Here is a 141268-nt window from a genome sequence, read left to right as displayed (position 1 = left end):
AGACATTTGACACAACGTTCTTAAACAATGTGCAATGCAATTAGAACTACCTCTCTTTTTATTGTCAGATTAACGCGTTCGGCCAAACAAATTAAAATACCTCTGTCTTTGCCTCTCTATTTATCGTCAGAACTCAGAACATAGATGGAAGACATATAAATGTTAGCTCGACCTTTTTAAAGCAATTACCTTTAGTTATATGTGCAGAAGTTGGAAGATGATGTTTCATCATTTTGTTTGTTTACTTTGTCTTTAAGAAAATTTCTTATATCTGAATTGTCTACGTGAATAGAAGTCTATTCAGTATTATGTATGTAGCCTAAGTGATAGCATCTTCCTAAATAGAAGCCTATTCAGTTATTAAAAAAAAAATAAACAAAAAAAAAGAATATAAGCAAACATTTTTATTACTAGTATAAATGAAAGTTTTCAGAATATTGAACCTTCTTGCAATTTCTTCCTCGAATAATAGTTATCAAATCTTCTCCTATTTATTCAATTATTTCTTCATTTAATTATTATAAGTTTCTATATTCTTCAAAGCAAATTTTAAGTTATATTTGTTATTAATAATATGTCAGATGCCACCAAATCTCATATAAGTTTTTGTTGTACTTGAGAAATGGATTTTTTTCTTTTGATTATTCTTTTTATTGTAAAAAAAATAATTATTTCAAAACTAACTTTTTAAATATCGTAGTTTTAATCCGGAACGAGTTTAAATAATTCATCAAATTTTATCTGTTGAACTAGTTAATTATATTTAGTTTTCTAATTAAGCTAATTTAACGGATGTAAAAAAAAGTTAATTTAACTAAATAATATTTAAATACTTACGACTTAACTAAATAATTAGTTTAGATTCAGATTTGGTTCATTTAAAAAAAATACTATTTATTGCGAAAGCAAGTCTAACTCAGCGATAATTGATATATACCTCCATTTGAGAGGTTGTGAGTTCGAATCACCTCTCCAACATGTTGTACTAAAAAAATACTATTTATTCCTATATGCATTCTAATTAGATTTAACTGGAATAACTTTCGATTTTATTTTGTTTGAAACAATTACATGAGACGGGAATCTACATGTAGTCCAAATGGCTATCCCTCTCCTAATAAAAATCTCTTCAATTATGAAAAAATAAAAAGGAAACAATATAAACAAACATTTTTATATGTGTATAAATCAAAATCTTAGAATATTGAACGTGATGCAAATATTTTCTTGCGATTTCTTACTCTAATTTTCTCCTATTTGTTCAATTATTTCTTATTCGATTATTGTAAAGTTAAATATTATTTTTAAAGAAAATCTTAAGTTTTATTAATAATAATATGTCAGACACGACCCCATCATAGAAGTTTTTGTTGTCACCGATTACATGGGTTTATTTGATTATTTATTATTTTAAAACAAATTAATTATTTAAATGTAATTATTTCAAAACTAATTTTAAAAATATTTTGTGGCAAAAGGTCAATCTCTTCAACGTCGTCAAGTGTCAATATAGCCCGGTCGACTTTAAACTAAATCCAAATCTAAACTGCCTATTTAATTAAGTTATGAATATTTAAATATTATTTAGTTGAATTAAATTTTAAACTTAATATAATTAACTAATTAAGCAAATCAAATCCAATTAATAATTTGATAATCAAATCCAAACGGTTAGAGAGAAACAGGCTTGGGATCAAAAAGTTTTAGTAAAAAATTTTTAGGCAGATTTGGTTCTTAGTTTAATTTGGTTATGAAGCTAAACAAGTTAAAAGTAATACATAAACAATCTTCAAATTCATTATTTAATGCTGAAAATGTTTAATTTGGAATTATTTTTGGATTTCTTTTGTAATATCATTAATTATTCATTTTTTTTTTAATTTTGTCTGATGAATTTATTTGAAATTTGTGATATATTTGTTTGAGAGATTTGAGGGATTGATGGTTGATTGATAAATTGAATATTTTCCATAGTATTTTTCTTACTTATTCATTGATCCAATTGTGTCTTTCTACTTGATCATTTGTTGGTGAAAACCAAAAAACAGATTATTTGTTCTCTTTTAGTTATATATATTGAGAATGTCATAAACGGACGGTTGTTAAATACACTGAACCTGACACAAGGGAGCTTGTGAACGTAGATCATCAAAGATATTGGAGCAAGAGATTGCGGCATAAAAATAAAGAAGGAATTTTATGTATTGTGTACTAATCTTTTGATAATCTATTTTAAATCTCTGGGCGTAGCCTCGTGGACTAGCTTGTGAAACCAAACCACATTGTCGTGTGTTCATCTACCTTTTAGCTTTGCATATTTTTAGCATTTTTACAAGTCAAATTAATTTTTATTTATACAATAGAAAAGAAAATTTTACATTCATGGTTATCATCCCATCAATGAATTAAATAACTTGGATAATTAGGTCGTTTCAGATGCGAATGAAACAAATCTTACTAATCAACAAATTTAAATGGCATCGGGTGGAAAGTCCATCAACTAATTAGGTCAAAATAAAGGTTGATGATACTGTAGCGAGTCACTCATATTTATGAATCTCTCATAACTAAAATCTTTGTATCGTTTCACATGGCGTGAAGATTTGTGTAGAATTGTTCAGACAATACAATTGGAACTACATCTCTTTTCATTGTCATGAAGTTAGACACACAACGTTTTTAAATAAGGTTTGTGCAAAATCAAATGCCCTTCAAGCAATACAACTGGAACTACCTCTCTTTTTGTCGTCGGAACAATGTATTTAGGCAAACAACCGGAACTACCTCTCTTTTTAATGACAGAAATCAAAGTATGGATTGAAGACATTTAACTTTTCGAAGCAATTACCTTTAATTATATGTGAATAAACTTGTTTCATCATTTGGTTTCGATTTACATTGTCTTAAACATAACTTTTTGTCTCTGAATTGTCCACATAGTGTTGGGTAAATATACGCTGTATATATGAACTGTGTAATACTGACAAACAGATTACAACGTAACTGGCTACAAACGATATAAATTTGAACAACTTGATGAACACCAAAACTTGATAAAAAATAGTCGAGGCACACTTCAATAGCGCTGACCTGAAGACAATTATTCGCTCTGCACAAGTTGCTAGCAGACTACAGCGATCGTCTCAGCAGGATACAACGACTAACTCCGGTAGAACTGCAACCTTGAACTACTCGGATCTGACAGAACTCTTAGATACTTGCTCTCAACATAAACAAGAAGAACAACTCAAAAGAAGAGAGAATTCTTGTGGGAGGAGGAGAATACCCAATTGTGGTATGCTTGGATATGTCAAAATGAAGAAAATCACAACTATATATAGTTGTTTAAACATGAAACTCCTCACACAAGAATTAAGTTCAACTTTAACAACATGAAGAAAAACTTCTCATTTGAAGTATAACTTCAAGTTTAACAACATGTAACTTTAACAAAATAAAGTTACATAACAAAAAATTGAAACAAAAACAACTTCATGAAATAAATAATGAAATTGTTACAAATGTAAAATAAGTTTCAAATTCTTAATATACAAATTTAATATCCGGATGTTAAATTTGTATACTCAACGGTTTTCTCAATATCTTCAAGTTTCACTTTCTTTCACTATTAAAAATCCAACAATCCCCCACATGAAAGAAAGTGAGACAGACAAAACACGACCAAGACGTTAAGAGCAAATAGATAAGTTATCCTGTCAGGAGAGGTATCTTTTGGACTTGAACCTTCCTTAGTGAATATTTATCGAATTTACCGAAGAAATAGTGAGAACTAGCTCTGGAACTATCCTTCTCATGATAAATTAAGACAACAAATATCACACATAACTTATCTTGTATCTTTGAGTTCTATACGGTTGTGTCCATTTTGGTCCTGGACAAGATCCTGAATTCATGAGAGCTTTAGAAAACATAAGCCATTTGAAAAGTTCTCATAGAACCGACCCAATTCTACTCTCATATAGGTGATATTGATTAAGAGTATTCTGCCACTACTCCTCTTGTAATCAAGATATCAATATGACCTTAACATCAACAGATTACACACATAACATCATAGACATGGGATGAAACTATAAGTTTCTTAGTGTGCCAACTATGAATTATCCAGCCAGTTTGCCTATTGAACCTAGATCTTGGGATCTCCAGTCAACTAGGTTAGGTTACCACCAGATATTTCATTTCATAGGCTTTAGCCCCATTTCCCTCGATGTATAAGCAACTTGCTCTCTTGACAATCCTTTCGTCAAAGGATCTGCAACATTCTCTTTTGATTTTACATAATCAATGGAAATTATTCCATTAGAGAGCAATTGCTTGATAGAATTATGTCTGCGTCTTATGTTTCATGATTTCCCATTGTAGACATTATTCTTAGCTCTCATTGAGGCTGCTAAGCTGTCACAATAAATACATATGGCACTTACAGACTTCAGCCACCATGGAATATCTTCAAGAAAATTTCGAAGTCATTCTGCTTCTTCTCCAGCTTTATCAAGAGCTATAAACTCTGATTCCATAGTAGACCGTGCTATACACGTCTGTTTTGAAGATTTCCATGACACAGCTGCTCCACCTAAGGTAAATATATACCCACGGGTTGACTTAGTCTCCATGCTATCAGAGATCCAGTTAGCATCACTAAATCCTTCCAATACAGATGGATATTTCGTATAATGCAATCCATAGTCCAAAGTGTGCTTCAAGTACTTTAAAACTCTGACTAACGCATTCCAATGATCATGCCCGGGATTGCTAGTGTATCTTGCCAATCTTCCTATGGAATAGGCAATATCAGGTCTTGTACAATTCATTATGTACATTAAACTACCCACAACTCTAGAGTATTCTAGAGAAGATACACCTTCACCATTATTCTTCTTCAACTTACAATTTGGATCAAATGGAGTAACTACTGGCTTACTCTCAAAATGACCAAATTTTCTCAATACTTTCTCTATGTAATGAGATTGAGAAAGTATATATCCATTTGGATTTCTTGTTATTTTGATTCCAAGGATAACATCAGCAAGACAAGGTCTTTCATATCAAAGTTGGAATTCAACATTCTTTTAGTGGAATCAATGACACTTCTAGTTGTGCCCATTATCAACATATCATCCACATATAAGCAAACAATGACGCAATCTTGATCTATGGTTTTAACATAGACACATTTATCACACTCATTTATCTTAAATCCATTAGATAACATAATGTGATCAAACTTCTCATGCCATTATTTGGGTGCTTGTTTCAACCCATATAGAGACTTGACAAGTTTACAAACCTTATTTTCAAGTCCTTTTACAACAAACCCTTCAGGTTGTTCCATATATATTTCTTCATCTAAATCTCCATTTAAAAATGCAGTTTTTACATCCATTTGGTGTATTTCCAAATTTTGTAAAGCTGCTATAGCAATTAACATCCTTATAGATGTAATCCTCGTCACTGGAGAATAGGTATCAAAGAAATCTAGCCCTTCTTTCTGACGATAGCCTTTAGCTACTAAACGGGCTTTATATTTTTCAATAGTGCCATCAGCCTTTAGCTTTCTTTTGAAAATCCATTTACTTCCAATTGGTTTACTCCTAGGAGGTAAATCAACCAATACCCAGGTATTGTTTTGCAAAATGAACTCTATCTCACTATTGATAGCTTCTCTCCAATAAGGTGCATCTGGAGATGACACAGCTTCTTGAAAATTTTGAGGCTCCCCATCTATCATATATGTTATGAAATCAGGTCCAAAGGAAGTAGCTTTCTTAGCTCTTTTGCTTCTTCTAGGCTCAATCTCAGTTTCCTGATCGTTTTGACCTTTCGAAGAGCTAGCCTCATGATTTCTTTTGGTACCATTACTTTTCAATATTTCTTCTTTAAAAGGAAATATATCCTCAAAGAATTCAGCTTCAATAGATTCCATGACAGTATTATGATTAATATCAGGTATTTCTGATATAATCACCAAGAATCTATAAGCAGCACTATGCATAGCATAGCCTATAAAGACACAATCAACTGTCTTAGGTCCAAGTTTTGTTCTTTTTGGTAAAGGAACTTGTACCTTTGTCAAACACCCCCACACTTTCAGTATTTTATATGAGGGTAACTTCCTTTTCCACACTTCATAAGGTGACTTATTAGTCTTCTTATGTGGAATTTTATTTAAGCTAAAATTTGCTGTAAGCAAAGCCTCCCCCCACAAATTATGGGATAAACCTGAACTATTTAACATGCAATTAACCATGTCCTTCAAAGTTCGGTTCTTTCTTTCAGCTACACCATTTTGTTGTGGTGTATAAGGTGTTGTAGTTTAATGGGTTATACCATTAACTTCACAAAATTCAGAAAGTGATGATGATTCATATTCACCACCTCTATCTGATCTAAGCACTTTTATTTTTCTCTCAAGTTGATTTTCAACTTCTGCCTTATATGTTTTGAAAACATCTAAGGTCTCATCTTTACTATGTAATAAATATACATAGCAATATTTACTACAATCATCAATGAATGTGACAAAGTATCTCTTACCACCTCTTGTGGGAATACTTTTCAAATCACATACATCACTGTGGATTAAATCAAGTAACTCATTACTTCTTTCCACAGACGAAAATGACTTTCTAGAAAACTTTGATTCAACACAAACTTCACATTTGTGTTTATTATCAATGTTAAAATTAGGCAATAGTCCTACACTTACCATTCTTTGTAAATAATGATAATTGACATGCCCTAACCTAGATTGCCATACATCACACAACTCAACAATATAAGCAGAAGAGTTGTTATTATTATTGTTGTTCTTGGGCACTTGTGCCAGTACATTCAATTTGAACATGCCATCATTTAGATAGCCCTTTCCCACATACATACCCCCTTAGTCAGAATAAACTTATCTGACTCAAATGCAAGCTTGAACCCATTTTTGTTGAGTAGGGTTCTTGACACAAGATTCTTTCTAATCTCTGGCACATGCCACACATCAGTGAGGGTAAGTATCTTTCCAGAAGTCCATTTCAGTAGGACTTTTCCTCTGCCTACCACTGAGGCTGTTGAAGCGTTTCCCATGTACAGTTTATCACTGCCATCTAGCTTCTCATAAGTGGTGAATAGTGATTTATCCCCACAGACGTGCCTAGTAGCACCAGTATCAATCCACCAACCTTTGGTGTTAGAGGCCATATTTACCTCAGAGATGACAGCAATTAAATTGTCATCTTCCACAGTGTTGGTCTGGTTGTTGGAGCTTTGTCCCTTCTTGTGTCTACAATTTGTAGCTATATGGCCACTCTTGCCACAAACCCAGCAGATTGCACGAATGCACTTGTTAGCGTCATTCCTTGGCCCAAGATTCACATTCTTTGTCTTGGCTTGATTCTTCTTGGGATGACGCATTGAAGCTTCAGCAATATGGGCATTAGCTTCAACTTTACGTGGCTCTTTGTCTCCCCTTCTGTTGACCTCTTCAATGCGGAGTTTCACAGTAAGATTCTCCATGTACAACTCCTTTCACTTGTGTTTGAGATAACATTTGAATTCTCTCCAAGCAGGAGGCAATTTCTCAATCAAAGCAGCAACTTGGAATGGTTCATTAATAACCAATCCTTCACTTTGCAAATCACTGATGATAATTTGCAATTCTTCCAACTGGTTGACTACCAACTTGGTATCAACCATTTTATAATCTAAGAATTTTCCAACAAGAAATTTCTTAGTACCAGCATCTTCCAGCTTATACTTCTTGTCTAATGCCTCCCACAATTGCCTTGAAGTATCAAAGACATTGCAGTAGACATTATACAAGGTATCATCCAAGCAATTCAGGATATAGTTGCGACATAGAAAATCTGAATGCAACCATGCTTGCTTGGCAGCCTCAGTTTCAGGAGTGATTGCTTCTATGGGAGTAGTTGGGCAAACCTCCTTTAGGATGTGAGCAAGATTTAGGGTGGTGAGGTAGAAGATCATCTTCTGTTGCCATCTTTTGAAGTTTTCTCCCTTGAACTTCTCTGGTTTTTCTGCATGTGATTTGACAATGGTCGATCCCATCATCGTAGGAGCATTAGCAGAAGTGTTTGCAGCCATCAGTTAATTGTCTTCAGAATGTTGGGTAAATATACGCTGTATATATGAACTGTGTAATACTGACAAACAGATTACAACGTAACTGGCTACAAACGATATAAATTTGAACAACTTGATGAACACTAAAACTTGGTAAAAAATAGTCGAGGCACGCTTCAATAGCGCTGACCTGAAGACAATTATTCGTTCTGCACAAGTTGCTAGCAGACTACAACGATCGTCTCAGCAGGATACAACGACTAACTCCGGTAGAACTGCAACCTCGAACTACTCGGATCTGGCAGAACTCTTAGATACTTGCTCTCAACATAAACAAGAAGAACAACTCAAAAGAAGAGAGAATTCTTGTGGGAGGAGTAGAATACCCAATTGTGGTATGCTTGGATATGTCAAAATGAAGAAAATCACAACTATATATAGTTGTTTAAACATGAAACTCCTCACACAAGAATTAAGTTCAACTTTAACAACATGAAGAAAAACTTCTCATTTGAAGTATAACTTCAAGTTTAACAACATGTAACATTAACAAAATAAAGTTACATAACAAAAAATTGAAACAAAAACAACTTCATGAAATAAATAATGAAATTGTTACAAATGTAAAATAAGTTTCAAATTCTTAATATACAAATTTAATATCCGGATGTTAAATTTGTATACTAACGGTTTTCTCAATATCTTCAAGTTTCACTTTCTTTCGCTATTAAAAATCCAACACATAGTAGGTTGGAAAAAGACAGTATTATGCATGTCCTGAATAGAACCTCTCGAGTTATAAAAAAGAAAACAAGAAACAAACAAAATAATAATATAAACAAACATTTTTATTATTATTATAAATACAAAAATTTCAGAATATGGAACCTTCTTGCGATTTCTTCCTCGAATAATAGTTACCAAATTTCTCCAATTTGTTCAATTATTTCTTCTTTTATTATTGTAAATTCTATATTCTTTTTAAAGAAAATCTTGTTTTATTAATAATAATATGTCAGACACGACCCAATCATAGAGTCTTTGTTCTACTCGATTACATGGGACGTTTATTTGTTTATTTATTACTGTAAAACAAATTAATTATTTAAATGTAATTATTTCTAAACTAATTTTTAAAATAGTGTAGTTTTGATTCCGGCAAAAGATCATTTGACTTTGAAAGCAAAATAAATCCAAATCTATTTTAAACTGAATCTAAAATAACTATATTCTAAGTTTTAACTTATACATATTTAAATATTACTTAGTTGAATTAAATTTTAAATTAAATATAATTAACTAAATAAGCAAATTAAATCAAATTAATAATTTAATTATCAAATCCAGACCATTAGAGAGAGGGAAGCAAATTTGGGATCAAAAGTTTTAGTCAAAATTTGTCAAGCAGATTTGGTTCTTAATTTAATTGGTTACGAAGCTAAACAAGTAAAAGTAATATATAAACAATTTTCAAATGCATCATTTAAAGGTTAGATGTGAATGAATTTTGGGTATATAGAAGAGTTTGTAAAAGGTCAAGTTGAGTAAAATTTCAGCTGAGTATCACAAATCAACAAAGTGGTATTGAATGGAAAGTCCATCAACTAATTGAGTCAAAATAAAGGTTGATGATACTTTGAGAGTAAATTAAACTTGCTTATTTTTATTAAAAGGTATAAAGTGGTATTTATAGACTACCACATAAAACAGTTACAGAGGTTACAAAATGTAACAACATTAAATTACTGTACATAGGTAAAATAAACTCTAATACTCCCCCTCAAGATGGGAGAAGAAAGTTCAACACACCCATCTTGGATAACAAAGGAGAAAGAGTCTTGGACAACAAGACTTTTGTAAAAATATCTGCGAGCTGAAGAGCGGACCGGATAGGCATAAGCTTTACTAGTCCTTCAACAACCTTGTCTCGTACAAAATGACAGTCCAATTCGATGTGTTTTGTACATTCATGAAAGGAAGTATTTGTGGCAATGTGAATGACAGCAAGATTGTCACAAAACAGAAGAGCCGGCGGCTGAAAAGGAACATGTAAATCCTTAAGAAGGTGTGTAAGCCAAACTATCTCACTTGTAGTAGCAGCCAGCGCACGGTACTCAGCCTTCGCTGAAGAACGAGACACCGTTGTCTGTTTCTTAGACTTTCAAGATACAAGAGATTCACCTAGAAAGATACAAAAGTCGGTAGTAGATTTTCGAGAGTCCAAATAAGATGCCCAGTCGGCATCATAGAAAGCCCGTATCTGGAATGAAGAAGAACATGGCAAAAATATACCTTGCCTAGAAGTGCCTTTTAAATATCGAAGAAGTTGGAAGGCAGCATCAAGATGAGGGCGTCGAGGCTGCGTACAAAATGACTTAAGTGGTGTACAACAAAGGTAATGTCAGGCCTAGAAATAGTGAGATAAAGATGACGCCCAGTAATTCGCCGATATTGAGTTGGATCTGATAACAAAACTCCGTCAGAAGCTAAAAGCTTGATATTAGGATCCATGGGAATAGGAGATAGCTTAGAGGCCAACAAACCAACATCTTCAACAATCTGGAGAGCATCGTGCCGTTGAGACAAAAAAATACCTTTAGAAGAACGGGCAATCTCAACACCCAAAAAATACCTCAAAGAGCCCAAGTCTTTGAGCTTAAAAATAGCATTGAGATGCACTTTCAACTCAGAAACAATAGAATTCGAAGCCCCAGTAAGAATGATATCATCCACATAGACTAATAATGCCACAAAAGTATCACCAAAACCATGTACGAACAACGAATAATCAAACTTAGCTTGATGAAAACCAAGCAATATCAAAGCATGAGAGAACTTGTCAAACCACTGTCTAGAAGCCTATTTAAGACCATATATGGACTTGTGCAACCGACAAACCAAACGCTCCCCTTAGATGCAACTACATTATGTTTATAACCCAAAGGTAAATCCATGTACACTTCCTCAATTAAATCACCATGTAAAAAGGGATTGTTCACATCTAATTGTACAAGAGGCCATTGAAAAGAAGTAGCAAGAGTAAGTAAGACCTTGACAGTCACCAATTGAGCAACAGGAGAAAAAGTCTCAATGTAGTCTAGACCCCCCTGCTGAGTATACCCTTTAGCAACAAGTCGTACCTTATATCGTTCTATAGAACCATTCGAGTTGAGCTTAACTTTGTAAACCCATTTGCAGCCAATAGGATGGTGTCCCAAAGGCAAGGGAACAATGAACCAAGTATGATTGGCTTCCATAGCTTGTAGCTCAGTTTTCATAGCCTCTCGCCAATGGGCATAAGGAACAGCTTGGTGATAGAAAGATGGCTCAAAAAAAGCAGAAACATTCAAGGCAAATTTTCGAAATGAGGGAGACAACTGATCATAACTAAGACACTTTTGTAAAGGATATCGAGAGGTAACTGATGACAATATAGATGATGTAGCCAAGTGACAGTGGTAATCTCAGAGATAAGACGAGGGATGAACAGCTCGAGAAGATCGGCGAGAGATAATGGATGTGTGTTCATTAACCATGGGAGCTTGAGCTGCAACCAAGGGAGCTTGAGGCTCAACCAAAGGAGCTTGAGCTGCAACCATGGGAAGGACACCATTAATATCATCAGGTGCAACTGGGGGCACTATTTCATCAGTAGGGATATCAGTAGATGCATCATGAGATGATAAACTAGCAACATAAGCTTCACCAGAATCAATTGCAACACTGTCATTAGACACACCAAAGTGAAGTAGTGGTAGGCTGAACAGAATCATCAAACTCTGCTATACCAGAAATATCAAAAGCTTTGGGCAAAACAATCTCAGGGAAGGGATCCACAGATATATCATGAATGGAAACATCATGAAAAGGAAAGATATTCTCATGAAAAACAACATCTCGAGAGATAAAAATCCGTCCATGCTCAATATCAAACAATCAGAACCCTTTAACACTTGGAGGATATCCCAAAAATACAGAAGGTATAGCTCGAGGGTGAAACTTGGAACAATGTGAAGACAACGTGGAAGCAAAACATAAACAACTGAAGACCTTTAACTGAGTATAATCAGCAGGCTAACCATGAAGTCTAAAATAGGGTGTGTCCCATTTTAAAAAAGGGGATGGGGTCCTATTAATAAGATAGCAAGCTGTAAGGATGCACTCCCCCCAAAACTGAATGGGCACCCTAGACTGAAAATAGATGGATCTAGCAACATTTAACAAGTGATGATGTTTTCGTTCCACCATAGAATTATGTTCAGGCCTAGTAACACAAGAAAACTGATGAAATACCCCTTTCTCATGGAATAATTCAGTAAACCGAGGCATTATCTGAACGAAACTGTTTAATACATTTGCCAAACTGTGTTTCTATGAGGCGGAAGAAACGGGAACAACAGTTAAGGCATCAGACTTTTGGCGAAGCAAAAATACCCAAGTATATCGAGAGAAATCATGAACCAAAGTAAAAAAATAACGAAATCTAGCATAAGTTTGAGACTGATAAGGCCCCCAAATAGCACAGTGAACCAAATCAAACATAGCATCAGGAATCTTATTATGAGAAGCAAACGACAAACGACGTTGTTTCGCTAGGGGACATATTAAACATGGATCAGAAGACATATTTACAGTAGAACTAATATGCAAAATGTTTTTTAAAGCAATGAGATGTTTATGAGATGGATTTCCCATTCTAGCATGCCAAATGGGTAAAGAAACCATACAAACAGAAGCAACATTTACAGAAGAAGAGGCATTGTAAGATGCTGATGCAACTCAAGGAAGTATAGCCCATTCCAACAATCACCCCTGCCAATCATCTTCAATGAGGACTTGTCCTGAATGAGACAAGAATCACCAACAAACTGAACCATAAAAGTCATATCACGAGTTAAAGCACCAACTGATAAAAGGTTAAACCGAAAACTAGGAACATATAAGACATTTCTGAGGACAAGATCAGATGATAGCTGAATATCACCAATAAGTTCCACAACAAAACGAGACTGACCAGGTAAAGTAACAGACATGCCAGAAACAGAGTGTAGTGACATAAAAAGATCCTTGGAGTAACAAATGTGTGCAGAAGCCCCTGAATCAATTACCCAACGTCTTTCCATGGCAGAGGAAGAAAAAATGGAAGAACATATAGTTGCCACATGAGAAGCACTAGTGCTAACAGAAGCACCATCTTTAGCTTTAACAAGGTGGCTACGAAGAAGGTTGAGGAGGCTCTGACACTGATCAGAATTGAGAGACGCCAAAGAATCAGCCACATTAACAGCATTGACTGATTTCGATTGAGTATCAGTAGCAGAAGGTATCGTAGACGATGTTGCAGACTTATGTTGCGCAGAATTACGTGATCGATACCCCGGAGGATATCCATGGAGCTTGTAGCACCGGTCAACTATGTGACCTTGAAGGCCACCATGAGTGCAAATAGCACGTTCGCGTTCTCGTTGCTTCCCTTGAGAATTGGAAGAAGAACGAGAATCAACAGAGCCCGAAGAAGAACGCGCCATCAATATAGTGGGCGAAACCAGAGGCGGAGAAGAAATGACACGTTGCTGAGATTCAACTAGGGCAAATGCTCGATTAATCGAAGGTTCGGGCTCCATAAGAAGTAATTGAGCCCTAATTTGACTAAACGAGTCATTTAACCCCATCAGAAACGACACCACATATTCAGTCTGAAAGTAATCAAAGATAGCCTGCATACCACCACAAGAACATCGACCACATGTACAGAACGGCCGATATGATGCTAATTCTGTCCACAAAGTCTTCAGCCGAGTGAAATAGGTACTGACAGACGATTGATCTTGAACCAAATTTGACAGATCACGCCGTAACTGAAAAACCTGTGGTCGATTTTGACTTTGAAAACGCTCTTTCAGATCTAACACATATCGCGCGCTGAATCAGTAAACAAAAGGCTCACCGAAATCTCGTTCGACAAAGAATTCAGAATCCACGCAATTACCACGTTGTTACAAATAATCCAGGAATTGAGTAACTCACCAATCGGCTGTTCGAGAGTTCCATCAATAAAGCCGATTTTGTTCTTAACAGTTAGGGCAATTGTCATAGAACGATTCCAAGAGGTATAATTTTCCTCGGTAAGCAAATCAGACACAAGAACAAGGCTTGTGTTATCAGAATGGTGAATAAAGTAAGGATTTGCATATTGATCGAGACAAGAAGGAACAGTCAACGAAGACGCTGCAGGAATCACAGAAGTGGCCGAAATTCCAGTCGGAATCAGAGTAGGAGGTGGAGCAATAGGGTCTGTTGGTACCTCAATCGGTGACACCATGATAATGAAGCAAGAACTCAGATGGCGGAAAAATCAAGAACGCCTAAGAAAATGGCGGGATCTGCAAGAACTCTCAAGAAAAAGACAAGTGTTCATCTGATACCATATTATAACCTCGAGAGTAAATTAAACTTGCTTATTTTTATTAAAAGGCATATAGTAGTATTTATAGACTACCACATAAAACAGCTATAGAGGTTACAAAATGTAACAACATTAAATTATTGTACATAGGTAAAATAAACTCTAATAACTTGTAACGAAATCCTATTTAGGAATCTCATAGCTGAGATCTGTGTTATCTAGATAGACTTTGTTTGACATAGCTTCTTTATTTGTATGGAATCAAATATCTTTAAAGCAATACAACTGTCATCAGAACACTTCGTTAAAACACAACTGGAACTACATCTCTTTTCATTGTTAGAACACTTCGTTTGTCAATACATTTGACGTAGTATTCATAAATAAGGTTTGTCCATAATCAAATGTCTTTCAGGCAATACAATTGGAACTACCTCTCTTCGTCAGAACAATGCCTTTAGGCAAACAATTGAAATTGGCTCTGCCTCTCTTTTTATTGTCAGAACTCAGAACATGGATGGAAGACATTGAGATGTTAGCTAGAGCTTTTCAAAGCAATTACCTTTAGTTATATGTGCAGAAGTTTAGCTTCTGAAAATGTTTTACTTTGTCCTAAAAAAAAAAGGTGCATGTTGTCAAGTGGCAGTATCTTTCTGAGTTATAAAAAAAAAAAACAAAATAACAATATAAACAAACATGTTTGTTATTAGTATAAATGAAAATTTTTAGAATATTAAACCTAATTTCTTCCTCGAATAATAGTTATCAAATCTTCTATTTATTCAATTATTTCTCCTTTTAATTATCATATTATTATAAGTTCTATATTCTTCGAAGCAAATTTAAGATATATTTGTTACTAATAATATGTCAGAGACTCAGATACCACCAAATCTCATTGAAGTTTTTGTTGTCCTCGAGAAATGGGGCTTTTTTCTTTTGATTATTCTTTTTATTGTTAAAAAAATAATTATTTCCTAACTTTTTAAATATTGTAGTTTTAATTTAGACCACGTTTGTCTCTTCAGTAATTAAATCATTAATCAAAATTTATCTGTTTAATTAGTTAGTTAGATCTAGTTTAAAATTTAATTTAAATAAATAATATTTAAATATTTATAACTTAACTAAATAATTAGTTTAGATTTAGATTTGGTTAGTTAACCAAACGTATATTCTAAAAAAATACTATTTCTTCTTTCATGTATTATAATTAGATTTATCTAGGACAACTTTCAATTGTTTTACTGTAATAATTCTTTTAAAAATTATTGATTTAGATTCTTAAGATGTGTTTTTTCATTATATAAAAACTACGATCTAACTCTTTTTTTTTTCTAATTTAATGAGTAAAATAGAAAAAAAAAGGTTAAAATAATATAATTTCCCTATATTTTACAACATTTAAGAACAAATTATAAGAGTAACTAGATCCAAAATAAAATAAAATATTATATAAATGAGTTAGTTAATTTAATCAAATCACGCAATCGAATTGGATTTGGAATATTTTTATTCCAATTCAATTAAATCCACCAACACCTCTATAAAAATGGTTAATTGAAATTGCGAAAGTATTGAATCCTCGGTCCAATTTAATTTAATCTGTTAAAAATTGAAGGCGAAATATATATTTTAGTTGTTGATGTTTGTTTTTAATTTAGTCTGTTGCGTGAAAGTAGTAATTTCCAATCACACAGGTCGTTATATAAAAATAAAGATTTTATAGGTTAAATTACAAAAGTACTGATGAACTTTGCCATTTGTTTAAAAATACCCATATTCTGTGATAATGGTAACGGAGAAGTTGATGTAGCATATACGTTATAATTTTGCCTATAACAATTACCTTTAGTTATACGGGGTAGAAGTTGGAAAATGGTTCTCATTGTTTGGCTTTTGAAAACAGTTTACTTTGTCTTCGGAAAAACCTTCCCGTTTCCCGGCTCACTCATTATGCAAGCAAGCAGCGCTTCTTTATCTTTGAATTATTCACATGTAAGGTTGAAAAAGAGAGTAATCTACATGTAACCTAAATGGTCGTGTCTTCTTAAATGAAGCCTATTCATTTATAAGGAAAGAAAAAAACAAAGTTAAAATACACTTTTGGTCCCTGAATTTGAAGGTATGTTTCTATTTAGTCCCTAAGTTTTAAAAAGTGACATTTTGGTCCATAACCTTTAGAAAATGGTTGTCCTTTGTATTAACATTCCGAAAGCTAACTTGACATGTGTGAGTTCGATAGATATAAATTTTATATTATTTGTCTTCTTTTTTTTTTTTTCATTTTTTCATTTTTTTCTCTCTCTTCCCTCTTCATCCCTTCGCTTGGTTCTCTCTTCTCCCTCCATCTTAACCGCCGCAATGTTGAAAATTCAAGTTTCGCCCAGTTTTCTATTTTGTACGTATAAAAAAATAGATATCCATCACATCAACTTTGATTCTTTATAAATTTTGTTAGGTCTATTGATCTTTTCGACGTGAGATCATCCCAAAGTAGTGAATGAATAATATTTTCTTTTTGAAATTTAGATATTTATTGTATAAATAACATTTAAATTAACAAACAACAAATTGGAAAGCATAATAAATCAATGTAATTCTCTTGTCTCTATGCAATAATCCAATCTTATTTAACTTCCCCTGTTTTGTGCTTGGACACAAGAAAACCTTTGATTACACTGTTTCTTTCTTATACTTTCTTTTATCCACCCAAAAAAAGGCACCTATTTACTTTTGTTAATTTTCTACTTACTCCTAAACTTTAATATAATCAACCAAGACGGTTAGCCAAATATAAAATACAACTCAATTTTATGTAACGAAACTATTAATATAAATCTATAGTTTTCTCTTTTGCAAGTTACTCCTCCGGCTTTCAAGTTACCCGCTTTGAATAATAACAGCAAATTTGAGATTAGACCAAACTATTCAAACAAAAATAAAAATATTTATGCAAAATAATAAATGAACAAAACTCCAACCTCATATTATTAAACAAAAAAGTCAGAGTAAAAAATGTAAACTTTTCAAATCATGTTGACATGAACATTTACCGAAGTAACTCAAAAGAATCCCAACAAACCCAACCCAGAATTGGGTTGAGCTTTTAGAATCAAGAGTTCGGTTCGATTCGGTTCGATTCGTGGTTTATAAAATATTCGATTCAACTCGAACCGAACCAAATCGGTTTAGGTTCTCATACCTTAAAAAACTCTTCCCTCTCACTGCTCGCGATCTCAGTGCCTCTCAATCTCACAGAATCATGATCTTCACTCTTCAGAAGCTCTTGCCTCTCTCACGGGTCTCTCCCGCCGTCCCTCCGTCGCCCGTGGCTGCCGTCCGCCGTTCGCTGTCCTTCCGTCTTCCGTCGCCTCTCACGGTCTCACTCTTATCTCTCTCGCGGTACTTGTTGAATTAAATTCATTCCATAGACGTGCTGTGGATCTGTGATGATTATTCTTTAGAGGCAAAGGGCAAAAGACAGCAGGATTGAGTTTTCGATGTTTGAGTTTTATGAAATTTTAGGTTGGATGTGGTGTGGATTATTATGAACATTAGGAAAATCTAAAAAGTTTGGGTTGGGTTAGGGTTTGGCTCTTGATTTGGTCCATCTAGTAGAAGAACCGATCTTGTAAATAAAAAAAAAAACTCTCAAATCTGACCCAACCGAACCCAACTCGTGAATCCCCTCGAAACAGACTCATGGGATAAGGATTTAAAGCCCCACCTTTCATTTCCCTCTCCTTCCCTTACCATCATGGAGAAGCTACCCTCTTATCACTGAATGTCTGGCAATTTTTTTTTGTTTCTCCTCATTCTTCTGACATTCCAGAGGGACAATTTTTGTGGGTGTGTTGGGTTTTTTAGTGGTTCGTACTCAATTCTCCCCTCTACTCCCTCCAATGGCTCTCTGCTCTTTTTCTGTTTCTGGGGCTTCTCAATTCTGTGTCGTTCGTCCTCAAAACTATCAGCTTCTACCTTGGTTGCTTTATTAGAGATTGAGATTCTTACATAAATTTCAATTCATATTCGTGTTGCTTCTTTCTGGTTTGTTGGTTTGGTTATTGCAGTGGAGTTGGTCGGAGACTTTGGTAACTGAGCTGACCCTGAATTGGTTTAGGGAAATTAAGTTCCAATTCTTGTGAAGTTTCTGTTGGGGAGTCGACTTCTTTGATATTTTAACGAGCATATAGTTTATCACCTCCAACATTTTGGAGGTTAAGATTCTAATTAAGGTGTACACTAAACTTGTTCAAGTTCTGCAGTGTCAGATTAGGTATCTAAAATGTCTGAGTAGACTTCTTCTGGTCAATTATAAGGATGGTTTGGAGAGCTTTAATTGGCCAATTCTATAATTTTTGACGTTGAGTTTTAGCTGGCACGGGATTCTATCATTAAATGAGTTCTTGGTTTAGGCTACTTTAATGAGTACCGTTTAGCTTAGATGTTGATTATCTTTATATGTTAATATGGTTCTGTTAAGTTTGATGTGGGTTACCTGAAAGAGTTGAATAAGATTGAATTTGTTGGATGGAAGTTGAATTTCTAAGGTTGGTAATGTCAATAGTTTCTTCATTGGTTTATGTCAGAATGAAATCTATGCGTTTTGTCTCATGGTTTTGCTATTATGGAGAATTTTCTTGTACAAAATTGTGATACTGTTAATGTCTACTGCAGGGGGAAGCAAGGCATGAAGAACTAACGACTAGAAAGAGGCCCTTCTCCCTACAAACAGAACTTTTTCTGCTGCATACACATTAACTTTCTTGACTAAATATGATGTCGGTGATAAGTCCATCTTCTATCAACAATGTTTCGCTTGTTCCCATAACCTTGCATACAGGGAAGAGCAATAATTCAACAAGATTCAGCCTTTTTAGAAAATCCACCAAACATACACTTCATTACCAAAGATTTGTTTTACCCCTATCAACTTCGGTTAGACTGTTTCGAAATTGTAGTAAAAATTATTTTTGTAATCATGGCCGTAGGATCCCTATATTATCTGCCTCAGGAACTGATGTGGTAGTGGAGGAGTCAGATTCACCAGTTTCTGGTGAAGCTTCAAGTCGAAGCCCAGAGCTTCCGTCCAGCACAGTTTCGACAGATGAAAAAGACCCTGTTAAATCAGATGCTGGTACTGCAGCTTCGACACAGTCAAAGCGTTCAAGACCTGTGAGGAAGAGCGAGATGCCAGCTGTAAACAAGGAGGAACTCATTCCTGGTGCAACTTTTACTGGGAAAGTGAGATCAATTCAACCATTTGGTGCCTTCGTTGATTTTGGAGCATTCACTGATGGCTTAGTACATGTATCAAGGTTAAGTGATAGTTTTGTTAAAGATGTCACAAGTGTTGTTTCTGTTGGGCAAGAGGTGAAAGTAAGATTAATCGAAGCAAACGCTGAGACTGGACGAATCTCTCTCTCAATGCGTGAAAGTGATGAAAGGAAAGAATCTCCTTCCAGCAACGATAAACCTGGGCCTGGTAGAAAGAACTCTCCAAAACCGAGAAGACAAAAGAGGGATGAGGTGAAGAAAAGCTCAAAGTTTGTCAAGGGGCAAGATTTACAGGGCACAGTGAAAAATATTACCAGGTCCGGTGCCTTTATATCACTTCCTGAGGGAGAGGAAGGGTTCCTCCCCAATTCAGAGGAATCTTTTGAAGGATTTGGGAATCTTATGGGAGGCTCTACGTTAGAAATTGGCCAAGAGGTTGATGTTAGGGTGTTGCGGATTGCAAGAGGACAGGTAACTTTGACCATGAAAAAAGACGAAGACAAAGAAACTTCAGATTCTCAGCATCAAGGGAAAGTCTATGCTGCAACAAACCCCTTCTTGCTAGCATTTCGTAAGAACAAAGATATTGCTGCATTTTTAGATGAAAGGGAAAAAGTAGATGATGCTGCTAAAAAAACTGTGGTACAGAAGGTTACGGAAATTGTAGAAGGAATAGTTGATGCAGATCAGACCATAGCTGATGATTCCACCAAAGTGATAGATGAGGAAATAAGTGACGACAAGGAGAAGGAAAGTCTGCCTTCTGTAGTTGATGAAGCAGTTAGTGATGATGAACCTGCAGGTTCAGCTGATTCATCTGCTATGGATCAAGATGACTCAGAAAGCATATCATCTAGTTCAGAAATTATTGTGGATGGTGTAGTTGATACGGACAAGAAAGAAGCAGAGGGCAGTTCTGAGGTTTCTGAAGACAACCAATTAGCATCAGACCAGGCAGTTGATCCAACTAAAGTGTTAGATGACTCGTCTTCTGATGTTTCGGTGCCTCAAGATGAAGGAGAAAGCATAATATCTGGATCAGACAATATTTTGGATGGTGCAACTGATACCATTGAGAAAGAAGCAGGGGAAAGTTCTGAAGTAAAGGCTTCAGAAGACAACCAATCAGAAAAAGTCCAGGTGGTTGGGCCTGCTCAACCCATAGATGGACCTGAGACTGATGGGAAAGTACTCGCCTCTGATGAAGAAGCTAGCAAATTAGTGTCTTCAGAAAGTCCAGTTAGTGAAGAGCTGGTGACTAGTGAAGACAGTGTTGTTGAAGAGAGAGAAAGCGATGAAAGACAAACAGATTTGGAAAATGAAATTGTTTCTGCTTCTCCATCTGAAAAAGAAGAGGACAAACCAGAATCTGATTCCAACGGTAGTATTGGGATCTTAGGTATAATTCCAGAATCATGTTAGAAATTTTAATATGTATTTTTTAACTGCTCAATCATGAGGGTGCGTATTTTATTTTGGATTTAGCTCCATTCGGATAAGTAGAATTGAAACTGAGAGACCAGTATCCATTACACTTGCTTGGGCAAATTTTTCTAGCCCAGTGCTAGATTTTGTCATTGACTAAGATGAAACATGAGGGTGAGGCATTTGTTTCTATATTATAGTCCTAACTTGCAGTAGCGGTTAATAGTTCATAGAATATTGAAATTATCATTAACAAGTAGTTATCTGGATGAAATTCTAATCTTTCTGGAGATTCAACTGAGGATCAAATCCAACCTTTTGTAGGTCAAACTACTGAAGAAGTCGCTGAGAGTCAAGTTGATATTGAGGCACCTGCTGAAAACCCTGAAGTTCTCTCCTCAACACCAGTTGTAGAAGAAAAGATAGAAACCGCTCATGAGAACAGTGCTAATTCTCCGGAAGAAGTTGCACCTAAAGGTTGACTTAGAAGTATTTTTTCTAAGTCCAGTTTATTTGAAAATCATCACCTAGACTAGCCATTGGCAATAATTCTTTGGTCAATTGTAGTAGACTTGTAATAGATAAAATAATCACTATAATTTATAATTCAAAGCTGTACATATATGATAACTGGTAGTGCAATTGAATATTTGACTTGATCTCCCATGTTGGGTTTACTTGATATGATGCCTGCAAATAGCTTCTCATTTAATTCTTTGAATGTCTGATGCGTTGCAGCTGTGATAGCACCAGCTTTGGTAAAGCAGCTTCGTGACGAAACAGGAGCAGGAATGATGGATTGTAAAAAAGCTCTGGCTGAGAGCGGAGGTGACATAGCTAAAGCTCAGGAGTTCCTCAGGAAGAAAGGTTTAGCAAGCGCAGAAAAAAAAGCTAGTAGAGCCACAGCTGAAGGAAGAGTAGGTTCCTATATTCATGATGGTAGGATCGGAGTCCTAATAGAAATGAACTGTGAAACAGATTTCGTCTCAAGAGGAGACATCTTCAAGGAGTTGGTTGACGATTTAGCAATGCAAGTCGCCGCGTGCCCTCAAGTACAATACGTGGTGACTGAAGATGTCCCAGAAGAGATCGTGAACAAAGAAAGAGAGGTTGAGATGCAGAAGGAAGATCTTCTCTCAAAACCCGAACAGATCAGATCAAGAATCGTTGATGGGCGGATAGGGAAAAGACTTGAGGAGTTGGCATTGCTTGAACAACCATATATTAAGAATGATAAGGTGGTGTTAAAGGACTGGGTTAAACAAACTATTGCTACCATTGGAGAAAACATTAAGGTTAAGAGATTTGTGAGATACAATCTTGGAGAAGGCTTGGAGAAGAAAAGCCAAGATTTTGCTGCTGAGGTGGCAGCACAGACAGCAGCTAAACCTGCTGCTGCAACTGCAACAGTAAAAGAGCAGCCCAGTGCAGAGGAAGCTAAGGAAACTGTTCCCAAGTAAGTGGCCTTCTCTTAATTTATCCTTTGCTTTGAGCTTTTCTATTACATTTCATTCTTGTAATCTCCTCCATCTCCTTTGTTTCGTCAGTAGAATGGGAACACATATGCTAAGACATATTATCTTTCTAGTGATACTAATTTCAATGCTGTATTGCAGGGCTGCAGCTGTTGCTGTTCCTGCTGCGCTTGTTAAAAAACTCCGAGAAGAGACTGGAGCAGGGATGATGGACTGTAAGAAAGCCCTCTCTGAAACTGGTGGGGATCTAGAGAAGGCACAAGAGTACCTAAGAAAGAAAGGCCTTTCGAGCGCGGACAAGAAATCTAGCCGCCTAGCCGCCGAAGGCAGAATCGGATCCTACATTCACGACTCCCGTATCGGTGTTCTAATTGAAGTGAACTGTGAAACTGACTTCGTGGGTAGGAATGAAAGATTCAAAGAGTTAGTCGATGACCTCGCAATGCAGGTCGTGGCATGCCCAGGGGTGCAGTATGTATCAATAGAGGACATTCCAGAAAGCATTGTCAAAAGAGAGAGAGAGATCGAGTTGCAGAGGGAGGACCTTCAGACAAAACCAGAGAATATCAGGGAGAAAATCGTTGACGGGCGGATTTCCAAGAGGCTCGGAGAACTTGTGCTTTTAGAACAACCTTTCATCAAGGATGATAGTATTTTGGTCAAGGATTTGGTAAAGCAAACTGTTGCTTCTCTTGGTGAGAACATAAAGGTTCGTAGATTCGTTCGTTTCACCATTGGCGAGGCTGTCGAAGATGCAAACGTGAAAACTGAAGCATGAATGAAGAAAACCGAATACCGGGCATTGAGATTGAAGCTAGAAATGGAGCCATGGGTGACAGTACAGAAGAATATGAAGCCATAGCCAAGGTATTAACTGCTTTTATGAAAAGAAACTTCGAATATTCATTTTCCTCTCTTTTTTGGTAGCGAAGAGTTGAGTTTACTGAAAAGCTGCTTTGTAGCATTTTATTCTGAGAGATGGTAAAAGCTTTATTCATATTATTCTCTGCATTTTCACCGATTGTTATTAATCTGTTTGAGGCATTTTTCAATCATCATATTCATTAATGGTTTAAATCTTAGCTATAGTTTTACTTGTAAAGTTTAATTTATTATAAAAATGTCAATTCAGATGAACTAATTTTGTTAACATTCATAATAATTATTAATAGTTAATGCATTATCTTTAATTATAATTTAAAACCAAGCATAGTGTAATGCAATGATAGCATAAAACATATTATTTTAATAAATTAATGAAACTTTAGATTGATTTTTGACTGACATTGAAGAATAGTTCATAGTTTAATCTAAAATAATCTTGAAAAACAGACTACTTATTGACTGTAATTTTTAAATAATTTGGTTGATCTTGAGTGATAAATCACTCATTGACTGCGGAGTGCAATTGAGCCCATTAAAATAATAATAATAATATAGGTTAAAAAACACATTTTGTTCTACTTTTAAATTTATAAGAATTTGAATTTTAATACGTAATAATTTAGTCACTTTAGTTCAGAATTTGTAACAATTTAATTTCTATAACGAAAATTTTCATCAAAATTAAGTATCATCTTTTATCATATAAAGATCTAGTTTTTGTAATTTATTAATACATTTGGTCCCTAATTTCAAAGTACATAAATTAAATAAAAAAAACATATAAAATTGAACACATTTATTTGTCTTTGTAGGCTTCGAAACTCTTTTTCAAAAATCCTAAAAAACAATGTTCCTTTTTTTTTTTTTAATATACAAAATCTACTTAAAAAATAAAATAATTATAAAAATAATAGACATATTTGACGTGACAACGTGGGGGAAAAAGATTTAAGATAAAATAATGGTAAGGTATTGCAGGTTTGAAATTATTTATAATGAATATTATAGTTTACATTCGGGAAATTGCCAAATTTTGAAGGGTTAAAGAGATTGAAGATCACTTTTTTCGTTTATAGGTAGTAAGACTTTTAAGAGATGAAATATCCTTTTTAAAAACATTATTTAAAAAAAAAATCCTATTTAAACCTGTAAAAATGTCTTACTTGGTAATTTCCCATAGGATTTTTTTTTCTTAAATAATGTTTTAAAAAAAATAATGACAAAAAAAAAATTCTATTTGAGAGTTAAAAAATTCAATTCTTTTATATAAATAAATCTATTTTCGAAAATTTAGTAAGATTTGTTTCAACATTATTTTAGAAAACTTTTTAATGTACTTTATGAGATAAATTTTCAAAATATGAAGTTTGCTCCTAAGGGCTCTCTACCGAATAAGGGACAAATTTGAATAAATAACATAGGTTCCATAATAAATATTAATTTGAATAAAAAAATTAAAAAGGAAAATCGTATACAATATATGCAATTTCGAAGAGAAATCACGTACAATATATATGTGATTTCAAAATCGCCTACAATGTACACGATTTTCAATCTCACGTGAATCCTTGACTTTGACCACCCCGCCCTATCTTTGTCAATAATTTTCATAACCACCTTAGTTTTGAAATTTTTATTTAATTTACATTTTTTTTTTGTTTTACTTTAAAGTCTACGTTATTTTTGTAATTTATTTTTTAAATAACATTATTCTTAAATTTGAACTTAAATAGATTGAGTACCACTTTTTTAGTAGGACTTTTTAGTGATGAAAAGTCCTAATTATCCTTCTTAACATTTTTCCTCCAAGTGTATAAACCCTCCATCTCGCGTGAAATTATACACGGAGAAGAGGTCAAAGCGAGTATAGCTCAGCGGTAATTGGCATATCTAGTGGCATCAGCACGAAGAGTCTTCCTCCAATGACTATTCAACTTCTCCTCTTCCAACGACTAACCTCTATTGATTCCAGTGACAACGACGAGCGAACTTTTAGATGATAGGCAGTGACAGCGACAAACACCCAGGACAAAATACTTCATGAAATCTCCTCCTTGCAGCACACACAAACAACGAAATTGGTCAACAACGGCGAACTCCAACGAACGTTCAAGTATGTTCTTACTCAGTAACTTAAACCGAACACTATTTTAGGTATTCAACTTTTCTTTCTTTGATCCTTTCTTTATTATCATTCTTGTTCTAATCATTTCTATTTTGATAAGCTGTGTTTTCTTCTTCATCGCTTGAGTTGTTTGTGCAAGAAGAAAAACAAAATGAAAAATGGTGATTTTTCTTTGAATATATATTTTTTTAATTACTTTGATTATTAATGTTGAAGTCATTCGATCGCCTTCCATTTTATTTGTATTGCTTAGATCGAAAAAAATAATTAAATAGTCATATGTGCTGCTTAATTATTACTTTTTTTTTAATCTGCTTTACTCTATATTGTTGTAGGAATTAAAAAAAGGTGTTTTAAAAATGATTCATGTATTAGAGGAAAAATTTTCAAGTATCATTTTATGGCGCTAGGTTCATGTATTTGAGGATTCTTGAATTGCGTATAACTTGTTATTGTTATTGATGGAACATATTTGACGTTCAAATATTGAGATGCTTTGATAATTGGCCACATGCTTAAATGACAATAATCAAATTTAATTATCCTATGACATAGATAATTCCATAAAATGGATTTTGCAAAAGCTAAAAGGAGTAATAGGTAATAGGTAAGGTTAACGACCTGGTTTTCGTTTCAGATCGAAATAATATCCTATCGAAGTTTATTGCTTCTGTGTTTCCCAATGCCTTTCATGGTTATGCATTCACATTTTAAAACAGAATTTGAGTGCTAAATTCAAGAAGGAAACAATTGAATAATTGTTTGTCAATACTACTAAAGTCTATAAGAAGTTGAAATTTAGGGAGTTCTGGGAGAGTATCACATCATTTGATTGGAAGAAGTTGGACTTTCACGTTGCGCACGTATACATTGCCCTAGAAGACGGTACAATATGGTGACTACAAATATAATATAGTCCATGAAAGCTCTACTAAAAGAAACTAGAGAATTACCTGCTACTTCATTACTTGAACATGTGAGAGCTTTGTTACAAAGGTGGTTTTGGGAGCGTCATGATTAAGCTTCAAAAGTTACATCTACGTTGACGAAATGGGTAGAAGAAATTGTTGAAAAAAACTAAGATGAATCTGTGTAACAATGAAGGTACATCTGATTCATTGTTATAAATTTCAAGTAGTAGATGTAGACAAAGAGGAGACCGTAAACCTTAATACTCGAGAATTCAACCAGAAGATGGATAAGGAAGATGATGGGGAAGAAGAGGAAAAGGAAGATGTGGAAGAGGGAAAGCAAGATGAAGATGAAGAACAGGAATCCTACGAGGAGCTTCCACTTCCTGCTGATGTGATTAAGCTTATCTCCTCCAAACTACTCTGTGCATTTGTCCAGTGAAGCATGTAACAATCTGATCGTAACTTGTAAGTTTAATCTTTCATCTCAATTTCCAACCTCGTTTTTGCCCATATTTCTCCTGATCGTAATCTTCAGTGTGTGGAATTTGATCCTAAACATCCAGAATAGATTAGTAGTGTTCAAAATTTAGTTTTCATCCCAAGTTTTTCTCCAAGATTACTCGTATCATGTACAATCTGGTGGTACCTTGGTGGAAATTTTCGCCTAAATCTAAATCTAAATCTAAATTTATTATCATGTACGTGATAATAAATCTAATTTAGATATTAACCCCTACGAGGGAGTTTGTAATATTTATTTAGTTTTTGGTTTTGTTTTTGTCAAAATAAACCACTCTGGCTACTGGTTAGAAGATTAGATATGGCTTTTGGTAAATCATTTTCTTTTATGCTTATTCCTGAAAATTTATATTCGACCCTATTGAAAATTTTGTTATATATATATATATATATGTAAAGAATTGTTGTTTGGGTTTGAGTTTGCTACCAATGGTATAATAACACATTTAAGTTTGATTTTTTTTTTTAATTACTGAAAGCATGGCCTAGATTGATGTTATAAAGATATGTCATCACATGTCAGTTTTGAGTATGTGGTTATAAAGATATGCACTTTCTGTTTTTTATTCTTTGGTGTGGATTGACCTATAATGAAACATAATGCAGCAGCAGACATTGACACTGACACGTCATCAATGACGGCAACTTTTTAATGTAGATGAAATAAGATATGTATTAGTAGATGAATAACCCTGAAAAATTGAGACACATCTACTCTTCTTTAAGTTGAAAGTTCAAATCGTAATACTCCATTATAAAAAAATAAAAAATACCACATTAGATATATTTACTTTTTACCAAAATGGGAGGTAAAGGTGAAATGAGAAGAAAAAACTGTGGTTAGGATTTTGAACCCAAATCAACTCTAATTTACCAAAAATGCATTGAAAGTATGTGTGGATTACAGAAATTTGCATAAAATTTACTAAACTTCCACTGAGAAATATCTATATATTATTTGCATAGAAGTTATACATTTCATCCGATCTTAAAAATATATAAAAATAAAGCAAATAAAATAAAAATCCTCCTTCAAGTTAAATTGAAAGAGTCAATTGGATGAAGAGCAGTTATTCTAAGGTCTTGGCCTTGTGTCAATAACTTCATCCTCTCATTCTTAGGGTTATAAGAGACTAAATAGAATTCAAAAATATGAGAAATAAGACATAACATGTTCCCAAGACTCTAATAAGTTGAAGGTTAAATGGTCGTCCACATCCTTGATGCAAGTATTGATTTGGTATGAAAATATCAAAAGCTTTGGTCCACGAAAAATCTTCTTCCATCTTCCACACGCGGTACACGTAATCCAGGATAAGCAAGAGGGCGCCATTAAAGACTCCAATGAAACAACAATAACAAACACGATGAGGAAAAGAAATTTCTTGGAATTTCTCCTCTTCTATATCCAAACTGTATATGACCTTTGTAACAGGTAGTTGTAAGTGAGTTCCAACCCAATAGAGGCCTCCATTGAAGTAAACACCATGTTCTTCCATTCTCACATATGGAGGCAGAAAGCCAAGAGAGGTCCATTTGTGAGTTGTGCCAAATGTGAAAATCTCCACCAAGGTAGCAAGTTTGTCCCGAACAAAGGAGAATCTTGCTAATTTGTACTGCTTTGTCTTAGGACTAAACCCAAATCCATAAAAATAATACTGCCATATATCCTTATCTGCATCCGAGATGGGCGGTTTGAAGTACTCATTTGTCATGGGATTTAATATGAAAGCTTCACCGGGTGGCATTTTGGATATGAAAGCTTTACAAGGTAGCGTTTTGGTTCTTCCATGGCCAAGATAACAACAGAGGAGTCCATTGCATGAATTGACAATAGAGATACTGGCAGAGGGAAAATTAGAATGGAAGCTAAACGAGGCAACAGTGCTCATCCCTCTCACGTCTACGCAATGGAGATTGGGATCGCACGGAAAAATATTGGCAAAAAACACATTGGAAATTGAGATTGAAGGATGGAACTTACAAGTTAAGACCAAATTATTCCATGCTTTACACACCAGCCGACGACTGGGCGCTCAGGTGGAAGTGGAAGCTCTGAATTTGGGTTGATTTTCCTCTTCTTCGAATTCATACTTTTCCGATTCTGTTCACCGATGGGAGAAATCTGAAATTAAGTTTTTTGAAACGTAAACGTTGCCGACTCATTAGGGTTTCTTTTTCTATTTATAACCAAAACAAACAGATAGGTTAGGTTTTTTCGTTTACGATTTTCTTTTCCATATGTTTGTATTATTATTTTCTACATTTTAAATTTTCTTTTCTATATTTATACATCAAATTTATTATAATTTTTCTGATTTAAAGATTTAAGCAGGAGACTAGGGATTGCTTGGGAGTGACGATAAAAATAGTGATTTTGAAAAAATAGATTTAATTGATTTTCAAATAGTTTAAAAATTTAAAGTGATTATAAACTTTTCTAAAATCAAATTTTTAGTTTTTTTTTCCTCCTTAAAAGAAATTGAAATTGAACATCTATCCTTGAAAATGAGTGAGATTCACTAAAATCTTTCCATTTTGAAATTTGAGTCCAAAGGTCTTTCCATAATTGAAATTGAACACAAAGATGTTCCATAATTGAGATTGAAATTAGGGAGAGACACGAGATTTCATTGAATTGAACTAAAAAATATTTCATATATTGAAATTGAAATTGAATTAAATCTTTTCCATCCTCGAATTAAAATTTAACAAAGAAATTTTTTCGTCCTTTTCCATCCTCAACTTGAAATTGAAAAATTGGAGATAAAGGAAATTAAAATTAAACTTGCTGGCCGTTTCGGGTTGGCGTCGTGGCGCTAGGGTCAGCCGCTTGTCAAGCGATAGGAGAGAGCAAGAGGAACTAGAAAAGACTAAAAGATGTAGGGTAAATACTTCGGTTGGTTCGGGTCAAACTGATTATTATTAAATTTTGTGTGTAATAGTGTTAAAGACAACGATACTCCAAGTACCCTCAATGGTATGATATTGTTCGAGCATAATTCTCATGGATTTGCTTTTGGTTCCACCCAAAAGGTCTCATACAATTGTTCACATCATGTATCAATCCCTTCCCTAGCCAATGTGCGAATTTGTTTACGTTACTCTTACAAACCCAATAAATAGAATTTTAAACTTTCAATTTTGTATCTAATAATTTAATTTTCAAAATGTGTCAAATACATTGTAGATGAATGAGACATGAAATTGAAAGTTCTTATACACATAATTAAAAATTTTCGTGACACACATCATATACTTTTTAAAATTTAGAGAATTATTAAACATAAAATTGATTAGAGAATTATTAAACATAAAATTAAAAATTAAAATCCTTGTTAGACACTTTTTAAAGTTTCTTGACTTACCATATACACATTGTTTGGGACTAATTTTGTAGTTTAACTTTGATATTATAACCTTTTTTAAAAAAAAAAGTAAAGTCGCATTCTACATCATTGCCAACCTGTCCAAAGCAGTACCAAGGCATAAGTGTCGTCTTCATCGATGACTGTACCGGCCGGCTTAAACTATAGGTTAGTGAGGCTATTGTCTCTACAAAAGTTTAACGCTTTGGCAATGACAAATTTCGTCACTGCAAGATCCAAAATCGTCGGCAAAACCTTTTGTTCATGTAATGTCAAAACCTGTAATAGATCATAACAAAGAAAAAAAAAGTTAGTGTTATGTACTTACTAGTGTGAACTTAGAGTGAACTTAGCATAAGTCAAACTTACTCTCGATACGACTTTATCTCTGCACAGTTGTTCAGTACATACCAATGTCAAATTTTCTTTCATGTCTTTGAATTGATGTCCCTAAAGGTCCTGCACTTAGCCTGAATACATCAAAATGTCCACAATTTTTATCACCAGCAATAGTATCATCGTTGCGTTCATCTCTATTGAATCTCATTTCAATTCCAATAAGATACAATGAGCAGAAAGTCAATAAATCAGCTTTAGTTTTTCTATTTGGTTTAGGTGGTCACAAACAACTGTCCTTTTCAAGGGTTTATCAACTACTCTCTCATGATTGCTCAATTTTTTTTTTATTACTAGATACAGAAGGGCTCGAACCTAGATCTTGGGTGTCAAATTAATGTTGAAAGTTTGTGATGAACACTCACAAATTGAGAACCAAACAATACTTAATTTGAGAATACACAACTTCACTTGTATTGAAAATTTCTCACAAAATGTACACTTGGTTCATAAACTCTCTCAAACCCTATGTTTTTTTTTCCACACATTTGCTTGAATCACATCAAAGACAACTCTATTTATAGGACTTCATGAAAGTATTTAGATTCCTAAAATAAATCTTTATCTCATGAACCCAATTAATTCATAGTAAAAAGCTAAACACATGAACATACAATTTACTACTACTATCTAGTTCATGTACGTGTATCAAGAGGTTGTGAATTCGTCTCCTCATCCTCACATGTTGTACTTAAAAATCCTTGCCAAACATTCTATTTTAAAATGAAAGTGATTTTGGAATGAGTAAAAGTGATTCTAGCAATGCAAAAATCACTCACAAACATGCTCTAACTCTATGGTATTAATTTATAATTGATATGATTTTGGATTTTGATATGATTTAAGTTTTGTATTATGAATTAGAATTACATTTGTTTTAGATATTATTTTGATGTAGGTGTCATGTTCCTATTATGATTAGGAATTATCTTATTATAAATATGATGTCAGGTTTGTACCAAGATTAAGAAAAAGTAATTCAATGAATATTTTGTATGATGTCTGTTGGAGGCAGATTTTCACATGCCACGTGTCAACATTGTAAAGGTACTTGGATTAAAACTCATTTTAGATTTTAATAATTTATTAAGTCCTTTCAAGTCGGAAACCGAGGCACGAGCCGAGCTGCTCATTCTCTACCATTGGCCTACTTAAATGGTTCGAGCCGACCTGGAAGTGAATTCAAGGGAATGTCTCTAAAAACTGACAACACGCCGCATTTTACGGACGGTCGGACAACCGTTAGCCCGATGTTGGGACTCCTATCGAATCCAACCCTATAAATAGATATGTCTGCCTTACCAAGTATGCGAATCCATTTGCATTCATTGAGTTAGATCGGATAAGATCTAACTTGCTCGTCGGAGTGCTAACCTTGTTTGCAGGTTCTTCAGAGGGCTAGGAAGACCCACGTACTCCGACCTTTGTGGATTCCGAGCTTGGTCTTTTTGGATCAAACAATGTCCGTCTTTTCTCCGCTCTAAGAGCCTCCCAAATTTATCAAAAATGTATCGACTCTCATTGTGATTTGATGCAATCGTTATACACGAGCTTAAAATTTTTTTTACCTTTTCTAATTCAACAAATAGCAAAAGTAGGATATCGGACCGATAACCTTAAACGTAATAGTAGGTATCTTTGCTACTTGAGCTGCCTTCTCAATGACCTTTTACCATTTTGTTTATCATCGAGAGTTTGGAGTGGCAGTTCATCTTTAAAAATCGTTGCAAGCTTTAGAAAATATAGAGAAATGTATACATGATTTTACTTTGTTTTTTAATTTACAACATTAACAACAATTTGTCGCTTTGGCCGAGTGGTTAAGGCGTGTGCCTGCTAAGTACATGGGGTTTCCCCGTGAGAGTTCGAATCTCTCAGGCGAATTCTCACTCACAAATTAACCATGAATTGGCACTATTTATAGACAATTAAGAACATGGGGTTAGGGTTTCATCTTTCTTTTTGACACCTTAAGGTTGGGCATCAAATTTGGATAATGTTCATATTACTCCCCCTTAGATGCTTATTGTTTATATGAAAGTAGAATACAATAAATTATGCTCCCCTCATAGAAACATCACTTAAGATCTCTGAGCCGCCGTATTCCAATGTCGCATACCAATCTTTCAAATGTTACAGTAGGTAATGTCTTTGTAAATAAATCTACTAGGTTATCCTTTGAACAAATTTGTTGAATATTAATGTTGTCATTTTCTTCAAGATCATGAGTGTAGAAGAGTTTAGGTGAAATATGTTTTGTTCTATCCTCTTCAATATATCCTCTTTTGATTTGGGCTATACATGCTATGTTATCTTAGTATAACATCGTTGGAAGATTATTAGGAGACAAGCCACATGTTCCACGAATGTGTTGAGTCATTGATCTTAGCCATACACATTCTCGACTAGCCTCATGAATTGCAAGAATTTCAGCATGATTTGAGGAGGTAGCTGTTATGATCTGTTTCACTAATTGTCATGATACAACAGTTCTTCCACATGTGAACAAATAACCTGTTTGAGATCTAGCTTTGTGTAGATCATATAAATATCTGGCATCTGTATAACCAATTACTAGATCAAATTTTGATTTGTTTGAATAAAACAAGTCCATATCAGTCATTCCTCAAATAACGAAATATATGCTTGACTTCGTTCCAATGTCTTTTTGTTTGAGAAGAACTATATCTCGCTAATAAATTAACTGAAAATGTTATATCTAGTCTTGTATTATTAGCAAGATACATAAGTGCACCAATTGCACTAAGATATGGTTCTTCAGGACCAAGAATTTCTCATTATCTTCTCGAGGTCGAAATATATCTTTGTTCACATCAAGTGAACAAACTTCCATTGGTTAGTTCAATGGATGTGCTTTGTCCATATAAAATCTTTTTAAAACTTTTTATATAAGTTGATTGATGCACAAATATCTCATCTGCTAAATGTTCAATTTTCAAGCCAAGGCAAAATTTTGTTTTTCCGAGATCCTTCATTTCAAATTTTTTCTTAAGATACTCTATTGCCTTTGAAAGCTCTTCAAGAGTTCCAATTATATTCAAATCATCAACATACACAGTTATAATAGCAAATCTTGACTGTGATTTCGTTATAAAAACACACGGACAAATTGAATTATTTTGGTATCCTTCCTTCAACAAATATCCACTCAGGTGATTGTACCACATTCGCCTTAATTGTTTTAATCCATATAATGATCTCTGTAACTTTATTGAGTAAAGTTCTCGAAAACTTTGATTATATGTTTCAGGTACCTTAAATCCTTCAAGGATTTTCATATATATATCATTATCAAGAGATCCATATAAATATGCAGTAACTACATCCATAAGATGCATGTCAAAACTTTCATATACAGTCAGATCAATTAAATATCTTAGTGTAATCGCATTCACCACTGGAGAATATGTATTCTTATAATCAATACCAGGTCTTTGTGAAAACCCTTGGGCAACCAGTCTTGCCTTATATCTTGTGACCTCGTTGTTTTAATTTATTTTTCTTACAAATACCTGTTTGTGTCCCACATGTTTAACATCTTCTGGTGTTCGGACTACTGGTCCAAAGATTTCAAGTTTTGAAAGTGAGTTTAATTCTGCCTAGATTGCTTCTTTCCACTTAAGCCAATCATTTCTTTGTTGACATTCTTTGATAGATTTTGGTTCAGAATCTTCACTTTTGGATATAATGTCTAGAGCTACATTACAAGCAAAAATGTTGTCAATAACCATATTAGTTTGGTTCCATCTTTTCCCTGTCATGACGTAATTTATTGAAATCTCATTACTATCTTCAGGTACTTGACATTCCTTGGTATTTTCATGAGTAGTCATATTCAGGTTTTCTTCTGGAACATCCACATTCTCAATCGAATCATTTTGATTATTGACAACTTTTCTTTTTCGAGGATTTTTATCTTTAGAACCCATTGGTCTCCCACACTTTTGGCGTGTCGCGGACTTATAAATGACAACTTGTTGTATTGGGATATCAATTTTTTATGGAGCATTTGCAGCTGGAATATATGACTTAGTCACTTTCTTAGCATCTATAAATGCATCTGGTAATTGATTTGTTATATTTGACAATGGATTATCTTCTGAACTTCAAGTTCACTTTGATCTGTACAGGGATCTAAATAAGACAATAAATATGCATTCCATGTAATTTATTTTTCTAACTTCTTAATTCCTCCCCCTAATGTTGGAAAGTTTGTCTCATTAAAATGACAATCAACAAATCGTGCAGTAAATACATCACATGTCAGAGGTTCAAGATATTTAATGATTGATGGGGAATCAAAACCAACATATATTCCCAACCGTCTTTGCGGGCCCATCTTAATACGTTGTGGTGGAGCAATGGAAAAGTATACTGCACATCCAAAAAATCGCAAATGGGAAATATTCGACTCTTAGCCATAAGCTAATTGTATTGGAGAGTATTTATGATTGGTTGTTGGCCTAATACGTGCAAGTGATGCTGCATGCAAAATCGCATGTCCCCACACAGATGTAGGAAGCTTAGCTCTCATAATTTCAAGAGAGCATCATATCCTGGAAATTCCTCTCCATTGCTTGTACAAAGACACGAGACAGCTATGGCAAGCTATAGCACAAACAGAAAACAAAAATTAATGTATTTATAACATCAAACTTTTCTCTCCGAAATAACAAGTTCATTTCAAAAATCAGATAACGTCCTAAAGTTCACAGAAAACAATTTTTTGTTAGACGGTGGGCTTGAACTCTCCCATTGTCGACCTAACATTACAATGTACTTAAACGAGAAAAGTTTATGACATAAAAACTTCCCATATACACCAATTGAATGTAATGTCGTACTGTCAATTAAAGATCAAGATTTTTGGAGCTTTTTAATACAGATGTTCACTAGAGAGGAAGAGAACAAAGAATGGTAGAAAACTGTGAGGTATCTTTTTACTAAACTTGATTAATGCAAAAGCAGAGCCCGTAAGCAATACAAAAGAAGCCCTAAGACAAAAGCTACCCACCAATTCGAGAGGGTGGGGAATCTCTCCCAAAATGCTAACACAGTAGCCAGAACACATAAATCAAGGATGATCCCCTAACGACATTCATTCCCCCTTAAAAGGACTACATGCCTCCCGCACCTAGCTATATTGTCTCTCTCTTGGCCATTTTGGCCTACATCTGCTCAATTACCTCTTTGCCCTTCCTAATATATGTTTTTAAAGTCGGGGTCTAACACCTCTCTCCCCCCATCAACTGTCACCTTGTCCTCAAGGTGAAATGCCGAAAATTGCTTGCTGATTTCTCGAACTGATTCCCAAGTCACTTCCTCCTCCGACAATCCCTTCTAACTGATCAGTGCCTCCCTCTCTCCGGTGGTAGTGTTTGTTTGGAATGCAAATACAGACTCCGGTTCCACCAGCCATTCCCAATCTTCAGAGAGTTGAGGTGGTATTTGCAGTGAGGCTAAAGCTTCACCAATAGCTTTCTTCAACTGAGATACATGAAAAATATTGGGTGAGTCTTAGCTTCCGCGGCAAATTTAGCCGATAGGCCACTTTCCCAATTGGCTGCATTATTTCACAAGGCCCAAAATATTTGGGACTCAGCTTTTCATTCCTTCGTTTAGCCAGGATACACTATCTATAAGGACGTACCTTAAGGTACATCTTCTCTCCCACCTCATGTTCTACTTCCCTGCGGTACTTGTCCGTCTGATTCCTCATTCAGTCTTGGGCCTACCTCAGGTGGTCTTTCAGCCACTCAATCTCTTGTACGACGTTTCCTTCTTGGTCACTTGCATTGTTCTTGCCCCTGCATAGAATTAGGGTTTTTACTGGTAAGCGTTACAGTTCGAGTGGGAATTACCTCGTGGGCCTTAAAAACTATCTTGCTTGAAATTGGGTGAAAATTCGTCTTCGCAGTCGAGGTCTGGCCTTCTGCCTCGCGGACAGCCTCATTGATATCCTCGATCAATTGGGCCTTGCGAATGACCGGGTCCAACCCTTTGGGCTCTATAGCCCTGACTTCAGCTCAAATGATCAGGTCTAGCCCATTGAGAAAAGCACTCTCTAAGAAAGTAGCTCATACTTTCTTGGGTCCATGTAGGTTTGTACAATTAATTTTTGGAATCCATTATTTTTTAGTTACATTTTTCATAATATTCAATTTGGGCAAATAACATGATTTATGTCCAAATTTACCACAAGAAAAACACAAGATATTATGTATGAATTTTTCTCTTACAAAAAATTTATGCACATTCTTTTTCAGATAAGAATTTTTCCCTATTTTCTATGCCACTCGCAAGTCGCATGTTACCTACTTGATGATTATCTCGGGATAGGCAAGCTCATTATGGTTCTATAAAATGACTATTTTATATGCAAACAATTAATCGTGATTAAATTCCTCATTTGAACTTTTCTTTGAAAATTTTACAAAATTTGATCATATTTTTGATTTTTCAATTTGGGTACTTACCTGTATATTAGTATGAAATCTTCACAACAAAATCATATCAATGTAGTAAGTGGAGAAATACTTTTGGGCTTTTAATTAAGACTTAAAAAGGGGAAATTCGAGTTATAAATTAAATTTGTATAACTTAAATTGGAAAGAACGTGTGTACACTTGACTTGTCTCTATATATATTTCTTCTTTTTTTATTATTCCTTTTTAGTATAAAAAATACGGGGATGAAGAACTGAATCTTCAAGCTTAAAGAGAGTACATATGTCTTTAATTATTTATCCATTAAAGGTAGTGGGTCGCACGTTGCCTAGGTAATGAGTCGTCGTGCAGCGGGTGACGTCCCCATCGTGTAAGTACTTGACCAAGGGATCCATTCAGTGGGCCTACTAGAGTGTCGAGGTCCATCATATAAATCATTACGACATCGTATAAATCGTGTCTCACCACATTATTATAAATCCTTTCAAACGTACAACTTCCTCTAATTATTTTGTAGAAATACAATATTTGGTTGATTTGAAATTTTCTTCTCCCATCTCAATAATTTGAGCTCATTCATTTTTTCGCTAACCCATTCTTTCAATGATTACACTAACTCATAGTAGTTAATTAAAAAACTCTTTTTAAGAATTTCTCCACCAATAAAGAGCAACATAACAAAATGATCAAACCTGAGCTTAGCTTAACTGATTAGAGCACCTATTTACGTTAGTTCGAATTTCTAGCCCGACATGTTCTACAAAATGTATAAAAGGGAGATTTAAACTTTCTTACAACTGCACTAATCGACCTTTTTCTTAACTGAAACTAAATTGGTATTTTGGTTCCATATCATGTGTGAACAAACCAAAATGTTTCTCCATCTCAGAAGGCCTCAAATTTTCATCAAATATGGAAAACAAATACGTTTCAATAGCTCTTCCAGGCCTTCTTGGAGTCCCACTCTGAACACACCTAATCAAATTTACATAGTATGTTTCTGCAACCACACTCTCAATTATAGTATTGGTGCCTGCACCCGATGGCCAACCGCTCTCCGATATCACAATCGACACATTGGCTCCACCCGAATTCTCAAGAGCTGCATAGAGAGCATCGATCATTGATTCGACATAGTTGTGGTACTCCAAATTGCCATCTGCAATAACACCTTGCGATTCTTTTAGCAAAGCATAGTCAAGGTTCATTTGCCTGCTGAGACCAATATATGAATAGTAGGTATACAAATTAGCAAGAAGTGGTGAACCTTTCTTAGCCAGAAAGCTGACAATTGGTTCTATAAATTCACGAGCATCGGACCCGAACGAGCCTGCAGATGGAGGATGTGAAGTCCCCAACAAGGCCGTGGATATTACTGTGGAGATCTTCATTTGATCCTGCAAATTGGCTGCTGAAATTGCACTATAAATGTTTCTCATGGCCGGTAGAACATAACCAGCAAAAGAATCAGATGGCTGCACTTCATTTCCAACAGTAATGTATCGAAATTTGACGTGGGGAACGAAGGCTTGAATGTTCATTTGGACCCAGTTTGCTGCAGAAGAAACATTAGCAACACGTTCAAGGTCAGTATTCGGGATGCCTACAACGACTTCTATGTTCGATCCTCGAAGAGCATTTAATATAGTTTGGTCTGTATCATAAATCCTCATTCTTTTTATGCCAAGGCTTTTGTATAGTCGGACTACTTCTCCAGGTTCTGGCAAATTGTCTCCCTTCGTGCTGTAGCAAACACCAATGGCTTGTACAGTTTCAACTATATGAATGCACAAACAAAGTAACACTTGATCAGTTTGAAAGGCAGAAAACACAGATTCAAGCACCATAAATTGTTCAGCCACTCCAAATTGATTGAATCCTTCTAGTTTTTGACATGGTCGGTAACAATTCGATTCATTTTATCATCAAAACATTCGACAAGAAGCATGCATGTTCGTAAATCCTGTAATATATACACAATAAGATAAAGTTAAATGCAAATCAGACCAAGATGTTAACAATAACGTAGAGAAGAAGAATGAACCGTTTGAGATAATCAAACTTGTTGGATATCCAGTTTAAAAAGTTAGACCATATTATATTTAATGTGAAATTACAAGTTTAGTCTTTTGAATTTTCAAAAATGAGTATATTAAATCTATAAACTATAAAAAGTGTCTTAATAGGTCTTTGAACTTTGTATCTTATACCTTACTAAATTAATTTGTGTCTAATAGGTCCTAAATTTTATAAACGATCTAATAGGTCTAAAAAAAATTTAGAAACAAAGAGCAGATGGATCTTATCTCCTACTTCGAATACTAAATCCTATCTATTGATCGAAAGATCTTCTCAAATACCGGAAGGGTCTATCAAACACAAAATTTAAAATCCAAGGACTAATAGGCACTTTTTTTCAAGTTCAAGAACCAACGAGACACTTTTCAGGGCTTATAAGACACAACATGGAAAGTTTTGAGACCTACCAGATATTTTTCAAAGTTGAGGATGTATTAGGGACAAGTTTATGACCAAACTTGTAATTTAACTTTGGAGTAAGGAATACAAATATGGAAACTGAGCTTGAATCCGATTTGAAAACTCCATTGCAAAGAAAAACAACAGTTAAATGGGGAGAAATGCATCCATAAGAAGGGGAAAGATGAGTACCAGTGGGGCGAGGGCCGCCGCATTGAGGAAGTCGAACGAAGCTGCCAATGCCAGAGGCAGATCCAAACGGCAAAAGGGCCATGGAATCCACTTCTTCAATCGCCAACGCCACATTTCCCGATTTGGATCCTGCTTCACCATAAAACGAGAATCATTACAACACTATAAACCCCAGAAAACTTGTGCCGATTGATCGGCCGTTCTTCAAACCGAAGAAACTGGTGCAATTTCTAGAATCAGGGAGAAAACAGAAGGATTTAAAGGAAATTAGGTATGATTTGGAAACCTGGAGAAATGAAAGCGCCAAGTAGGAGTAGCAGAGAAGCGGAGCAAAAGAGTGAGGAAGCCATGAGGCTATGGAGAAATCCCATTGACAGCGATTACTGCCGTTGACAAATTGACTCCTGCCCTGCTTCTCCCTACACTTCCATGTGTAAGTGTGGGTCTATTATTATAAATTAAAAGTATGCATTTATTATATCAATATCAATATTCTCTTTGTTTCTGTCGAGCATAGTTCCACGGTAATTGATATATCTAATCAAGTGGTTGTGAGTTTGACCCTCCACCTCCACTGAAAAAATATATATATTCTCTATATTTTTCATCCTTCAACTTCCACCTTTTATCATTAATTAATGTCTGTTCCTACCATATGCTCATATTGACATATATCATAATTACAATTATGAGATTCTTGAATATTTTTACATAAAGCATGCATTAAATGTTAATAGGATAAGTTAATTAGATGAACTGAAAACGATAAGTTATTTAGATTAACAGTTTAACATAAAAAGAGTAGGTTTGCGAGATAAAATAAGATATTAAGGATATAAAATTATACTTAAATTGTATTATGAGCGCTACCCTCAATTTTATATGGTCAATCTACTATCGTGTGTTACGTTGTATAAAATCATTATTGGTGTCACCTCAACATTCAAGTAAGAATGTTAACAACATAAATTTATTATAATGATCGATAATAAAAAAGAGTCGTGGTTGTGATAACTTAAATAAAACAAATTAATTTAAGTAGGATAATGATTGTAAACTATTAGAATATGATACTTTTTTTTTAGTTCAACAGATGGAGCGAAGATTCATTGATCTATAACATGTCTTTGACTTATACTTAAATAAATTTGATTGATTTTGAAATATTCAGTTCACTTTTGAATGTCAACTAGAGCATAATTTGAACCATTAAAATATCTTATTCCTTTTCTAGAATAGAGGTTCGATCCCCCAACCTTACGTCTAATATACTAAAAAAATTCACTTTTTGATGGCTATGTAGATTTAAGTTGATTCTATTAAAATAAACTATCTAAAAACTCACTTGCACCTCTACCTGTAATCAATCCATGGTAGTTAATCAACAGTGCTTTTGAAAAATTTTATATAATAAGAATGGTTGAAGAAATTACAATAACAAAGCCATACCTTAAAAAGATGAGAAATCAGCCGCGAGCATTGGTTAAACAGTTCACAGTAGACATCATTATATGATATTAAACTTACATTCGAGTCGACTAATCGACCTTTTCCTTTAACTGACACTAAGTTGGTACTTTTGTTTCATATCATGTGTGAATAAACCAAAATGTTTCTCCGTTTCAGAAGGCCTCAAATTTTCATCAAACATAGAAAACAAATACGTTTCGATAGCTCTTCCAGGCCTTCTTGGACTCCCACTCTGAACATGCCTAATCAAATTTCTATAGTATGTTCCTGCAACTTCATTCTCAACTACAGTATTGGTGCCTGCACCCGACGGCCAACCGCTCTCTGATATCACAATCGAAAAATTGGCTCCACCCGACTTCTCGAGAGCTGCATAAAGAGCATCGACTGTTGCATCAAGAAGGTTGTGGTACACCAAATTGCCATCTACAACAGTTGGGAAATTGTAATCGTATAGCAAAGCATAGTCAAGGGTGATATCCCTGTTGTTACTGATATATGAATAGTAGGGATATAAATTAGCCAGAAGTGGTGAGCCATTCTTAGCCAGAAAGCTGACAATTGGTTCTATAAATTCACGAGCATCGGACCTAAACGAGCCTGCAGATGGAGGATAGGAAGCCCCCAGCAAGACTGTGGATATTACTGTGGAGACCTTCATTTGATCCTGCAAATTGGCTGCTGAAATTGCACTATAAATGTTTCTCATGGCCGGTAGAACATAACCAGCAAAAGAATCGGACGGCCGCACTTCATTTCCAATAGTAACGTATCGAAAATTGACGTGGGGAATGTAGGCTTGAATGTTCCTTTGGACCCAGCTTTCTGCGGAAGAAAGATTAACAACACGTTGGAGGTCATTATTCGGGATACCTACAACGACTTCTATGTTCGATCCTCGAAGAGCATTTAATATAGCTTTGTTTGTATCATAAATCCTCATCCTTTTTATGCCATAGCTTTTGTATAGTTGGACGACTTCTCCAGGCTCTGGTAAATTGTCTCCCATGCTGCTATAGCAAACACCAACGGCTTGTACAGTTTCAACTATTTGAATGCACAAACAAAAGTAACACTTGATCAATTTGGAAGGCAAAAAACACAGATTAAAGCACAATAAATTGTTTAGCCACCCCAAATTGATTGAATCCATCTAGTTTTTGACATGGTAGATACCAAATCGATTAATTTTATCATGAAAAGATTTGACAAGAAGCACGCATGTTCGTAAACCCTGTAATATACACAATAAGATAAAGTTGAATGCAACAACAATATTGTAGAGAAGAAGAATGAACAGTTTGAAACAATTAAACTCGTTGGAGATTCTGTGAGCATGGATGAAAACGTTACACTAGCAAGTGAGCTAGGATACTAATTTGATTCACTAACTCAATGCGGAAAATATTGATATCAATTGAAGAAGAAATGACATTGCAAACATTTCAACTCAAACACCTCCTATTTTAATACCATTTTAAGTTACAACTAAATTTTAAAAAAAAAAAAAAAAAAAAAAGTTAAACCATGATATATTTAAGGTTAAATTACAAAGTTTACCGTCTAACCTTTTAGAGGTATGTCTATTAAGTCACTGAATTAAGTGGCTAGTAAATCTTTGAACTTAAAAAAAGTGTCGTAAGAGATCTTTGAACTTTCAAGGTCCCTAACTAATTTGTCGTCTAATGGGTCCGGTCCACATATTTTATAAAATATCTAATAAAAGATCTAATAGGTCGGAGGTCTTACGCGATTTTTAAAGTTTAAGACCCTGTGAGGAACTTTTTAAAGTTCAAATAATCCATTACTCACGACTTATAAGACACAACTTTGAAAGTTTGAGACCTACTAAATATTTTTCAAGGTACGTGCAACTATTAAACACAACTTTGAGCATTTAGGACCAAACTTGTAACTTAACTCATAATTAATCTACTTCTCATCCTCATTAAGGAATTCAAATATGGAAAGTCACCTCGAATCCTGAAATATCAGGAAGATTTCAAAACCCAATTGCAAAGAAAAACAAAAGTTAACAGATAAAATTTCAGAAGAAAAACCGCAGAAATGCATCATAAGAAGCGGAAAACAAAGTGGAAGCAAGTGATGGGGATGAGTACCAGTGGGGCGAGGGCCACCGCATTGAGGAAGTCGAATGAAGCTGCCAATGCCAGAGACAGATCCAAGCGGTAAAAGTGCCATGGAATCCACTTCGTCAATCGCCATTGCCATCGCCATCGCCATATTTCCAGACTTTGATCCTGCTTCACCACAAAACGAGAATTGCTACGGTTAAAACCCTAGAAATTGATCAACGATTCTTCAAGCGAAACTGGTGTAGTTTCGGAATCAGGGAGAAAACAGAATGATTTGAAGGAAATTACCTATTATTCTGAAACCTGCAGAAATCAAAGCGCCAAGGAGGAGTAGAGAAAGGGAGCAAAACGTGGAGAAGAGTGACGAAGCCATGAGGTTGTAGAGAAATCCATCTACAGCGATTTCTTTGAATCTTAATAGTGGAAATCATACATGCTTCTGCGGTTGGCAAATTGACTTCTGCGGAGCTTGTCCACAGACTTCCATTGGAAAATTCTACGAACATTTCACACGGTACTGATGTTGAAAGCTGAACTCTCGAAAATTCTTGAGAACGAGGTGAACGTGTTCGGGAAATGGACTCAAATAACCTCCTCAGCTTTCATTTCGCTCAAATACGAATGATCACTGTATTATTTTAATGAATTTTAAAATTTTTGAAATTACGTTTATACCCTCAATTAAAAAACAATTGTTGCGCTTCGTTTCCCCTCGTTCTTTTTTCGTGTGCGCGCTTCATCTTCTTCTGTTCGTTTTCTATCTTTCTCTTCTCGTGCAAGAAAAGACGTTGGTTCTTTGTGGATTTCTTCCGTTGTGCCATTGGAGACTCATTTTCTTCCGTTGCGTGTCTCACCCGCGAAATCGAGGTTACAATTTCCCTAATTTACACTTTTAGTTAGGGGTTTCTCTGATCATACACTCCATTAGATTTCTCGGAGCACGATCTCATCCGAGAGGCCCCGAAAAATTTAACAGAACCTAAAGTGAAAAATCGAGATTCTCAGGTGAAATCTCCTTCTTCTACGGGATCTCGTGCGAATTTTCATAATATAAAAATCAAATATACATCTCGGGCGAAAATACTTATATTCGCCGCGAGAATCATCAAAAAAATTCAGCAACAAATGTCAAAACCAACACATTGTACACAAAGGAAAAATAAAGAAAACACAGATGCAATCTATTTCCACGAAATAAAGAATATATATATATATATATAAAAAGGCAGAGATGCATATGTGCGATTTTATACACAAAAACAAATCATCAGTTTCTAAAGGAAATATCACCTACCTCGTTGGTGGTGAAAAAATTTATTCTTCTGAGTGGTTCAGATTCAGTAACGTACAATATTCTTATTGTTCTTCTAAGAGTTCGGTACAAAATGCACGGATGAATAGAGTTTCCTAGGAATTGTTAGCTCAACATTAAATATGTGGGGAAGTTAGGTGTTTGCATTAATTGAAACAACTTCAATTTTCGAACGAGACAATTACGTTTCAGGATCGTGAATTTAATGTAGGTCAAGCACATTTCTCGCCTAAATCTCGCCCCACAATCAAGAAATTCATTCTTGTTACGCTAACTCATGTGGATAGAAGACCTATAAGGAGGTCAACCAAATTACAATCAGCAACGGGATCCGCAAAATCTTCAAGACCTTCCAATTTGTTGACTATTACTTACATATGAGAAAAAGCTGATGTAGGTCATTTAAAACAAATTTTGAGGGGTGGATTATTTGTTTTATAGGAAGATTATTTGAGTCAATTTCCCAACGTGTTCGTTGGATTCGGAAAATTGACAGAAATGACCCAAAATAGTTCCCACGAATGTTATTTTTAAAATAAAATATTTCTATAATTCTGATGACTTAATAAATTGTAACATGATTTTCGAATAGGAACAATACTTACATTTATCGGAAAAGCAGTTTCGATAAATTATGTTCGCGAAGAAATAATAATTCGAATTATTCTTAGATAGACTCAGTTGAATTTTGATGGGTTTGTTTATTTAAGATTAAGCTCATTCGATTAAACTAACTTGCACTGGAATCAAATGAATTTTTCACCTTAAATCATCTCAATAAATTCCCTCTAAACTCTATTTCTTTTTTCAATGGATTAATTAAAGGTACTTTTTAAGATTTTTAAAAATAAAAAATGGTTTAGAACTTTATAACGAAGATAAAAATACTTGGAGACTGTTTGGTTTGAGATTTCAAAAAGTAGTATGAGATTACGATATCTTATATGGAAATAAGATATCTGAAAATCGAAGATAATTGTGATGGGTAATTTACGAGAATATCATCAAATTTTCATGAAAATAAATTATATATATGTTTTTTTTTATTACTCTAAAAATTTTGTTACGATAGACATTTATTAATAGCTAATCAAATTGAATTATTATTAAATATTTTATATTAATTATGTCTAATTATTGAATTATTTCTAATATAATATACTTTGATTCAATTCAACCCAGTTTTATCTTTTTATTTAGTTTTCATTAATTTGTAAAAAATGATTTACATCAATTAAGTTTAATTAGTAAATTGATGGTAAATAGTGTTATTTAAGTTATTGTAGTTAATAATTTAAAATCAATCTATTGAATTAGTTTTATTTAATAATCCATTTTAATTTATTAAATTATATCTAAAGTATAAATCATATAAAATTTATTTTCGAAAAGAAAATCACATAAATTTTATATTCTAGTTATACCGAACAACTAAGCACAACGATCTATTGAATAAATAATGCTAAATGTTATTTAACTAAACTCTAATATATACCTGTATAATTAATTAGTACAAATTTTATTTAAAAAATTAGTATACATTTTTATTGGAAAACTTTAAAAATATATATTTGAGTTAAAAATATTTAAATAATTGAAATTCCCAAATTTATTAAATTAGTATAACAAAAATGTATTATAATTAATTAGAGGCTTTTGTATGTTGTTAAAAAGATAAACTTACCCACTTTAGCATAATTCATCGCTAATTGACATACATCTTTAACTAAGAGATGTGAGTTCGATCTCCCACCTCTACATGTTGTACTAAGAAGAAGAAAAAAAACCATGAAAATGGAAGGATAAAGTATTAAAAACTGTTTACCAAACATGAGAAGTGATGGAAGTAGGCTCTCGTCGTCAGCCAGACATGACTAGGGAGGATTGTTGGTTTTGTAAAGTATGGAAACAAATTCATACATTGATCAGGGGATAGAGTGATCATATAATAAAGATAATTATCTTCATCTGGACCTTTTGGGTGGAATCAAAAAGAAGTCGTAAGACTCAAAATAGACAATAGAGATACTTTAGTTACTTATGCTATCGCTGTCCTTAACAAATCTCCAACCAAAGGATTTTTAAAGTGCTTCTAGAAAAAGCATTTAACTATTTTTCTTCTAAAAATGCTTATATAATACTTTTATTTTAATATAACATGTGGGGTTGGAAGATCGAACTCACAACCTCTGAAAATATATGTCAATTATCGCGCAACTATGTTCGCTCAGGCAAAAAAAATATTTATATAATACTTGGAAACACTTTTCTAAAATCATGCCAAACCACATCCAGATACATTCTCTCAGCTGCTAAACAGAAACCTCATCTGGGAAAGATAAGAATAAGCCAACATTATTTTGTTTCAAGTACATGTAGAGATTTGAACCTCCAATTTTTTCGCCAACGATATATACTTTTATAGTTATGAGCATAGAGAGTATTCCTATTTCAATAGTAAAAAGTAGATATTTTTATTTACCTAATAATACATTACAATTGAAGCCTAGAGATTCAAACCTTCAAACTAATGTCTTAATCAGTTAAAACATACCATACGACTCTTAAAGTCTTAACTGAAACTAAGTTGGTACTTCGGTTTCTTATTAGGTGTGAATAAACCAAAATGTTTCTCTATTTCAGGGGGCTTCAAATTTTCATCGAACATAGAAAACAGATAAGTTTCAATAGCTCTTCCAGGCCTTCTCGGCGTCCCACTTTGGACAAAGTTAATCAAATTTCTATAGTATGTACCTGCATTCTCAATCGTAGCAGCAGTCCCTTCGCTAGATGGCCAACCGCTCTCCGATATCACGATCGACACTTCGTTTCCACCTGACTTCTCAAGAGCAGCGTAAAGAGCATCAACCATTGATTCAAAAAGGCTGTTGTACATGAAATTGCCATCTCTTATTGCAAGAGCTGGCGATTGCATGAACAGAGCATAGTCAAGGCTGATGGTTCGGGCGATATCCGTGTAAGTGAAGTAGGGATACACATTAGCAAGAAGTGGTGAACCATTCTCAGCCAGGAAGCTAACAATTGGTTCGATAAATCCACGAGCCTCGGAGCTAAATGAGCCGATAGATGGAGGAAATGAGGAGTTGGACAACAAGCTGATGGATATTACTGTGGAAACCTTTATTTGATCCTGCAAATTGGCTGCTGAAATTGCACCATAAATGCTTCTTATGGCCGGTAGGACATAACCAGCGAAAGAATCAGATGGATGGACATCATTTCCGATGGCGATGTATCGAAATTTGACATGCGATATGTAGGCTTGAATGTTCCTTTGGACCCAGTTTGCTGCAGAAGAAAGATTAACAACATGTTCAAGGTCGGTATTTGGGATACCTACAACGACTTCTATGTTCGATCCTTGGAGAGCATTTAGTATTGCTTCACTTGGATTGTAAATCCTCATCTTTCCTATGCTATTGTTTTTGTATAGTTGTACTACTTCTGTGGCACTTGGTAAGTTGCTGCCTGAGCTTGCATAGCAAACACCAACGGATTCTGCAACTGCAACCATATGAATGTAGCATTTGATCAATTCGAAAGGCAGAAAACACAAACTCAAGCAGCATAAGTTGTTAAGCCCGCCCAAATCGAATGGTTGCAGTTGACAACAATTCGACTCATTTTATATCATCAACAGATTTGCCAAGAAACATGCAACAATAATTGAAGAGAAAGGAAAATACAGTTTTTTAGTATGAGAAACGTTTGAAAAAATCAAACTCAGTTAGATATATTCGGTAGGATGGGTGGAAATGTGACACTCATGTGCTCACTCAGTCCTCTTGATGTCCTCTGAAATGGAAAGTTCTTCTTCTCCGTTTGATCTTCAAAGTTCGTTCAAGTCCTACGAGTTGAAACCTTAGACTCTGTATGATAACCATTTAGTTTTTTATTTTCTGTTCTTAAAAATTAAGCTTAGAAACGTTACTTTCATCTAGGTGTTGCTTTAGTTTTTATAAACATTTTCAAAATCTAAGCCAAATTTTGAAGACCAAAAAGGTTTTGACTAAGAATTCAAATATGTTTTCAAGAGAGGTATACTATCGAAGTTGTACAAAAAAACTAGCATAAATTTTAAAAACACGAAATAGTAACCAAACAGAGTTTTAACAACACAAAACTTCATCTTGTTGTATCCAGAGTTGGGTTCGAGTGGGCAAAGCCTCTCGAGATTAGAGAGTGAGTCATGAGCACAATGCAACGGGTGGAGCTCGATACCCGGTTATAAAAATAAAGGAAAAGATTAAGAAACTCAAATATGGAAATTTGCCATGGATCCCAAAATATCAAGAAGATTCTAAATCCTATTGTTTACATCTGAAATCTCAAAAGCTAACCTATAAATGCAGAAGAAAAACCACAAAAATGCACATCCATAAGAACAGGAAAGCAAAGTAGAAACAACTGAAGGGAAAAAAGTACCAGTGGGGCGAGGGCCACCGCATTGAGGAAGTCGAACGAAGCTGTCAATGCCAGAGGCAGATCCAAACGGCAAAAGAGCCATGGAATCCACTTCTTCAATCGCCAACGCCATCGCCATATTTCCCGATTTCAGTCCTGTTTCACCATAAAACGAGAATCTTTACAACTAAAACCCCAGAAAATTTGTGCCAAATGATCAGAGATTCGCCATAATTGATTTTTCCCTTCATCTTCTCGAAACCATGGAGAAAACAGAAAGATCAAAGGAAATTACCGAATATTCGGAAACCTGCAGAAATCAAAGCCCCGAGCAACAGTAGCGAAACGGAGCAGAACTTGGAGAAGATCGATGAAGCCATGAGCCGGCACTCAAGGGATCCAGAAAACCATCTGCTTCGCAATTCCGAAAGAGAGAACCCTGAAACCTGCTTAATGTTGGCGATTTCTTTGAGTCTTAATTGTGAAAATGATACGTCGCTTCTGCTGTTGACTCATTGACTTGTGTGGAGCTTGTCCCCAAGCTTCCATGGCGAATTAATGCAACTGGAAACTGACACGGTGTTGAAGGTTGACGCATTGAAAACCCCATAGGAGAGCTTTGAAGAAAATTGAGTGAATGCTTTGGTGGATGAATTTGAGCCTCTGGCTGGTGGAGAAACGGGACGGGGTTGAGTATGAACAAAGTAAGTATCAAATTCTGTTATTTTAGAACTTTAAATTCAATCTCCAACCTTTAAAATTTATTAAAAAATGTAACCAATACTTTTTTCAGTACACAGCGGGAGAGCGACAGATCCAACTTAACCTCTTTGATCAGAGATATATGTCTTTGATTAAAAAAAGAAAATACTTATACTCTTTAAATGTTTGACAAATGAATTGCAAAAACAAATTTTTTTTATTTTTAAGATAAGATGAGTTATCAATTTTTAAATCGCGACAAGGACAAGATTTGGTTATTACCCTCGGGATATTATCTTCAAAAAGACACTTTTTCATTAAAAAAAATTATAAGAAAATGGAGTGGCATGATTTGGACCATGAATTATCACGATGGAGGCACAAGTGACTATAAAATTTCTGGAAGTATTTTTTTTACCCTACGATTTTGTCTTTATAAATTATTTTTTAATATTGATTGATCTCATATCATTTTTATACATGCTAAAATAACAGATAGTAAATGAAAGAAGTATTCATACACGTAGTGTTGAAATATTTCTCGTCAAGTGAATATGAGTATGAATTGTTCCATTTGTACTTCTGGGTTAAGATTTCATTTATATCCCTATAATTTAAGAACTATCATTTAACCATTAAAATTGTTTGAAAATAACTCATCTTTCATCTTAAAATGAAGATGAATATCTAATGTGAGAGTGAGATGTGTAAAAAATTGAAGGGTTTTAGACTCATTAAAAATTGGTGGGTGTCATTTGAGGGGAAACAATTTTGGAAGTTATGATATAATATTGTTCCTTCTCTCATAATCAAAAGATTTAGGAAGAAATAAAATCTTCGATGGGGCAAGCAAACCATAGACGACAGACAAAATTTGGGGCCTCGGTTTCCTATGTGACAAAGATTAGGGCTTATGAATAAATCCAAGACAACTAAGCTTAGGACCACAAGTTACTTCTTAATTAAATTTCTTACTTTGGGTAGAGACACACAAAACTGTGTGTCTATACTAGTCATTTTTTTTTCTTTTTCTTTTCGGTGTTATCCTACGCCCCATACTTTTCACGAACCATTCTTCTACAATTTTTCTCTTCGGAACATATTCATCCAGCAAAGCTTTATCTCTAGATCCTATGATTTTTCTCGATGTGTGTCGTGTCTTCTTCATTATTGATTAATTCTTCCTTATTTCTTGTTTTTCTTCTTGAAAAAAAATTATATATATATATATATTCTAATTTCATCAAAGTGTATAGCTCGATGGTAATTGAAATATGTCTCTAATCAAGAGGCTGTGAGTTTGATCTCCCACTCCATATGTGGTAGTAAAAAAATATATATGTTATAATTTTTAGTTCCTATTTATATTTTTCAATCACATTAATAAAAATATTATTTATCATTTTCTTACTCATCAAATGTATAATAAACATTTTAAAAAACAATATAAAACAGTAAGTTTAAATATTTTATTTTTAAAAAAATTCATGTAAAACTTTGATTTTCCCCTTAATTTAACTTAGATCGGACAAGAAGGAAAAAAAAAAGAAATGATTAACAAACCCATTTGTTTTCACTAAAAAAAATATAAATAAATAAGAAACAATAAATAAATATTATTGAACAACTTATGAGTTATGACTCACTTAATAGGGTTTAGTTGATATTTTTGTTGTTTAAAAAAATTGGACATTTTTGTAAGAAAATTAACCGGACCGGAATTACACTCATCCACACGGTGACCTTTTTATTTATTTATGCAAGCTTTCGTATTGTAATATATGTTTGTTCTATTTGAATTTCAGAAATCAGAGTGATTTAAGTTAATTTTTTTTCCGAATCAATTTTTCATTCAAATGGATATCAACCATTTGACGTCGTTATGATAAACTATAGTTCTAATTTTTAGTATTGTCTTCGATTGATGAGAGTTTTGGAGAGGTCCACATGTCCTTCGAAATGAGCTGTCGACAGATAAATGAGCCTACAACGATGATTCTCGACACGGGTGCAGTGTATCGCCTAATAAACTCCGACACTCAAGTTAATAATCGAAGAGAAATGTAGTAGAAATTAAAACACCATCAGAAATTAGTGACAATTTTTTCACTTACTTCGTGGTAGTGGTGGTTCTCCCTTTTTATAGATGCTTGTGGCCGACCAGGAATGACGTTTCGTATGTGGCACAAAGGAGGCTCGTCGTGGTACGATAGTCTGACGAACAGGCAAGGGCATTCCTTGGACTGCGATGGTTGTCCTGCCGCCAAACTGGCATCCCTAGGCCACTGCGTGCTTCCAGTACCACGTAGCAGGCATGCATGCCTCGTCCTCCCTTAGTCGTATGCTCCATGTAGTCCGCAGCCCCCCACCTCCGGTTGTCCTCCCTCAAATCTCACATGCCTCCTACTACTCTCAATAGTCTTCATTCTAACTAGTATATATCAAGTCTCCCATATACCATATACCAACACGATAATTTAAAATCAAACTAATGTCACTACTATAATCGAGTGCATGAGTAATTTACCATGAGAATATGATTATTTTAAGTAAATTTACATGTTGTTGATGTAAGTTCCCGTCTTCAACATCGATAGCTCCAACAAATACCTGCAAACAAAAAATCTACACACTAGTGTGTTACTAAGTCCAACACACTCAGAATCCTAAAGTCAACAAAGGATTTAGTTGAAGAAGAACTAAAATGGGGTTGTGGGAGTGTACCTCGCGCCTCTGGTCTCTCCCCCTATTTATAGATTAGGGAGTCTCATTTGGATCAGTACGAGTGCTCGAGTCATGTCTGGTAGGGTGATTTGACCCGAGTGGCTCGACACTTGTTGTTTGTCTAACTTCAATTCATGTGAGGTTCGTAAGATAAATTTATTCAAATTAAATAGAATAATTTATATCCTATTTAATTTGTATTTGAAATATTTATAAAGGGAGTAAGGAAATAACTCAAACCGAACTAAATGTTTCATTTTATATCGTTGGTTAAACTGACTCATTATCCCAAATGCTATTTAATAACGAAAATCTAAAAGCCCGACGAAAACCCACCTAATAAATCAAACCAAAAGTCGAACTGATTTTTTTACCAAAAAGAAAAAAAAAATCCTACCCGACTCAATCCAACCCGACTACACCTTTAATAATAAAGAAAGAGATATAGGAATACCTCTAAACTAAACCCTAAAGAAAAGGGTTATTTATTAAAATTGGCAGCGTCCAAGTGAGGGGAAATGAAATGGGGTTGCAGCTATGAAGGGGACAGCCAAGAACACACAAATCAATTAAACTCTCTCAAACTCAAAAGTAAATTTTCTTTATTTATAAAATTTAATAAAATAAAAAAGTAATGGGATACAGCCAATCACAGCTAGGTGAATATGCAAATTCATTTCTGTGGGCCCACTCTTCTCTCTCTCTAAACTTTTATAACTTGAGAGAGAGAGAAATTGAATTAAAAAAATTTATAAAAAAAAGGGCCAATGGGACATTAAGTATCAGACCAATCTATTCAAATCTGCACTTTTTGTCGCCAACTTGTCTCATTTCTTTTTTCTTTTTAGCTTCTTTTTTTTTTTTTTTACCTTATGACCAAATAATTTATTAGTTTTTAAATTAGAAGTTGGAAAGATTGAAATCTTTCATCTGGAGAGGTGATGATTAAGTGTCAAATTATGCTTAGTTAGGTTTATTTTGACTTGTAATTTATTAGTTGGTGTATAATTTAAATATTGAAATCTCAATTTTATGGAAATATCGATGAATATTTATATAAAAAAGGTTATTAAAATAATAAATTCATAACAGATATTTAAATTAAAAAATAAATATTTTATCCGAATTATTAGTATGAATATTTTATTAATATTAGTGATATTTTGTTGATATTTGTTTTATATTTGATTAATTTTTTGGTGGTATTATGAATCTGATTCACTCATCATGTCGATGTTAAACTTATGAATATATGAAAATATCATATGTCGACGAAAATCTAACATGACATGGTAAGTTGTTCAAGTTAATTCACTCCTAATATTAAAAAAAAATCCGATGTACAAATTCAAAATCCGCTGAAGATAATATAGGGCATGAGGCCAATTTTTTCGTGAAGGGGCTTAAAGACACAAATTTATATGTATTAAATTTTGATCGTCTAATTTTATTATTACTTTTTTTTAGTATATAATATAATTTTATTAAAATATCTCTTTCGATACAAATAGTTGACTTCCAGTACAATTTAATTAATTTTAGTTTTGAAGATATTTTTTCAAATATTGTTAATTTTACTAATATTATACCTGCATTATTGTTAAAAATATTTCAAAGTTAAAGAGAAAAAATGTATAAATAATATATTTTAATAGCACATTTTATATATGGTATAGGTGAATTGATAAGATAAATTAAATGAATAAATATTAATAATATGTTGAATAAGATTAGGCGAGCCTGAGACAACAAACATAGATAAAATTATATTTTACTTTAAAGTTCCTAAACAAAATTTATATTTATTATTTAACTTTAAATCTCTCAATCAAGTCTATTTCATATTTATCAATATTTATTTGGATTTTTATGGAACTTTTGTCCATTAGATTATCATACACGGAACAGGCGATTTATGATACAAAATAGAGACCTACAAAATTATGAGGTTTTAGATAATCGCCTTATTCTCGCATATACCTTGAGCCGACACTGAGAAAATTATAGAATTGACATATATGCTGATATTAGAAATTTTGGATTGTTTTGTCTTTTAATGTTAAATATTTTACTTCTAGTCTATTGATTGAAGCGTCCAATAGGTTTAAATTTGGTCCGTATAATTTTTCATTACCTTTTCTCTTATCTCCCTAATGTCATTTTATAAATATTAATATAACATAAAGTGTGAAAACTATACTTTAGGAAAATACATTTGATTTTTGTAATTAAAGAAATAAATATGACCATAATCATTGTATAATAGATTTTAGAAAACTGTTAAACAAAGTAAAAAGTAAAAAAATAGAATGTGGGAAAAAAATTATCAAACACGTTAATTAAAATTTAGGGAAAAAATCATTTTTCTACACATATACATAATGAGTTGTAAATTTAATCAAATTGAACCATAAATTTGAATAAATGGTAAAATTAATACCTTAATTATATTAGAATTTGCTCTCGGTAACTAATAAATTATACCAAATTTACCTAACAAAACACTTAAAATTATTTAACAAAATGTTCAATTCCAAACATAAAAATTCTGTAGTCATAAATCTTTAAAAAATTAATTAAAAAATTAATTAATTAAGAATTTTAACGTGATGAAATTAAAAGTTTAAAGTTAAAGTTGAAGTTAGAGTCATCAAAAATAAAAATAAAAAATATTCTCTAAAATTAAAGTTTTCTTTTATATTAGAATTCTAACCACGTTGTATAATTAATAAGCAATCATTAAAAAAAAGGTTATTCAACAAAAATTCTTAAAAAAGAAAAATATCATTCTGATATTTGAAAAGATCTTTCTTTTCTTCTTCAATCAATTTACCAATTGAGTTAAAAATTAATGAACTCAAAATACTTAACCTTTTATAACACACTTTTTTACTCCTTTTTGAATCCAATGTCCCACACATTTTACCCTAAATATTAGGGTTTTCATTCATTTGAAAGGTCAACTTTTTTTTTTCCTTTCTACTTTGAATTTTCAAAAAGCAACTCTTTAATTTTCTTAAAGAGATTTATGATAGAATTTAAGTTTGGCCTTTTTAAGGGAGATAAATTTACTCTTTAAAGTAGGATTGGGACCCAATTTGAAGCCACCTTAACAAGAAAAAGTATAATGGGTTTTGAATATGAAATAAAAATAATTAAAATTCACAATAAACTTTAGAAATTGAATGTTGATTCAATTATTATTATCACGAGAGAGTGGTTTAATTTGAATTTTGAAGATAATGTCTCTTTTACATTAAATTCATCCCATCACATCCTATGAAAAGTTGATTTGAGTACTACGAATACTAAAAATAGATATTAAGTTCATTATTGAGATCGTTGAAAAAGAAAAGGAAATCGTGATATAGTCAAGAGTTTTCTACACAATGAGCGGATTTGACTCGACATTGTGGATTGCATTTGATAACAATTTTGATGTTCGTTTTAAATTAAATTTGTTTATTGATAGCTTTTTATTTTCCTTTTTGTAAGAAACACCAAATATATAAATGGTTGGGTAAGCAGGCTTTAAAAGAAAATTTGTTGTAAAATTAGTAGTTCATAGTTTTTACTTGGCTGGATTTTTAGCCCCAAAAGAATCTCAACACCAATTTATTTTATAATTATTTATAGGCTAACAAGAAAGAGAATAAATTAAAAAAAAAAAAGGGTATGAAGATATGAGAAAATGAACCTACTTAGTGATAATTATGATATAACTTGGTCAATGTGAAGGTAAATATTCATCATTTTATAATTCTAACCATTATTAAGCGCATCCATCAACCATATTAAATTATAAAATATACTTTTTTACGTATGTTTAGTTCCTTTGTGACATAGAATTAAATATTGTATTGACCATTTAATATGATAGACTATAATATTTGAGTATGTATCTATTATATATACTAGTTCTTATTATTTTATGATATACCAATAGCATACTTAAATCGTGCACCAAAAACTTAATTAAGTATATAAGTATTTTATATGTTAGTGATCTATTATTTATGTGTCTTAACCCGTTTAACTATGCTTCGGCCGACACTTATCTATAGTAATGAGTATAATCATAGTGTTAAATATCCATCGATATGTCCACGTATCTATATGTTCGATATCAACATTAAATTTTTTTTTGACATTTTCATAATATTACGAAAAAATTGACAAAAGATGAAAAATATCAACAAATTTTTACTGGATATAATATTAATATTAATTATTTTTAACTTATTTAGAAATAGTAAAACGAATATTTGTTAATTTAAATATTTTTTTCGAGTTTTTTAATTTTATAAATTTTTCATAAATATCTATCAACGTTGACATTTTATCAATTTTTCCGTCGATATTTTCATTGTCATCGATATTTGAAACCTTGTTATACTAACAATATTATCATATAATGATAGACTAGAGCTATAATATCTTTGTTCAATGCCTATTATATTTATTTATTTTTGTTAAATGCTACTTTCAGATCTAATATCTTATAGGTTTAAAATCAAATGTGAGCTTAATTTAAAATTAAAGAAAAAAACAGAAAAAACGGCTATATAAAAAAAAAAGAAAAAAAGAGCCTAAATTTGGTGCATAATTCACCTAACTATTTGTTTGGATTTACATATATTTATTTCATTTGATTATAAAACCTTCAAATATTGTGGGTTAATCCTTCAATTTTCAAACGTTTTATTTCAAACCTAAAATTTTAATTAAAAAGTATTTTTGTTTTTTACCATTAATTTTTTAGTAAACAATATTTAACAAGGATCCAAAATAAATTTAAAAACCAACCCCTACATGTCATTTCAAAATTAGCTTAATATATAAAATTTTAGAGGCTTAAATTAGCTTCCTAGTTTCTAAATTTTCAATTTGATTATATTTTGAGAATATCTATTTTAGCTCACGATTTAGGAAAGAAAAAAAAAAACTACTTATTTTTTTGCTATTGTTTTATCATCTAATTAATATCTGCTAAACCAACCAATCAATGTGACTCCAATATTGCCTATGTTAATATGTTAAAAAAAATAATGGAAAAATGGCAAGAACAAAATGATTATTTTAATAAAGTTTAGAAACCAAAACAAAAATTCTTACATGAAAAATTATACTACATAGCATAAATTTAATATATATTTTAAAAAATATGGCATAAGTTGAATTTGTTGGTATGTTTTAACCGACTTTAATTTCAATTATGCTACTTTTCTAAAATTTTAAAAGTTCTAACTATATTAAAAATACAAATCTATTTATGCTACTTATGTAATTGTCTTTTAAAAATTTAGAACCAAATTAAACTAGAAAAAAACCTTAAAGCTACGAGACAAAAATATACATTAAAAATTTAAGAACCAAACTAGAGATCGTTGCATTTTATTTTTATAATTTTTTAAAAAAATATCAATCAATATTTTCATAAATTTGATACCTCCCTATTTTTATTGACACCTATATATAAAACCGACATTAAACAAACAACAAAGTGAAGAAAATAATATATAGTTTATATATAAAATGATTTTTGGTAGTCAAAACAAAATAAAAAAGAAATAAAAAAAAGATTTTACTAAGAAAAGGAAGAAAATGATAGGTTTATAAATCACTATTTGGATTTATTCTGTCCACTAAATCCCATTTGTTAGGTGGTCTAATCAAACATACATCACCCATAATATGTCATTGTTTACTTTTTCTCTTTAAAAAGACAAAACAAAGGGAAAATAAAAATAAAAAATAAATATCCACTTAAACGTCACACAAAGATTTGATTATTCCAATACATAAAGTTGAAGATGAAAAGACTTTGGTTTTCCAAAATCTCTTATTAAAAATAAAATATTCTTGGAGAATCTCTTAGTGTGCCATCTTCCTCTTGTGCTTAATTGAAACTTCATTTTCAACTTTTTTTTTTCCTTTTTTGTTTTTTTGGAGAAAATGCAAATCAATGGTGGATGATTGTTGGCATCATGCTTTGATTTTGGCATTTTAATTATTTTTCTACAAACTTTTTTCTTTCTTTCTTTATTGTTTTCTCTTTTTTTTTTGGATGAATTAACATTTTATTACTTAGTTTTCTGGTTTCGATATTGTATTTTTTTGTTTTGGTTGTTCATTTTAAAATGTTCATTTTGGTCTCTGTACTGTCAACTTTTGTTTATTTTAGTTCTTATACTTTTCAAATATCTAACTTGTTCATGTACTTTCAAAACGTAACTATTTTGGTCAATGTCTTTTCATTTTCATCTCATTTATTTCGATCATTATTTTAATATAACACTTCATTACTAAATTTCTTGGAATTTAACCATAAATTTGTATTAAAGAGTTTCTAATGAGTATTAAATTTGTGTTAAAAATTTACGAATAGGGATTAAATTATTCACTTTCTAAAAGTATAAGGACTAAAATGGACGTTTTGAAAGTACATGGACCAAAATGAATGTTTCGAATTATAGAAACCAAAGTAAAAATACATGAACCAAAATTGCATAATTTCCTTTTTATTGTGTGGATATCGCTTAATGCTTTGAAAATTTACTACAAATTCAACGTGACAATTTACCTATAAGTACATCTTGCTTTAATGACATTGGATACGTTTGACCAATGTCATATTTTGTTTGAAAAATAAAAATAGTATTATGTCGAGTGCACTGGTCGAATGTCTTATAAAAAGAAATTATAATGTTTATTAGAATATATTTACACGTTATTTATATATTAGGTTTTTATTATTTCTCACTAGCAGGGACGTGGGGTAAAGTTCAATCGAACGATAGATACAATAATTTAACTTTTTAAAAAATATAGGGACTAAATTGAAATTAAGGCTAAAAATATTATTTTTTCCTATAATGTGGCATGTGATGAACCGTCTCTATTCTTCATCTACTCCATTTCAAAATTTGGGTTCTACTTTTACAATGTCTCTGGCCTTTCATTTGAAAACTAGTTTTTTTTTTTTTGATTAATTTTCTCATTTGTTAAATAAAGAAAACTTAAAAAAAAAAATAAAAAAGAAAGTGGACGAATTTGACCTTATGGGTCTTGTCTTCATTTTAAAATGTTTGTGATGAGATTGCTTTGGTTGAACTTATTCTCTTATTTCCAAAATATATTTTGGATTTCATATTTTGTTAACCATCTCTCTTCTACATTTAAACAACGTTCAGAAAATCTAATCTCATGATTTGCACCTACTATATGAATTAACTCTTTAAAATTCGTCGATGTGAGGATTGAACCCAAGTCATCTACATGTCAAGCAGGAATACTCACCACTATACTACAATGACCTTGTTATAATATTTGATTTTCAAATTGTTTAATTCGCAGATTATGTCACACCATCATCTACGTTTCAAAAAATGAAGCATCACGTAAATGTGTGCTCCAAAGCGAACATAGCTCAGCGGTAATTGACATATATTTCCAAACGAGTTCAGTCCCTCACCCCCACATATTGTACTAAGAAAAATGTAATACTCCACTTCTTTGTACTCCTTAATAAAATATTACGCGTTTGTACTCCAAATCAAGATCGATAAAAAAAAATTCAAGATGAATATAATTCACAGCCCCAATTGATTTTTTCTTTTAAGTTGAAATAATTTCACCAACACAATATTAGGAAGGAGTATATGAACAAGATAAGGTAATCGTAGTAATTAAAATTAATTAGTATTCTAGAACAGTGCATGCCCATGAATTAAATTACCATTAATGATTATAAGAGCTAATATGAATAAATTGGCATTAAATTAAATAAATAATAAAAGCAATTGCATCCACAAAAGGATATTAAATATGTGATTACATTTATGCCCCTTTCAAGTCTCAACTAAGAATGAACTAGAAACAACTAGAAACAAGTAGAGTTACAAATTTGGTCCTATAATTTGTGGTTAATTTTAATTTGGCCCCTAATCCATATATACACTATTTTTAATTTTTAGAGAATTTATTAATTTTTCTCTATTTTTAGTCAGATTTAGATCCTAATAGAATTAGCTAGCACTTCTAAATTTAAAAAACATAGGCTCGCTATCACGTAAATATAAATCGTGTGAAGTTTGACAAAATTATAGAGGCTAAATTAAAATTAAGTCTAAGAGTTAACCGGAGAAGAAAACTTAAGTTTGTCATAATTCAAAAAGTACTTGGTAAAATAATTAATACTTAATTTGGCATGCAATCCAGATTCTGTTTCTGATCTAGGAGATTTGTTTTCGAAAACTGTTTTATGATTCTGTGATTGAAAATAGTTGAAAGTTTTCTGATTCTGTGATTGAAATAGTTGAAATTTTGAAAATAACATTTTATGCTTTTAACGTTTTCCTATTGTGAATTAAAGATAAAAAATTTTGATAAATAATTGAATCAGGTTGTAAACTTACTTCACTTGTGTTAAAATTAAATATATAAAATATTATAAAATATATATTATTGTAAAATAATAATCATACAAATGGTAAGTACCCATAGTTTACAAATGTATACTAAACACATTGAACAGTTTTTTTTAATTGAAATTCAATTTCTTAATTTGTTACCAAATACATATACATGAAAATAATTCTGTTTTCATTAAATCCCTTATTTTTCATATTTTCGTTGTTCCATCATCATCCAAACCCACGTTCAAGTTTTTATACCCCCAATTTTTAGAATTTAAAAATTATACCTACAAAAAGTTATAATCTTACCATTGTCTAAAAAAATTATGGCTCCTCCCCAAGGATTAAATTTAAAACTTTTAAAAATAACTTAAATTTAAAATAAGTCTAAATTATAGAGACCAAATTTGTAATTTGAGCTAAAAAAGACTAAACATACAGAATCATTTTAGAACTAATATTTCACACATTTCCATTTTTATTATATTTTCATTTTAGTACATGTAATGTTTGGAGATCGAACTCATAACCTTTTGAGTAGAGATATATGCCAATTACTGTTGAGTCAGACTCGTTTTGACAATCTCCATTTTTATTATTATTTACCCTTATAGATTTTCAACATTAAAATAATTGTTTGATCCCAAAATAGGCTAGTTAATTTCCTCCTATTATATTTATTATGCTTTTTCAATTGACATTTATGAACGAATCATTGTTTTTCATAATGGTCCGAATAAATAAAGAAAGTTTTAAATTTAATCATATTTATTATACGTTTTAGATGCCAAAATAATATTTGAAATTCCTTCCATCTTTTTTTATTTTTTAGTTTTTTGTAGTTTCAATTTCAAACCTCTGGCGGTGATTTGTTTTTATTTGTAACTTTATTCCGGCGGTGATCTATTTCTTTTCAAAATATACTAATAATAATTCATATTATTAAATAATATCATTAAAATATTATTTTACACTATAAAGTATATGCAGTAAATATACTCCACATCAATAACTTCTAAATCATTCATCACACCGTAAGCTAATTAGAAAATATATGGAATATGATTTAAAACATTATAAAGTAAATTGAATAACATATACTCAAAATATCAAAGTATACTTCATTTAAATAACTTCATATCATTCATAATCTATCCACAAAATAGTACCATTAGTGTATTATTTAACGTTACAAAGTATAGGTAGCATATGCCCAAAATATACTGACTAAAAATATTATTTCACACTAAAAAGTATATGCCACATATAATACCAAAATATACTATTGATTATTTTGGATTTTGTAGTCGTTATTGATTATTGAAAGTAGTAATTGTGAGAGACGACAACAATAATGGAGAATTGTCAATCAGAATGCTCAGACCAGACTTCTAGCGACATGGACGAACACAGTTATCATGGTGGTGAAGAGAAATGTGGATGCTTTCACGAGATGAATGTTTGAGAGTGATAAAAGGAAAACAATTCCCACAATCTAGCTCACATTCGTGTATAATGGTACCCAAATTTTTCTGGTTTCTTTTTCAAAATTTTATTTTTTTGTTTATTAAAAATATGTCACTATGGTAAAATTGATAATTTATATACGAGTTTCCTCCCAAACGAGTAAATTTATCCACAAAAGTGTAAATATTTGAGATTATAAAATCTAAAAAATGAGCAGTGTACTTTTTCAACTCAAATAAAAATCTCTTTATTGCTCTCTCCAAAGCCAAACACAAACAAACAGCAAACATTGGTGGTACCTTTGTCTGTCATAAGATCACATTCACAGCTTGGAAATCTGCACAACATAGCTGGCAACAAATTATGAGCATTTTTTATTCTAAATTTTTCACCTTTTTAGAGGAAAAAAAAGATTTTTATTAATTTTTTTTTTCAAATACTCTGTTTTTGTTTTAAGTTTTTGCATCAATTTTATTTAAACATTAAAAAAAAAAAAACGGTTTTCCAAATCGGACACGTGACCTACTGCATGTAGGTTCAAATACATGTTCACTTAAATATCTACTTATTCCAACAAAAGAGGTACATATGTTAGTTTATTAAAATAATTTACTAAAAAAACGTCAAGCGACGATCTTATATAGATTATTCATGTAGAGACATGTCAGTATCTTATATACTTTTGTTCGGTTATTCAGGAAATATTTGTCATTTTCTAGTAAGATTATTAAAGGAATCGATATTTATATGCAATTTGATCTCCCAATACTGAATATAGTATGAACTCTAGTTTGTGTGGGTGTCGTTTAATTCACATAGATGAGGATATGACTAGTATTTATGGTCAAAATGTCTAGTGCTCTATAATTTGACCTAGCTACATTAGGTCTAAAGGTGCTCTATAAATAGCTGATTGCTTACTTAGCTTGCTTTTCATGGACTATCTCACCATCGGCGTTTTTATTGAGTCAAGACATTAAATGTAAATCTTCTCCCCGCTGTGCAACATATATAAGATCGCTCGAGACAAACTCACTCTATTCTTAAGCTATGTACGTGTAACGTTTCTAGACAGTCTTGATTGTAAAAAGTCGGGACGTTACATCCCCATATCCTATACAATTATTGTTGCCTTTAATTCGTTTGATCTCTTTCTTTGAAATCTTAATCAAACAAAACATTATTATTTGAAATTTTGGCAAATTAAAATCTCTAGCCGATCACAGCTTTATGTTTTGTTTTTTTGTGAAAAAAACAGGAGACCAATTTCATAGTAATAAATTGATAATGTTGGAAAATCGAAAGGAATATCCAGACAGAACAAATAAATAAAAGTAACAAAGGATTTGTTTTGAATTGATGATGTTGCCTTGCCCTTGGGGATCTTAAACACACAAATTCCCATACTATCATATTGTCTAATTCTATATAACATGTTTTTGTTGGATGAGCCATTTGACTTTTCAAAATGTTTTTTTTTTTTTTTGGTAAAGAACAAAAGAATTTAGGGTTTATATGAAGTCCAATTTTAGTTGGAAAATAATTTGCTTTCATTTTTTTTTTTTTTGTAGAGTTCAAAAACTGTAAAATATAATGTAACATAACTTGATGTATAAATTAGGTTGAATAAGCTGTCAATATTAAAATATATAAACTGATATCAATATTTATAAATGCGTCAAAGTTACCTTCATACGAATTTTAAATCTTCTTAACAAAAAGTTTTGGTTACGTCACTCCTGTAGATTATAGGAAGGATGTGACTTGTTTTATTTTTCTCGGACCAAATGTGCCCTTTCCTTTTAGTTATGAGATGGGAAGAGAATTGTCCCTTGTTTTACAACTTGACTACCCTTTTGCATCAAAAAGATTGTACATATCTTGGGTAGGGTCACACTACATAATATTGACTACTATCGTGCCTATTCTAATTATTCATTACTATTTTAACAATTAACTTATAAAATAAATAAGATATATGCACAAAATTTTGACAACATTAGATAATTAATTAATTATATATATATATATAGCCAAGTTAATTAAAAAATAAACCATAAATACTTAAATAAGTAATCAAATTCATTTTGATGGACTATAACATAATTTAATTAAGGAGTCAAATTTATCAGCATCTTGTTAGAAAATTGCCTTGGGACCGGCTGTGGGTACCCCTAGATATAGGGGAGCAAAGTTCCGACTCCCAATTCTCAAAAAAAAAAAATTGAGTTAGAAAATTGTCGAAAAACTAATTGATAAATCACAAAAATTCAAGTCCTCTTTGATAAACAATTTAATTATTCTTAATCTAGTGTTTATTTGAAATTAAGTTTATAAATACTACTCACACTTCTTGTTTCTTTCTTTTATCATTTATTTTTTAAAAATATTTTCAAAACATAAGTCAAATTTTAAAAACAAATAACTCATCTAATAATCATTTTGTTTTTAAAAATTAAACCTATATACTTACCTCAACTTGTACTTATGTGTCCTTTTTTTTTAATTGTTTATAAAAAACTTGTTAAAATTTTTTTCATAATTTAAACCAAATTTTGAAAACTAGAAGAAATAATTTTGAAAAGCTTACTTTTATTTTTTAAATTTGACTTAAGTCTTACTAAATAAATGGTGAAAACAACTATAATTTTAAAAAAACATATTACTAAAAATGAAATCGGGCCTATAAAACTAGTTCTCAAAATTTATTTCTATGTTTGAAATTTAGCCAAGAAATCAAATTTGTAGTTAAGAATATGGAAAACATACCAAAAAAATTTGCGAGGAAACAAACATCATTTAAAAAATAGAAAACTAAAAACGAAATTGATATCGATGACTAAGAAAATACTCAAAAAAAATTAAAGATTAAAGAGATGCCAACCAAAACAAATACCATAATACGTACATAACTCACTCACAAATGATATGTTTCACTATATTTCATGTAATTAATATGTTTTAATGGAAGAGGCTAAATATTATTAAAATGTTGAAATTTCTTTTTTTAAGTAAATGCGTGGAGAGATGGTGATCGAACTTACAACTTCTTGATTAAAAATATATGTTAATCATAGCTGATGTTCATTTTGACAAAAAATTTTGAAATTATAATAAAAACACCTCGCACTAGTATTTCTTCTTAAGGATGTGTCTATAGAAAACGTTTTCTATTAAAAATATTATTTAAAAAAGGGCACCTGAATTGAGAATTTAAAGTTAAAGATCAAAACAAAAATGCAAATAAAAAATTTTAGGTTTCAAAAAGTTTAGATAAACTAAATCTACAAAATTGGTAAAAAAGATTAAGAAGTAAACTATGTTGAAATAATAAATTTTAGAAAAGAGAGAAAATAAAGTGAATAACAAAATACATAACAAAATACGATTTTACTGTATTGTATTGATGAATCTATCCACCTATTTATGATAGAAAAATTCATAATCACGAAGAATAAAAAATCTAAATCAAATAATATAATTACTAATCATAAATTTAATTCATATAATATCTAATAATATTATCCACCAAATAAAACTCAAATCATAATTGGATACCCAATACCAAATTAGAAATCAAATACTAATATAATTTCAATCCTATCAAATTATACAGTATCTTATCAAATCATATCAGATTTAATTTTAAATTATATATTCTTACGTAATTTTAGATGTGTTAAAGTCATTAGATATTTAGATGGATAGGTAAAAAAGGAAAAAAATAAGATAGTGATTTAGAAAAATTTTCCATAAATTATACGAATAAAATCAAATCAAATAATGAACATAATTGAAGGCAGATCATTATTTTCTGGAGCAGATTTTTAAATATCATACTTTGCAAGGAAAAAAAATGATTTTCAATATCATGAAGTAATAAATATCGCAATTAAAGAAAATGTTTCGAATTATTCATAAACATTCAAGTGTGGAGGTATATTAAATTATAATAATTAAGTATGTTTCACTCCTTTATTTTATTTTAATGTGAAAATTTTAACTCACTGCTTCTTCATCGATAAGTGTTTACTCAATTGAGTTTTGTAAAAATTGACAAAGATATTTAATTTAAGAGTTTATCTGTATGACTATAAGGTTAATAAGTCGAGCCTATTTATGATATGTCATTTCGATTATCCTTTATTTTCGATTTGTTGGTATTATAGGCTACATAAATTTAGATCTATTAAACCTATCTATTTGTGTTAAATATTATATTTTAGAATTTATAAATTCATAAACTTCATTATTTTTACCAATTTAGATTTCGTGAGGTATTTCTTCATACAAATCCAAACACATATTACACAATTTTCATGATCATAAAAATTATAATTTGTTTTTTAGTAACTATTTCGTATTCAAACAATTGAGCATCTAGAACATTTTCTTTTTTGTTCATTTTTTCAAAATCCTACATTTTGAGGCATGAAAGACGATGTTGGACATTTAAATACAGTGTAATCTAGAGATACTAAATGGAGAGTATAGCTTATCTTACTAAAGGGTCGGAAGTTCGAACCCCACTATTTAAATTTACAGTGAACTTAATCACGCACACGACAATTTGTAATCTAAATCAAACTTGAAATAGAAATCGTAGATGGCACGAAGGGAAATGATAGGAAAGAAAAATGATATGTGGAATTTTAAAGTTGAAATAAAACTTGTGGTCTATGGTATGCTCAAAAGGAGTGACTTTTAAGCAATTTGATATACATGATGTGCTTTTCTCCATAAAGAAGATAGCAACTCAAAATTCTGGTCTAAGATGGAGGGAAGAAGATATGATGATGGTTCATAAGAATGTTAATTTATGGTTTGAAAGCCCTTGATTTACTCAATGCTACAACATTGTCATATGGAAAATTAGACCAATGATCTTTCTAAACTTACATTAACTTTCAATTATAATGTGTGTTTAGGAAATATTTTTAGTTTTATTTCTCATTTAATTGAAAATATCTTACCGGATTACTGCCTACTTAGTCAATGCCATCCAAAATTTTTAAAAAATGAAGTAGCATTCTTTCGACTAATGCATGTGATAGTGACTAAAGATAAAGATTAACGATGGATTAGAGTATAAACATCCAATAGTAGGAAATTGAGCGTAGCTCAGTTCAATAATTATGTCATGAGTAATTCTCATCTTGCAATTATGTATGGATAAAACTTTGCTTAGTGATAAGTAGGTATGCTACTACTTATCATATCATTAAAATATTGACAATTATTTATTATATTTATTCTCTATTTCTTTATGCATTAATCTATTTTAGTTACCATGTTTTTTTATAGGGATAAGTAGGCGATATTATTACACGACAATTTCAATTTATTAGAAATCATGTCATTGGTTAATTTAATATAATTGAAAACGTGGAATTAAAAACGTTAAAACCAAAGAGGGATTTGGGACTAATCAAAAGAATATCAAAATATACTCTATTGAATTTGGAAAGTGATGGTCAAAATCGTAATTAATGCAAAAAAAAAAAAAGGAAGTGAATTTGGATTCTGTGGGATTGTTTGTGGAGAAACGTTCAAAAGAAAGAAAAAGGAAAGAAAAAGAAAAAGTTAAAAGGCAAAGTCAAAATTGCAATTAAAACTTCCCTCTCCGAATATCTTCTCTCATTAATAACGGTAAATAATCATCGGATCCGTAAATTCCTATTTTACCAGGGGCAAATCCGTCATTTCCCCTTCCTATAAGTAACCACCCGGTTCGCTTTCCAACAATTCTCGTTCCCCGAAAAACCCTTCTCTCTTCACTTTCTCTCTCCTAATAAACTCTCTCTCTCTCTCTCTCTCTCCTCAGCGTTTTCTGAAACCGCGTCTGTTACGGCGTCTCACCGGCGACGGTGGCCGGAGGATTAGCCGGGGAGTTCCGGCCAGTGGCGGTGGACTGTGCAATTCGGGCGGGTGCATAACGGCGGTGGTGGTGGAGACGAAAGTGGGGTGGGTGTGAAGGATCCAAAGCGGCGTGCATGTGGATGCGGCGGGAGTTCGTCGGAATAGTGAATAGGAAGAAGGCCTTTAAGCGGAGGCGTTGTTGGATGGATTAATTGGGGATCGCGGGGGGAGGAGGTGATGGGGAAGTTGGTGTTCGGCGTGGCGGTGGGCGTGGCGGCGGCGGCTTGTGCGGTGGCGGCGGCGGTGGTCGGTCGGAGGGTGAAGAGCCGGAGCAAGTGGAAGAGAGTGGTCGGGGTTTTGGAAGAGCTTGAGGAGGCGTGTGACACTCCTGTGAGGAGATTGAGGCAGGTGGTCGATGCTATGGCCGTCGAAATGCACGCTGGGTTGGCCTCTGAAGGTGGTTCTAAGCTCAAAATGCTACTCACATATGTCGATAATCTGCCTAATGGGTAACCACCAATCATTTCCATTAACTCTTTTCTAATGGGGGGTTTTTTGATTGTTGACCTGCTGGGGGACTGCGTTTATCAGATTCGAATGATTTCTATTTGTTTGGTTGTAGTAGTTCTCATTGAACTTCGCTTTTTGGATCCTTTGATTTGATCTCGGATTAGCGGAAATTGATTGAGTGGTCTCTCATTGTTCTCTGTGCGTCTTTGGTCTGTTTCAGGAAATATCCTCAATGACATCTTTTGCTGTATGTCTCTAATTACTGTGGTTTATGATCTCTTTCTCTTTCAACTGTTATTATTCCTTCTTTTGCTTGCTTTTTATATTTTGCACGTTTTTCAGTTTGGTTTCTGTCTGCAGCGTTACTGGTGTGAGGTGTCAGTCTTTCAGCACTGTCTGGCTGCTACATAAATTTATAATTGCTTGTTCTTGTATGGCTGGAAGTTTTTTCTTCTTTTGTCTCTTATTTGAATTTTGATTGATGTGTTGCAGTATACGTTGTAATTATGCATATTTATCATGTTTATGCTGCAGTGTGGGGGAAGTTTTCGCTGTTCTTATTGGGTGGTTCTCCTTTTCTTTCCCTTTTCCCTCTTCAGGAGCGAGAAAGGAACTTTTTATGCTCTGGATCTTGGGGGTACTAACTTTAGGGTTTTGAGAGCTTGTCTTGGTGGCCAGAGGTCTCCTAGCTTGAAACATGATGTAGAGCGGCAGCCGATTCCCCAGCATCTTATGACTGGCACAAGCGAGGTGATTTCATTTCTACTATAAAGTTCTGCTGTTGATTTTCTATTTAACATGTCCTTTACCTTTCTATGTTTCTTGCTTGCAGGATCTCTTTGATTTTATTGCTACATCACTGAAGACGTTTGTAGAGAAAGCCGATGATCCTGAACAGTTGGTGGCTAGAAGAGAACTTGGATTTACATTTTCCTTTCCTGTTAAACAAACATCTGCATCATCAGGCGTGTTGATTAAATGGACTAAAGGATTTTCCATTAAAGACATGGTTAGTTCGATACTGTTTAAATGATTGGATTTTGGAACACTAAATTGATGAATGAAGAAGTGTTCTTTCTTGTGTAAATTGTTCCTGGCGATGCCAAAACTGGATGGTACAGGTTCACCTGTTTGCTTTTTGCTTATTTTAGCATACATACCATTTTCTTAGGGGCACTACTCCAAACATTTGAGTCTGAATTTGCCTTGAGTGTGTAGTGTAGACAGTGTTTGACTAATATAAAAAGTGAAATGCATTGGCCTCAAAGAATAAAAGCACATCAGCTTTTATCTTAAAGTTCTTATATTATTAGCTTAACGCTAATGCAAGGGAATATGCTTCATCAGTTATTTACTTGGCTTTCAAACTGTTCTACTTTTCAGGTTGGGCGAGATGCTGCAGAATCTTTACAACAAGCGATTGATAGGAGTGGACTAGATATGAGAGTATCAGTACTGGTAGGCATTCTGTTGATTAGCAAGTTGGCAAAAATTGGTGACGTGTGTAGACCACATTTAGGCTTCAGTTTTAGCTTCAATTGCTATTGACTTGACAAATTCTATTCGCTCCCCAAAAAGCTGTTGATTGGTGTGGCTGTTTACAAGTGTTCTGTTCCTTTCTTGATTGGTTCCCACTCATCTGCCTGTATTTTTGTACTCTGAAGGAAATCTTGTTTCTTATAGAAAGAAGTTGCATGGTCTACCTCAATTCTATTTATCTATGGGGTAGAAACAACAAATGTATTTTCTCCTTAGAGTTTGTAGAAGTAAGTTAAGGCGATGCTGCAGTTTTCTGACATACCATCTTTCATAGCCCACTTGCTTGAGTTGGTTTGGTCTGAGTAAGATTTTTCCTGGTTTATATCTTTGGTGTTGTTCCATAGAACTTAAGATACACATTTACTTTATATGCATGTTTGTTATAAAATTGCAGTCTATTGATGCTATTTGTATTTGGATGGCGATTTGGTCTATCAAAGCACACAGATACAATAAAATATAGGTTTACTTTTATCCATCTTTTCAATAAATTTAATGTTTATGATGGAGCTGTATGAATTCCTAGACATCTCAAGCCAGCAAATATGTATGTGCTCATTCTCGTTTTTGTGGTCATGTTTTATGTTCGCAACCAAAAATATACTCCTGTAATGGAAATGACGCTGTGTGGCTATGATTCCTAGAGTGCTTGTGACTTGTGTATATAATCTATTTAGCATAAAACTATATTACTGCTTGATGGTAATTATTAATTTTGTTTATGCTGCTGAAATTGAGTAGAAAAGAGTGAATTTAAACAGTTAACATATTGGATGTCTGTCACTCATTTTTTCATTATTTAAAAAGTAGTGGTCACATAAATCGTCTTTTTGATATTTTTGAATGCCCGAGCATGTTAGTGGTATTTAATGTAGTTTTTACATGGGGGTGGCGAGTACATAAGTATACAACATTTTCATGTGATGACCAGGTTTGTGCTAGGAGTAGAGGGTGATTATGTTTTGACATAGCTCTTTATTTCTCATCTATATATATATTCATGGGGCCTCTTTATTTTGCCCCATTTCAATTTGATCGCAAGTAGTTATGTGACAGTATTGTTTGGAGTTTGTAAGTGTAATTATCAATTTCTGAATCAGATTAATGACACTGTGGGAACATTGGCTGTTGGACGTTACCAAGATCCTGACACGGTTGCTGCAGTTATAATTGGCACTGGCACCAATGCTTGCTATCTTGAGCGTACAGATGCCATTATAAAATGCCAGGGGCTTCTTACGACATCTGGAAGCATGGTACTTTTCTTTTAGTAAAAACTGAATAATGTTCTTTTTGTGTCTAGAAGGCATACAGTAGCAAATGACATATTTTTGATCATCCAGGTCATCAACATGGAATGGGGAAATTTTTGGTCTTCTCATTTACCAAGAACTACTTATGATATTGATTTGGATGCCGACAGCCCCAATCCCAATGATCAAGTATGGTTTCTTTTTCAATGTCAAACATCTTGGACTACTTTATGATGTTGGAATTAATTTGGTTTTGTGTATTGGCTTGACGTAGGGCTTTGAGAAAATGATATCGGGTATGTATCTCGGCGACATTGTGAGAAGAGTGATTATGAGGATATCACAAGAATCTGATGTTTTTGGCCCTGCTTCTACCAGGTTATTAGTGCCCTTCATTTTGAGGTAATCTCTCTCCCTCTCTCCCCTGTCACTCTCTCCTCCGTTGCAATGTGATCACCATTCCATCAAATTTTCAGAACGCCATTGATGGCTGCGATGCACGAGGATAGCTCTCCGGATTTAACAGAAGTAGCACGGATCCTAGAAGACATCCTGGAGGTAGATAAGAAATCTATATTTTTTTCCTTTCATCTGTCTCATCTCTTTTCTTGAATGAGAATGAACCTGGTTTTTGGGGCCACAACCATGTTTCCACGTATTTTTCCTTTCTTAGTTCGTTTTTCTTTACCCTCTCAGATCACTGAAATACCCTTGAAGGTTCGAAAGCTTGTAGTGAAAATATGTGACATTGTGACACGGAGAGCTGCTCGCTTGGCAGCTGCTGGAATTGTGGGCATCCTGAAGAAGATAGGGCGGGACGGGAGCAGTGGAATCGCAGGTGGAAGAAGTAGAACCGACGTCAAACTTAGACGAACAGTTGTTGCGATCGAGGGAGGTTTGTATACAGGCTATACAATGTTCAGAGAGTACCTACATGAAGCTCTGGTTGAAATACTTGGAGAGCAGATAGCCCCACATGTAATTCTAAAGCCAACTGAAGATGGTTCGGGCATTGGGGCAGCACTACTTGCAGCTTCTTATTCATCCAACGACACGGTACCTGTGGATAACAACGTAAACTCGCTATAAATACACTCACACACATTATATGATTACATATATAAAGTATTCATATAGCTATTATACACACAAAAAGTATAGCTCCCCTAGCCTTGTACATTTAGCAATTCATTTCAATATTTGATATCTGTGTATAAAGAAGGTTGTCCATATTTAATTTTTCTTCTTCTTTCTATTGCTTAAAGTTTTTAGTGTTCTTTCTATTGGATTGTTTCTTTATATTCATTGCAAAATGTGAAGTTATGTACAATTACAGATCATGATTTCAAATGGCATGGAAATATAATGTGAAAATTGCCCTTTACCCTTCCCATTTTTTGGCTCCAAAGGATTTGCCTGTTTCAAATGGATGTGATTTTGCTGTTTGTTAATTGTTCTGAATGTGAAGTTGAGGTTAAAACAAAGCAAATTTGATTTAAAAGATCAAATTTATTGAGAGCATAATAATCTACTTGTCTAATAGGAGCCTATCAAACATTATATCAAATGTAACTTTGATGATGCCTATGATTGTTGATGCGTAATTTTGGTATATAAGAACATTGGCACTTTGGCCGAGTAAAATGATCAAATTAGTATCAATCATTGGCACTTTGGCCGAGTAAAATGATCAAATTAGTATCAATTTTGGTTTAGCGACTAGTCCATGGCCGATCAGTGGGTCGGACCTACTTTTGGGTCTTAGTCTTTTAAGGTATGGACTGTATGGTCCATGATCTAGTCAGCATATCAAGCTTTGGTCCTCACCTCTTTTATTCATTTTAGTCTCGTAATTTCAAAATGTTTCGATATTTTTAAGCAGCCATTTTGATTCATTCATTTTCATTTTTATGTCTTTTTTTTCTGTCACAATTTTAACATATACTTCACTCTCAAAATTTCTTGAAATGTAGATATAAAATTGCATTAAAGGGTTTCCATTAGGTATAAAATTTATGTTAAATCTTGCAAATAGAGACCATTTTTTAAAGTACGGAGACAAAAACAGATGTTTTGGAAGTAAAATGAACAAAAGTTGAAAATTTAGGATCAATCGACATGTATTTAAACCTATTTATTAATACTATTCTTCAATAAAGATAACTTTACTCTAGATTGTATTTTGTATAAAATATAAATGTATACTAGCTTAAGAATGATTATAATTGATGAACAAGAGAGAGAGGGTACAATTAACTTCTTAATCACCTTAGGGTTTAGGTAGGTGGACATGCCTATTTTATCCCATTACAAATTTAGGGCATTTTCAATGGGTTCAAGAATGTGAGGGGGAAAGATTTCGACTATTTTTTCTTTTCTCTTAGGCTCAAATGGACTATTAATAAAATATATTTCAATAAAAAGTTTGAAATCGAATCCGCTTCCTAATTTAAACAAAATTAATAAATAAAATATATCTGACATCAAATCTCATTTTTGTTAACAAAGTCTAATAGTTAACATTAAAAATTTGTTTGGAAATACGAAAATCAATACATATAAAGATAAGCCAGAGTGAGCATAGTTTAGTCGTAATGCGCATATATCTCAAATTAGAAGGTTATGTGTTCGATCTCTTATTCCTATATTTTGTATTAAAAAAATACATAAACGGATAAAATTAAAATTTTTAGATTAAATTACAACTTTGGTTTTTATGAATTTGGAAAAGTTTCAATTTAACAATCATATAATAACCTTGCGTATGTACGGGTATGACAACAGTGGACATACCCCTGATTATAGGGGCATGAAAGGCTAAAGGGTTGCCCGCATTATTCAAAAAAAAATTTGACTATTATAATTTAAAAATTTTCAAAAATATGGGAAAATGACTCAAGGCTAAATTACACATTTACCCCTAAAGAATCCTTTGAAATGGGACGCAGGTTTTTCGAAAACCCCGCAAGGCTCGAACCTGAAGAACTTGCACAACTTCGAACTCTGTGATTCACTTTCACTCTGCTACTTTTGAAGATTCTCCCTGTAGTCTGTAATGGCCGCCGAAAACAAACCCTCCACCGGAGCCAAGAAGAGGAAGCAGCGCTATCTCCCCCACAATGTTACCCCTCTTTCTCTTTTCCTCTTTTCGCCATCTGTATTCTCTCATCGGTTAATTTCTTCTGATTCTCTTGTTTTTCTCCTTCCTCAGAAGCCAGTGAAGAAGAAGGGCCACTACCCATTACACCCCGGAGTTCAAGGTTTCTTTCTTACCTGCGATGGCGGCCGTGAACGCCAAGCCTCCATTGAAGCCATCAACGTTATTGACTCTGTATGACCTTCCTCTCTTTTGCTGCTTCTAGATTATGTTTTGATGGGATTTGGATGAATAGTTGAATGGATTACATTCTGATAGTCCTCAAGGGGTATTCCTATTGCCTATTATATAAGTTAGTGGGGGAATTGAAACTGGAACCTTTCTTTTTTGCCCTGTTAGAAATAGCAGAGATGAAAAAAGGAGAAAGGGCAGAGAAAGAGGGAATTATGGAAGATAATTAAAGGGAATTTGGGGGAGATAATGGGAAGCCTGGTAACTCAATAATCAAAGATGTTAAGGGGAAAAAAAAACTGTTTTCGTGGTTGCAAAGGGTCTATTTATGGAGGCCAAACTAAATCATATTTGTGATTAACGAGTAGTGAATACTGATCCAATGGAATCATAAACATAAAGGGAAATATCCAAGATTATCTCGAAATAATTCTGATTAATGTTTTATCTAATTGTTCATTGTAGGATTATTAATTGCTAGCTCTTGAAATAGTATTCTTTTTAAAAGGCTTTACTGAAGTATATGCTTAGAAGATAGTATTGGTTTTTACATAGCTGTTTTTTTTTCTTTTGAATTCAATTTTCAGTTTTTTGAGGAGTTAGTCCATGGAAAAGTTTCTGGTGTGAAGCTGTCGCAATTAGCTGATAAACCATTAAACAAAAAAATTAAGTTTTCGGATTCTGAGTCTTCTAGTTCTGATGATGATAATGAGGACGAGGGGGATGAGGAGGAAGAGGAGGTTCCTGAGGAAGAAGGCAAGTCTAAATCTCATACAGAGCAAAATGATCCTTCAAATGAAAATGAAACAACTGAAAAAGTAGATCCTCATCAAGGGGATGCTGTGGTCACCGAAAATCAAACAGAGGAAAAATCAAATGACAATAGTGATGTGAAATGTCATGAAGTTTTATCAAATGAAGTTGAGGAGCCACCAAGTAAGAAACACTGCATTGAAGCAGATACATCAAAAAATGTTGTGCAGGAAAAAGCGAAGTCCATTGATCAATTGATTGAGGCCGAACTTGAGGAATTGGGAGATAAGAACAAGGTCAGTGATAAAATTTCAATGTTAAGGTTGTTATTCTTGTTTATAATCTTCATAATTTTTAGATTATTTATAAGCTGGACAAGCATATATGCCTGCATGATACATGGAAAATTGTTTTGTATTGATTTCTCTTCCCTGGAAAATTGTTCTTTGGGGAATTTTGAATGTGTTTTTTAAAAGGGCATGGTCCAGTTTTAATCAACTTGGCAGGTATGAATGTTAGAAAGAGAAGAGTGGATTACTTTCTTTTTTAGTCTGTCTGATTTAAGTTTGTCAAGTTTATTGAACCTTCTTAATTCTGAGGAACTCTTAAGAACATATCTGACAAGAGTCTGCAAACCATATGAAGTGGATTAGATTGCTGGACAAAAGGTTCTTAAGATTGCTGGACAAAAGGTTCTTATTCTTTCCTGTTGACGGAATTTGAGCATCGTATTCTCAAATTATCTTCGATTTATCTTTCCTTTTTTTTTAGCCTCATTGGGTTAAATCTTTTGATATTTATCTCATAATTTTAAGTGATCTCGGCAACAGATAACTTCTTACGAGTGTGACTGTCAGGCCTGCAGTTTTAAACATGTTTATAATATTGGATTGTTTTCTTGAATTATTCTATTAATATTAGACAGCCAGACTGGTAGTTAATCCTTTATTATTCAATCTGGTACAGAGGCGTCTTTTCAATCTAGATTCGGGATGTAATGGTGTTGTCTTTATCCAAATGCGGAAGGGGGATGGAGAACCCGGTCCTGAGGATGTTGTGAAGCACATGATGACATCTATTGCTTCAACAAGGAAACACATATCAAGGTTTGCGTACAGTTGTTGAATCTAATAAGGAACGGAAGTGTGAAGAAGTTCCTAAACTGGTTCACTAACATGCCTTATCATATGTTTTAATATACCCAGGTTCATACTTAGGGTATTACCAATTGAAGTAGCATGCTATGCTTCAGTAGAGGAGATCTCGAGGGCAATAAAGCCTCTAATAGAAAAGAATTTTCCTGTCGAGAGTGAAAGTCCTGTAAAGGTATTTTCCATATGCATATTCCCAAATTTGAAAGTCCTGTAAAGGTATTTTCCATATGCATGTGTTAGAACCCGAAATATATTAAAGATAAACAAACTACAATACTCACTAATTGCATACCTTCATTCTTACACCCTCACTCTATTTATAATACCCTCTCTAACAACTTTCTATATCTAATTACTAAGGTACCTTCAATACTCTACTAATATCCCTAATTACCCTTAAAGTCATTCCTATCGGACACCACATGTCTTGCAACTAGGTATGGGCTAGTTAGGGGTCCAGCTTGACTTAAACGACTTGTGTGGATCGAGCAGGTATAACTTGTGATTAATGCAAGTTCTTTCTGTTTCTTATCACAAAAAAAAAAAAAAAACTTGTGGGGTGTGATAGATTTAAAAATTCTCAGTTTTGGTTGATCTGACACTTCTAGTTGTATTCTCTTTAGTTGCAATTTCCAGTTATATCTAACCATAATAGTCTATCAATTTATAAAAGAAACTAATATCCTCTGAATTATTTCCTAAGAGATTATTTATGTTGTTTCCCAAGAGATTTTTGTCTATCTATGTAATGGAGCTTTTTTCAGAGTCTCACTGTGATTTGACATGAGGATGCTGTTATTAGAATGATAGCAAAATAATGTTTAAACTCTTTATGCTCTTTCTTGCAGTTTGCAGTACTATATGAAGCCCGTGCAAATAGTGGCATTGACAGGGCAACTATAATCAACACTGTAGCAAAATGTGTTCCTGAGCCTCATAAAGTTGATTTGAACAATCCTGAAAAAACCATTGTGGTTGAGATTGTGAAGGTGGGGAACTCTTTTCTTGGAAGTCAATTTTATCTTAGATATTTCTCTTTAGACATGATCTAGAACGAGGAAATCTGCCCTCCTTCCTTTGTCCAGTTGTTCTTGATGGATGTTTTGTCACTTTTTCTGTGTCATTATCAAGCTAGTCCATGGAAGGTCTGCTACGCTCACTTGCCCAGTGCAGGTTTGCAGCTCCAAATTCTGTCAAAAATGTTCTCTGGTTAGAAGGCTCTAACCAGCCTGGAATACGTGGAATATGTATATAAAATACATGTATCGTAAATCTTGCTTTGACAACTTCATCTCTTGCTTTGATAATTTCATCTTATCTGGTGCCTCCTCTGTGTATGTGTTGCTTGAGGTCTGAATTAAATCTCCTGGGAGTAACTGAAGTTCAAAAGTCTACACAACTGAGATTCCATATTTTTGTTTTCTGGCAAGTATTGTGTAGAACCTCAAGGATCTTACAGAACTAGTATCATCTGCAAGTTAGACTGGAAGGAAAAAACTATGGCTTTCGTACCTGAAGAATTGCAGGGCTTGTTTTGTGAGAATGGGTGCCAGTAGAATAGTCTGAATCAGTTTTTCCCCCTAATATATGATTGTTTTAATAGCCATGGCTAAATGATCATGATCTTTTATCTATCATTGATCATGTATATGTTTTTAACTTCTCTTTAAGTTATAGCCACAAAGTTACGTCTTTAGAGTTGCTTATTGTACATGTAATGGGGTTGTTTGCCTGACTTGTGATTGCTCTGGGACGAGTCATTAAGTTTCCTAATTCTCCCACATGAAGTTTCTTACTTTTGTTGTTTGTTTTTCAGACTATTTGCTTGATTGGAGTGGTGGAAAGGTATAAGGAGTTATCCAAGTACAATCTGAGGCAGCTCACATCAGGAAAGCAATAGGATAGGCTATTTATTTACTTCTCTCGGCTGTTCTGAGCACTTTTTTAACTTCGTACATCAACAAATGTATTCAGCATTTCCTTGAGCTAGTTTAATTTAGAAAGTTTTGGAACCAAGCAAAAATAATATTCATGCTGTTTGATAATTATTATTGTCTGTTCAGCTGTTGAGTTGTTGGGGGAGATTGTTGGATTCGTAAGGTTGTTTTTTAGACCATTTCTGCATCCTTTTTGTTTAAGCCTTGAGGTTTAAGAAATGCGAACATAGGAGCAGGAAAATACTCAAGGAGGAAACTTTTTACATATGATTTCCAAACCATCATTTTACATCTCCTTCATGTTTTATTCATTCAGACAACACGAAATAAGGAAATAGGAAAGAGTTTGAAAACACAACTAACTGATTATCATCTGTATATATCATCTCCTTCACCAAGATCAAGGAGTGGCCTGATTTGATTTGGCATCATCCTCTTATCCACACTCTAAGCTGTTGGTGCCTTGTACAGTTTCTCCACCATCTTCCTATATTCTATAGCATTGGATAAGAAACATGTTTAGTGACTTAGTCGTTTGTTATTACCACTGCTCACCCCCCAAAACCAACCTAAAAGAACAAGAAACAAAAACAAAAACAAAAAATCCAACCAACCTTTCTGGTTGCTCCAAAGTTGAGCTGCCTGGTTATTCAGAGGGGAGCTTATGTTTGGTTCTGCATCCAGAAAAAGACCATCACTCATCTTCTAGTATGGAATTGGGATAGGAACAGAAGAGCCCAACAAAAGAAACTCACCTCCAAGCAGGCTCTGAATAGATAACAAGACAGTTCTGACATCATAAGCAGAAGTCCATTTATCCTGCAATAAGAATTCCATCAGGCTTCCAGACCCAATTGGGAACTGTAATGTTAGCCCAAAGTTACCTGAAGAATGTCCAAGCAGATATTGCCAAGGATGTCCACATTGGGATGAAAGCAGGAGGTTTCAAACTTGACTTTTGGTGGCTTAAAGGGATACTCATTGGGAAACGCCAAGGACAATCTATACTCAGTCCCTTCAAACACTGTATCTTTACTCCCACTGATCGTCCCTTTCCAGTAGAAAATGTTGCCTTCTTCAGGAAAAGCCGAAATACCCGAATCCCCACTCATCTGAAACAAAACTCAGAGATCAGAAACACATGGAATTTGCTGTTGAAAGCGCAGCGGTGGATGGAGGAGAATTCAGAATAGTGAGTGAGTTAGTTATATTATTATTATTACCATTAAGGCCATCAATTCAGTTTGCAACCTGTTAATTGAACGAGAAAATCACAAATCAGAAACCCTAACATGAATTATCATTACAGGACGAATGGAATCGAGATCGTTGAATTGGGGTAGTACCTCTTGAGGACGGAGTGAGACTCTATGGGTTTCGGAGGTGGGAGAGACTGGTGAGCGGCGTTGTTGTCGTCGTCTTGATCTTGGTAGCTCTGTGCAGTCTCGTAACGTCTGTTAATGGCCGCCATTTATGTTGGATCTTCTTTTCTTCCCCCTCTGGGTTTGAATCTGAAGCAGAAAGAAACCAATGGATTCTCCCTTCTCTGAGAATTATGAGAGAGTTGAAGGGTTTCGATTCAGAGTTCTGCTTTTTCGAACGTTAGTGGTGAGAGATTTTTTCGAAAATCTTTTGTAGGCTCAACGGCTACTTCCTTCTTCAGAAAATTATTTGTATGATTTGGAAGTTGGATGACAATTGTTATTTATTTAAATATATATATATATATTTATATATTAAATACTTGAACTTTTATAATTTTTCTTTAAATTTCCCTCTTAAAATTTTTAGGATCGAAAATTTATGTATAAAAAAATTTCGATAAAGCACCTATTAACCTTTCTCAACGTTGACAACCTGAATATAGTTCAACTGGGTCACCTCTCACTAAAAAATTGTGAGTTCGAATTTTCAACCTCGGATCAGACTCACAACCTCTTGTTAGAGACATATATCAATTATCGTTGAGCTATGCTCGTTTTCTATGTTTCTAATTTTTTTTATTTTTTATTTTTTAAGTACAACATGCGAGGTGGTGACTCGAACTCGCAACCTCTTGGCTCTTGGTTGGAGCATATGTCAATTATTGCTGAGTTATGTTCGCTTTAGCGGCTATGTTTCTAATTTGATCTTCACGGTTTTAAAAAATTTATGTTAGTTTTTTTAAAAAATATTTAACAATATGACATTTTATTTATGTTTGGTTAAGTTACAATTTGTAGGATTACCATTATAAGTTATGGTCTAATAAAAGAATCATATTATATGTTTTGAATCTTGACAAAATATGCTTGAGGTCACTACTATTAACCTTTATTCTAAGGAACTTTGAATTATAATTCTACATAGTTTCTACAAATCGGACATATTATGTCATCATTTTGCTAAAGATAGAGCCATTATAGAATCAGATGTAGGAGAATTTCTTTTAGAAGATTAGAGATTAAATAGACTTGAGAAGATAGAATTTTAGAGACGGGTAATAAAAGACTTGGAAAAATTTTAGTACATTGAAAACCATGAGCTTGTATTGTATATATATGTAGCGTTTAAACCAAAGTTCTCATTAGACGAGAGGCCTACAAGTCCAAATTCACAACCCTTTAATATATTTGTTTATATAACCTAAATATAAATGTCATTTAGTATGAAATAATTCATCCAAACATGTATCTTCTGCAAATATTTTCACTTTTTATGCTATATATACAGAAAGCTTCATCTGAGAAAACATTCCCTTAATATCATTGTTGCACTGTTACAAATTGGCTGTTTGTCTTTTTATTTGTACAACATTTTATAACCTTAGGATGTTACCATTTTGCCTGCAAAAGCTTCAACACTTGGTTGCTTTGCATTAGTTTTCATGATGCCAAAGCTGTCCAGTAATCTGCAATACATAAGCTCGTGGGAGTGACGATAACACGAGACCAGATCCAGTTCGAGTCATCCGTTTGTCGCATTTCAGCCAACTATCAAGGTAAAGAAACACACAAGTTTTAGTCAAGATATGATTGCTGGTTTAGAAACTTGTCTAAAATGCAGCTGTGAACTGGATTTGCTATAGCTAAAAACTTCAACTTGATACATTATTTTGTTTTTCTTCTTCTAGATAAGGAAACCGAGATAATTTTCAAGACTTGGTAGTGCCTTTATGCTTGGTTATTCATATAATTTTGCACAGCACAGCACAAGGAAAGAAAGCTTGAAATATGTTCAGGTAGAACAACACCCAATACTAGCATGAAAATGGGTAAACCCCTTAATTATTTGGGAGTTGGGAGTGTGAGGCACAAAAAGACTCGAAAAACCTTACCTATTGGAACGATTTGACTCAACCGAACAGTGGCAAAAGAAGAAACAACAATGTTAAGTATATATTAAAAATAATAAATTTACTTCCACCAATCAACTTAAACTTTTAAGTTTAGTAGTGGTTTAATATGGTACGAAAGTTGACCATCGGCCTACGACTTTAGGACAAGGAAAAAAGAACCGGGGGTTAAGGGTTCAAATCTCATGGTGGTCACTGGTCACTGGTCACCTACATACAATAAAATTCTATTGTTCTTGATAACCCTACGTTGCAAGGTTTTGTGATTGCCTCTTGACATTAGTTGAGGTGTGCGTTGCCCCAGACAATCATGGATACAAAAATAAAATGGTATCAGAATAAGAGATATCTTAAATTCAAATTCTTGTAATATCATTTTCTACTTATTTCTTCGTATAATAGTCTACTTGTTGGGCCTCGTACTAATTTTCAAGCCCATATTTGGAGGTTAATGTTGTTATATCGGCTACGTACCTGGAAGAAACATCTAAGTTTGTACATTTATTAGTTTGGTTGAGTTGAGCTAATGCACAATAATTTTAAGCAAATCCTAAAAAAATTTCTGTGCCATTTATAGTTGATTAAAGTAAATAACACTTACCCTGCCATCTCTTAGCTCAAAAATGACTGCATCCTCAGAAAATTGAATTGGTCTTGTGGATGCAACCTGCATAGTATTTGAAAGCTTAAAAAATCTCATCTCATAATGTAATAATAGCATAAAAATGTCAGAATCTAACCTTTGGATCACAGTTTTTGTCAATATCCTCTTCATTTTCAGGATCTTTCTCCAATGCACGCTCTTCATCAACACAAGTTAGCCCATTTCCATCTTTTGAATCCACTTTTCCATCTTTATCAAACATGTGTGGGAACCCACAGTTTCTCCATTTCCATGTGTCTTCATCTGTATACCTGAGGTATACTCTTCCATCAGAACCAATCAGAAACAGTTGATTACCTTCGAAGCACGGCCCGGGCGCGCTTGCCAACGTCACGCCTCTGTATGGTCTTCCATGCTCCACCCAGTTCCAACCATCCCATGAGTTCCAATGGTATTCAATGAGGCCACCTTCTTTAGAGATCATAAATAGTGAGCCTGTAAGAGAGTAGGGTGATGGTCTGGTTGCGGTTCCAGGCCATCTTGATAGAAGTAGATGCTGAGACTGATGATGTTGATGCCATAACGCTGTCACTTTATTGTACTGGTATAGCCGACCGTTTGTTCCGATCACAAATACTATGTTTTCCCTGAACGTCTCCTGGTCTATGATGCTTGCAACTTTGGTGTTCGGAGGATTTTGGCAGTCTTTCCACTTGAATTTTCTCGATGCAACCTGAAAAAGTTTCTAGTGGTCAAAAACTGATGACAACAACTGTCTAATTCAACTTAAAAGACAATGGTTTCATCACCAGCCTTGAACAGGTATAATATGACTAACTTAACGATGATGTTGGAAATATTAATAATAAAATAATGTTGGCAAGGACATGGAATGGTTAATAATATATATATAAAAAGATTACATACATATTATTTTTAAGTTAAAAAGAACTAATCTAACATGCTATCAGAGCAAAAGATCCTGAGTTTGAATCCCTGCAATGTCATTTTCTTCTCAATTGATGTTAACAGTTCACGTGTTGAGTTCTGTGAAAGCAAATTATAAACCGACCCTTCACGTGTAGGATAGTGTTAAGCTTTTTCGTTCTGGGTTTAGTGTAGTTTAATGACTGTTATCTAATCCTTGCCTCTACTTATCATCCCAATATGTAATCACAATACTTCTAGTCCCAATGTTTGAAGGATCTGTTTAGAACCCATAGATATATTTGAATCAACTAAAAGTACATCTTATGCAAATTTCTTTCATTCCTCAAACTTACAGTGAATTGGAGTAATCTCCCTGTTTTGCTGACAAAGAAAAGTGCATCTTCTGTTGTAACCTTCATAGATAGACCTAAGAACTTATCCCAAGGAGCACCTCCAATGAGCGGTTTCCCTCTTCTAAAAGCAGTGCAGTTTGTCCATGCCAGTTCTTGGCTGCTTCTTTCTCTAATCAGCAAGCTACCAAAAGTATCAACTAAGTATAAACTTCCATTGTAATTGCCGACTGCACCTTTTATATGAGTTGGGCTCTCATGCCTCAGCCACAACCATACATCTCCAGTGTAAAGGTACTCAAAAATCAAGCCATCAACTGTTATCAGGAAAAACGATCTTCCTCCGTGCATCACACGAAGTCGGAAGCTGTTCTTGGTCCAGTTTTCCGCAAGAAGATTGAAATCGTCAGATGATTTTTCAGGTACACTCTCTGATTCTCCTGGGATTAAGTAGTTTTGTTGTGGTTGGCTTCCCTTTGGTCTTCTTGATGCTGATCTTCTTGCCCCTTGATCACTTAGATCATCTTTAGTGCCTGTTAAGCAGTTTGTCGGTCCCCGGTGTTCGGTACAGTACTCTGCATTCCACCCTTCCGTCTCCGGTGCTTCTAGTATCGACCATGTATATCTAACTGCTGCTTTTCTTCTTGAAGTAGTGTGATGAGTTGGCCCTGAATTTTCTCCACCTAATCCTGCAAGATGCAGCTCTCCGAGCCTACCGTCGTCGAGTGCAAACAGTATTCGTCCAACTTGGAACTGTAAGCCAGCAATACCTCTTGCAGCTTTTGCATTCAAGGGATGCTTGTGGTTTACCCAAGCTTCTGGTACTTCATCCTCCTGACCATGACCTGTTTTTATGTGTCAAGAAAAAGGTTGAGTATCGATACGATCTCAATTATAAGAGAATAACGTTGATAATCTAACAAATATAAAGCATGAACTAAATCTTCTGAACTCAATTCACCCAGTACTATGAATTGTTCTGCTTGTTTTCTTTTCAACAACTCTTCCTCTTGCTATTAGTGATGTCAATAAGGTGGCCTTTTACCTGGATAACTATGCGTTCGATACTCAAATACGGAACCGGAAGACGTAGTGAGAAACAATGAGAGAATTTTCTCATTTGATTCATCTACCAGGGCTGGTAAAACAGATGCAAGGTGATGATCACTTGGTCTTCCATGGACTATCCATTTCCACTTCCTTTTGTGCAATCTTCTTTCTACCAAATTGCCATCCTGCAATTTTGTGTAAGATTCAGAAAGGAATTAAGGTCAGCTCATTGGTTTTCATTTTTGGCATGGCTTCTCTCTCTCTCTTGCATATGTAGTACCTTAGTTAAAAGAAAAAGGGATATGGAATAATCTCCATTCAAGCTTTGTATATAGCATCCCGTCGACGCCATAAGACGGAGATCTTGTGCTGCTTTATCTTTTCTTACATGTTTCTTCCAGAGTGGCTTTGAGCTCCTATCATACTCATAGAGATCTCCCACAGAGCTGCATTTCACAATTTCTTTGTTTTACCTTAATCTGATAATCTGTAAATTCAAAATGAAAAAAAAGTTTATGCCTCTAAATTGATAAACAACATTTCCAAATGAACCATTAGCCCCTCTTTTTCTTTCCTGTTTCAAAGCATAGCAAAGTTTTATCCCTCTTCCCATTTTTGACATTCAAATCAAGCTCTACAAATCAACCCAAAACCTTAGGTTGTTAGCTCGACGAACAACAATTCTCTTTAACGAATTCACAAGAACCGATATTGTAGATGTTTGTTTAGTTTAGTACCTCCTACTATATCATATTTAACTTGTTTCGTTATAGTAAGTTTAATCGTGTAATAAGTTGTGTTCATGATGAAGCTTTATTTAGATGCATCAAAATTTAGAAGGGAGGAAAAGGAAGAACCTTATGGTATACACAACTTCTGTTCTGAAACTAGCAACATCTACTATCGCTGCAACATCGGCATCACGGGGTTGGCCGTGATCTACCAATCTGTTCTTCATTTTCAACAGCAAAGTAAAAAACATTTCTCTTCACTCTAATGTAAGTTTCAAAAAAAAAAACTCTCTTTTGAAAGCTCTTTTCTTTACTTAGCTTCCTGTCTTTTACCTTGGAGGCTCAAGCTCAGTCAGTTCCAACAGAGTTCCTTTCTTTGTATTGAAATAAACTCTCCTGTTTAGGCAAATAACAGAAAAAACAAAGTAAATAAAGTTGTAACATTCAGTCATCTTAATGAGATTTTGATTTTTTTTTTCTTTTAAAAGAAAAGCCTCACATCCCATCATGAGAAACTACACCAGCCAATGCTTGGATTGAAGAAACTTGATTCACTTCTTCTTCACCAGTAGTTTGATGAGGTGTTGGTATTAGCTCAACCCAAATTGGTTGAGAACTTTCACTGAGCTGCAACTACAAAAAGGCAGAAAGTTTGAAAAATAAACAAACAAACAAACTTCATCACTGTTAAAACAGCAGGCTTCTGATTTTCATTTGCTACTGCGAAGGACGAAGGTATTCGTATCAGGAAGGTTAAGAAACACTTATGGTCCTTGTACATTTAAATTTATAATGATTTAGTCCTAAACTTTGGTGCATAACAATTTGATACGTGTACTTTAAAGTTTGTAAAATTTAGTCCCTTGAAAAGTACTATCAAGGTGAAGCATCAACTTTTATTATATAGTTTCTTTTAAGCGATTTATCAATCAACACATGTAAGAAATTTCATTAAGGCTTAAAAATATTTTTTACATGGTAGATAGTAAATTGTTACATATTTTATACTACAGGTACTAAATTGTTACATACTAAAGTTTAAAGATTAAATCGTCAAATTCGAAAGAACAAAGACTAAATTGTTGATTCAAGGTAGAAAATGATCATTGAGGTGTATTGTTGATTCAAGTCTTATGCAACTTCCTAAGTTTCATTCGATATCGATACTTCTATCATCAATTTGCATCGACATTTTATCGGGTTTTTGAAAGTATTGGTTTTTGGAAGTACCTGATACAAAACACCTGCTTCAGACAGAGCTAGAATTGAGTGATTGACAGCAAAAATAGAAACAGCAGGACCTGCTGATACTGGCAAATCATGAGGAGCTATCACCCATTGAACTCCATTCCAAAACCTCTCATAGATTGAACCACTTTCACCAGTGACCCAAATGGAAATTTCTGAAACTTTAGTCAATGACACTCTTTTTCTCACAGGCAAATCAACATCAAACTTGTGTGCAACTTCTACTCCCCCATCTTTTTTCGAGTTCTCGGTCCGCTCGTCGAAACCTCCATCGTATTCTTTCTCCATGTTCTCTCCTCTGTTTTTCTCCAATCTATAATTCTTAATCTGGCCAAACTTGGTGCAACTCCCATTTCTGCAAGAGACAAGATCATAAGGCAGTTGGACTTCAACCCAGCTGTTGGAATGCTCTTGGAACTTCCAAAACCTATCGGTTTTCTGCTCGAATTTCCGATCGAATCGCTGAAGATGATGATGTGGGCAGTATGAGTTGATTGATCCTAAAACTCCTGAGCTGCTCACAGAGAGGACCCAGATGAGAATTATCAAGTGGAGCATAGTTTGTGGCAGCTGCAAAAACTAATCCTAAAAATTGAAAAAGAAAGCCAAGATTTTTATGCTATGTGGTGCCCCATATGGACCATAGCAGAAAAGGGAAGCATCATAAACTACTCAAAAGGATTTTTTTTCCCTCTCTATTGGAAAACTAAAGCTCTTTTAGATCATAACAAGAGAGAGAGAGAGACAAAAACAGAGAGAAACAGAGAGGTAGTTAATAATGAAGAAGAAAGTTTTCAGTTTTGTCAACTCTAATGGATTTATGACAGAAAAAGCAGTGAAATTCAGTTTGATGGGGTTAGTTTATCTTCTTCTTCTTCTTCTTTTACAATCTTAATATATTTTTTTCCCTCACCTACTGCTAATGACTTTTCTTGCTTCTTTCTTTTATTTTATAAAAAAGAAGAAGAAAAAAGAAAGAGAGAAAGAAAATTACCTTCATTGAATTTTGCTACTCCAACACTCTCTTTTGAAAGGATTAGTCCTTCTTCTCTTTCAGCCATGTTTAAGATTCAAACTTTCTGTTGCTTCCATCTCAGCCGTCCAAATTTTCTTTGTTTTTTCAGATGAGAAGTTAAGTGTTTGGGGCAAAAAAATTGATGGAGGGACTTGAGCAAAAAATTCTAATAGCTAGTATCTAAAATTTGGTAGATGGGGATTTCATTCTTTTTCAATCGGGTAATCGGTCTCTCCTTAAATGTTTTAAAAGTTCGAAAGAGTGATCCTTTCAGAGAAATGATCAATGTATAACTAGTTGAATTGTGCTCGGGTTTATATTTATCTCATTAAATATTAAAACAATGATAATATATGAATTAAAAATTGTATTTAATGATCTACCCTTCATATCTCTTTTAAATTCTAGCACATATTTAGAGATTACTTGAATGAGATATTTTTTTAATAATATGATTGTGAGTTATTGACTAAATTTTAAAAATTAGCTATATTTCTTAAAACTACTTACTTCAATTTTTCAAGCTGAATAAAAATTAAAAGGATTATTGACAAATGAAGAGATAGAAAAAGAAAAAAAAGGAAAAAAAAGGGTATATTGGTCTAAAATATGCAATGGGCCTACATAGAGTCATATTCCAAAATTCATGAGAATCATGGTCCCTCATTTTGATTGCTAACCGCATATGATGTAAGAACTTGATTATGATATGACCATCATTAAAAAAATAAGTTAAAATTTGCTTCAATTTGATTTTTATAATTTATAAAATCCTTCTACAATGTCCTTGGAGTGTAGAGATTAAATTGATGTTAAAAAATCGATTTTCCCCCTGTCGTCGACACCTCGACTCAAATGTCGACATGTTTTTTTTTTCCTCTTCTTCTTTTAAGGTTATTTTATTTTCAACCTTTTCCTACTATGCACTACAGTCTATAATTTTTCACAACCTCAATGATTGTAATGTTAGTCTGTTCAATGAAACATTCACATTTTAATACTGTATAAAGTATAACTAATAAGATTAGGAATTTGCTTTATTGATAATTTCTAATCTAATCTAGTCCTTAGTTACACAATTGAACAATAAATGTGAAATATTGACATATATAAAGATTGAAATAATCTTAGGGAATTCGATTTGCGTCTTATTGTAGGTCGGTCATCTGTTCAATCTGGAATTCCATCTCTTGTTTGGTTTCTGGTACCGGTTTGAGTTCCTTTGTTCAAATCAATATCTATGTCAGGCTTCCCTTCCCGGTTGCATTTCGACCCTGTCGTAGTTCTCAATCATTTCGTGGCACCGGGCGTGGCTGAACCATCTACGATGGGGGAGCGAATACACAGGGAAGAAGCTTAGATAAGAGAATACGAACAGGTACTGTTGTTAGTCACACAGTTACAGTTCCTGTGAGAGTAGCGTGGCAGAGAAACAAGATATGAAAGAGGATCCCTGCTGAAGGCACTGTGCTTGATAGCCGACTTAGAAGATCGACAAGGATTAGGAAGCCCAATCAATCCCAAGTATACAAAAGCCAGCTATGCAGACACTGGACGCATGGATTTTTATACTATGTCTGCTCGTTGTTTGCTTGCTTACCATCATCCATATGGTCTGATGGCTATATGTAAAAAATATCCTATCATTACGAAGGTTCCGGCAGGGGGACAGGAGACGGCCATCGGCACAGCACGACCTACAGGCAACACCGGCGAGACTTGGGAAGGCAACCCGATTGGGAGTGGCTTAGAACCAATTTATTGTATACAAATAGTGGTGAAACATGATGTAGAATACGTAACTTAATTAATACAAAAAAGATGATCTCGGAGGATTTAGTGCATATAAATTACAATAATTCTCCCATGTCATCTTAGATTGAACGTTTTGAAGGTAACTTGCTCAAGTAGAATATGAAGCACATATGAATCTCATTGTAGATAATTTGGATGAATGACACAATCACGAGGTTGAGGTGTTTGGAAATTGTGTAAATTTGATTGGAAAGTTGGATTGATGATTGATTTGAAAATGTGTTTGAAAAATGTGTAAATTCAAATTTGAAAAGAGAAGTAGGTAAAAAGTAAACGAGTTAATTAGAATTTAGAAATGCGTTTGGAAAGCAAGTCGGTAATTATCTCATTTACAAATGAATCCTATTATGAAAAACAACAAAGAAGTAGTTAAAAGTTTACAATTAAAGTTTACTTTACACATTCAAATAATTTCCATCAATCTTCATTGAAGGAAATTTTTTTTTTCGATATTTCCGTCGCCATCGACATTTTCCTAAGTAAAATGGTCATATTCTTACATTTAATGGTTAAATGTGATCAATTATAGGCTAATTAAGCTACAATTCAAGTTTTATCTGCTAATTCAAAAATCTTCATCAATTTTCATTATTTTTCTTGAAATATCCATCGACATGTCCATAAAATCGGTACCTCGACATTCTCATCGACATTGATATTTTGAACACTGGTTGTAATAACAAAAATGACAACTGTAATCCTTTCTGTGACGTAAGTATTAAATAACAAGCCAACAACTAACTTAAGCATGCCTCAACTGGTTAAGATATCTATCTCCGACCAAAAACTCACAAGTTCGAATCCCCACTTCCACATAAAATAGCTCCGTTAAAGTTCTATTTCGTCGGAGATTTAAATTATCACCTCTGCAATTCTTTTACTAAAAAGGTATTAAATAACAAAAAGTCAATGCACAAATATTAATTATTTAAGTTTTATAAGGTTGTGTGTGTTTTCTTTTTATTTATCTAATGTGAGACTTCTCTCGTTATTGCGTCTTTATTGTGTAACATTTCATTTAATTTGAATTGTCCAAAATATTTTCAACACGCGACTTGTAAAGATATGTTTGATAATGATTTTATTTAATTTTGTTTTCGATTTATACAAATCTAACTTATTATTTAAAGTTATGAATATCGCTCCCTTTCAGAGAGCATAGTTTGAAAAAAAAAGACCTTTTCTAACTTGAAAAAGGGAAGGTTGAGAGGAACTTAATACCATTAAAATTGGAATTTGCTTTGGTTTGTTTTGTTTAGGGCTCTTTCCACTAAAGATTATAATTTTGTGTTTATTTCTATTGTTATTTAGAGGGGAAGAGTCCAATTGACTTTATATTGGGAAAGTGACTTTTCCCCACTTTATAATAATTAAATGTATATCATGTTTACTTTCTTTATTAAAAAAAAAAAGAGAACAAAAAAAGAGTTAGGAAAGTGTCTCTCCTAGTTTCTTATTAATTAACATTTTAATGTTTTTTTTTTCTTATAAGAAGTTAATTGTGAGGAAAATGGAAAATTTTCTTTGGGTTGAGATTAATTTTAAAGTTCTGATTCTATTATGTTATTGAACCTAAACTTAAATGAGTGGTAAAATTAATTTTTTTTTATTAGTTAACTTTCTATTTCTGTAAAGATTTATGATCAGTTGGGGGCGATCTAGCTAACAGCGTTACTTTAGTTGTATTAATCTTGAGTGATGGAATCGAAACTAAACTATTTGTATTATGGTCAAGTCGTGGAGCTCAAATTAAGTCGAGATTCAAGCCCAACTTGTTTTTCAAGGCATGTGTGCAACGTGACAACTAATAAGGTAGAACATGATTTTTTTTTCTTTAGGGTTGGTCGTCGCGATGGGCATGAGCGTTAAGGCATCAAATACAAATCCAAAGAGATGGGTGTCGTAGTGCTAGAAGCAAAGTAGATTTCTTAAAATGGCTAAAGTTACAACGCCAAAATATACAAACTTGTTCTCGATGTATCATCAATATTGTGGCATAAGCGATAAGTTTTCAAAATACCTATTTTTGTTTCACTCTTTCGCTGTGGTTTTTGTAGGTGGGCGTTGCGAGTATTCAAAGAGTGTTCATAGTGTTTTTCAAAGAAAAAATATCATGCCTTATATTATTCATGCGATATCTCTCATTGATTAGAATAGAAGACGTAATTTATTTGAAAATGGTGTATTAATATAAATCTCAAATTTTATTTCTCTTCCCTATCTTTGTTATTACTCTTTTTATCATTTGTGTGAAAGTGAAATTTTATTCGCAACTCTATTATTTCCCTATAATCTCCCCCTAAGTCCTCTTTGGTTGCCTTGAAGTTGCTGGGGAATAGGGAGGGTGAGAACATAGAAGACTGATATCAATTTGAAATCTTTTTCGGTATAGCTCTGCTCCCGGGATGGATGCAAGAAAAATGGATAGCGATCAATAGATACAAATTGAATGGGGTGGGAAAGAAAGGTTCGGAAATCGAGTGAAGGTGAGAGCAGGGTAAAGAATGAAACTAGATGGATGTTTCTTGCATTAGCGATTGAGGTGCCATGAGAGAAAGTCGTAGCCACAATCTGGAGCATGCATGAAGTGACCAATTTTTTCGCGTGAACCGCGGCGAACCATCAGACGACCTATCTAAGATTAGGAGGGAGATCCTCAGTAGTGGTGACCCTTTCACTCTTCCACGGACTGATACATGTACTGGATGCTCATACGTGAAAGTTGATCCCTGGGTTTGGAATCTGGGGGGTTGGGTTGCTCCGAGAAATCTCCTTTCTTTCTCGTCCACTTAGGGAGACACACCTGCGCGGATTACGAGTGACGGTTACAAGAATGGTGGAGTTTAAGCACGTTTTTACTTTCTTCATTTGGTGGCTAAGTTCACGTACCTTCATTATTAGTACAACAAGTGGAGGTGTGAGATTTAATCTCATGAAGTATTGGTTAAGTGTCAATTACCCCGAACTAATCTTAGGTTGGTTAAAGTAAATATTTATATAGCTTAAATCTTAATATATTTTAAAAGTCAACATCAACCATTTGAGATGAAGACATGAGTTTAAAATATATCTATAAACTAAAATAAGTTTTTGAAATTTATTATTGAAAAAAATTCAAAGTTAAAAACTAATATTATAGATCTTAAGGTTACTAAGATTATAAAATATGTTCCAAAGAAAAATTATAATATTAGATTCCGTATCCATTTTGCAATTAATCTCATGAATGCTCTGCTTTCACCTTCTTAAAGGTATATAGGTATGATATACAATTTGAAATTACTGTTCATTGATAGATACATCCTATACATATAAAAAAAACAATTTTCCAAAAAAATAATTAATATCTAAAAGATTCTATTTCAATTGATTAATATAAAAAGAAATAATTAATTATTTCGGGTGAAAAAAATTCATTAAGAATTTCAGCCATAATTGACACCTGACTAAAAAATTAATAGATACATCCTACTTGTTGTATAAAAAAATAATAAAGAACAATATATAAATGTAGCAGCCATACACCCACCCCTAATTAGTTAATTAATTAACTAAACAATCTTAGTCCATTATTATTATTATTATTATTATTATTATTATTATTATGATGGTGGAAGAAAAACTTGTATTAATTTAATTAATAACATTAAATGTAATTGGGCAAACTTTTTCCACCTTTCTCACTTAATGCTGATGAAAGCAACCAAATTAGGGAGACACCATAGTCATAGAGTTGTACCATACCAACCACTTTAATTTAATTATGAAGCTACTATGGAGCAAATACAATTTTTTTTCCATTATAATTTGTTTGTTTTTTGAAGTTTAGTTTCTAATTTGATTTAAACGATACGTTTTACATACACGTTTCATGCATTAATTGATAGCAGCGCTATTGAGATAGGATTGTTGGATTGATCTAATCAAATAAATGCATTTATTTCTCTTTTAAGTACGTATGTGGCTAATTTTTATTATTGTAGGATAGATTGGTTTTCTTTTCTACTCATATAAATTTAAAAATTAATTATATGAAATGTAAACCAACAGAAAAAGTATCTTCTTACCTAACAAATACAAAAGAGTTGAAAAAAAGTAGTTTCGTATGAGTTAGAAGAATGAAAACCTCCTCATATCTACTACTTTTCAAAAGGACGATACCCTAGAGTCGTTGTCTTTTTTTTCTTCTCCTTTTGAATGGAATAATTGTAGAGGCAGGATCGAACCGTATACTCTAGGATGGTACAAGTGCATTTATTCATTTGAACTATGTGCAAATTGGCTAAGAGTGCGGAGAGCTCTTATGATTTAAATTTTGTTTTCACACCATACTTCATAATTTTGTATTTGCAAGTGTATTTAATAAATAATAATAATAATAACAATAATGACCACGTGAGAGCTTTTGCTTTGAAATGATCGTTCTAATTAGGGGTCTTCAACTTTAAAATGAACTAGAATGCAAGGATTTTTTTCTTTTCGAGTACAACATGCGGAGAGATTTAAACCTCTGTTTTTTTTGTGTTCTTTAGTAAACGTAAAGTCTGTGTTCCATCAAAAACTGGGTTTTTATCATTATAGAATGATTTTGTTTTTTTTCCGTTGTTTAGTAACTGTAAAGTTTTTGTACCATCAAAAAGTGAGTTTTTATCATTATAGAATGATTTTGTTTTTTTTTTGTTGTTTAGTAACTATAAAGTCTTTGTACCATCAAAAACTGAGTTTTTATCATTATAGAATGATTTTGTTTTTTTTCGTTGTTTAGTAAATGTAAAGTCTTTGTACCATCAAAAAGTGAGTTTTTATCATTATAAAATGATATATATATATATATATTTGTAGTTGATAATATATCTATTACCATCTCAAAAGAGTGATAATTCGAACTCTCACCTTATAGTTATTGAACTCAGACAAAAAGATTGATCGATTTTTGTAAAATTATTAGAACCTAATTTAGACATGAATTGCTTGAGCTGAATGAAATTCTCCATCCTTTTATCTCCTTTATTTATTTATCTTTGAACCTATTCTTGTGACACCTACCTATTAATTGCTTTGTGTTAGATTTTATTGCTTGAAATATTTGTTAGGTGGAAATTCGAGTTTAACTATTTTAAATTTGGATTACTGAAAATTAATATACTTTGAAGAATTTTTCTAACCGTTGCTATTGATTAAGTTTTAAATTATTTGATCAATTAGATTACCATTGAAAGAAAAAAAAACCAATAAATCGATACTGAACTCTACCATCGAAATTTATCATATTCATCTAACATATGCAAATCAAATCTAGATAACGTACATAAAATTATGCAACTATTGAGATTAACTTGAATAAGTTAACCCACGTAATAAATATAAACTTGATTTCTTAATCTCGAGTCGCATAAACCCAACGCAAAAGACATGAAAGTAAATAATCCTATTAAGAACCGTAATAAAATTCTCTATTCCTTGGCTAGGAACAAAGTCCTTATAGAACATTTCCAACATTATTATTTCTAGGACAAATTGCAAATAATATACTCAATTATTCTCAATCTCAAATCAGTTCTTAAAATTTTAAAGAGAAGTCCAGTTGTACCTTCAAGTTTATTGGTTGTTTTAAAAATATCCTTACTCAAAACTCATAACTCGTAACCTCATAAGTCAACTTCATTTTGGGGGGAAGAATCTAATGAATAGCACTTTTTTTCCTTTCCAAATATATGTATACTATGAAACGGAAGTTTACAATCAATATAATATGGATAAAAATAAAAAAAAGTTTCTTCAATAATATAAAAAATAATCTCAATACAGCAGCCAAAACTTACAATCAGAAAATAGCAAAGCCTAAGATTCTGTATGAAGTATATACTCCACGTTTGGAGAGTGATTGATTGAAATTGCAGTTCCATAGCACAAGGGCCTTTTCAACAGCATCACTATTTTCTCAATAATTAGAGTTGATCCAAATCCAGACTTCATTCGATCTCAACTACCTCAAGTATCACGTTTCGTCGAGTAAACATTGATGAAATCTGGCACGAACCGTCACTTGTTCTCAATTGATCTCTTCTTCGAACTTCAAAATCGAGCTTCAAAACTCACATCCTCCGGGAAACTATACAAGCAAATTGCATGTTAAGAGAGATTTTCAAAAACTGAAAGAAGAATACAAAATGAAGAACATTAATCACACATAAATGCAAGAATCCATGAAGAACAGGAGAATAGAACATACATTCCAAAAGATCTTGTCACCAGTGTATTAATCTGCAACATTGGGGGTGGACTTCTTTTTCCTCTTATTCTTCGGCTTCACGGCATCTTTCAGGGTCTTCTTCCTGTTTTCTTCTGACAAAGTTTTAGCAGCTGCTAGAGGTAAATCTGCCTGATTATCTTTGACTTGTTCACCGAGCTCCTCGGAGGACATTGTTTCAACACTCGAGTCCTTTTGTTTCTTCATCATGGTTGGATTTCCTGCAACAAGAAGCTAGCGTAAGAAAAGCCTAATCAGAAAGTTTACATACACATACACTTGAACTCTCACTCTCGTGAACTCTCCTCATTATCAGAAAACAACTGCAGTCATCAACGCCGAAAGAAAGTAGGGAGCTATGACTGAGAACAAAGAATATGAATCCTTAGTTGAAACCAAGACAAAAAAAGCATAAGTTTTACTGAATCCCTTGGGATAATATGCTTAGATATTTGTTCCTGAAAAATACATACCAACTATGCAACAATGATAAAGTTAGATAAGAATGGAAATAGCTCTTCCACAGTTTTTTTGCCCTCTCCTCTCCGTCTCTAGAAGAACAGAAAAGGTATAGGATTCCAAAGATATCGAAGAGTTCCTTATGGTGTTAGATTGTAGAACACATGTTAAGATAATTGGAGTCAAGAAAGGCTGAAGTTATGTCTATTTTTATCTTGATATGAGTTGATTTTCCTATAATTTTTTGTTTTACCCTAACCTGAGTCAGATTTCTAAGCTTATGTCTAGTTAGGAGTCCTGAATCTGATGTTCAAAAAGTCTTTAAACTAACTATTCCAAATTTCCAATCCTTGAGAGAATAGGTAGGTAGTTAGCCTTCATGAATAAGCATATTCTACCTAAACAAGATTAAGACTCAATTAATAAGATTAGTCATATTCGAGTAAATTAATAAGATGAGTCATATTCGAGTACTAGTTGCTTATGCTTATAACTTCACTTCTCTCTCCATGTTTGTTCTTCTTGCCTGCTTTTTATACGACTTTTCTCCATTATTCGTCACCAATACAGCAACTATTCTTCATATTACATCACATAATAGCAATAAGTCTTCTTCCTAAAGACAGCCACAAAGCACAAGATTTTAAAGCTGTCCTGCATCAGTCACCCAATGAAGTTGCAACTAATACTATTGAAAACTAATTAAGATAATATTCATACTTCATCCATATATACTACATCGACCAAAAATGGATATGAAGTAACTGTTTCAGAGAAGAATATAAACATGATGAGAAACTTAAAGCAAAATAAGAATTCTAATGTCATGGTAAAGTACCGCGTGAAGCTAAAGTAGATTTCAAGTAATCCGAATCAACGCCTTTGGAGTAAGGGTCCCTGAAAAAAGAATGGAGGTTGAGAAAAACAAATTCCTGAAGATAAACTGTTAGGCTATTTTTTACCACACGCCATTTTCCTCTCAGTATTGTATAATCACTTCGTCTTAGTATCCATTATTGTTAAGAATAATACTTAACTCCCAACTGATGACTGGTTAGGAGGAAACTTCCAAAATATTACTAAAAATTTGACAGCTGTTCATTTTTTTATGGGAAAAAAATCTCCTCTCTCTTACTGCATTTCTCCCTTCTAAGATTGTAAATAACGTTTGAAATAGTAAGACAGCTTCACACCTAAGATTTTCTGTTGGGGGAATATATTAAAAAAAATGCTAGACAACATAAGAGAAAAAATATTATTCTTGTCGACATAAAAATTGGGCAAAACTAAGGAAATGCAAACATAATCAAGGTGACACCTTACCAGCTCGAAGGGCCCCCAATGAAATTCTTAGCATCCAAATCTCTCTTAATTATTTGTCCTTGATTTGTAGATACAATGTCACTCTCAGTGCTCCCACTTTGACTGGCCATGCTCTCTTGAGAATTCAATTTCAATCTGTCAGAAAATTCATTGATACTCTTTTGTCCATCAGATACACCTTGGCTATTCTTCATATTAGCCACACCAGCCACACCTCCACCGACATCCAAATTAACAGAAGGGTGTCTCTTAATCTTTCGCAATTGTCTAGCTGAGTTGTAAGTTTCAACCTATATAAAGTTGTAGAAATGAGTAAAAAGAGATCCTATATGTGCTAGCCACAAAATATCAGAACAATAAAAATTGAATTGAATTATAGCAAAAAGACGGCTGTATTATTTGGCAGGTGACGTTCTTTGCTATTTTGTGGAATTTATGGAACGAGATTAGATAGGAGAATCTTTAGAGGTACATAGAAATCTTGGGAAAAGGTATGGGACACTTGCATATATCAATGCCTCTAGGTTTTTAAGTGTATAATTATCCTATTATTTCCTTAATATTCTTAATAGTTAGACCTTTTATTTTATTTTTTTTCCGTGAGTTTTCAAGAGTGTTCGAGCCAGCTTGCACGCATCTCGACTAATCTCACTGAACAACACCCTAATCTTATTACATTTGGTTACCAAGGAAACACATAGAAAATTAATTTCCCAGGTAGGTGACCATCATGAGATTTGAACCCATCCCCTCTAAATCCTTTTGATTTACCTTGGTCTCTTGGACCAATGAGGATGGTTCAGTTAGATCTCTTGTTTGTTTCATCATTTTTTTCCCTCCATTTTCTCCATTTTTTCTTTTGCTCCTTTGTGTAAATCATTCTTGTTTGTAGGCCCTTCCATTTGTTCTATCATTTACCTTAATTAAGCTGGTTTCTTAATACAAGATAATGATTTCACCCTAAGCCTAAGCAAGATGTTGGACTACAGAGAAGCAGGAGTCGCATGAACTCTTTTTCAAAAACAATTCAGAAAAAAGAAGCTCACTGCATTTTTTATTTTAGTTGTAATATCACCAGCTTTGACACTAGCAATTCGCAGACATTGCATGATCATGCTCTGAAGTACACCCTCGCCTCCAGCTTTTTGAATAGCACAAACATCGTTATTAGCATTAAGTGTGACGGTCATCCTTCCCCCCATAACAGCCTCTTCATAGTGAGTTGGATCTACTACCTGCATAGCACCCCAACATTAGAGAACCCTGCTATATAACTGTGTCCTCAATACAATAAATAGAAAGAACTTGTGCCTACCAGAGTGCTCTCACTACGGAAAAAAGCAAAGGTTACTGCAATAGGGAGATGGTGTATAATCAAAGGAAGCGGCTCCCTAACCTGCAAATAGCAACATTCACATGATAAATTCAAGGATACAGGCAGTTAGGACAGAAGATAAACCCAAACATAATAATTTGTTTCACACAAAAGAATTTAAATCGTAAGACTAAGGATAAACATGTGGATGTCAAAGCAGAATGTATGAGGTTAACAATACATAAAACTGCTGATGTCAATAGAAAATATGAATTTTCCGTCAATTACTGAAATTGCAAAAAAATAATAATAATAAGAAAAGCCATCGATCATGCATAAAATATTTGAAAATATAATATTAATATGTCTCATTTAAGATATTTAAAGGACTACAGTGCTACAGATCACCATTGATCTTCCAATGGTTTTAAATGATCGAAAGAATTCCTTCAAAATAGAAAGGAAGGAATTGTCTGTTAAAAAATCGCAATAGAAGGATCTGGTGTAGGTTCCAGTTAACCTCTCAGCCAACTTGACCTTTCTCACTGGATCCTTGCCCTTAAACTCAAACACCTTCTACTCTACAACCAACAAAACCTTAGCTCTCTCAGCCTTCTTACAATCTCACCCTGTCTCTCTCATCTCGTTCATTTGAAAGTCTCCCCTAAGACATATGACCTTAAACTCAAACACCAGTTACTAGACTTGGCAGTTAACTAGTAAGGATTTAGAAATAAGACAATTTACCCAAATCTTAATGTCTGATCTTAAACGATACTAAGCTTTATCTAATAAGTCATACAATTTAATGTTCCTTGAAACCAAGAGTCCCTTCCCACCCCACTCCAACCCCCAACAAAAAAAAAAGGGAAGAAAAAAAACTGATCGACCTAGAAAATAACTTTTAGGAAGTAAAACGAGACCAAAATCTAAGTTAAATTCATCAAATGTATCAAAAAGATAATCTTCCTGATCACATGTGGGATTTAAAAACAAATGTTGTCTTCGTATATAACAATGCATTTAAGTAAATAATGTCACATCATTCGAACAGGATGCACTTCAAGAATTTTCCAACAAAATTTTGAAGAGCTGACCTCAGGGGGATGAACTATCACTTCCTGACCATCATCTCCTTCCAATGAGCACTCAGGTCTTCGGAAAGTTGAGAGAGCAGCCAAAGCAGCAATATTAGCTGCATCCACAAGGTTTCTGCTTGCAGGATTGTTAAATACCAATCATTAGTGTCACTATAACAATAAGAAAATTAAAATAAAATAAAATATTAGAAATTCAAAAGCTTACCCCCCATTATCTAGAATGTGGAGATCAACTCGGATGGCCCATACAGACTTGCCGGAAACAACACAAAGTGATTCTGTATCCACTGCCCTACTCTCCCTGCATCAGTACCTCCAACATTAAATTACAATGTGTAGCTTAATGTAATGTTATAGTTTACTAACTGACAGTGACTGTGAAGCTAGAGAAGCATTCAACTCTATTTACCCTCTGTCTATTAGTTAGTCAATACAACAGGAGCATAGCTTGATAGCTAAATTTGTTGGTGATTAAGTAACGGAATAATATATAGACATGTCATGTTAGTTCCATACAACATTAATGTGGTCAGTACTCAGTGTTTGTCTCATCAATTAAGAACCAACAACATTAGTATTCAATGCACAATTCCACTTAACCAGGGTAGAGACATTATTGGAAAATATGATGACTGTGCAGATCCCTTTTTTTGGGGATTCAACAGATTGTCGACACGATCAAGAAAAGACTAATCACATATCAATTTGGAATAGAGCTAAAAGCATCACTGATCAGGAATGAGAAATATCCATATACGCCAGGCACCAGATTATAAAAATAACAAAGTCAAAACAACACCTTTCTTCTACCCTCGGATGCCCCATTTGCACTAGCATCATGCAATAAATTAACAGAACTAGAGGTAAACACCTGCTACTCACGATTCACGCAAAGAATTCAATGACAGCATACGGCGGGAAGCAAATAAAAAGAACCAAAAAGATAATTACCGTAGACCGCGGTCTATTACACGCCCTAACTCAACAGCAGACTCTCCAGGACGGCCAGGCTCAAACGAGGGATCAGCCATTGGAGAGAACTCAGTATATATAGAGAGAGTGCCCTCATTAGGACGGTCCCTGTACGGTTGAACTAGCTGAGCAGTCACAAAGCCCATTACATGAGTCTGGCCAAGCTGCACCTCTGAAGAACCATCATCCCTGCAAAAAAATTCATCATTATTCCCCAACAAAAATCACACCAGAAAAGGAAAAGACATAACTTTAAACAAAAAGAAACATGTGAGAAACATTACTTGCCAAAGTTGATAGTGAGATTGCGGTAATCAAAAGGGCGGCGACCATCGACCCTCAAATCCGAAAGAAGGGCTGTTTCGATGAATTTCTTCTCGTTCGCAGAGAGACGCCACGCGTTGGCTAACCTATGCTCCATTCAATGCACCCTCTTCTTCTTTTTTCCTGTAAATGCAAACTATACAGTATCAGAGGTACACATCTGACTGAAACAACGAACCAATTGAAGTAACAAGCGATAATATTTGGTGGGTTCTATTTATTTAGAACTTACCGACAATGTAGCGCTGAAGCGGGAGAGATAACCAGTGCGTCCTTCTTCTTCTGGTTTGAAGTGGATTAAGAGCTTGGGTTGGAGAATATTGGCTGCTGCTGCTGCGGGTTTTTTTGGTGAAAGTGAGATGATTCCTTGGGTTGGAGAGAGAGAGAGATGGCCGCCGGGATAGAGGAGAGAGTGAAGTGGTGGCGCCGCCGGCGAAGGCGTTCGATTTGCAGAGACGAGGCGACGAGGGTATTTTGGCTGGGAAATTGCCGAAAGTTTAATTTGAAAGGACTATTTATTTTTGGGATGTGAAAAGACTCTATTGCCCTTTTAAATCTTCTCAAAATTGAAATCCCAACAAATTTCTACACTCTATCATGCACGCAGACGAATCCTCCAAAAAAATACCCATTTTTTTCCGGCGACTGAGGAGGGAATCGGAGGCGGACTGAGGCGACGGCGGCTAACTTCCAGCCGACGATCACGGCGAACGTCTGGTGACAGTCGCGAAATCTCCCAGTGGCGAACTCCTGTGAGCTGTTCTTACTCGGTAACTTAATCCGAACACCGTTTTAGTTCTTCTTCGTCGCCTTGATTTTCTTCCTTCTCTTCTAAGTGTTGTCGGCTTCGTAGTTTGAGTTTTATTCTTCATAGCTTGAATTTTTGTTGCTTGATTTTGGCATTGCAAGGGAAAAAAATAACAAAATGTTAAATAGTCATTAGCCTCTCATTTTTCTGGTTTTGCTTCAACTCTTTTGGTTTACTTCAAGCCATTTGGATAGTTTGGTGTTATTCAATGACTTTGAAGTTATGATTTTCTGGTTTGTTGCTTAATTTTGGCATTGCAAGAAGAAAAACATAATGTTAAAAAGACATCGGTCTCGCATTTTTTGTTGTTTTGCTTGGACTCTTTTGGTTTACTTTAATCCATTTGGAACATTTTAGTGCTATTGATTGACTTTGAACTTGTGCTTTTCTGATTTGTTGCTTGATTTTTGTATGGCAAGTTATTGCAATATATGGCAAAGAAAAAAAAAACAGAATGTTAAATAGTCATCGGCCTCATTTTTTCTTTTTTGTTTCTTTTTTTAAATAAGAAATAGAGAATTGTATTGATGGGAAAGAACAGCCTAGTGGCCGGGGATGAGTGAGCCCCTGCCTTACAAAAGAAAAAAATAGTGAAGTACAACTTTCCAATTTTGTATAAGCATTGTTGGATTGTAGTTCCAAAAAAAAACACCTTGTGGTTAAGGCACCAAGAAGAAGCGGTAATTTGTACGCAATTATAAAAAGAATCAAAAGAACGTGCTCTGTTGTTGAAGACTCGCTGTTTCTTTCCTTCCACAATGTGCACCAATAACTCTAGTGTTTTCCTTGATGAAACCACCCTGTAATGCCTCGCATTTTTCTTGTTTTGCTTCGACTCTTTTTGTTTACTTCAAGCCATTTAGAACATTTTAGTGTTATTAAATGGCTTGAAATTTGTGCTTTCATGGTTTGGTGCTCATTTTAGCATAGCAATATATGGCATGTTATTGCAAGGGAAAAAAAACAGTATGTTAAAAAGTGTCATTTGCCTTGATTTTGAATCTTTTATATTATTTCAAGGTCTTTGGAACATATCAGAGCTATTCAATGGCTTGGACCTTGTGCTTTTATGGTTTGTTGCTTCATTTTGGCATTGCAATATATTCCAGGAAAAAAAAATAGTAGTTACAATTGCAAAATCTCTTCCTTGCAGGCCGCAGCACACGTGAATAACAGCGGTGAACTCCAATGAGTTTGCTTCAAGCAACGGCGGCGAACTCCAGCTTATGGTGTAAAGAAGAGACGCGAGAATGGCCTATACAAGGAAATCGATGGGCTTCGTTTAAACATACTTACAATTTTAGTATGTTTTAGTTTAAGCTTATTACAATTTATTTACATTCAACTGCAGAGAAATTTATCAAACTTTGGAATACATCGATACGAAATTGCTAATCACAAAATCATTATATATTAGGAAAACCCCAGTAGTTGGAAGTAATAGCACTGGAGGAGTTTCAATGCTTAGACTCCGGCCGAGCCAATTTCACATACGCTTTTCTTCCTCTTCACCGTTCAGCTCACTTTTAGATCCTTGCTATCTTAACAGTTGTTTTCACATCTTTCTCTCAAAACAATTTTTAGCGTTCAAATCTCTTCTTCAATTTCATTCCTTGATTATCACCACTGGCAACTCGAAAAATGTCTTCTTTGCTACGAAGCTCATGTCCTTTTATGCTTCTCACAGGCAACCCGCATTGTCCACCCATTTGTTTCATTCAATTCATCCTAAAGACGGATTTCTTTGGAATTCCATTATCCAATCCCACTTCTCCAATGGTGACTACTTGCAGGCATTCGGTTTCTACCTCCAGATGCGAGCCTCAAGTAGCCTACCAAACCAATTTACAGTTCCCATGGTGCTTTCCACGTGCGCTGAACTAATGATGCTCAACCATGGCATGAACATTCACGGGTTAGCTTTGAAACTTGGGCTATTTTATGGTAATTCTGCTGTTGGTTCTTCTTTAGTATATATGTATTCCAAATGTGGTCATACAGAAAGTGCATCTCTTCTGTTTGATGAAATTACGCTTAAAGATGTAGTTGCTTGGACTGCGCTTATAGTTGGGCACGTCCAGAATAATGAAAGTGAGAAGGGTTTGAAATGCCTGTTTGATATGCATAGGTATGGAGGGGCCCCAAATTATAGGACATTAGGAAGCGGGTTTCAAGCTTGTGTTGATCTGGATGCTTTAGTAGAGGGCAGATGTTTACATGGTTTGGCTCTAAAAACTGGAATTCTGTGTTTTGAAGTCATTAAATCTTGTCTTCTCTCTATGTATTCGAGGTGCGGGTCACCTGAAGAAGCTTACCGTTGCTTTTGCAAATTAAACAAAAAAGATCTTATCTCCTGGACATCAATTATTGCAGTTCACGCTAAATTTGGGTTAATGACTGAATGTCTAAGTTTATTTTGGGAAATGCAGGCTGATGAAATCATCCCAGATGAAATTGCTATCAGTTGTATGGTTCTGGGTTTTGGTAATTCTGATAGAACCTCTGAAGGAAAAGCCTTTCATGGTTGGATTCTGAGACAATGTTATGCGGTGAGTGAAATAACTCATAATGCATTACTCTCAATGTACTGTAAGTTTGGACTCTTAAATACTACAGAGAAGATCTTCCATAGTTTCCACAAAAGTAGCAAAGAAGATTGGAACACTATGATATCAGGATATAGCAATATGGGGCAGAAAGAGAAGTGTATAGACCTTTTCAGGGACATGCAACTTCTAGGCATAGGACCTGATTTGATCAGTTTAGCTTCTGTAATTTCTTCATGTTCACAAGTTGGGGCAGTCAATATTGGTCGGTCCATACACTGCTATGCGATTAAAAACTCTATAATTGAAAATGTATCAATAGCTAACTCACTCCTTGACATGTATGGGAAAAGTGGTAATTTAACCACCGCATGGAGGATATTTCATAGAACACAGCAAAGGGATATTATCTCCTGGAATACATTGATCTCATCCTACAAGCAAAGTGGGCATCCTGCTGAAGCCATTGTCTTATTTGATGAAATGATCAAAAATAACCTTAAACCCAACGCCATTACATGTGTAATAGTTCTCTCGGCATGTGCTCATCTTGCATCCTTAGATAAAGGCGAAAGGATCCACCAGTACATAAGGGAGAATGGATATGGGACTGATATAACCATTAGAACTTCATTGATTGATATGTATGCAAAATGCGGAGAGCTCGAGACATCAAGAAAATTGTTCAACGCAGTGGAAGAGAGGGATGTTATTTTATGGAATGTTATGATATCAAGTTATGGGATGCACGGACATGCAGAATCTGCAATTGAGATCTTCGAACTAATGGAGGAGTCAAATGTCAAACCAAATTCGCTAACCTTTCTTTCTCTTCTCTCAGCTTGCAATCATGGAGGGCTCGTTGAAGAAGGAAGGCGTCTCTTTGATAGGATGCAGAAATATGGTGTCAAAGTCAGTCTGAAGCACTATGCTAGTATGGTAGATCTTCTTGGCAGGTCAGGTAGTCTTCAAGAGGCAGAGACTCTGGTTTTATCAATGCCCATCTCTCCGGATGGCACTGTGTGGGGCTCCTTGTTAAGTGCTTGTAAACTTCACAATGAATTTGAAATGGGGGTAAGGATTGCCAGGCATGCAATTGAATCTGATCCAGAAAATGATGGGTACTATATAATACTGTCTGACTTGTACGGCTGCTTGGGAAGGTGGGAGGAGGTCGAAAGAGTGCGTGTCATAATGAAGGAAAGAGGGGTGGAGAAGAGAACCGGTTGGAGTGCCTTGTGAATCAATTTCTTTCAGTGTTGCTTGAAAGTGTCTCATACCTCAGACTATACAACTTCATAGGGATCTCGAGGATCATTTCAAGGGCCACATTAGCAATCAAAATGGAAAAAAGTTCGATCCTCACTTGTCCTGAACTTCGGACCAACGATAGTGTTTGCACATACATTCAAAAATATTTTGGCTTTCAGGTATGTTACTTTCTGCAATTTATCTTTACTTCAGAAGTCATTAAGTTGATGGGCTACTAGACATTTTTCCTTTTCTGATATTATCTTCATATTCTTGGCATCAGATTGAAAAACATAATAAGGAACGAACCACAAAATCAATTCTCTTTTCATGTATACAGTGACATCTTTTGGAACTCAGTGCAGTTCAAGGCATCGACAAGAATCTATTTCGGTATGTGTTACGTTATTTAGCAAACTGTGATATGGCAATAGGTGATGCAAGGTGTTCTTACTGTGTCAATTGTGCACAGTTTCAAAAGTGCCAAGAGATGTATGATGCGGATTCCTAATGTGAAATAAATCAATCTGAAAGTTGGGCAGCTAAGAAAAGGTTAGTGTTTCTGTAAATTGAATTTTCTTCTCGATTCTATTGTTTCTCCCATAAAACAAATTAGCAGCAACCAACATAATCTTTCTATTTGGTAAAAGCCCTGAAGTTTTTATCTTCAACTTTAACTTATAACGATTCGTTGTTTTGTATATCATATCTTTTGAATGCATATACTCATACCTGTTGGCGTAATATGTCACCTTGCATTTTTCTTATTTTGCTTGGACTATTTTGGTTTACTGCAATCCATTTGGAACATTTTAGGGCTATTCAATCAGTTTGAACTTGTGCTTTTCTGGTTTTTTGCTTGATTTCTGCATTGCAGATTATTGGAATGAAAAAACAGAATGTTAAACAATCATTGGCCTCGCATTTTTCTTGTTTTGCTCGACTCTTTTGATTTACTTCAAGCTATTTGGAATATTTTAGTGCTATTCAATGACTTTGAACTTATGGCTTGTTGCTTGATTTTGGCAATGCAAGTTATTGCAAGAAAAAAAAAAAGAATGTTAAAGTCATTGGCCTCGCATTTTTCTTGCTTTGCTTCGACTCTTTTGGTTTACTTCAAGCCATTTTGAACATTTTATTGCTATTCAATGACTTTGAACTTCTACTTTCATGGTTTGTTGGTTAATGTTAAATAGTTCATTGGTCTTGCATTTTTTTTGTTTTTATTTGGCTCTTTTGGTTTATTTTAATGCCTTTGAATAATGATATTTTCTTAGGTGTTAAAGTCTTGAACTCAACATGGCATTATCAACAATCCCTTGATAGACAAGGTGGGTCACCTGAACATGTCCAAACCTTGGCGAATTGTAATTGTAGAATCAACGCCAGTTCGACGTAATATAATTAAGTTTTTCGAATATGTTGTAACTGGTTTTGATTTTGTAACTTTAAATCAAGAAAACCTGTCTTACTTAGAAAACAACTTCCCTTCAATTATGGACAAATACTCCATTCCATTGTATTAATTGATTAACATTGTACATATAAAATATGTGGAATAAAGTTATTTGATTCTAAAGATGATGTTGAATGGATTGGAGCTTGCGTTTTCATAGATTGTTGCTTGGATTTTGGCAAACGTAAGGATCATTTCCCATAGATATTCTTGTTTTTCTTTCACTTGAAATTGTTTAGAACATATAATGGTATTGAATGTTTTGGAACTTGTATTTTCATAAGTTATTGCTTGGATCTTTGCATTGCAAGGAAAAAAAAAAACAGAATGTAAAAGAGTAGTTTTACTTAGATATTTTTGGGTTTTATTTTTTTGCTCATTTGCTTTATTTGAAGTCATCTAGAACGGGTTGGAACTTAAATTTTCATAAGTTGCTTGGATTTTTACATTTCGATATTGCAATATATCGTATTGAAAATGACCTTTTGAACATTTGAAGTCGCTTTCCTTCCACTCATTTTATTTATTTATTATCTTTCTGACTTACTGGGAAATCAAACAAGTTTAGTATTTGAATTTTTAAGTTTGTGTTTAATAAATTCCTGAACAATTTCGTGTCGAGCATATTATTAATTTTTTATTTTATGTCAAATGTTCATGAATTAAAAAAAATTGAGTCGATTAGACTTGATAGATATTAAAAATTCAGTGAATTATTAGACACAAAGTTGAAAACTTAAATATTATTAGACACTTTTTAAAGTTCGTAGGATGCAAAATTGAAACTTCAAAAATTTATTATATACTTTTTTGAGTTTAAGAACCTATTAAATATAAACTTGAAAACTTGAAAAGCTCGCGATCTAAAATTCTAATTTAATCTAAAAATTTAAGAACTAAATTTTTATTTATCAGAATTTAGAAATTTTTTTACTCATATAACATGGACAGCCCCTACAAACCTCCCAAAACCAAATGAAAAGCCTAGTAAGAAATAGTGATGTCTTTAAGTAACACTTTTCGTCTTTTAAGTTGTAATAATAATTGACCTAAATAACTTTTACATTGCTAAAATATTCTATTATTTATTTAATTTTCTTGTGTTTTAATTTATTTTTCACCAGTCTCCAACATTTAAGTAACTGCCAATTGGCCATTACAGTTTAAAATAATTGCATCCCTTTTGCCCTTTTTTTCTAATTTCCCACATAGTTGCTAAATTGCGATGATGTACGCCTATATTTTTTTTAGAACAACAGCTGTGTGGAGATTCGAACTCACGATTTATTGATCGGAGATAGGTATCTGAGCATAGGAGATCGGTATCTTAACTATGCTAATTGAAAAAACCATTCATATGATATCACTGTGACATCTCATCTCTTACAAAATTATCTACTTAGCTGTTTTGGATCAAAATGAAATCAGATCATTAGCTTCCCAATCAAATAAGAATAATCAATGCAACTTTGAATTATGGAATTGGAAGAAACCCAATCAAATTATATAAATATTGTTGGGATCCTGCACTGTGTCTCTCTACATCTCACATAGAAAATTGCTCTCTTCTGCTGATTGTAGCTAGAAAAATTTACACCACTCATCCTTCCATCCATCAGTCCTAATGCACATGAACTAAAAGGAAAAAAAAATCAACTCAGGCAGTGGTTGGTGTGGTTAAAAAATGGTACTACTTGGTAACTACTGTGTTTTTCTCACTCGAAACTCCATTTTCGGCTTGGTTGTCAAACCCGTGGTAAGGTACTTCGACCATGGGCTGTGCCAAAGGGCGCCCCTCAAAGTCCTCAGGAAAGAATTCGAAATCAGGGCCAAAGTTGAACTTGACGACACAATTTGGTTGATTGGGTAGAGTGTACATTGAAGCTGCAGGGTAATAACGACCTCCATTCAGATCTGTAAAAGCTACCCCTTGGCATACTCCATTTTTGAAGAACGAAATCTCACTTCCTGCACGATGAATATCTGACCCATCATGTAACGTCATAAAGGAGATAGTATCTCAATCATGAGTTCAACTAGTAAAAAGGGAAAGAAGAGAAGATAATGAAAAACAAAAGGCAAAATGCAACAGATTGCTGGGGCATCTATCTCTAGTTCCTGATCCTCAATCAATCACTAGATAACCAACTTGACTCGTAGATTAAATTACTTGTAAATTATATCTAACAACCACCTACTGTGGAAAAACAGCACATATTGAAACATTTTACAAGAAAAAAAATAGAATCACTCTTGCCAGAAGCTTAATGAATAGATAGATGTGACCCACAAGAACAGAAGGGGGAAATAGGAAAGAATAGATGTGTACACTATGTCAGCTTTAAAATACGAAAGAGCATGCATCTAAGTAGATACTTCCATCTCTGCACCCTATTGATGATACAAACCCAACAAAATTCAATTAGTCAAAACGTAACAAAATGATTGTTCATTACTAGGAAAATAGCCAAACGGTATGAGCTCTTAGCGAGGACTATCTCTCTCTCCTATTGGCAGCAACCAGCCCTTCCTTACTCGATTCTTAACTGTCCCTCACATTATCTCCCATAGTTCCCATAAAATGTTCCCACCGCAAACCCAAATAACAAACTCCCATCACCTATGTTCAAAAGACCAAACGAGGCTCCATTCCCCCCCCCCCCCCCCCCCAAGGAAAAAAAAACAGCCCTTCACTGCCCTTACCCTCTTGGCCCACTTCTTTGTAGCGTTTGTACCTCCTAGAGTAAACGGGTGGCTTGGTCCTATCATCTAAAAACGTACAAACATAGACAGTCATTCCTAGCCATTCGTAGTATTGAATAAGTTAGAAACAAAACATACGCCTTGTATTTGATATGATCTGATACTCCAGGGATTTTTTTCCTAGAAAAGCTGCAGTGCATATATTTGAGAGTTGAAATCATTGATCTCAATTTCCTATTTTTATAAGCCACTTTTCTTAGTATATATGGTAAAACTCTCTCTCTCTGAAATTGCTCATGCAGAATAGTTCAACTATAATGGCTTCTCTCTTCCACCCAAGGAATGGTCAGGGAAACTATATCCTCCCTTAGCCAGAATAAATAAAGTATTTTTCCTCAAACGAAGCACCATACATAGCATCAAATTGGTTAAGAATCTCCAAACTATCAGTGTCAGATGACTCAAATTTAGATGGAAACACGAACAGATACAAAACATAATTCTAGAGGAGTCAATGAAACACATGTATCTTCTTAAAAAGGAAAAACCCAAAAGGAGTCTTCGTTTAAGATGAATGGCGATAAAACCCAAACTTTACTATAGCAACTTCAAGTCAAAAAGGCTTAAACTCCAACTATGTTTTTTCTTCACCAGTTGTCTCACAGGGCGGCAGGACTGGATAACTAGGACCCCAACAGTTTGCCAAACTAACTTTCACCAGTAGAAAGGTGTTATCGAATTGAAAACCGAAACAAAATAACATGTCAAAAGCACAAGTTAAGAGGGAATAACTATTTATATAACATTCAAGCTTCAGTTGTAATATTCTCAATATAGCACAATCTTCACTACTTCACTTTAAAGAAAAAATGAACATAGAATGCATCATTTGTCAGGATTTAGTAAAGAATTCTAACATACCAGGAACTACTTTAGGCGGCTCCTCTTTCCCTTCAGGAGCACAAATGTACCTCTGCCCCTTATACCAAACAAAATGCGGCGGCTTGGGTGCGTATAGAGCCCCATCAGGCAAATTGATATAGAAACCAATAACATCACCTTCCTTATATCCCTCCTCCCCATATTTCTCTCTTAAAGCCTTATGCACCTTACTTCCATCTATATCTCTGTATCCAAAACTATTCCCGTCGTACCCAACTGGCGCCTGCAAGTCCCCTTTATCCGTCGACCATCCGAGCCGAGTATGCCCCGTCTCCCCCAAGCTCACCACCTTGATTTCAAAATACCATGCCCCTTCCTCCACCCCTCTAGTGGCCCTCACCATCCGATACCCCTTTGTACTACCAGCACTCATTCTATCATCAGTCAATTCAACTTTCTCCGCCTTGTAAACCTTCGATAAGCATATTTGCATATCGGAATTGTCGTCCCCTTTATCAGGGAACCTCGGAACTGGAGTGATCAAAACAGGGTCCTCAGCTGGGGCATTGTGATTGTTATTGGCTTTGTTCTTCTTCTTCCCCTTCCGGGTCGACTTTGTAACCCAAACATTATTGTTTTTCTTCTTCGATTTCTTCGGATTCAAAGCCGTTGCCGCCGGTGCAGCATTGGCACTCCTGGAACCGTTGTTCTTAGCAGTGGTGGATTCCAGCAAAGGCGATTTGGGTTCTTCCGCAGGCTGGAGATTAAGCGAAGACAACTGCTTCTGCTTCTTGGGAGGTGGGTCTTCATCGTCGTCGTCGTTCGCTGGGGACTTCGCCAACTTAGCGGATTTCTCAGTGTCGTCGGAGGCGGGTTCTTCTTCGGAGATGTCTTCAGAGGCGTCGGGTGGGTCCTGTCTGGTACCGTCCTGGGGCTCCGTTGAGGAGGCACTGACATTGGCATCCATTGGTGGATCAGCAAGCTCCGGTGGGTCGATGCCGGTGGCGCGAACCGACTCGTCTTCCTCATCGTCTTCGTCTCTGTAAGTGGAACGAAGGGAATCCATGAGAACGAGCCCAATAGGGTTTGACAAATCGGGCAGTGATGTGGAAGAAGGAGAGTGATGCTCCGTCTACTTCACATACGATTCTGAAAACAGAAACCTTGAAAAATTCGGACTAAATTTTGACGAAGAACCGGAGGGAAGAAGAAGAAGGAGAAGGCAATTGGATTGGAATTGGAGTCTCGACAGATAGGGCTGAGAGATTGAAGGGACAAATTTTGGGTACTTCCAAGTCTCCCTCTCTTCTAAAATTCAAAAAACTCTTTTTTTTTCTTTTCCTTTTTTAGTTCTAAGTTTCTAACAAAAATTGAGTCATAGCTATATCTCTTAATCATATAGATATGTATGTTTTAAGTTTCAAATATCGGTCAAATAAGCATAGTTGAGCGATAATTGACATATTTTGAAGACGTGAGCTTATCCTCTACCCCTACATATTATACTATATATATATTCAAATATTGATTTTATTAAAAAAATATATATATTAATATCGGTGTTGACGAAAAAAAAAATATCGATAGGAATATGATGTATTAAAATTATGTTGATTTTTGCTTAGGGACGGGTTCAGTTTCAAGTTTCAAATAACATGTCAGCAATACATTCATATGTCAATGTGAGCTTAGTTGTTAATTGATATCTATCTCTGATCAATAAGTGATAAGTTCAGATCTTCATCCTCACTTGTAAAAAAAAAAATTCATTCACATACCTAAATATGTTCATAAAACAATAATTTAATATATTATCAACGGGAATGATTGAGATTTTTTATATTTAAAAGATAAAATTGAAAATTTTGAAAGATTGAGGACCAAATTTTCAATTTGAATAATAGTATATTTGAAATGTCAATCGAAAATAAAAAAAAACTATAGCCGAAACTGAAAGTAGCGTTTAGCAGCTTAATTATAAAAAAAATAGTAATCAAACACACCTTATTTTTAGTTATTTTTATTTTTTTAATTTATTGCTTTCTCTCGATTTTTTTGGTATGTTTTACCTTTCTTAAAATACATTTGAATTTTTTGCTAAATTTAAAAAACAAAAATAAAATTTTTAGAAATTACCTATTTAAATTTGCAATATTTGATGAACACTGACATAGGTAAAATCTTAACTATTTAGCTGCACCTATTTTTGTGGTAATAATAATACCAAAGAAACATGGATAATTAACTCCTAAATTATGAAATTTTCATCGTTTCAATTTTCATTTTGATCCATCACCTCACAAACTTACAAGAATTGATATGAAAATAATTTTTTTTTAAAAAAAATTGCACAATCAAATAACTAACTTCTATTTCTATTTTAGAATATTGATTTTGATATCAAATTTTTGTTAGTTTGTGAGGGCTATTTATGAAAACTCATGGGCATATGGGTTAATTTTATAATATTTATATATAAAAGAAAGTTCAAGGGTTAATCATGTAATTTAATATTAAATATATAATAAAAATAAAATTGAAACATGAGCGTTAGTCTAGTGTAGTGGTTAAAAAACATTTTTATTGTCACGAAGGATGTTCAAATAACAAATTCCACTTTATTATCTAAATTTATTTGCATATCATGTATTAGAGACTAAACTATATATTTAACCTCTTTCTATATATATTTTAAATTATTGAAAATTAAAATATTAAATAAAAGATATTATGCCTGAGTGGAGGTGAAAGATCGAATCATATCGACTCTTTTAGGTTTGTAATAGATGTCTAACATCAACTTAACTATGTCGGAATTGGTATTATAGCTTAAACCTGTGTTCCATTAATCCTTGAATTTTTAGAAGTTTAAATTATGTTTTTAAATTTTAAATTATGCTTCTAATTAATCTCAATTTCGCTCCCATCTAATGAATTTAGAATCTAACATAAACATTATAAAAGAAAAGTAGATGTCCATCTCAGGTGTCAAAAAGAAATATGCCTTAAACCCTAACTCATGTGTCAATATCTTCATTTGTCTAGTATCTCCAAGTGTCAAATTGAACCAAATGTCTAATTCTCAAATGTTCCATGTGTCTATTTTCTACTTATGATTAGTGTCCAACTGTAATACTTCGTGGTTTGTAAAACTTCGTGGCTGTACAAATTGCCTATAAATAGTGGCAATTCATGTTTCATTTAATATGTGAAAAATTGGAGAAGAATTTTGATGTGAAATTCCATTTTGAAAGTTTCGTTTCTTTTATAATTTTGGTAATTTGTTATTTTATCCATTTACATTTTTCTCCCGTTACTCGTATACTTATGGTGTCTCGTTTTGCTCCATAATTTTTAAGGGGAATCCAACTTATTAAATTACGACTTTTAGCCCAAGCTTTGATTTAAACTACTTTTATTTAGGTATAGATCCAAACTTGGACCAGTAAAACTAGGGAAATGGAGTTTGTAATGCAAAAATAGGGGGTATGATTATTGATTTTCTAATTTTTTTAATTCACAAAGTTTTTCTCATAATCAATATCAAAAGTTCCATTTCTTTTTGAGTTCTTTGCCATAGGCATGTTGAAGGATAAATTCGTAAATTTAATGCTATTATGAATATTATATTTGAAGTAATTGGACAGAATGAAAAATTTGTACTTTTTAGACACCACTACTATAGTATAGAGTAATTGGACAAAATGAAAAATTTGTTCTTTCATAGACACTACTAATATAGTATAAAGATGCTCATTTAGCCGTATTCATACGCCCATACGGGGCACTCGGTATTCTTCGATGCACTCGATGCTGCGCTCGACTTTGATTCAGTAGTGTGCTCGACACTCTCCTCTTATCAAGTCATAAGGCTCTACGTGTTTCTCCCGTGCTCTAAATTTACACATTATTATTCTTTAAAATGAAACTTATATAATTAGCGTGTTTTGCTAGACTAAAAAAAATAATTAGATTAGAATTGATGCATATTATATTTAAAGAAAATTTAAAACTAATGGTTTGTTGTCCTCATCAATTCAAATAAGGTTTAAATACCATTTTGGTCTTTATACTTTCGGTTTTGTTCATCTCGATCATTGTACTTTCAAAATGTCTATTTTTGTTCTTATACTTTCAACTTTTGTTTATTTTAGTTCATGTACTTTTGAAACGTTCGTTTTGGTTTTTGTATATTTAAAAAGTGATCATTTTTATTTTTATCTTATTTATTCCAATCAAAATTTTAGCATGACACTTTATTCCTACCATTTTTAAAATATAACCATAATTTGTATTAAAGGGTTTTCAACTTTTCATTGTGTATAATACATTTGTGTTAATATATATGGGATCGAACTCACAACTTCTTTGTTGGAAACATATGTCAATTACGCTGTGATATATGTCAATTAATATTTTAGACCGAAATAGTCACTTTTTAAAATTACATGGACCAAAACTAACATTTTGAAAATATGGAGGCTAAAATAAATAAAAGTGGAAAGTGGAACCAAAAAAGATATCTTATAATGAACTAAGTAGAAAGTACAACGAACAAAATAATATTTAAATCTTAGAATAAATAAAATGGATCATTTTTTTTAGGGAGAGAACAAAATCAAGGAATTCTCCTACCCCACTAGTTGTACTAAAGAAAGATCATTAAAACTTTTTCCCAATATTTTTTTGTTGGGAAAATTATATAAAGATAGATTGCATATTATATTTGATAAAAACAAAAATAAAATTGTTAGGAGTGAAATTATCGTACTAGGTTCACCTAAACTGAGGTTGAAGATGTGACGTAGGTTGATGCGTAGGTTGGACAACCAAACCAGATCCAACTAGACCTACCCTAACTAGGTTGGACCACTCGACCACGTTAGACCCGATTAGGGTCAAACCACCTGACTGAGTCGACTGTATTACATGATTGGATCATACTCGAGTCGACCTAACTTGGTTGAACCGATCCATCCGAATCAATTCAAGGAGACTCCCTCTCGAAATAAGAGGAGAATCCTAAGGTGCAAGGTACATTCTACAACCCTATTTTTTGCTAACTTAATATTAGAATGTGTTGGACTTAACACGACACTGGTGTGCAAATTTCTTATATGTGCAGGTGTTCATCGGAGTTATTATTGATATCATATCATAGCATAGACAATCCAAATCCTACATGAACAAAATTCATATAAAAAGGAAAAAAAAAATGTTCTACATAAGACGTAGTTCCACTTTCATTAACCATCCCATCAAATTAAGGTGGGAGATTCGATAGATTATGAAATATTACCCTATCAAAATGTGATATACTCCCTGTGTGAATAAGAAAGTAATTCATTCAGTAGAGAATATTAACATCCAAAAAATGGTCAAATAAAAGGTGTCCTAAGCCGAAAAAAAAAGTATCACCTCTTCTCAAACTGTCACAAGAAAAAATTATAATCGAAATCCTTTTTATTCTACACAAAATTTAAATCACGGGAACTATACGTTGTAGCGAAGTGGATCAAGGCAGTGGATTGTGAATCCACCATGCGTGGGTTCAAAAAGAAAGTCTTAATTTTCTATGGGAGCCGGCTCGAAATATTTGATCTTAGGAGGTTGTTCCATCATTGAAGTTAGAGTGTGGGATTGAGCCTCTAGAAATTCGTTTATAATTTTATTATTAAAATAATAATTTTATTTATTATATAAAATTTGAATAATGTAATGTGAATATATTAAAAAAAAATTGTCACTAAAATAAATATATTCAGATAAAAATAACGGTTTACATATTCATAATTCAATTGGTCAAAATATTATATATTTACCTCTGTAAATTATTTTAATAATTTTAATTTTATATATTTTATTATTTACCTCCGTAAATAGTGCACATTGTTTCTTCTTCTTTAACGTTGCATATTTATGTTTGACGGGACTAAAATGAAAATGATTGAAATCATTGTACACGTCAAAATAAAGACATTTAAATGTCCATGCCCAGTCTCAATGGAATATGAGGGCTTCTAGAAGTTGTATAGTTTTTTATTTTATTATTATTATTTTAACAATATGTAAAGACGTTGAAGTGATGGTGCTCTCATCTTTTAATCGAAGTTATAATGATTTAATCAATTGAATTATTTATCGTATTGAAAATGATGTTTAACGTCTTAATTAAGGTTGATAATGTCAAAGTTAGTTCCATACCTAACGACCAAAAATTTAAATGCAAAAGCAAAATAATGGTGGGAAAACGTAAATATCCAATTACACCATTTTATTTTTAGTTTTTTATTATTATATAAATTAAACTTCTATTTAATATTTAATTTTCATTTTTTTTTCAACATCTTATTCAAATTTGAAAAAGCATATATTTTTTAAAAAAATACTTTTTTGTTTTGTTTTGCTCTGTTTTATTTCTAGGAAATAAAAACAAAATTAAAAAGATTATTTTCAAAATAGATGACAATAAACTTGTTGAGATGTAAAATTGAGAGCTTCCTTAATAAGCAAATATTTGTTGTGGAATTGCCTATGAAAAATACACTTATTTGGTCAATATTATATCCTTGAATTCCTAGTCAATAAATTTCTCAAAAAAAAAAAAAAAATTCCCTAGTCAATAAAATCATTTATATTATTTAGCAAGGCTCACCTACCACCATACTCTTCAAGTTGGACCATTCAATTTCAAACCCTATATCCATGTTTGGTCAAACTTTCAACACTACAACCATATAGTATATTCAAAAAAGAAACATGTCCCTTTTTATTTTCCTTTTTCCTTTTATTTTTTCCTTTTTTTAATTTTTTTTGACAAATGCCCATTTCAACATTAGGGCCAACTTTACATACTTTTAGAAAAACTTTAGAAAAAAAATATATGGATATCAATCGAATTGAGTTGGTTCGATAGTTTGAACAATAGATTGGTCAATTTTGTTTTATAATTTATTGAATTGAAAAATTGTAGTTGTTAGAGGTTCTATTTAAATTTATCTATCAAGATCAAGTTCATTATTTAGTACTTTACATGAGTCTTTCATTGTCAGAAAAGACGACTTCTTTGAAAATCTCAACATGTCTGAATAGAGTTTGCTAGAAGTAAATGTTTTCAAATGTTGTTTATGTTAAAAATTCCAATCGAAAGATCAAGGGGATCTAACAAGGTTTATAATCGTGATCTCATTGTTAATTGATTAATTTGGAGGAATAGATTACTTATGGTTCTCCTTCTTCTTCGAACATGTGAAGTGAAATCTAATTTTGTACTAAAGAGTAATCACTTACCGTTGAGTAAAGCTTTAAAGGTTCAATGAAGTATGAATCAATATTGCCTAGGTATAATAAAAAAATATGAATTTTTTAACAAAAAGGTAGGGAAAATACCAAATACCACGAAGTTATAGTCATTGCAATCAAATCCTATTATTTCATTCTTCTTCTAATTTTTCTCCATCTTACTAATCATAATGAAAGGATAGACAATCGGTTAAAAGTATCCTCAAGTCGAAATTCCATCAAACACTAAGAACCTACTAGATCCTAACACAAAGAAACTATCAGAGTGTGAGATTGTCCTCCTCACTAACTCCAAAAGAAGGTAACTTTATCGCTAGCTAAAGCTAATCAACAGAAAGCACACCAAATGTCTAAACAGGACAAAAACCTATTAGATCCTAACACAAACTTCCTAATCCTCCCTCTAGCACATGTTAATACACCTTACGTATTCGGGACAAAGTGTAGAACTCCGTTAATGAATGAAAAGTTGAACTATGATTAGGTTGATGATAATGTTTGAATGAAAACTTTAGTTTAGGTCGGATTAATTTCACAGCTTCCAAAAAATTATACCAATCGAGTGCAAGGAATCAACAACTTTTATACAGTGATAAGTGTCTTGTTATCCACCTCGCATTTTATTCCCGTAGTTGGAAAAAAGGGACAGCTGAAGTCAAGCTCTTCCAAATACTTCCAAAAAAAGAGTCTCCAATTCTCTTCCACCACCTAACCACAAAATTACTCCCAAAAAGCCCTCCAACTTTGGCGACCCGAGCACGTGAATAAATCTTACTCAAGACGTCATTTTCCCAATTGTTCAGGGGTACTCCCGTCATTTCACCAGAGTAGTTGGTTGGTTGAATTGAAAAAGACTGTGGCCAGAAACTTCTTGTTCACACACCGCACCCCACCAGCGCCCATCTTCTTCTTCTTGTAGCTCGGCCTCAGTCGCCACGCGCTCTGCCATGGCCCCCACCCACCTCTCTTTCTCTCTCTACTCTCTATAAATTACCCCTCTCTCTCTCTTGATTTCCCTCTGGACCCTGTGGGTGTGGGTGTTCCCAAAAATTCAACCAAAACATTCTACATTCTTGCTGATTCCTCCTCCTGCTGCAAATTCCTAGCGGTTGCGGGAGGGCTTAACGAGGGGACTGAAAATTTTCCCTATTCTTCTCTCTCTATCTTACCCATGTCTCCCAGCAAGTTCAATTCCTCTGTAATCCCTCCCCCCCCCCCCCCTCTCTCTCTCTACTGCTTGTTTGTTGTGAATTTTGATCTTAATTTCTGATTCCACCCCATGTCTTATTTGGGGTTTTTCAACTCTTAATTGGGTTTTCTGGGTGCTTCTCGAGGTGGGTGTTTTTGGTTGTTTTTGAGTTGGTTGAGGATGTGGTGCTATTTGTGAATTGGGTGTTCTTAGTTTTGATCTTCATGTCATGTTCCTGCAAAGAAGCGTATGGAGCATGGATTAATTGGGTGGATTTTGTTGTTTACTTAGAGAAATTGTGAAGTGGTCTGTTTAAGCTTGAATCTCTGATGGGTGGTTGGAGTAGGAAGGACGAGATGCTTTTGTAGTACGAATAAAGTTTTTTTTTTCTTCACATGGGGCTATCTTTTAGATTCCTAAGCGAGCCTTAACGGGAAAAGTGGGGGCACTTTTTTTTTTCTTATTCTCTTTTTGATTCTTTTTGTTTTTGTTTTTGTGCTTTTGATGTATAATGTTGCTTTACTGCTTCCCCTGTAGCAAAAAAGAAGTTTTATGCTGTGTTAAATATTCGATTTAACTGTCTTTCTTGTGCTTTTTGGTTTTTGGCTAACTAAAGTTACTAAACTGCTGTTGATATAGGGAGAAGGAAACTTTTCTTGCCCGCTGCCGCCGGAGAATGGTTTTCTTAATGCAACTTCTCTGCTGAATTCTGAGAAGGCCGTCCAAGAACTTCTTCAACGGTCTCCGTTAATGGAGACTGATGACCACCTTGTTGAGTTCTCAGAGGCCTTGAGAAGTATGTATCACAGTCATATTTTGTATATGTTACTGAAACATGTGCTGTTCTGGTGAAAGATATGCTGTTTCGAGTAATTTCCTTTCAAAGTATGTTTTGTGTAGTTCTACTCACATTTTTGCTGCTGAACATGAGCTGGTTAAGATATACTGCTTATATTATCTTCCTTAATGTTTAGCTGTTGCAAAAGCATTAAGAAGGGCAGCTGAGGGAAAGGCTTCTGCACAAGCTGAGGCAGCTGAATGGAAGCGAAAATTCGAATTGGAGAGGACAAGAAATCTTCAACTTGAGCATAAAGGTTGGTCTTACAGGACTACTTGTATTAATTAGATGATATTTGTTAATGTTTTAAATTGGAAAATTTTAGTTTAATGCTTATAATAAACACCTTCAATGTTCTGAACTGAAGTGCAGATCTTTGATAGTCGTTTGAGAAAGTTGGACAAACTTCATCCTAGTTTTCTTGAGTTCGATGTCAAAATGGTTTTTGTTTGTTTGGGGTAAAGTAGAATCCATTTATTTCAAATTTTAAAAGGTGCTCGACTCATTGAACGTTTTATTTTTAGTTTAAAAAATCTTCTCCTCCAATTATGTTTAAAATCTCTCCAATCTTCATCCTACAAGTGGATAAGACATTAACTTTTGTCAATGAGCATTGCAGTCCTTTTCCAAAGATATCTTATGACTTTTGGGCAAAGTAGGTAAAATTTCATTTTTAGATAGTATTGGATTGAAAATAACTTTCTACCTTACATTAAACTAAAAAATTAAATGCCATTTGCGGCAACGCCATTCAAATATCAGATAGAACTTGTGGAAAAGGCATATTGAATGTACTGTGTGTGAATTGGCAGAAGTTTAATTTGGTAAACTTATGTAGAATGAGGAGCTAATTTTAAATTCAAGGCAAGGCTAAAATAATATTGTGGGGTTGTGTCATGAGGCCCTTATGTTGGCATATATGGAAAGGAAGAAATCAGAGAATCTTTGAAGATAGGTCGTCTAATAGGGATTCTTTTTGGAGTAGTGTACAACATACTAACATACTACCTCTGAGTCGTGTTCAAATCGTAAGAATTTTTTTTTGTAATTATGGCATCCGGATGATTATCAATGATTGGAAAGTTTGACTGTATAGTTTCTTTGGGCGGGGTTATCGTTACCCCCATCCCTAGGCTGTTCTTTAGCCCCTTTTGTCTTATACACTTTGATGTTTCTTATCATTTTTTTTCCTTGAATTCAATAGTCATAAACTTGAGGCTGAGCTAAGTATGCGTCCATGGAAGCTTTTTATGTCTTTTGAAGCATAAACTTTCCTGTTTTTCCTGTGTCATCAGGAGTAATCTCAAAGTGCAGATGCAATAACATTACCTGATGCTTTTATTTTTTATTTTTTATTTTTGTTCATGGTATTGCGGTAACCAGCTGATTTATTGAATGTGCTGGTCTTTTGCTGAATTTTTGATAGCTACTCTTGTATATCATCAACCGTTTTTTCGCATATGCAATCCATTTGTTCCTTCCTTCTGATTTATTTTTTTCTTTTTTCTTTTTGGTACTTTAAACTACACATACTTATGCATTATAGGGCAGTCACCTGCCGAACGAAATGGTTATTTGGATAGTAAAAGATCAAGGAATCAAACCACAGATGCTACAGAGCAATCAGAATGGTGTTGTGGATCAAATGGAATATGTTCTCATGAAGTTCTTCAAGATGGGGACATTGATTCTGTTTCTCAGAGGACGTCCAAAAAATATATGAGAAAGGTATTTAAGTAACTGCTTGCCTGCTTCCATCGTGTTTTTTTTTTTTTTTAAAAAAATTATGCATTTCCTTGCTGATTCTATCTATTGATACTTTTTGCTTCACTAATATTTGTTTGTGTCTAATATAGTTTATTTGATCTTTAGTAATGTATATAAATTTGAAACTCTACCATAAAAGTGTAAGTAGGCATGTCTCTAATAAGGTTGCATTAAGAAGATATGGAGACTAATTACATATTTCTAGTTAAGCCATATCAAATTTTCATACTTTATGATACGATAAAAAATTCAAAATCAAATGTAGGCATTTAGTTGCAAAATAAATAAAATCGAAAGTTTTCCCTTAAATTTCATTATTTTTCTCAAATATACATGCTTGTATTGGGGATACATACAAGTATACATATTTCGACGTTTCTAGTGGTGTTTCATATTTCAATGTTCCTTTTGTGATCATCTCCCTTTGTAATCTTATCAAATCGGTAGAGTTCTGTTTTGTTCTGAAAGGGGGGAAAAAATCTTTTTTTCCAGGTTTTAAGAGGATACTTCTTCTTTTTGTTGATAAAAGCATCATTACTCTTTAGAAAAAAATACTTTGAAATGTAACGAAGTGATTTTAGATATTTACTGAATTGTGTTAATCCCATATGAATGACAATTACAGGCATCTTTTAAACTTTCTTGGTGCTGCCATGGTGAGGATAGTGATCAACATAAACATGATGTTGTCTCCTTTGAAAAAGGAAACATAACAACTGCAGAGCGTAGCAGTCGACAGGTTCGTTTCTGCTGAAACACATTGCACTAGTTCTTGCTAAAAATAACTCGTGTAACTGATATATGTGATAGTTTAAGATACTTGCAGTATTTGCTTTTCTAACAGTCAATTTTATGACAAAATGGAACTGAAAAACTAAGCTTATAAGCATAACAATTCAATTACATATTGTAAATGATGTCACATCCTATGACAAAGGCTTACAAATGTAGTTCAAATTTTAACATGTCTATTGAACTTATATGCTTAAATAATGAGTAAAAAATGCGAAGAAGTTACAATTCAGCCATCATTCCGACATTTCTTTACATGTCAATAACTCTTTGGTGTTTTTACCTTTTCCCCATCATTTTTTTATCCACGATAATGTGGTTTAAGGGTCCATCTTTTGATTGATAAAACATTTTCATTTCAGATTTCTTTGAAGTGGGAATCTCAACCTCAGACTGTGCTTATATTGACCAAACCAAACTCGATATCGGTTCGAATTCTTTGTTTTGAGATGGTCAGGTGTGGATGCTTAATTCTTTTTGTGTTTACTAGTTAAATCAGTTTTCCAAGTTATTTTCATTTCATGTCAGCAAATAAATATATGAAAGTCTTCATCCATTTTACTTTTTAGGGATAAGGATGGAATTAGTGCTGTTTAATAACGAGAATCTTAGGTCAACTTAATGAGTCTCGTATTTATCATTTCAGAATGTCAGAGTGAGAGGCTGTTAAGATATGCCAGCTGTTCTTTCAGCAAATGAGTTCATTATTTTTTTGTTGTAAGAAACTAATATTTCATTGATGGAATGAAATATAAAAAAGAAAAGAAAAAGGGGGAGAACCCATTAAGTAAAGTTACGAAAAGGCCATCTAGTCCTCAAGAGATCATTTAAGCTATAATTGGTGAAAGGAAAGTAAAAGCATTTACACTAACCGAGAGCCAGCCTGGGCAAAAATATTTTCTGTACCTACACGTGTCATTGTGTTAATTTACTTAATTTCATTTTCTCTTTTCCCCTAGCTAGGCTAGAGTTTTATGCATCATTGCAAAAGTCTCTGACTTGGTGTAAAAAGAATGCTATTTCCCTTAATTCATATTTTCTCTTCCTCCCAGATGGTTGAGAGAGCATAAAGGTCTTCACATTTATGTTGAACCACGTGTGAAAAGCGAGCTTCTGATGGAGTCGGAGTTCTTCAACTTTGTTCAAACATGGAAAGATGGTCAGTGGTCAAAGATTGCTATTTGTTATATTAAACATATTGTTCTTATTTCTTAGCCATGTTTGTTTAGACAAGGATGGTTTTTACTGCATATTTGAGCTATATTCTTTATTATGGCAATAGCCAATTGTCATTTATACATGCATCCCACAAGACCTATTTTTTGATTCTGTCTATGGGTACTCGATTTTTTCTACTTCTCAACAGACGAGGAAATTATGCTCCTCCACACTAAAGTTGATCTTGTGGTTACTCTTGGTGGAGACGGAACTGTACTTTGGGTACGTTGGATAATTTAACTTTTGGGAGTATCGTCTTATTGTTCTAGATATTATAATTGGCATTGTAATTGCTGTAGTTTCAGAAAATTTTGAAGCTACACAAGTTTATTAATAATTGTGAACTGTATGCTTCATTGGCCACCTTCATCAAAATTCTGTTGCTAGTGCTACCATTACCGAACTGCGAAAAAAAACTCTTTGCTGCTACATTTGTGGAAAATTTACCGTGAGAAGGATGTAATTCCTTGTTCTTCATAAACACTACCTAAGATCTTCATTAATGAATTCATCGAATAGTTTGCAGTTAAACACGTGTTGATACCAATCCCAGTTATCAAAAAAAAAAAAAAAAGTGTTCATACCAAAACAGAGGAACAAAAATAACTTGTCTAATCTCACTACTTTTGTTTAGCATATTAACATTAAAGTTCACTATATTTTTAACAGTTATTGATCATGAAATTTTTCTTGGAAATGACATTTTGAGTTTTTATTAGTTAGAACTCAGGCTTGATACTGCAACTCTGTGGTTGGAATTAGTACATTACCCCTTGCTATCGTTCTGTCACTTTCTTACTATGATTTATGACTTTTTGAATGTTACATTTGAAAGCTTTGTTCTGGAATAATTTGGCACTTGATTGCAGGCAGCATCAATGTTTAAAGGACCAGTTCCTCCCCTTGTTCCGTTTTCTTTAGGGTCTCTGGGTTTTATGACCCCTTTTTGTATCCTTCAGATTCTGAGGAAGTATTATTTACCTTAGAAATTAATTCATTTGTTGTGTAACCAGAAAGTAATTGATTTTCATCAGTAAGACTTCTGTGATAGTTCTTTTATGTTTAAAGCTATTCTCAAAACCAACCTATTACGCCTCCACGTTTTCTCATTCATTGCTGAAAAGTTTCTTTAACATGCTTCAGACAGCGAGCATTACAGAGAATGCTTGGATTCAGTTCTAAAGGGTCCAATCAGTATCACACTGCGACACCGACTGCAGTGCCATGTTATTCGAGAGTCAGCGAGAAATGAATATGAAACTGAAGAACCCATACTCGTGCTGAACGAGGTTACAATTGATCGTGGAATATCGTCATACCTTACAAATTTGGAATGTTATTGTGACAATTCATTTGTAACTTGTGTCCAAGGGGATGGACTAATACTTTCAACAACTTCTGGCAGCACAGCATATTCATTGGCTGCTGGGGGATCAATGGTACATCCTCAGGTATGTTCCTCGGTCGACCAATACGTTCGGTTAGCAGTTTTATACTGGACAAAGTGACGATTTCTTAAACGCTTCCATGACATTCACAGGTTCCTGGCATTCTGTTCACCCCAATATGTCCGCATTCATTGTCTTTCCGACCCTTGATATTACCGGAGCACGTAACGATACGCATACAAGTCCCTTTCAATAGCAGGGGCCATGCATGGGCGTCTTTTGACGGGAAGGACAGGAAGCAATTAGCAGCAGGAGACGCACTTGTGTGCAGCATGGCGCCATGGCCAGTGCCCACAGCGTGCCAGGTAGATTCGACAAACGACTTCTTACGCAGCATTCACGATGGCCTTCACTGGAATCTAAGAAAGACACAGTCCTTTGACGGACCTCGAGATGCATAACCAAATCACCCCAACAACTCTGCGGAAGAAAGCAGTTGATCTGGTCGGTTGGTATCTATCTAACTTATTTATATATTATGCCACAAATCTTAGTTCTGCCTCAGAAACGAATAGTTGTAGTAGTAGGGGGGAAGATTAGGAAAGAAAATCACTGAATAACAGTGGTTTTCTTTGATATTATTTATGGATTCAGCTCAAGGCTCAAGCTGATGAGCCCATATCTTGAATAAGGTGTATAATAGAATCAGTGCTGACAAATTTTTGAAAAGTAAGCAATAGATATCATTGTGATCTTACTGTTCTTAGTATGTATGATTAGTGTCAAAAAAAAGCCTGTAGATGGATCAAAATGTACCTTTTTTTACATGTAACAGTTTTTATGTCATAAATCAAAGTTTGTCTTTCTAGAGGATCTAGTTTCATTCCTTGGATGGAACTTAATGTAGTGCAGTCTCATTTTTTAGGCTTTTATCTTCCATTTCTATTCTTTCATCATTTCCCCTTTTTTCTCTGATATTTAAGCAAACGGTTAGATTACAGGTTGGTTCTTGAGCATTGAAAATTGTGTCTAATCAGTTGTTAGAACTTTCAATGTCGGGTCGATAATTTTATAGAATGTCTAGTAAGTTCTTAAAGTTTTGTTTGATAATTATTTCGTTTTTTAGTGAGTTTGAATCTTGACCCTACATGTTGGAAAAAAAAAAAAACACAACCAGTCTTGTTTTAGCTTTCTATTTAGAAAACAAAAATAGAATTATAAACATTATTTCCATCCATTTGTTTGTTTTTTTTCCCTACATTTTGGAAATGTTTTCATAGTCCAAGTTAAAATGTGAAAACTACAAAATATAGGCTTTAATTTTTTTCACTTTTTGATTTTGGTTTTCTGCTTTTTCTGAAACAAACATCATATGTTTTTGGTAACTTATTTTTATTTTTTATTTTTCTTTTTGAAATAGAAAACCAAACATGTTTTGGTAATTGTTTTCAGGTTTTATATTCTCTAAAAAGGAAGGATTGAGCCATTTTATTTTATTTTTTTTTATAAATCATTATGTAAACAATACAAAAGTTCATAACATTTGATAAATTAATAAAAGTGGAAGCATACTTGAGTTACATATTTAAAGTTGATTAGCAATGTGGTCTCTCAGTTGAGCTGTATGCCTAGCTGATTTTGACTCAGACCTTGGAAAAATAAATAATCTTAGTTCTAAGCTTACAAACTTTTTTTTTTTTTTAGAACATGGTTAAAATATCGATACATTGTTTGATGTTGGAATATTTCGGGTAGACGTTTACTAAATAATTCCTCTCGTTATGTGATATTTTGAGTATTCATTTTAGTAATGATATTACTTTGAGTGTGTTTATAAACAAACACATGAAGGAAATAGGTTTTGTTGTCAACACGAGCATCATTTCGTGGTTAAAACACATCTACTTCTTCTACGAGGTCGTATGGGTAGGTCATATATATTTTGTTTCACATAATAAGTAGTATTTCAGTTGCATACGTTCAAATATGTTAATAAAACAATAAGTTAATAATAACATCAAATTTTTGTTAACAAATATTTTATGAAATTACACGATTATATTGAGGGTACAGCAAGGTAAAGCAAATATTTTAAAAGATTTAAGTACCAAATTGAGAATAATCTATAAGATTAGAGACCATTTTTGTATATTTTAGCAAAAACTAGTCTGGGCTAGAAGGTCGTGGATTTTGATTTCCATCCCATATGTTGTATTTAAAAAATCGAAAAGAAAAAAAAATCTAAAGGCGTTGAGCATGGTTGGGATGTCCACATTATCCACCTAAAGGTTTGCACACAAAAGTAGACGTAAATTACAGTTTCTTTCAAGTATTTAATTTAATTAATGTTACTTAGGACTTGTTGGATAGCCAATTCTTGTTTTTTATTTTTTTGTTTTTTATTTTATATATGTTTGATAATTGTTTTTTTTTAACGAAACATGGTTTGATAACAAATTTTTGTTTTTTGATTTTAAAAAGTTAAAGAGTCTAAGAGACATGCTAGAGAGAAAAATCTCTATAAGGTAGAAATGCTTACGAGATGGTTCAGGAGCCGAGCATGCTCTCCCATCCTCGTAGTACTTATGGAAGTTTTTAGTCTCTGTCCCCACCTCATTCCTTGATCTTGGGAATCAAGGTCCTAGGTCTAGAAATCCTCGTTTGGGGATGAAAATTTTCAAGGGCAAAATTACTGGGTTCGTAATTAATTTAAAATGTTTAGAATTTAAATTTTAAAAAGAGTAATAAATATATAAAAAAATATAATTTAACATTAATTCAACTGAACTCCTCTCGTTTGAATGAATGAGATTAATAGTCCAACAGCGTAGCATATCAACCAACCCCCGGTCTGGTGTTTGCCGAAAGCCCCTTGATATTATAAATAACTAGTTAAAAAAATATATTTAATAATTTATTATTAATTTAGTAAAATAGTTAATAAATATATATTTATTATTTAAAAAAAGGATTGGGGATGGGGTCGAGCCATGGTGAAATTCATTCCGTATTCTTGGGGTGGGTACCCGACCTTGTAGGGATTTTTGTGGTCCCTAATTTAGAGACATGAAAATAAAATTTTAAAGAGATAAAAAGAAATTTTCTAAAGAGAAATTTTAGAAAGATAAAAAAAGATTGAAAAAAAAATTTTAGTGGGAGAATTTTGGAGAAAGAGAGTAAAGTTGAGACGAAAAACATGTTAGAGAAAGAAAGAAAAATTATAGATAAAATTTTTAAACTGAAAAAAATTTGAGATACATTTGTTACAGAAAAATAAAAAAATAAAAAGCAAAAGAAAAGTTATAGGGAAAGAAAATTGAAATTGAAAAAAATTTAAAACGAGAAAAGTGGGTGACATATTTGCTATATTAAAAATAGATTAAAAAGAGAAATAAAAACTATAAAATGTGAAATTTGAAAGAGAAAAGTTTAAGACAATATTAAATTTTTAGAGAGAAAATGAAAGTGATATGTTAGATAGAGATAAAAATTTGTGAGGGTGAGAGAAATAATATTAAATATTTGAGAAATAAAAATTTTAAAAAGGAAAAGGAAAAGATAAATTTTTTAGAGAGAAATTTAATTAGAAAAAAATTTTAGAATGAGAAAGAAATTTGTTAAAGAGAATTATGAAAAAAAGAAAGAAGAAATTTAGCCTCACAAGAAAAATAAGATTTTTAAAAAACAGAAATATATTTTAAAAAACTATATATATTTACTTCTTTGAAATTTACCTAGAATTTTTAAAAAACGTTTTGAAAAGGACAATAGAAAACTGATTTGATTATTAAACAAGCATGTTTTTCAAAAAGTAAAAGCTAAAAATAAAAAAATAGAAAACAAAATGATTATCAAATGATCCCTAATTATTTTTTATCGAAAAAAATTATCTCGGGTATCCCCAATCGAGAAAGAAAAGGTTGATCTATATTAGCCAATTTGAACGTATATCGACTAGTTAAGATATACATACTCGACCAAAATGTTGGAGCTCCAATCCCCGCCCCTACAAATCTTATGTCTTATCAGTAGATATTTAATTAGATTTAGAGATTATATATTTAGATTTCAATATTTGTTTGTACATTTTCTAAATGTTTAGGAATTATATCTAAATTTTGAGATCAATTTATGCCTTAAAAAAAAAAAAAAACTAGAACGAGTAATTCATGATTTTATAATGTCTAATCTCAACTTAATATCCGTTATGGATGAGAAAATTCCAATTTTCACGGAAGATATGACCTCCAGATTCACGATAAGATATCCTATATTTAAAAGGAGAAAATCTCCGTAGATAATCAGATTTTCTAGATATATTAGGGATTTGAATTCCACAATTCGGTCAAACCTAAAGTATGATATAAATCCCTACTAATACAAATCTCTACTCTTTCCTATGATAAAATATCCTACTCTCCATACTCACTTCTCCAGTTGTGTTATTTTGTTTTGCACAATCCCTTTATTCTAGAAGATGGGTGCGAATTTGGCTGCATTCCAAGAGGTCAAATTTATGCATCAACAATATGTTTAAAGGGTTATTAAAATGAATTTTTGTGCATAGGTACGGAAGTCATGTACTTGTAAATTGTAATTAATTGTCTCCCAACGTTTAATAGTTTCTAATGGTGATTTGACATTAGTACAAATACTTTTGAATGAAGAACAACTTATCAAGCTAGTATATTAAAGTCAAAAGAATGATAACTCACATATATTTCCAACTAAGAGGTTGTGAATTCGATCTTTCACCTCGGGTGTACTAAAAAAGCTAGTATATTAAAAATACGTTTAAAAGATGTAATCCAACACGCAAGTGATTCAATCAAAACTAAATATTTAAGATTTCCACTAGATGAGTATCTAGATTTCTATGCTTGTTTCGCCATAATTTAAGATATATTCGGACATCTCAAGATATTCGAGTATTTAAAGATGCTCGTACGGAAGACATCTAACGTGTGTTTCAGATGTGTTTTTGAAACATGGGTTTTTGAGATATTGAGGCTTCCTCTCTCTACATTTTGCCGACATTTTTTTTTCATATATTTTACTTCATCAAATTTTTATTTTAATTTTTAATTTTATAGTTTAAATAAATTAATGAAATTTAAGGTGCCGTTTGTTTTTCGGGAATGTAGATGATCGGCATCTAGAGATGCCCGAAATTTCAAATGCTCAGAATGTTAGATGTCCGACATCTTCAGATAACCACGTTTGTTTCGTAGGAATATTTTAAAAGATATTCGGGAATATTTGGATAGTCACGTTTGTTTTGCATGATTTATTCTTATGAATGCGTTAATTTTTATAGAATGTTCCAAAAATGTCCTCACAAATATTTATATAATTTATAAATTCATTTAATATAATAGATTTATTCGAATTAATTTAATATATTTATTTTTTTATATGTTATTTTGTCGAATAAATTAATTCATTATGAATTTAATATAAGTTTCATTTTCAACTTTAATAGTTGTCCAAAAGACAATTATATAATTTATATTATCTTGGGTAAAATTTGTTTATCCTATCATTATATTATATTTTTTTAAGAGAAAAAAATATCACGGGTATGTTGGCGGTAAAAAAATGTTGTTTTACAATTATATATTTATGATAATAAATATTATTAATAATGTAATTCTTTCACAATATTAAAAATAAATGGATATATTGTATAATTTAATTGTTGTTTATTTTACATGTAAATCTAATGTACAAATATACTTAATAGCATAAAGTTATTTATTAAATGATGAGTATATTAATTTATTTAATTATAAATTTAAAAATAAAATAAAGAAATTTTTTAGGAAAAATTTAAAAAAATTGATAAAAGAAAATATACGGAGAAAAAAATGGAGGGCAAAAATGTAAAAAGTGGATGCCTCAAACACAGGAATCTTGGAAACCCGTGTTTCAGAAGGACATCCAAAACTCGTAAGGTGCCTCCCGTATAGGCATCTTAGGATACCCGAACATCTCGAGATACCAAAATATCTTACATTACTGCAAAACAAACGTGAGAATCTAGATGCCCGTCTCATGGGAATCTACGAAACAAATGGCTCCTAAATATATTTATATATTACACTTACATATAAAATAAAACTTAAGTTAAATTAGATAATATTTTTCATTTATTTTTAATATTTTGAAGGAATTTTATTATGAATTATATTTATTATTTTAAATATATAAATTTAAAATAATTTTTTTAACAACTAACATACATTTGATATTTTTATTTTTAAAAAAATTAATTTTATAATATGATAAATAAATTTCATCCAAGATAACATCAATCAATTATATAAGTGTCCTATTGAAAAAATATAAATTTAATATAAATTATATTAATATGAATTAATTTGTTTTACAAAATAAAATAAAAAAATTAATATATACAAAAAAATAATTTTTTTTAACAACTAACATACATTTGATATTTTTATTCTTAAAAAAATATTAATTTGATAGTATGATAAATAAGATAACATCAATATTATATAAGTGTTATTTTAAAAAAATATTAAAGTGGAAAATCACATTTATACTAAAAAAAATGAAATTTATTTTTCATATTAATTATATTAATACGAATTAATATGTTTTTCAAAATAACATACAAAAAAATTAATATATAGGAAAAATAAATTTTTTTAACAACCAACATACATTTGATATTTTTATTCTTAAAAAAAAATTAATTTGATAATATGATAAATAAATTTCACCGCGTAACATCAATTATATAAGTGTCATTTTGACAAAATATTAAAGTTAGAAAATGAAATTTATAATTAATATGAATTAATTTATTTTACAAAATAGTATACAAAAAAAATTAATATAAATAGCCAAAATATTAAATAAATAAAAACAAACGGCCCATGAAAGTTTTTTGTTTTGAGTACAACAATTTTGGGATATTGGTGATCAAACCTTCAACCTCGAAGGAAGGATTATATGTCAATTACCGCTGAGCTAATATTGTCAAGTTTGACTCATCCTTAAATTATCTTTATTAGGTTTAAATTTTATGAAAAAGTACTTTGAAAAGGTTGAGATATCAATTTTTATGAAAATGTCGATGGAAATATTGATAAAATGTCGATATTAATGATTTTTTTTTTTTAGTTAAAATACTAGTTTGATTATTGTACTTTCAGGTAGGGTCCATTTTAGTCCTTATACTTTCAAAATGTTCGTTGTGGTTTCTGTACTTTTAATTTTGATTCATTTTAGTCATTATATTTTCAAAATATTCATTTTGATCCCTTACTTTTAAGAGTGACCATTTTGGTCTTTTAATTTTATTCTTAATCTCATTTTTCTTCCTATTACAATTTTAACACGACACTAAAATCAATATATTTCTTAAAATGTAAAAACATTACTTTATACTAAATAGTTTCTATACTGTGTAAAATTTGAGTTAAAATTTTGCAATTGAGGACCAAAATGAACAATTTTTAAAAGCACAAGGACCAAAATGAACATTTTCAAAGTATAGGGACTAAAATGAGCAAAAGTTTAAAGTAGAGGGACTAAAATGAACATTTTTAAAGTACAAGGACTAAAATGAACCAAGACTGAATGTATAAGAACCAAAATAGTATTTTAACTTTTTTTTTTTGGAAAATTTATAAAAATAAAAAATCGAGAACAAATAAGCATTTCATTATTTTAAAATGAGTTAGTTAAAATTGATTAATATTAATATTATGTCTATAATAGTGATATTTTATTGATATTTTTTTATATTTTGTCAATTTTTTTCGATACTATGAAAATGTCGATGTACGTCTCATATTGATGTTTAATCCATGGACATATAAAAATGTTGACATGTCGATGAAAATCTAATAACTTGCATAATACTAATAAAAATATTGTTTTATCATTTTTAATTTTGAAATGCATAAAAATATCCACAAAACTAGAAATTACTTTGTAACTTTTAAAAGTCTATTTTCAAAAATTTACTTGGAAGGTAAAGTCTTCATTTTCCTGATTGCCAAAGTCATTTCTATTTCAAGTCATTTCTCTTTTCTTTTTTTTTTTCCATTAAAATGAAAGAAAAAAAATGCATTTTTCATTTTTCGTTCTTGAAGAATTGAAACAAGAAATTGGAATTAGAAATCGAGATCTATATTGATCTTATTTTGTTTAGAATATTTCCACCAAATGTGACCTTTTTTTCTTATTTTTTTTTTTGGAATAAATGAAGTTTGTTCTCATTTTTTCAAACTATATTGATCTTCACAAAATTCACGATGAAAAATTATGACACATATTCTTAATGAGATTTAACAAATCGTTTTTGTGATGTGGAATTCAAGAGAATCAACCATAAAAATGCCGGAGTGTAGGGCTAGATTGGTATCGTTTTTGTTTCTTATTTTCATTTCCTTATTTTTAATAAACAAAAATAGATAATTCATGAATGATAAAACAATATATTTATTTATATTTGGAAAGAAATTAAAAATGGGAACAAGAAATAAATAAATATTTTTTCCAAAATTTCTGTATAATTTTAAGAATGTTTCTAAAAAAAAAATGAGAAACAAAAAATATAAATAGTTGAGAAATGCTTAAATTTCTTAATAAAATTGTAAAACGTGAAAATAAGAAATGAGAACGTTACCAAACGAATCCGTAAAATTTTCTTTGATGGGATGAAATTATGTGACGCTAGGACCATAACTTCTCCATTAGAACCACAAAACCACCGTCCAGTTACAATTTTTTTTTATTTGATCCCTCATTAAATTAGACACTGACTAATATATCTACACATATTTTCCATGGTAATATATATATGGGGGTGGGAGGATCGAACTCACATCCTCTTGATTGAAGATATATGTCAATTATTGAGCTATGCTCGCTTTGATTTTCATGGTAATTTTTTTTACTCATTAAAATTTAATATCACAATACATTAAATAATTATATGTGTGACTCCGCATTATTAAAATTTCTAACCATTCAAGTCACGAAGTTCAATTTACATTAAAGCATAGACTCGAGGGTGAGCGCGAGATAAACACTTAATCGATGTATCCAACACTATTCTGAAAGCGAAAACAAAATAATAAATGTATTGTTTCGAGAACAGTTCTTGTTCAAACAAACTTCAATTATTTGAGGAACAAAAATGGTCCATTTGGCCTAGAGAAGATTAAGAAAACAAACACATTTAACTATGCACCATCTCCCAAGACCCCCATTTGAAGGAGTTGCCATAGCCATTTTTCTTGAGATCTACAGCTCCATTTTCTATAAGGAAAATTGATAACGTAATAGGGAAGGGTCAAAGTACCATGTTTTGTATTATTGCATTGGAATGATATATGAAACCATTCACCATTCCTTATTTAATTGTTGATAGAGATGGGATTGATATTGTTTCTTACATGCTTGGATTTTCTTTGGGAAATCCTGAGTAATGGAGACGTATAAAATATTGAGAAATAGTAATAAGTTTTATAATTCTCGATGCCAACATTTATTTACGAAAATTATAGAAATAGTCCATTTTCGTTTTTACCCCACCCACATCCCGTCCCTTGATTCATGGAAATTAGTTACTTTTACAGCTTGTAACTGAAATTCAATGTTGCAACGGTCCCTACAAACAACCCAAGTAAGCACAGCATATCTCTAACCATGGTAAGTTCAGATGTTGTATTATTATATATATATATATATAATGTAACGCTCGGATAAGGATTGAGGTCACCCAGCCGAAGATTACTCCAGGTCAAGCACGCTTAAGTTTAGAGTTCTTATGATTGAGTTACCGAAAAGGAAGGTACACCTTGTTAGTATAGGTAGTAACTATCATTTCTTTTAAGTTTTCTTAACCATATTTTTTATGGTCTCAGGATCCTTCTCATTCGGATGTGGTATCGGTTCATTCTAGTTGAGTGTTACATGTTTTAGTTTAGTCCTAATGTATGTAAATTTTAATTCTCTCTCTCATTTTTTTAAAAAAGGTTTCAATTTTATCGTTTATGTACTAAGCTTTTTCAATAAAAGTCCTTACCATGTAGGAGAACAATACTATGATAATTAAAAATAAATATTCTTTTTATTTAATGTGGAGGCTAGTTGTTAGCATATTTGCCTTTTTATTTTTTGAAATATTTACGAGTCCACTTTAGATAGCAACAAGATATAGAAACAAGTTTTATAATATTTTTAGTTGTTCTTTGAAATTTTAAATTAAAAAAAATTATTTTATATGAAAATAAAAAATTGAAATTAAATGTCCAAATGTTAATGTTATATTTATTATGTATTTTATAAATAAAAAAATGACAAAATAATATTGTTGATGATGTTTTTCGGGCTGGTGCCACGGAGTGCCACGTACGTCTTTGTCTCTAAACTCAGAGTTTACCTGCACACCGAAACCTTGTATTGATGTAGTGCTTTGCTAAATGTACTCCAATACCTAAGTTACAACTTAAGATGAGAGCCAGTAGAATAAAGATGTAGGAATCTCAGTGAGAGTCTGTTTGAGGGTGTGTGTTGAAATTTCCTAAAGATCTGGGGTAGGAATTTAAGCGAAACTAGATTATGGTTTCTATGAAGTTTTTGGATAGGAAGAGAGAGATACACAGGGAGTGGAGGACCACATGCCAAGTGGTCGTGGGGACCTCGACATTCTCCTTCCCTCTGTGCCCCATGGGGGGGGGGGGGGCGTAAGAGCGGCTTGGGCGATCCTTTGGTCCGTATCACAATTTGGGTGCGAGGTGTGTCAGCGCTTATCTTGCAAGCTCTCTTGTACTAACCACCCAGTGCATTCGACCCTTTTTCATCTTTTATCATGCAGGTGTTGTCTACGTGACTCGATTGGAGCTTAGATGCATGTCACCTTAAATTTAACCAATAAGAAATATAATACTTTTAATTATGTTTTGAAAAAAAAAAACTAAAAATAAGAAATCAGAAACTTGATTTTGCCATTTTCAAAATTTGTGCACAATTTTAGATTTCTAAGAAACCAAGAATAAAAATAGTTACCAAACACTTATATTTCTAAAAGAAAATTAGAAACGAGAAATGAGAAGCCAAAAATAAGAAATGGAAATATTACCAAACGAATCAAACGAATCTTTAGAGACAAAATCGTAATATTCACCCATATATGTATACATATATATATATCTAATATAACGTGCACTTGAAGGGAAATTTGATGGAATTAATTTTGTAGCCACTTGATTTATTGGAAGATGTAAACGTTTTGACTTTCATAGAGAGTGGTGGTGGCTTTGGCTCTTCAAACCAGAAGTTTCATGTCTATGAACTTTGTATTATGCAAATTTCAGAGATTTAATATTCTTATGAAACGTGAAGAAAGCTTATTTTTGAAGTAAAATTTTGACTATTTAAATGGTGAGGTCTAAGATTTATGCAAGGATCTAGGCTACCACTCCAAAATTCAAACCATGTATTTAAATTAATGCTTGTTTGTCACACATTTTATTTCGTCGATTAATTATATTTATTGAGAGTATTAAGTTGCTCTTCAATGCAATTTTTACTAAAGAAAACTATACTCAATAAATGAGAGTACTAAGATTATACGCCTTTGAAATTTAAGGCCGTTGGTAAAATATTTTACAGTTTCATAAATAGTACTATTTTATTGAAATCGTATGCCCACTACACGAGTTCATCCTCAGTTGACCAATCAAACCACCAATAAATACCATGGGAAGTACCAAATTATTAAAAAAAATATATATGTGAATTCTATAAAGACTTTCCAAAGTTATGACGAACTAGGTGTATTAATATTTGGATATAAGCATAATTTATAAAATAAAATAAAGAAGATTAAAGCACAAATTATTTAGGCCAACATATAAATAAAATAAATGTCACTACAAGAAAAAAGACTTTTTCTGCCAAAAAATATTGAGAAAAGTCCAAAAAACATCGGGAATGATTTCTCCCACGAAAAATTTTCGTCGATTTTTGGTCAAACAATTCTTTGCGATGTAATATTCAAACCAAATTAAAAAGATAAAAGAGAGATAGAATAATAGTGTGTTTAGGATGACTTTTTGAAAAAAACTTACATAGAAATAAAACTACTCCGAAAAGGATTACTAATTTAATAAGAGTGTATTTGATATTGTTTGCTAAGTTATTTTAGATATATAACTAAACTTAATCTTTAAAAAATCTACAACATTTGGTAATAAATAGATAAATATTTTTAAAAGAGTTACTTTAAAAAATCAATTTAAAAGAAACAATTGAGAGATGATTATGTAAAAAGTAACTTTAAAATGATTACTAAAAAAGGTAAAAAAGAAGTGCTTAAATGAAATGATATATGTGAAAACACCTTGAAAGAATAACTAAAAGAATTACAATGTGCTAACAGCTCCTTTTTTCCCCTACAAAATTGACTTTAGGCTGCGTAAATGGCATTCAAAAAACTCCTATTTTTCTTCTTACATTTTAGGCATATCTTCACATTTATTTGCAAACTTAAACATGAAACTTGGCCTTATAACTCAGATTCCTTTCCAAAGTCTTCTTCAAAAACACCCTTTAAAGAGTATAGAAGGAATATTTCCTCCATTAATGGAATTTTGTGGAGCTTCTTCTCTCCATCTTGCCATGTAGATTAATTCATACCCTTTTCATCACAATTCTTGTTCTTCTTCAACATGTCTTCTCCACACCCCATCAACTCCGCCATAGCCAAGTTTAAGAGCAAGCTTTGTTCACTAGACATTGGAAATGTCTGCAAAGTTTTGGCATTTTCAGGGTTGGCATTGTTCATGCTCTATGTTTTCGTGTTTTCATCTCCTAACTACCAACCCTCCGATCTTCTTACAAGCCTCAAACAAAAATGGCCGATCAAAACCCCAGCACCGCCGACCACTGCCGATCCTCCGACCAACATCTCCCACATCGTGTTCAGCATCGTCGGCTCGATGAACACATGGAAGTTCAAAAGACATTACAGTGAATCATGGTGGCGACCCAACGTAACCCGCGGCCATGTCTTCTTCGAACGGCCGCCCTCCACCGAGTTCCTACCATGGTCGGACTCGTCCCCTCCATTTCGAGTCAACGAAGACATCACGGGCTTTGCAGTATATCCTAAGATCAAATGGCCGGATCAGGTTGAACTCAAAAGCTTAAAGCATATTCTCGTAGTCTAAGTCTATTATAAACCTTTTGTAAGGGCCTTATTTTTTCAAAGTGGGATATTTAACATGTTCTCTCAAAATCGTGACTCTTTTGGATCATTCTTGACATGATCTCATTTTTAGACCGGATGCTCGTTTGAACTTTCTTTAATATTATATCAATATTATTCATGAGATTCCATACCATTTGGTTATGAGAAAATTAGTCAATGTCTATTATAAACCTTTGTAAGGACCCTTATCTTCTCAACGTGGGATCCTTAACAATTATCAATATGAATTATCAGACATGAAAGAACATTTGTTTTTATAGTATATTTTTAATCGTTTACTTATAATCTTAACATAGGTGAGAATATTTCGAAGGGTGATGGAGTCGTTTCGAGAAGGCGATAAAGATGTGAGGTGGTTTGTAATGGCGGACGACGATACCGTTTTATTTGTGGATAACTTGGTGAAGACTTTGGCAAAGTATGATCATAGAAAGCATTGGTACATAGGGATGAACTCAGAGTGTGTGAAGTCTAACTTTGATTTCTCCTTTGATATGGCTTTTGGAGGAGCTGGTTATGCTTTGAGCTACCCTCTTGCAGCAATGGTGGCAAAAAGGTTGGATGGTTGCATTGAGAGATATCCTTACTTGAGGGTTAGTGATCAAATGTTGTTCCAATGTTTGTCTGATTTGGGATTCTCTATTACCCACGAGAAGGGCTTTCATCAGGTAAAGACCTCGTTTCATAACTATTTCGTTTTTAATTTCATGTGTTTAATCATTATAGCCGCATTTTCACCTTTCTCAAAAATCATATTGAATTTTTATGTTATTATTGAAAGTTACATATATCTTTCAACTTTCAATGGCTTTTAAGATCACGATCTTGTTTAGAATAGGTTGGATTATATTTTTAATTCCTATATTTTTTTTATATTTGTGTCAATTTCGTTTCAATATAGTTTTAGATAAAAGTTTTAATTTAATTGTATATATGTTGACATTCTATTAATAAGTATTAAAAAGATGCATTGGTCACATCACTCTTTTTTTTAAAATGATGCCTCAATATATTATAAGTGAGGAGACACTTTAACCAACATATATGTTTAATTTATAATTAAGTTGACAAAATAGATGAACCTATCATTTAAATCAATATCATCTGCTAATCTGAACTATTTTCAATTGGTTAAGATAAACAGTCAAGAGATTGTGAATTTAAATCTCCACTCTTATATATTATATTAAAAAATAGAAAAGTCAATATCACCGATCATGTTTTTGTTGCAATACACACTCATCTTCTAAGATGATAACTAGGGACCATTGAGATTTATAAAGAAAAATTAAAGCTTTTAAGATCAAAGAGACCAAATCCTCACAATCATAAAGGTGTACATGGAGATTCTAATAGCTTGCATATTAAATTTTATCTTGATCCCTGATATATCTTTTAGGCTTATTTAGTTTTTGATCTATAAAACTTGAAAATGTTCTATTTTAATTCCTAATTTTTGATGACATTTCATATTTTTTATAAAGAAAAATATAATTACATTTGATAACTATTTATTGTTCTTTATTTTTTTCTTCATTGGAAATGGGAACAACAAATAAGAAATTTATTTTTTTTTCCAAAATTTCTATACAATTTCAAGAATGTTTTTAAAAGATGAGAAACATGAAACACAAATAGTTGCTAGTTAAGTTTCTCAATAAAACTAGAAAAAAAAGAAACTATATAAAGAAATCTTAAGATATCTCTACTTTCTTTATCAAAAAAATCAATCTTTTTTTTTTCTTTTACTTCAACTAGAAGATTTGAATGTTCAACTCTGAGCATAACTACAACCTCTCTTTCTTTCCTTCTTCACTCCGCTCTTGAATTCAATCAAAACGACATTAATTTGATCAGTTTACATTACTATTTTTGCATACTCTATTATCATTGTCATCATCTATCCTTCTACTAATTGCCATGATCATGTACTTCGTTTATCAGATCGACCTCCGAGGAGATGCATCAGGGTACCTGTCATACCATCCCCAAACACCTCTCCTCTCCCTCCACCACATCGACCTTATCAACCCCATCTTCCCCAACATGGACCGCCCTGCTGCCATCAACCACCTGATGGCGGCGG

At 33.1% G+C, this 141268-nt stretch overlaps 15 protein-coding genes, 1 long non-coding RNA gene and 1 other non-coding gene across 34 annotated transcripts in view; 7 read left to right on the top strand and 10 right to left on the bottom strand.

Moving 5' to 3' along the window:
- Positions 1-7536: 7536 nt before the first annotated feature.
- Positions 7537-8112, bottom strand: LOC148210645 (uncharacterized). The gene has a single exon (XM_088124698.1). It carries the CDS (start codon positions 8110-8112, stop codon positions 7537-7539), a length of 576 nt encoding a protein of 191 aa, XP_087980824.1.
- A 1759-nt stretch (positions 8113-9871) lies between these two features.
- LOC148210644 (uncharacterized) lies at positions 9872-14413 on the bottom strand. Its single transcript, XM_088124697.1, is given in 6 exon segments — positions 9872-10249; positions 10480-10829; positions 10937-11486; positions 11625-11850; positions 12838-13999; positions 14002-14413. Coding segments are annotated over 6 exon segments (3078 nt in total).
- Positions 14414-18210: 3797 nt separating this feature from the next.
- Positions 18211-23688, top strand: EMB2726 (elongation factor Ts family protein). Of its 2 annotated transcripts, none has more exons than XM_022298639.2 (5): positions 18211-18369; positions 19178-21176; positions 21527-21679; positions 21941-22658; positions 22819-23688. In XM_022298639.2, the coding sequence occupies exons 2-5, from the start codon at positions 19277-19279 to the stop codon at positions 23453-23455; spliced, it is 3408 nt and encodes a 1135-aa protein (XP_022154331.1). In that variant the 5' UTR covers positions 18211-18369; positions 19178-19276; the 3' UTR covers positions 23456-23688. The 2 variants fall into 2 exon arrangements, with proteins under 2 accessions (XP_022154331.1, XP_022154332.1); XM_022298640.2 differs by lacking the exon at positions 18211-18369 and adding an exon at positions 18661-19050.
- Positions 23689-28051: 4363 nt separating this feature from the next.
- LOC148210643 (uncharacterized) lies at positions 28052-29276 on the bottom strand. The gene is made up of 2 exons (XR_015791786.1): positions 29105-29276; positions 28052-28962 (listed from the first exon to the last, which is right to left on the bottom strand). It is a non-coding gene; the product is annotated as an uncharacterized LOC148210643 (long non-coding RNA).
- Positions 29277-32686: 3410 nt separating this feature from the next.
- Positions 32687-32768, top strand: TRNAS-GCU (transfer RNA serine (anticodon GCU)). Its single transcript has one exon. It is a non-coding gene; the product is annotated as a tRNA-Ser (tRNA).
- Positions 32769-38049: 5281 nt separating this feature from the next.
- Positions 38050-40663, bottom strand: LOC111021643 (glucan endo-1,3-beta-glucosidase-like). Of its 3 annotated transcripts, XM_022298667.2 has the most exons (4): positions 40308-40660; positions 40022-40150; positions 38619-39128; positions 38050-38510 (listed from the first exon to the last, which is right to left on the bottom strand). In XM_022298667.2, exons 1-4 carry the CDS (start codon positions 40390-40392, stop codon positions 38170-38172), a joined length of 1065 nt encoding a protein of 354 aa, XP_022154359.1. In that variant the 5' UTR covers positions 40393-40660; the 3' UTR covers positions 38050-38169. The 3 variants fall into 3 exon arrangements, with proteins under 3 accessions (XP_022154359.1, XP_022154361.1, XP_022154360.1); XM_022298669.2 differs by having other exon boundaries at positions 38050-39128; positions 40308-40663; XM_022298668.2 differs by lacking the exon at positions 40308-40660 and having other exon boundaries at positions 38050-39314; positions 40022-40145.
- A 787-nt stretch (positions 40664-41450) lies between these two features.
- Positions 41451-44522, bottom strand: LOC111021658 (glucan endo-1,3-beta-glucosidase). The gene is made up of 3 exons (XM_022298684.2): positions 43876-44522; positions 43612-43752; positions 41451-42538 (listed from the first exon to the last, which is right to left on the bottom strand). Exons 1-3 carry the CDS (start codon positions 43958-43960, stop codon positions 41577-41579), a joined length of 1188 nt encoding a protein of 395 aa, XP_022154376.1. The 5' UTR covers positions 43961-44522; the 3' UTR covers positions 41451-41576.
- Positions 44523-47348: 2826 nt separating this feature from the next.
- On the bottom strand, positions 47349-50032 carry LOC111021653 (glucan endo-1,3-beta-glucosidase). The gene is made up of 3 exons (XM_022298680.2): positions 49620-50032; positions 49346-49480; positions 47349-48424 (listed from the first exon to the last, which is right to left on the bottom strand). Exons 1-3 carry the CDS (start codon positions 49702-49704, stop codon positions 47472-47474), a joined length of 1173 nt encoding a protein of 390 aa, XP_022154372.1. The 5' UTR covers positions 49705-50032; the 3' UTR covers positions 47349-47471.
- An 18341-nt stretch (positions 50033-68373) lies between these two features.
- LOC111021608 (hexokinase-3) lies at positions 68374-73188 on the top strand. Its single transcript, XM_022298620.2, has 9 exons — positions 68374-69002; positions 69603-69753; positions 69836-70012; positions 70387-70461; positions 71643-71798; positions 71886-71984; positions 72070-72197; positions 72272-72353; positions 72492-73188. Exons 1-9 carry the CDS (start codon positions 68731-68733, stop codon positions 72882-72884), a joined length of 1533 nt encoding a protein of 510 aa, XP_022154312.1. The 5' UTR covers positions 68374-68730; the 3' UTR covers positions 72885-73188.
- Positions 73189-74747: 1559 nt separating this feature from the next.
- On the top strand, positions 74748-79092 carry LOC111021610 (THUMP domain-containing protein). Of its 2 annotated transcripts, XM_022298621.2 has the most exons (7): positions 74750-74916; positions 75007-75126; positions 75711-76172; positions 76843-76982; positions 77082-77202; positions 77879-78019; positions 78847-79092. In XM_022298621.2, the coding sequence occupies exons 1-7, from the start codon at positions 74851-74853 to the stop codon at positions 78928-78930; spliced, it is 1134 nt and encodes a 377-aa protein (XP_022154313.1). In that variant the 5' UTR covers positions 74750-74850; the 3' UTR covers positions 78931-79092. The 2 variants fall into 2 exon arrangements, with proteins under 2 accessions (XP_087981266.1, XP_022154313.1); XM_088125140.1 differs by lacking the exon at positions 78847-79092 and having other exon boundaries at positions 74748-74916; positions 77082-77246; positions 77879-78018.
- LOC111021611 (ubiquitin-conjugating enzyme E2 19) lies at positions 77835-80651 on the bottom strand. 2 transcript variants are annotated; one of them, XR_002602854.2, is made up of 7 exons: positions 80314-80651; positions 80191-80218; positions 79852-80079; positions 79723-79786; positions 79582-79641; positions 79331-79461; positions 77835-78220 (listed from the first exon to the last, which is right to left on the bottom strand). XR_002602854.2 is itself a non-coding variant. In XM_022298622.2 (6 exons), exons 1-6 carry the CDS (start codon positions 80436-80438, stop codon positions 79415-79417), a joined length of 552 nt encoding a protein of 183 aa, XP_022154314.1. In that variant the 5' UTR covers positions 80439-80651; the 3' UTR covers positions 79209-79414. The 2 variants fall into 2 exon arrangements, 1 of the variants encoding a protein (XP_022154314.1); XM_022298622.2 differs by lacking the exon at positions 77835-78220 and having other exon boundaries at positions 79209-79461.
- A 1033-nt stretch (positions 80652-81684) lies between these two features.
- On the bottom strand, positions 81685-88441 carry LOC111021604 (uncharacterized). Of its 3 annotated transcripts, XM_088125969.1 has the most exons (11): positions 88209-88441; positions 87197-87728; positions 86466-86599; positions 86300-86362; positions 86093-86182; positions 85516-85681; positions 85231-85420; positions 84189-85030; positions 83042-83638; positions 82903-82968; positions 81685-81939 (listed from the first exon to the last, which is right to left on the bottom strand). In XM_088125969.1, the coding sequence occupies exons 2-11, from the start codon at positions 87500-87502 to the stop codon at positions 81832-81834; spliced, it is 2562 nt and encodes an 853-aa protein (XP_087982095.1). In that variant the 5' UTR covers positions 87503-87728; positions 88209-88441; the 3' UTR covers positions 81685-81831. The 3 variants fall into 3 exon arrangements, with proteins under 3 accessions (XP_087982095.1, XP_087982094.1, XP_022154310.1); XM_088125968.1 differs by lacking the exon at positions 88209-88441 and having other exon boundaries at positions 86466-86593; positions 87197-88095; XM_022298618.2 differs by lacking the exon at positions 88209-88441 and having other exon boundaries at positions 87197-88094.
- A 7360-nt stretch (positions 88442-95801) lies between these two features.
- LOC111021616 (exosome complex component RRP45A) lies at positions 95802-102271 on the bottom strand. 3 transcript variants are annotated; one of them, XM_022298635.2, is made up of 11 exons: positions 102020-102268; positions 101748-101910; positions 101443-101652; positions 100697-100792; positions 100489-100603; positions 99392-99472; positions 99123-99311; positions 98077-98366; positions 97592-97650; positions 96277-96515; positions 95802-96156 (listed from the first exon to the last, which is right to left on the bottom strand). In XM_022298635.2, exons 2-10 carry the CDS (start codon positions 101882-101884, stop codon positions 96304-96306), a joined length of 1389 nt encoding a protein of 462 aa, XP_022154327.1. In that variant the 5' UTR covers positions 101885-101910; positions 102020-102268; the 3' UTR covers positions 95802-96156; positions 96277-96303. The 3 variants fall into 3 exon arrangements, with proteins under 3 accessions (XP_022154327.1, XP_087981579.1, XP_087981578.1); XM_088125453.1 differs by lacking the exon at positions 102020-102268 and having other exon boundaries at positions 101752-101890; XM_088125452.1 differs by lacking the exon at positions 95802-96156 and having other exon boundaries at positions 96330-96528; positions 102020-102271.
- Positions 102272-102374: 103 nt separating this feature from the next.
- On the top strand, positions 102375-107973 carry LOC111021614 (Pentatricopeptide repeat (PPR) superfamily protein). Of its 6 annotated transcripts, none has more exons than XM_022298627.2 (6): positions 102375-102557; positions 103749-103898; positions 104013-106571; positions 106676-106785; positions 106865-106944; positions 107670-107973. In XM_022298627.2, exon 3 carries the CDS (start codon positions 104056-104058, stop codon positions 106381-106383), a length of 2328 nt encoding a protein of 775 aa, XP_022154319.1. In that variant the 5' UTR covers positions 102375-102557; positions 103749-103898; positions 104013-104055; the 3' UTR covers positions 106384-106571; positions 106676-106785; positions 106865-106944; positions 107670-107973. The 6 variants fall into 6 exon arrangements, with proteins under 6 accessions (XP_022154319.1, XP_022154321.1, XP_022154322.1 ...); XM_022298630.2 differs by having other exon boundaries at positions 102376-102557; positions 103749-104510; positions 104724-106571; XM_022298631.2 differs by having other exon boundaries at positions 102378-102557; positions 104283-106571.
- Positions 107974-109322: 1349 nt separating this feature from the next.
- On the bottom strand, positions 109323-112749 carry TRO (histone H3K4 methyltransferase TRAUCO). Its single transcript, XM_022298682.2, has 2 exons — positions 111473-112749; positions 109323-109816 (listed from the first exon to the last, which is right to left on the bottom strand). Exons 1-2 carry the CDS (start codon positions 112497-112499, stop codon positions 109539-109541), a joined length of 1305 nt encoding a protein of 434 aa, XP_022154374.1. The 5' UTR covers positions 112500-112749; the 3' UTR covers positions 109323-109538.
- Positions 112750-119712: 6963 nt separating this feature from the next.
- On the top strand, positions 119713-126797 carry NADK1 (NAD kinase 1). 4 transcript variants are annotated; one of them, XM_088125647.1, is made up of 11 exons: positions 119713-119933; positions 120564-120720; positions 120899-121018; positions 122309-122490; positions 123155-123268; positions 123684-123778; positions 124374-124480; positions 124688-124761; positions 125409-125487; positions 125683-125990; positions 126080-126797. In XM_088125647.1, exons 1-11 carry the CDS (start codon positions 119907-119909, stop codon positions 126386-126388), a joined length of 1572 nt encoding a protein of 523 aa, XP_087981773.1. In that variant the 5' UTR covers positions 119713-119906; the 3' UTR covers positions 126389-126797. The 4 variants fall into 4 exon arrangements, with proteins under 4 accessions (XP_087981773.1, XP_087981774.1, XP_087981775.1 ...); XM_088125648.1 differs by having other exon boundaries at positions 119715-119916; XM_088125649.1 differs by lacking the exon at positions 119713-119933 and adding an exon at positions 119950-120069.
- Positions 126798-138476: 11679 nt separating this feature from the next.
- Positions 138477-141268, top strand: part of LOC111021649 (fringe-like protein (DUF604)) — a 3947-nt gene continuing 1155 nt past the window's right edge. The window contains exons 1-3 of the mRNA XM_022298676.2: positions 138477-139102; positions 139479-139850; positions 141127-141268. The exon at positions 141127-141268 is cut by the window's right edge and continues 398 nt beyond it. Coding sequence (XP_022154368.1) covers positions 138641-139102; positions 139479-139850; positions 141127-141268 — 976 coding nt within the window. The 5' untranslated portion in view covers positions 138477-138640. The remainder of the gene's footprint in view (positions 139103-139478; positions 139851-141126) is intronic.

Source organism: Momordica charantia, assembly GCF_013281855.1.
Source record: "Momordica charantia cultivar OHB3-1 chromosome 6 unlocalized genomic scaffold, Mcharantia_2.0 BLBB01000006.1, whole genome shotgun sequence".
NCBI classification, from domain to species: domain Eukaryota; kingdom Viridiplantae; phylum Streptophyta; class Magnoliopsida; order Cucurbitales; family Cucurbitaceae; genus Momordica; species Momordica charantia.
The sequence above is the reverse complement of the archived record's forward strand: the minus strand, read 5'-3'. Positions and strand labels throughout refer to the sequence as shown.

Bases quoted from the DNA above. Each gene is read 5' to 3' on its own strand.
- LOC148210645 (XM_088124698.1), bottom strand. From the start codon at position 8,112: ATGGCTGCAAACACTTCTGCTAATGCTCCTACGATGATGGGATCGACC.
- EMB2726 (XM_022298639.2), top strand. From the start codon at position 19,277: ATGATGTCGGTGATAAGTCCATCTTCTATCAACAATGTTTCGCTTGTT. The intron at 21,680-21,940 runs GTTGACTTAGAA...GATGCGTTGCAG, and splicing joins GGAAGAAGTTGCACCTAAAG to CTGTGATAGCACCAGCTTTG. The intron at 22,659-22,818 runs GTAAGTGGCCTT...GCTGTATTGCAG, and splicing joins GCTAAGGAAACTGTTCCCAA to GGCTGCAGCTGTTGCTGTTC.
- LOC111021643 (XM_022298669.2), bottom strand. From the start codon at position 40,392: ATGGGATTTCTCCATAGCCTCATGGCTTCCTCACTCTTTTGCTCCGCT. The intron at 40,151-40,307 runs GTTTCCAAATCA...ATGGTGAAGCAG, and splicing joins TGGCGCTTTCATTTCTCCAG to GATCCAAATCGGGAAATGTG. The intron at 39,129-40,021 runs GTACTCATCTTT...GCATTCATATAG, and splicing joins CGGCGGCCCTCGCCCCACTG to TTGAAACTGTACAAGCCATT.
- LOC111021658 (XM_022298684.2), bottom strand. From the start codon at position 43,960: ATGGCTTCGTCACTCTTCTCCACGTTTTGCTCCCTTTCTCTACTCCTC. The intron at 43,753-43,875 runs GTAATTTCCTTC...GTGGTGAAGCAG, and splicing joins TGCAGGTTTCAGAATAATAG to GATCAAAGTCTGGAAATATG. The intron at 42,539-43,611 runs GTACTCATCCCC...GCATTCAAATAG, and splicing joins CGGTGGCCCTCGCCCCACTG to TTGAAACTGTACAAGCCGTT.
- LOC111021653 (XM_022298680.2), bottom strand. From the start codon at position 49,704: ATGGCTTCATCGATCTTCTCCAAGTTCTGCTCCGTTTCGCTACTGTTG. The intron at 49,481-49,619 runs GTAATTTCCTTT...ATGGTGAAACAG, and splicing joins TGCAGGTTTCCGAATATTCG to GACTGAAATCGGGAAATATG. The intron at 48,425-49,345 runs GTACTTTTTTCC...ATATGGTTGCAG, and splicing joins CGGTGGCCCTCGCCCCACTG to TTGCAGAATCCGTTGGTGTT.
- LOC111021608 (XM_022298620.2), top strand. From the start codon at position 68,731: ATGGGGAAGTTGGTGTTCGGCGTGGCGGTGGGCGTGGCGGCGGCGGCT. The intron at 70,013-70,386 runs GTTAGTTCGATA...TCTACTTTTCAG, and splicing joins GATTTTCCATTAAAGACATG to GTTGGGCGAGATGCTGCAGA. The intron at 72,198-72,271 runs GTAATCTCTCTC...TCAAATTTTCAG, and splicing joins TTAGTGCCCTTCATTTTGAG to AACGCCATTGATGGCTGCGA.
- LOC111021610 (XM_022298621.2), top strand. From the start codon at position 74,851: ATGGCCGCCGAAAACAAACCCTCCACCGGAGCCAAGAAGAGGAAGCAG. The intron at 76,983-77,081 runs GTTTGCGTACAG...TAATATACCCAG, and splicing joins ACAAGGAAACACATATCAAG to GTTCATACTTAGGGTATTAC. The intron at 78,020-78,846 runs GTGGGGAACTCT...TTTGTTTTTCAG, and splicing joins TTGTGGTTGAGATTGTGAAG to ACTATTTGCTTGATTGGAGT.
- LOC111021611 (XM_022298622.2), bottom strand. From the start codon at position 80,438: ATGGCGGCCATTAACAGACGTTACGAGACTGCACAGAGCTACCAAGAT. The intron at 79,787-79,851 runs GTAACTTTGGGC...TTCTTATTGCAG, and splicing joins TCTGCTTGGACATTCTTCAG to GATAAATGGACTTCTGCTTA. The intron at 79,642-79,722 runs GTGAGTTTCTTT...TTCTGGATGCAG, and splicing joins TATTCAGAGCCTGCTTGGAG to AACCAAACATAAGCTCCCCT.
- LOC111021604 (XM_022298618.2), bottom strand. From the start codon at position 87,772: ATGCTCCACTTGATAATTCTCATCTGGGTCCTCTCTGTGAGCAGCTCA. The intron at 86,183-86,299 runs GTAAAAGACAGG...AATGAAGAACAG, and splicing joins ACTGAGCTTGAGCCTCCAAG to ATTGGTAGATCACGGCCAAC. The intron at 82,969-83,041 runs GTTAGATTCTGA...AATACTATGCAG, and splicing joins ACAAAAACTGTGATCCAAAG to GTTGCATCCACAAGACCAAT.
- LOC111021616 (XM_022298635.2), bottom strand. From the start codon at position 101,884: ATGGAGCATAGGTTAGCCAACGCGTGGCGTCTCTCTGCGAACGAGAAG. The intron at 100,793-101,442 runs GTAATTATCTTT...GTACTGATGCAG, and splicing joins GTAATAGACCGCGGTCTACG to GGAGAGTAGGGCAGTGGATA. The intron at 96,516-97,591 runs GTACTTTACCAT...TTCTTGTTGCAG, and splicing joins ATCTACTTTAGCTTCACGCG to GAAATCCAACCATGATGAAG.
- LOC111021614 (XM_022298627.2), top strand. From the start codon at position 104,056: ATGCTTAGACTCCGGCCGAGCCAATTTCACATACGCTTTTCTTCCTCT.
- TRO (XM_022298682.2), bottom strand. From the start codon at position 112,499: ATGGATTCCCTTCGTTCCACTTACAGAGACGAAGACGATGAGGAAGAC. The intron at 109,817-111,472 runs GTATGTTAGAAT...TTCATCGTGCAG, and splicing joins GCCGCCTAAAGTAGTTCCTG to GAAGTGAGATTTCGTTCTTC.
- NADK1 (XM_088125647.1), top strand. From the start codon at position 119,907: ATGTCTCCCAGCAAGTTCAATTCCTCT. The intron at 121,019-122,308 runs GTTGGTCTTACA...TATGCATTATAG, and splicing joins TCTTCAACTTGAGCATAAAG to GGCAGTCACCTGCCGAACGA. The intron at 125,488-125,682 runs GTATCCTTCAGA...AACATGCTTCAG, and splicing joins GGGTTTTATGACCCCTTTTT to ACAGCGAGCATTACAGAGAA.